We start from the raw sequence: 144,179 nt of genomic DNA, 5'->3' as shown, positions 1-144,179 counted from the left end.
ATCCACTACCAGTGGACGCTCTGGATTATGAAACTGCGACCAGAAAAGCTTTTCCACTTCGCGATCTTTCTGATCTCGAAAGTGTTCGGTCGCATCAGCAGCACTCGCTGCCAAGTCCAGATAGGTATCCTCCACACTCCACATCCGGTCCAACGGAGCAAACTTCGGGTCGCAAAATTTCCTTCGCAGCATAAAGGGCTTTCCAGCCGCAATCTGTTCGGCCTGACGTAGCTCCTCCTTTGCAGCTCTCATCGCAGAGCGCGCGTCCTTGGCATTGGCAACGGCCTTCTCTAAATCCGTCTGTTTCGCCTGGTCTTCTTTTTCAAGAAGTCTGCAACGGTTTGTAGCGCTTTTAAACTTTTCGGCCATCTCGGCCATCTCTTCCTTGCTTCGGCAATGAGCAGCCTGTTCGGCTCTCAGCTCTTCAAGGGCTTTCCTGGTGGCTGCATCACTTTTGCTGGCTTGTTCTTTAGCTCGGGCAAGTTCTGCCCTAAGACTCTCCATGGCGGCCGCACCACCTGCGTCAAGCACACACATCGTAAGACACAGGCATAAAACTGTTCTTACCTGATGCCGCCCGAGGAATTATATACCTTGAGCCTCATCAAGCCGCTTATTGACAAGCGTGATGTCGGCATCGGCCACGTCTAGTTGCCGCTTTAGTTCGGCAAAATCGTCAGTTCGGCTCGATTCCGGACACCCTGCCGCCTACATTCAAAGGCGACATCTTAGACCTCTAATTATGATCCTCCGTGTGCCGTCATTTCTTGACGATGCGTAGAGTCTCAGGGGCTACTATCTACACGGGGCGCATCTTATTCATGCGCAACTGACAAAAGTATACATTATCTGATGTACCTCAAAACCCGTCAGTAAACTTTTGACGGCCTCATACAATCCGCTCTCTGTGGATGAAATCCTTTCAATCACCGTGCCCATCAAGGCGCGGTGCTCCTCTGAGATAGAAGCTCGCCCTAGCAGAATCTTTAGCTCCTCCGGCCGAGCACCAGACGGTGCCGGGCTCGTCCCATGACCTCTTTCGAAGGCCGGACGCGGAGAACCTCGGGGGGCCGCATAGCTACCTTCCGTCCCTGCCGGATTCGGAGAAACCCTCCGCGACGACACCTCAGGGTCGCCCGCCTCGCTAGGCGGCACGGCAGGGGGAGGCGTCCTGCTCTCCATCATCTCCGGAAGGAGATCCCCCGAAGACGAGCTCTGCTGAGAAGGGCTAAGGTCCGAGCTACAAGGTAAAGGTTTGGTTAATCTTCTCAGATATAAATCAAGGATTTCCCTCATCCCTCAAAAGGAAAATCTTTCTCCACTTACGGCTCGCTGGAGAGCTGATCCCCTTGAGGGCGTAGTCCGGCTGAGGGACTCCCCGGCGTCGGACCCTCCGATGAGGATTTTCTCCCCCGCTTCGAGGCCATGGTTTCCGGGTCGTCAGAGGCGGCTCTCTTCTTCCCCTTAGGAGAGGAATTGTCAGTTACTCCCTTCGAAGCAGCCTCCTTCAAGGAGGCCATAGCTTCCTTGTCCTCCCCCTCCAAAGGGATTATCTCCAGCATCCTGACCAGCACGGGATCCGGCCTGGTTTCAGGAAGGGGAGCCGGACACCTGATCAGCTTTGCCTTCGCTATCCACTCCTGTTTAAAAGGACGACTCTTTTAGGGGCAAGTTTATGACAATTATACGGATAGAAGGTCCGGGCACAAGGTTTCTTACTTGAGTATCCGGGCGATTGCAGCTTAGGCCTGCGTCCTCGGTTAAATCCGGACACATCTCTTGTGATCCGAAGAACAGTCTATACATCTCCGCGGGCGTTGCGCCCATAAAGTTCTGGAGAGCTCGCGGTCCCTCTGGATTAAACTCCCACAGGAGAAGGGGGCGACGTTTGCCGGGCAATATTCGGCGAATCAGCATGACCTGCGTCACCTTGACCAAGCTGAGGTCTCCTTCCAAGAGATCCTTAATTCGGCCCTGTAACAAGGGCACGTCTTTGGGCAAACCCCAATCTAACCCTCTGTTAACCCATGACACTAGCCGTGGTGGGGGACCCGAGCGAAAGGCAGGAAGTGCCACCCACTTGGTGCTCCGGGGAGTGGTGATATAAAACCACTCTCGTTGCCACAAGCCTAGCTCCTCTTGAAAAGAGCCCTCGGGCCATGGAGCATCAACATTTTTGCTTATAACAGCGCCTCCGCACTCTGCGTGCCGTCCCTTGATCATCTTCGGCTCCACTTTGAAAGTCTTGAGCCATAATCCGAACTGAGGGGTAACACGGAGGAACGCTTCGCATACAACGATAAACGAGGAGATATGGAGGATGGACTCCGGAGCTAAGTCGTGAAATTCCAGCCCGTAATAAAACAGCAGTCCCCTCACAAAGGGATCCATCGGGAAGCCTAACCCTCGAAGGAAGTGAGACACGAACACTACGCTCTCACCGGGCTGGGGACTGGGGATAGCCTGCCTTTGAGCAGGCAACCTGTGCGAAATTTCGGCAGTCAAGAACTTAGCCTCTCTCAACTTTAGCACGTCCTCCTCCGTCACATCCATCGGCCTTGAAGGTCGGAACCGGACATTGTCGAAGGTCTGAGGCGCCCGGAATCTGGAGCCTAGGGTGTTGGAACTCGAGGCAACGGGCGAACTTGTTTTGGGATTGGAGAAAAGGAGTAAGGCCCTGGTCTCTTTATAAGAGGTTGAATACCAGGAGCCCTCCCCGTAACCGTTTGGGAGTCGCCTTTAATCGAGAAAACATGCTAACAGGCACGATTGGGTTACCCACGTCTGTATTGATGAGAATCCCGTAAAAGGGGGGCACACAATCTCTACTTTGACAAGACGTGCCAAGGAAACTGCCTCGCAAAACACGCTGAGGTGGAAAAGTGAAAATGATTCGAGTAAAGGATTTGGCTGTAGTGTGATGACGCACTGCGGAATACGTCAGCAGATTTGATTTGTGTTAATATCATTCTCTCTATGGCAATATGTGGAAGCTTATTTTGCAGAGCCGGACACTACTCTTGGTGTTTACAATCTTCTATGAAGGACTTGGAGGAGGAACCCGCCTTGCAATGCCGAAGACAATTTGCGCGCCGGACTCGTCGTCATTGAAGCCTGGTTAAGGGGCTACTGAGGGAGTCCTGGATTAGGGGGTGTTCGGGTAGCCGGACTATACCTTCAGTCGGACTCCTGGACTATGAAGATACAAGATTGAAGACTTCGTCCCGTGTCCGGATGGGACTTTCCTTGGCGTGGAAGGCAAGCTTGGCGATGCGGATATTCAAGATCTCCTACCATTGTAACCGACTCTATGTAACCCTAACCCTATCCGATGTCTATATAAACCGGAGGGTTGTAGTCCGTAGGACATCAACTCCATATATAACAATCATACCATAGGCTAGCTCCTAGGGTTTAGCCTCCTTGATCTCGTGGTAGATCTACTCTTGTACTACCCATATCATCAATATTAATCAAGCAGGACGTAGGGTTTTACCTCCACCGAGAGGGCCCGAACCTGGGTAAAACATCGTGTTCCCTGCCTCCTGTTACCATCCGGCCTAGATGCACAGTTCGGGACCCCCTACCTGAGATCCGCCGGTTTTGACACCGACAGTTAGGTTTACCTTAATACTTTTGTTGTAGTTGCGGATGCTTGCAATAGAGGTTAATCATAAGTGGGATGCTTTTCCAAGTAAGGACAGTACCCAAGCACCGGTCCACCCACATACCAAATTATCAAAGTACCGAATGCGAATCATATGAGCGTGATGAAAACTAGCTTGATGATATTCCCATGTGTCCTCGGGAGCACTTTTCTCTATATAAGAGTTTTTCCAGGCTTGTCCTTTGCTACAAAAAGGATTGGGCCACCTTGCTGCAATTTATTTACTTTTGTTACTTGTTGCTCGTTACAAATTATCCTATCACAAAACTATCTATTACCACTTATTTCAGTACTTGCAGAGAATACCTTGCTGGAAACCGCTTATCATTTCATTCTACTCCTCGTTGGGTTCGACACTCTTACTTATCGAAAGGACTATGATAGATCCCCTATACTTGTGGGTCATCACTCCTATGACTATGAGATCATGCTACTTCCAAATACCGGAGGAACACTTTGTGTGCTACCTAACGTCACAACGTAACTGGGTGATTATAAAGGTGCTCTACAGGTGTCTCCAATGGTGTTTGTTGAGTTGCCATGGATCAAGATTAGGATTTGTCACTCTAATTGTCGGAGAGGTATCTCTAGGCCATCTCGGCAATGTACATCACTATAAGGCTTGCAAGCAATGTAGCTAATGAGTTAGTTATGGGATGTAGCATTACGGAACGAGTAAAGAGACTTGCCAGTAACGAGATTGAACTAGGTATTGAGATACCGACGATCGAATCCCGGGCAAGTAACATACCGATGACAAAAGGAACAACATATATCGTTATGCAGTTTGACCGATAAAGATCTTCGTAGAATATGTAGGAACCAATATAAGCATCCATGTTCCGCTATTGGTTATTGACCGGAGACATGTCTCAGTCATGTCTACATAGTTCTCGAACCTGTAGGGTCCGCACGCTTAATGTTCGGTGACGATTGGTATTACGAGTTTATATGTTTTGATGTACCGAAGGTAGTTCGGAGTCCCGGATTTGATCACGGACATGACGAGGAGTCTCGAAATGGTCGAGACATAAAGATCAATATATTGGAAGCCTATGTTTGGACATCAGAATGGTTCCGGGTGAAATCGGGAGTATACTGGAGCACCGGGAGGTTACTGGAACCTCCCGGGAGGTATATGGGCCTTATTGGGCCTTAGTGGAAGAGAGGGAAAACAAGCAAAGGAGGGGGCGCCCCCCAAGACCAATCCAAATTGGGAGGGGGGCTGGCCCCCCTTTCCTTCCTTCTTCCCCCTCCTTCCTTCTCTCCTAGAACCAACAAAGGGAAGGGGGGAATCCTACTCCCGGTGGGAGTAGGACTCCCTTGGGGCTCGCCTAGAGAGGCCGGCCCCCTCCCCCTCCTCCACTCCTTTATATACGGGGGATGGGGGCACCCCATAGACACACAAGTTGATCATTGATCTTTAGCCGTGTGTGGTGCCCCCTCCACCATAATCCACCACGGTAATATCGTAGCAGTGCTTAAGCGAAGCCCTGTTCCGGTAGCAACATCATCTCCGTCATCACACCATTGTGCTGACGAAGCTCTCCCTCGAAGCTCTACTGGATCGTGAGTTCGCGGGACGTCATCGAGCCGAACGTGTGCAGATCGAGGAGGTGACGTATCTTCGGTACTAGATCGGTCGATCGTGAAGACGTACGACTACATCAACCGCGTTGTCATAACGCTTCCGCTTACGGTCTATGAGGGTACGTAGATGATACTCTCCCCTCTTGTTGCTATGCATCACCATGATCTTGCGTGTGCGTAGGATTTTTTTTGAAATTACTACGTTCCCCAACACATTTAGGTCTCATGTTTACTCATATCAATGGCATAATCAACTAGCGAGCAATAATAGTAAATCTCGGATGACAACACTTTCTCAAAACAATCATAATATGATATAACAAGATGGTATCTCGCAAGCCCTTTCTGAGACCGCAAAACATAAATGCAAAGCACCTTTGGAGTTCAAGGACTGACTAAGCATTGTAATTCATGGTAAAAGAGATCCAGTCACGGTCATACTCAATGTAAACTAATAGTAATGCATGCAAATGACAGCGGTGCTCTCCAAGTGGTGCTTTTTAATAAGAGGGTGATGACTCAACATAGAAGTAAATAGATAGGCCCTTCTCAGAGGGAAGCAGGCATTTGTAGAGGTGCGAGAGCTCGATTTTGAAATAGAGATAAATAATATTTTGAGTGGCATACTTTCATTGTCAACATAACAACCGAGAGATCTCGATATCTTCCATGCTACACACATTATAGGCGGTTCCCAAACAGAATGGTAAAGTTTATACTCTCCCTACCACCAACAAACATCAATCCATGGATTGTCCGAAATAACGGGTGCCTCCAACTAACAACAATCCTGGGGGAGTTTTGTTTGCAATTATTTTAATTTAAGCATGGGACTGGGCATCCCGGTTACCAGCCATTTTCTCGTGAATGAGGAGCGGAGTCCACTCATCTTGAGAATAACCCACCTAGCATGGAAGATATAGGAAGCCCTAGTTGGTACATGAGCTATTCGAGCATACAAAATAGAATTTAATTTGAAGGTTTAGAGTTTGGCACATACAAATTTACTTGGAACGGCAGGTAGATACCGCATATAGGAAGGTATGGTGGACTCATATGGAATAACTTTTGGGGTTTATGGAAGTGGATGCACAAGCAGTATTCCCGCTTAGTACAAGTGAAGGCTAGAAAGAGACTGGGAAGTGACCAGCTAGAGAGCGACATCAGTCATGAACATGCATTAAAATTAATCAACATTGAGTGCAAGCATGAGTAGGATATAATTCACCATGAACATAAATATCGTGGAGGCTATGTTGATTTTGTTTCAACTACATGCGTGAGCATGTGCCAAGTCAAGCCACTCGAATCATTCAAAGGAGGATACCACCCTATCATACCCCATCACAACCATTTTAATAGCATGTTGGCACGCAAGGTAAACCATTATAAACTCCTAGCTGATTAAGCATGGCATGAGCAACTATAATATCTAATTGTCATTGCAAACATGTTTCATTAATAATAGGCTGAATCAGGAACGAGGAACTAATCATATTACAAAAATGTCAGGGGACTAATCCACGAGCACCTATGGGACCGGCGGACCGAGTCCCTTTCGGTTCGGCGGGGGCGAGGGTCGCACGAAGAGCGGATCGAGGCGAAGCACACGAGCAGTTTACCCAGGTTCGGGCCGCACAGATGCGTAAAACCCTACTCCTGCTTTGTGGTTTGTATTGAGTTCTTGCTCGGGAGCGCGGAGTGCTACAGTACACCCCAGCAGCTAACGAGACCGAGCGTGAGTGTTCTCTTACTCCCCCTCCCTACGTTGCGCATGGGCCTCCTTTTATATGCTCAAGGGGTCACCGACAGGTGGTAACGTAGACAAGGGTAAAAATGGAAAGGTGTTGCGGTTGGTACAGCTACCTGCTACAGTGTATCATACCTAACCCTGACGGCAGGGGACCAGGGCATTAAATGCCCGTCTGAGTCACCTAAATAGTGCAAAAGGGACCGTCAGGGACGCCACCGCTCACCACGATGGCAATCTTGTCAGCGCCGCTTGCCACCGCGCACCGCTGGCTGCACAGCCTCCCGCCACGTATGCCTGGAAGGGTCCCAGAGCGACATGTTGGTGGATGTGCTGGAGCGCGGGCACAGAGTGGTGGCTTGCCGCGGTCGTTGTCTTGTCGCGTCCGGGAGCTTGTCGCTCACCGGGCCTTGCCGAGACGCGTGGCGCGTCGCGGCAAGTTCCTTGAGATGCCTTGGTTGGCCTTCCCGGCAAGCTCCTCTTGCCGGGGTCTTGTCTCCTTGGCTTGGATACTTTGTCCTTGAATGGCTCCAAAGGAACCACGGAGGACCTTGGCAGTCACCCGGCAAGCCTTGCCGCGGGATGCTGCGACTGCCCGTGCACAAGTTCGGGATACTAGGGTACCCCTACTCTAGTACACCGACAGGAGCCCCCGGGCCTGGGCCATACACGGTGCCGAGCGCTGTTGGGCCAGGCCCAAAACAGGGCACGGGCACGCGCGGCCTGGGTTACGCCGTATCTCTCCCCGTATCCACCGCGCCCTCCCCGAACGGCACACGTTGAATGCGGCGTCGTGGGAGAGATCGTGGGTGGTTTCTTTATTCAGAAAGGCGGAACGTCCGCCCCCTCCCTCTTTATAAGCATGGGAAACAGGGGTAGTTCGCCCATTCGCCGGTTGCTACTCCAATCTCAGAAACCTCCGCCGCTCCCTCGTCTTCACAAAGCTGAAAGAGAGCAGCGCCCCGCCCCCCATCGCCACCAGCACCACCAACGCCGTCGACCTCCCCCACCACTTCCGCCATGGCTCCGAGAGCCGACAAAGGGAAGGTTGTGAAGTCGACCGAGGCGCAGCGGCTTGCGGCGCTGCGAAAGGAGCGGGCAATCTTCCCCCCCAAGCTCGCCGCGAGGGAGCTGAGGGAGAATGTGGAGCACTGGACGGGGGGTCTCGTGAATGCTGCCGCAGATATCGACAGGGAGCTGGCGCAGCTGGGGGTGGAGGATCTCGGGTATCCCTCTGATGAGAACCTCCAACCCAGCGCCAAGCTCACCTTGTTCTTCAAAGGCATGGCGACGGCCCTCCAGCGGCTCCGGGAGAAGATCCCAAAGCAGCTGGCCGACAAGTCGCGCAAGATCTGCGCGGGAGCTCTTCAAAAGGTGTTGGTGAAGGTGGCCTTCCACAACCCGGGCCTCAACCTCACCAACGTCCTCAAGACCCTGCCGCCGGATGCTGATCTGGAGGCGCTCAAGACCCTTGTCGCACCCATTGTGGACAAGGTGAGCGGGATCAAGAGGATTGAGGGCGATCACGTAGACTAGGCCGCCCGTTTTCTTCTTTTCTTGTCGTTGCTGGTCATGTTATGAGAACAATCTGTTAGAGCCGCGACAAGCTACCTTGTAATATAACTCTATTCCGGATAATGATTGCAATGTTATTCCCTTTACTTGATTCCTCCCTTTGTATGTTTTTGCCCTACGCTTTAAGGGAACTTGCCAGTGCAGGCACCTTAGCCGCGAGCGCTGAGTGCGGGATGTCAGCAGCCTGCTGGCGGTGCCGCTACCGACAAGAAACCTTGTCGCAACTAGTCGCAGATCACTTAAGTTGTTGAGCGGACTAGAAACAAAGTAAGGGCGCAACTAGCTACGAGTTGGTTCCTCCGCGCACAGGTTTTCCATACAAAGTGCGGTCGTTCAAGGGAGATAACTTAAAAATTTAAAAAATCTGATTGCTCAAACTTTGGCAACTTAGCTTTTCTGTTGTTTGCTTCCCGGTAAGGCGAAACTTTCTTGAACGACGCCTGGTCCATACCATTATCTTCTCCTTTCCCCCCGGCAAACTTGTGGGCGAGGGAACCTTCCTTTCCTTGAGAAAAAAGAAAGAGGAGAAAATAAAGATATGGAGGCTTACGGCTCCTTAATTCTTACCGGGGAGTAGGTGCTGCACAAAGTGTCAGATCACATATGCAAAAAATAGAAAGCATGAAATTGACAAGATGTGCGGAGCATATGAGCTTTACTTATGCACGGGGTCTGCGCCCGGCTTTGTACAAAGGATTACATGCAACAGCGGCAAGACTTGTACAAAAGGCGGTTGCCGGAACAGGTTCCGGCAACCGCGCCTTACGGGTAAAACTTACGAAGATGCTCAATGTTCCAGGAATTGCTCACCGGAATGCTATCTTCGGTCTCACGGCGGACAGCGCCAGGCCTAGTGACTCGTTTCACCCGGTAAGGGCCTTCCCACTTCGGCGTCAACTTGTTGGAATTCTTGGCGGACTGAACATGCCGAAGAACAAGGTCGCCTTCCTCGAGACTTCTGGCGTTAACTTTGCGGCTATGGTAGCGGCGCAAAGCTTGCTGGTAGCGAGCAGCTCATACAGCAGCCTGAAGACGGTCTTCCTAAAGGAGTAGCGCGTCATCTTGTCGCAGCTGCTCTTGCTCAAGCTCATCATAAGCGAGCACTTGAGGTGACCCGTATACGAGTTCCGTGGGGAGAACTGCCTCTGCTCCATAGACTAGAGCGAAAGGTGTCTGGCCAGTGGCTCGATTTGGCGTCGTCCTGATCGACCAAAGAACCACCGGCAGCTCCTCGATCCAGTTTCTTCCGCACTTGTGCAGCCTGTCGAAAGTCCTGGTCTTGAGCCCACGCAGCACTTCAGCATTTGCCCTCTCCGCTTGACCGTTGCTTCTCGGGTGAGCAACAGAAGCGAAGCAGACCTTGGCGCCAAGATCTTGGACGTACTGCATGAAGGTGCGGCTCGTGAATTGCGTACCATTGTCGGTGATTATCCTGTTAGGGATCCCGAAGCAGCAAACAATCGACCTGAAGAACTTGATTGCTGACTGTGCTGTCACCTTCCTCACTGCTTCCACTTCCGGCCACTTTGTGAACTTGTCGATTGCAACGTACAAGTACTCAAAGCCCCCGACTGCTTGGGGAAAGGGGCCGAGGATGTCGAGCCCCCAGACCGAAAATGGCCAGGATAAAGGGATCGTTTGGAGAGCTTGAGCTGGTTGGTGTATCTGCTTGGAATGGAACTGGCACGCTTCACACTTGGTTACTTGTGCAGTTGCATCCTGGAGGGCTGTCGGCCAAATGAAACCTTGCCGGAATGCTTTGCCGGCAAGTGCTCTTGCACCAATGTGGTGACCACATGTGCCTCCATGTATCTCTGCCAACAGCTTTTGTCCGTCTTCCCGGTGAATACACTTCAATTTCACACTGTTGAGTCTTCTTCTGTACAGTGTGTTGTCGACAAACTGGTACATACTTGACTGCCGGGCTACTCTTTCCGCTTCTTCTTGCTCTTCGGGAAGTTCTCATGTCTGAAGGAAACGGACAATCTGCTGTGTCCATGCTGGAGCTTGTGGCTCGACAACAAGGACTAAAGGAAAATCTGCTGCTGCGGGAACATCCGCTTCTACGGCGAGAACCTGCGGCTCTGCCGGAGCTTGACGTTCCCCGGCAAGCTTGCCGGAGCAAAACTTGTCGGGAGCTTCTGCTTCAACGAAACAAACCCTAGGGCTTGCCGGAGCAGACTGCTCCTCAGCGCTCTTGGTGTTGATCTTGGGGACCTTCTTGGCGGCGGCTTCGGGAAGCTCTGCCGGAAAATAGTCACCAGAAATCAACTTCCTCTTCTTGCTCTGCCCAGGAGGATATGGAGTTGTCCGGCAAGTGCATGAGCCAGGACCTGACGTTGGGCTTGAGCACCAGCGGGAAGTAGTTGGCAAGGATCTTGTCGTCCCGCCCCCCGGCAGCCTGCACCGCGATGGTGTAGATGCTGAGGAACTCCGACGGATGCGACTTGCCGTCGTACTTCTCTGGTACGTCTGGCTTGAAATTCTTCGTGCTGGGCCACTGGACTTGCCGCAGCTCACGAGTAAACGCAGGGCAACCTACCGCGTACGGCAAGTCGCCTGGTTCCCCTGGCGCATGCATGTCGACAGAGGGCCCAGTGCACTGGTCTGATTGACATCGCGCTTCTCTTCGGCGCTCGATGCGAGTACGAGCGTCTTCTTGCTGTTGTTCGTGAAGAACTTGGCGCTGATCGCGACGAGCTCGTGGATCTGATGACGCGGTGGAGTCGCTGTCGAGGTGGATCCGGCGAGTCGGCGATCTTGGCCTTCGGGGCGGAGAGTGCACAGTGGTTGCACCCCCACTGGTCTTGTCGCCAACGGCTCGTGCCTGGCTGACTTGCCGTGGCTGCGACGTGCTCGGCTGCCGTTGAGTGTCGCCGTTGGCGAAGCCGATGAGACTCTGAATGGTGGCCCTCCAGTCGTCGATTTTGTCTGCCGTTGGAGGGTAGTCCAGGAGCAGTTGAGCTCGCGCCAAAGCTTCTGCTGTAGTGGCGGGTGGCGGTGGCGAACGGTGCGAGGAGCGGGATATGCTCGGACTTCTAACTATGTTAGAAGGAGCAGTATCCCGTCCAGGCGACCGTGCCTCGCTCGTGCCAGCATGTTGGCGTGCATGCTGGTCTTGAGCACTCCGAGATCCACCAGCTCGATCTTGGTCCAGCAAACGCATGGTACCGTGAGTACCATGACGCTGCCGGTCCCGCGCCTCCTGAGATGGGCACGGTGCATGTACGGACGCCGAGGTCTTGGAGTGCTCCCGGTCGTTGTGGGAGCCGGCTACGCCGCTGATGGGCAGCGCAGCCTTATCCTTGGACCTGGCAGCACCGTGAGCTCCCTCGTCGACGCCCGTTCTTCCGCCGGCGTCTGCCCCATCAGCCGTTTGCTCCGACGGTGGTGGGTTCGGCGCGGACGGAGCAGCCGCCTCCGAAGCCTTCTTCTTCGGCGGCATGTCGATGAAGATGATGAAGATCTAGCTCGTGTGACCGCCGGATCTGGTTCACACAACCTCGAGCCCCCTACCTGGCGCGCCAAAGATGTCGGGGGACTAATCCACGAGCACCTATGGGACCGGCGGACCGAGTCCCTTTCGGTTCGGCGGGGGCAAGGGTCGCACGAAGAGCGGATCGAGGCGAAGCACACGAGCAGGTTACCCAGGTTCGGGCCGCACGGATGCGTAAAACCCTACTCCTGCTTTGTGGTTTGTATTGAGTTCTTGCTCGGGAGCGCGGAGTGCTACAGTACACCCCAGCAGCTAACGAGATCGAGCGTGAGTGTTCTCTTACTCCCCCCTACCTACGTTGCGCATGGGCCTCCTTTTATATGCTCAAGGGGTCACCGACAGGTGGCAACGTAGACAAGGGTAAAAATGGAAAGGTGTTGCGGTTGGTACAGCTACCTGCTACAGTGTATCATACCTAACCCTGACGGCAGGGGACCAGGGCATTAAATGCCCGTCTGCGTCGCCTAAATAGTGCAAAAGGGACCGTCAGGGACGCCACCGCTCGCCACGATGGCAATCTTGTCAGCGCCGCTTGCCACCGCGCACCGCTGGCTGCACAGCCTTCCGCCATGTATGCCTGGAAGGGTCCCAGAGCGACACGTTGGTGGATGTGCTGGAGCGCGGGCACAGAGTGGTGGCTTGCCGCGGCAAGCGCCTTGTCGCGGTCGTTGTCTTGTCGCGTCCGGGAGCTTGTCGCTCACCGGGCCTTGCTGGGACGAGTGGCGCGTCGCGGCAAGTTCCTTGAGATGCCTTGGTTGGCCTTCCCGGCAAGCTCCTCTTGCCGGGGTCTTGTCTCCTTGGCTTGGATACTTTGTCCTTGAATGGCTCCAAAGGAACCACGGAGGACCTTGGCGGTCACCCGGCAAGCCTTGCCGCGGGATGCTGCGACTGCCCGTGCACATGTTCGGGATACTAGGGTACCCCTACTCTAGTACACCGACAAAAAACAAGATAAGTCGAGTTCATACCAGCTTTTCTCATCTCAATCATTTCATCATATATCATCATTATTGCCTTTCACTTGCACGACCGAACGGTGTGGATAATAATAATAGTGCACGTGCATTGGACTAAGCTGGAATCTGCAAGCATTCAATATACAGGAGAAGACAAGGTAATATGGGCTCTTGGTTAGATCAACAATATTGCATATGAGAGCTACTCAACATTTTCATCATGGTCTTCTCCTCTCGACCCCCAAAGAAAAGAAAAGAAACAAAACTATTTACATGGGAAAGCTCCCAACAAGCAAAAGAAGAACGAGAAATCTTTTTGGATTTTCTTTTTAATTACTATTACTACAGGCATGGAAATTAAACTAGCTAAAAGCTACAACTAATTTTTTTGGTTTTTCTTAAGGTTTTTCAAACACACAAGAAGAATGCTGGAAAAGAAAATAAACTAGCATGGATAGTACAATGAAAAAGTATGAGCACCGACAACTGGCATGAATGTGTGAACATGAATGTATTGTCAGTGAGCAATACGTACTCCCCCAAGCTTAGGCTTTTGGCCTAAGTTGGTCTATGGCCACGGCTGGCCTGGTGGATATCCAAAGTTGTAGTTGGGGTCGTACTAAGATGCAGCGGCTACTGCCTAACGAGCTGCAGCTTGGAGGCAAGCTGCCTCCGTCCTCCTCTCATACTCGTTCGCCTCCTCCTTGGTTATAACATATCTCGTTTTTTCCCGAAAGTCAAAGAACGTAGGAGCAGGGGGAGCAACATGGACGGTGCACCGTCTGTCAAAGATTAGTCAGTACTGGAGGAACTGATCATTCCTCTCAACAAACTGGTGGCGAACCATAGTATCATAATCTAGATAAGCAGGAGGCAACTCAATATCATTTCCATGTATTAGTATATCAAGATAGTTAGCTACACGAGTTGCATAAATTCCACCAAACAAATCTCCGCTTATACTATTGTGATGCAACCTACGTGTAACAATAGCCCCGAAGTTATATTGTTTATCACCTAATACTGCACTCTTGAGGACACTAAGATCTGGAACGCACATGTGACAAGCCTCATCTTTACCGTTAATGCATCTACAAATGAAGAGAGCAAAATAATGTATGGAAGGGAAATGAATGCTCCCTATGGTAGCTTATGTGATTTCTTTAGATTCCCCCACAATGATACTAGCAAGAAAGTCTTTATATTCAGATTTGCGAGGTTCACTAACATTGCCCCAGTGCGGGAGCTTACAAGTAGTATTAAAAGCTTCTAGGTCCATGGTATATGATTTATCATAAAGATCAAATAACACAGTGTGAGAATTGCTCGAGGATGTGAATATAAACCTTCTCACAAATAAATCAGTTAGATAGAGGTATTGCCGGCACATATCTGACACGAAGCTCTCAAGATCAGCGTTCCACACATACGCATCAAATTCATCCTTGATGCCTGCCTGGACCATGAACTCCTCTGACGGCCATTCACAAGGCCGCACTTGAGCTTCCCTTGGTAGTTCATTGTCCGGCTCACGTATTGCGAGCCTCGGTCCTTGCTTCCTTGAGGAACCACCTTGGTACATTTTCCTAAACATATTTATTCCTCTGAAAAATTTCTGAAATTTTTAGTGACTCAAAATAAAAGTGAATCAAACTCAACAAGATTGATAGCAACTACTCCCACAAGTGCCTAGAGGCTAAATCATGCAATAAAACTACTTTTGACCACATAAACTTGACATGCAAGCTCAAGAACAGGGTCACCTAAGCAGCAAAATTTTGCAATAAATAAAGCACTAGAACAAAAACTAATTGGACCATTGGAGGAGTCGCATACCGAAGAACAATCCCCCAAAGCAGTTTTTTGAAAGGAGCTTTGAGCAAGGAGATCGAAAATGGCAGCAAGATGAGCTAGAACTCGGGTTTGAGCTGGTGGAAGATTTTTTTTCTGGAGGAAGACGAAGTGTGTGGGTTCAAGAATTAGTGGAAGGGGCCCACGTTGGGTCCACGAGGCAGGGGGGCGCCCTAGGGGGTGGGCGCGCCCTGGACCCTCGTGGCCAGGTGGTGGGTCCCCCTGGTGTGTTCTCAGTGCCAATAATTCTTAAATATTCTAGAAAAAAACATATAAAATTTTCAGGACATTTGGAGAACTTTTATTTTCGAGGTATTTTTTATTGCAAGGATAATTCAGAAAACAGACAGAAAATACTATTTTTGCTTTATTTAATCTAAATAACAGAAAGTAAGAGGAGGATACACAGAGGTGTGCTTTCTAACTTCATCCATCTCATGCTCATCAAAATGAATCCACTAACAAGGTTGATCAAGTCTTGTTAAGAAACTCTTTTCGAATCGCATGAAACCGGAGAATTTTTGAATAACACTAGGTTACCTCAACGGGGATATGCATGTCCCCAACAATAAGAATATCATATTTCTTCTTGACAGTAGGAAGAGGAAATTCCAAACCTCCAATAGTAATCGTTGGAAATTTTCCAATAGAATTGATACTGTGGACTTGAGGTTGTTTCCTTGGAAAGTGTACCGTATGATCATTACCATTAACATGAAAAGTGACATTGCCTTTGTTGCAATCAATAACAGCCCCTGCAGTATTCAAAAAGGGTATACCAAAAATAATAGACAAACTATCGTCATCGGGAATATTAAGAATAACAAAGTCCGTTAAAATAGTAACGTTCGCAACCACAACAGGCACATCCTCACAAATACCAACAGGTATAGCAGTTGATTTATCAGCCATTTGCAAAGATATTTCAGTAGGTGTCAACTTATTCAAATCAAGTCTACGATATAAAGAGAGAGGCATAACACTAACATTGGCTCCAAGATCACATAAAGCAGTTTTAACATAGTTTCTCTTAATGGAGCATGGTATAGTTGGTACTCCTGGATCTCCTAATTTCTTAGGTATTCCACCTTTAAAAGTATAATTAGCAAGCATGGTGGAAATTTCAGCTTCCGATATCTTTCTTTTAATTGTAACAATATCTTTCATGTACTTAGCATAAGGATTCATTTTAAGCATATCCGTCAAACGCATACGCAAAAAGATAGGTCTAATCATTTCAGCAAAGCGCTCAAAATCCTCATTATCCTTTTTCTTGGATGGTTTAGGAGGAAAAGGCATGGGTTTCTGAACCCATGGTTCTCTTTCTTTACCATGCTTCCTAGCAACGAAGCCTCTCTTATCATAACGTTGATTCTTTGATTGTGGGTTATCAAGATCAACAACAGGTTCAATCTCTACGTCATTATTATTACTAGGTTGAGCATCATCATGAACATCATCATTAATATTATCACTAGGTTCATGTTCAATACCAGAGTGTGTTTCAGCATCAGAAAGAGAAATATCACTGGGATTCTCAGGTGTGTCAACAACAGGTTCACTAGAAGCATGCAAAGTCCTATCATTTTTCTTTTTCTTCTTCTTAGAAGAACTAGGTGCATCAACATTAGTTGTTTGAGAATCTTGCTCAATTCTCTTAGGGCGGCCCTCAGGATACAAAGGTTCCTGAGTCATTTTACCCCCTCTAGTCACAACTCTAACAACATTATCATTTTTCTTATCATTTAATTCATTGAGCAATTCATTCTGAGCTTTAAGCACTTGTTCTACTTGAGTGGTAACCATAGAAGCATGTTTACTAATAAGTTTAAGTTTACCTTTAACTCTATACATATAATCACTCAAGTGTTCAATCATATAAGCATTGCGTTTCAATTGTCTACCAACGTAAGCATTGAAGTCTTCTTGTTTAACCATAAAATTATCAAACTCATCCAAGCATTGGCTAGCAAACTTAGTGGACGGGATTTCACCCTTATCAAATCTATAGAGAGAATTTACCTTTACTACATGTGTCGGGTTATCAAGACCATGTATTTCTTCAATAGGTGGTAAACTCTTAACATCTTCAGCTTTAATACCCTTTTCTTTCATAGATTTCTTTGCCTCTTACATATCTTCAGGACTGAGAAATAGAATACCCCTTTTCTTCAGAGTTGGCTTAGGAGTTGGTTCAGGAAGTGTCCAATCATTTTCATTACTCAACATATTATTCAATAGCAATTCAGCTTGATCAACAGTTCTTTCCTTGAAAACACAACCAGCACAACTATCCAGGTGGTCTCTAGAAGCATCAGTTAGTCCATTATAAAAGATATCAAGTATTTCATTTTTATTGAGAGGATGGTCAGGCATAGCATTAAGTAATCGAAGAAGCCTCCCCCAAGCTTGTGGGAGACTCTCTTCTTCAATTTGCACAAAATTATATATTTCCCTTAAGGCAGCTTGTTTCTTATGAGTGGGGAAATATTTAGCAGAGAAGTAATAAATCATATCCTGGGGACTACGCACACAACTAGGATCAAGAAAATTAAACCATGTTTTAGCATCACCCTTTAATGAGAACGGAAACAACTTAAGGATAATGTAATAGCGAGTTTTCTCATCGTTAGTGAACAGGGTGGCTATATCATTTAATTTAGTAAGATGTGCCACAATAGTTTCAGATTCATAGCCATAAAAGGATCAGATTCGACCAAAGTAATTAACTCAGGATCGACAGAGAAATCATAATCCTTATCGGAAATACAGATAGGTGAAGTAGCAAAAGCAGGGTCATATTTCATTCTAGCATTCAAAGACTTTTCTTTCAGCTTAGCTATCATTTTCTTAAGATCGTATCTAACATTGCAAGCTAAAAAGTCTCTAGCAGTTTCTTCATCCATAACATAACCCTCAGGCACAACAGGCAATTCATATCTAGGGGGAGAATCTTCATCATCACTTTCATCAATATTATCATTTTCAATAATTTCATTCTCTCTAACCCTAGCAAGTTGTTCATCAAGAAATTCACCTAGTGGCACAGTATTATCAAGCATAGAAGTAGTTTCGTCATAAGCATCATGCAAAGCAGAAGTGGCATCATCAATAGCATGCGACATATCAGAATAAATAGCAAGAGTAGGTGTCGCAAGTTTACTCAAAACAGAAGGTGAATCAAGTGCATAGCTAGATGGAAGTTCCTTACCCCCCCCTCATAGTTGAGGGAAAAATCTTGGTTCTTTCATCTTTCAAGTTCCTCATAGTGATCAACATATATAAATCCCAAGGAAATCAAAGAATAGAGCTATGCTCCCCGGCAATGGCGCCAGAAAATAGTCTTGATAACCCACAAGTATAGGGGATCGCAACAGTTTTCGAGGGTAGATTATTCAACCCAAATCTATTGATTCGACACAAGGGGAGCTAAAGAATATTCTCAAGTATTAATAGTTGAGTTGTCAATTCAACTGCACCTGAAAGACCTAATATCTGCAGCAAAGTATTTAGTAGCAAATTAATATGGAAGTAACGGTAACAGTGACAAAAGTAACAGTATTGATTTTGTAGTAATTGTAACAGTGGCAACGGAAAAGTAACTAAGCAAAGATCAATATGTGAAAAGCTCATACGCATTGGATCAGTGATGGATAATTATGTCAGATGCGATTCCTCATGCAACAGTTATAACATAGGGTGACACAGAACTAGCTCCAATTCATCAATGTAATGTAGGCATGTATTCCGAATATAGTCATATGTGCTTATGGAAAAGAACTTGCATGACATCTTTTGTCCTACCCTCCTGTGGCAGCGGGGTCCTAATGGAAACTAAGGGATATTAAGGCCTCCTTTTAATAGAGAACTGGAACAAAGCATTAGCACGTAGTGAATACATGAACTCCTCAAACTACGGTCATCACCGGTAAGTATCCCGATTATTGTCACTTCGGGGTTAACGGATCATAACACATAATAGGTGACTATAGACTTGCAAGATAGGATCTAGAACTCACATATATTCATGGAAACATAATAGGTTTAGATCTGAAATCATGGCACTTGGGCCCTAGTGACAAGTATTAAGCATAGCAAAGTCATAGCAACATCAATCTCAAAACATCATGGATACTAGGGATCAAACCCTAACAAAACTAACTCGATTACATGATAAATCTCATCCAATCCATCACCGTCCAGCAAGCCTACGATGGAATTACTCATGCATGGCGGTGAGCATCATGAAATTGGTGATGGAGGAAGGTTGATGATGACGATGGCGACGGATTCCCCTCTCCGGAGCCCCGAACGGACTCCAGAGCAGCCCTCCCGTGAGAGACTAGGGCTTGGCGGCGGCCCCGTATCATAAAACACGATGAATCCTTCTCCCTAATTTTTCTCTCTCCGAACATGAATATATAGAGTTGGAGTTGAGGTCGGTGGAGCCTCAGGGGGGCCACGAGACAGGGGGCGCGCCCTAGGGGGTGGGCGCGCCCCCGCCCTCGTGGACAGGGTGTGCGCCCCCTGGTGTTGATTCTTGCACCAGTATTTTTTATATATTCTAAAAATATTCTTCATGAAGTTTCAGGTCATTCCAAGAACTTTTATTTCTGCACAAAAATAACACCATGGCAATTCTGCTGAAAACATCGTGAGTCCAGGTTAGTTCCATTCAAATCATGCAAGTTAGAGTCCAAAACAAGGTCAAAAGTGTTTAGAAAAGTAGATACAATGGAGACGTATCACCCCTCCGGTAGTTATTTGCTCCAATATTCCTCAAATATTCCATAAAAATTCTCCGTGAAGTTTCAGCTTGTTTGGATTTATGCAGAATAGGTAGCGTGACGTAGCTTTTCCAGGTCCAGATTTCCAGCTCCGGAATTCTCCCTCTTTGTGTATACCTTGCATATTATGAGAGAAAAGACATTAGAATTACTCCAAAAAGTATTATTATGTATAAAAACATCATAAATAACAGTAAGAAAACATGATGCAAAATGGACGTATCAACTCCCCCGAGCTTAGACCTCGCTTGTCCTCAAGCGCAAACCGAAATCAAAAAACATGTCCACATGCTTTGAGAGAGAGGTGTCGATAAAAACAAAATATGTACATAGAAGCATCATGTTGATTATTATAACAACAACAAAACTAAACATAAGACTTTTATCATAGAACTTTTATCATATACTTCTCATGAATAAGTAACAATTCATCACACAATTGAAGTCTAAAGCAAAAACAATATTAAAAACCAAAAAACTATGTTCTCTGTCAACTTTGCAACTACAATTCATCATCTTTTCAGGAAGGGTCACGTATCGAAGCCTTTAGGCAAGTCCACATACTCACCCATCATATAGTCTTCTATGATTGCTAACACTCACTGCGTACACATGAGAAAAACGTTTCAACTAGACATAAAGAAAGACATGGGCTTATAGTTTCGCCTCCCAACATATTCACTTCAAAGGTGATGTCAACAATAATAACTCATGCTATCTATATTCAACTAGACATATGTGCCTAGATCTTTCCCCACCACATGATGCTTGCCAAAGGAGAAAATAAAAAAGGAATAGAGAGAAAACTTCGATTCTTTGCATAAAAGTAAATACATAAAAGTAAAGGATAGGCCCTTCGCAGAGGGAAGCAGAGGTTGTCGTGCGCTTATTTGTTTGTATGCTCAACCCCTTAGTGCAAAAGAACGTCATGTTGCATTTCCCCTTGTGATAGCTAACTTTATTATGCACCCTGTCACTTTTATTCTTCACCATCACAAGTTCGTGCAACGCTCAATTTTCTCTTACACTAAATGATCTCACATTTTTAGAAGCAATTTTTATTGCCTTTTTGCACCGATGACAACCTACTTGAGGGATCTTGATCAATCCCTAGGTAGGTATGGTGGACACTTGAAAATAAGATTTGGGTTTAAGGGTTTTTGGATGCACAAGTAGTATCTCTACTTAGTGCAGAATTGTTGGCTAGCAAAGATAGGCGGCAAGCACCACATGTTAAAGGATCTCTGACAATATGACTTCTATGTGAATATAAACAAACATAAACCATTAAGTTGTCTTCCTTATCCAACGTCAACAATTTTGGCAAATGATATTTTGATGAGGTATCACAATCACAAAAGATTTCTAGGATAGTATATTTATATGTGAATCTTCACTTGCCTTATTAATTTTTTCATGAGTTGCATAATTGACTAATGCTATGTTTGTCAATCTTTATAAAATTTCAACTTATACTTTTCCTTATGTGGTGTCATCACCTACCATAGGATTAGTATACGATCTTTTTCATTATTTATTTCCTTTCTTTTATTTATTTCCTTTCTCTTTTTCTTTCTTATTTCTTTTTCTTTTATTTGCAACATGAAAGTAAAGAAAACAAAAACTCAAACTAAACTTTATTTTATAACTTGCGCACGATTACAAGGATAGATCACTAAGCAAATTCTCAAAGAAGAGAGGATCAAACTAAAATTTTATTCATCTAAAGCAAAAGATCAAACTAAAATAAGTAAATGCAAAAAGATAGTGGGATCATATGATATCGGGGCACCTCCCCCAAGCTTGGCGGAAGCCAAGGGGAGTGCCTGAAGGAAATATGCCCTAGAGGCAATAATAAAGTTATTATTTATTTCCTTATATCATGATAAATGTTTATTATTCATGCTAGAATTGTATTAACCGGAAACATGATACATGTGTGAATACATAGACAAACAAAGTGTCACTAGTATGCCTCTACTTGACTAGCTCGTTGATCAAAGATGGTTATGTTTCCTAGCCATGGACAAAGAGTTGTCATTTGATTAACGGGATCACATCATTAGGAGAATGATGTGATTGACTTGACCCATTCCGTTAGCTTAGCACTTGATCATTTAGTTTGTTGCTATTTCTTTCTTCATGACTTATACATGTTCCTATGACTATGAGATTATGCAACTCCCGTTTACCGGAGGAACACTTTGTGTGCTACCAAACATCACAACATAACTGGGTGATTATAAAGGTTCTCTACAGGTGTCTCCCAAGGTACTTGTTAGGTTGGCGTATTTCGAGATTAGGATTTGTCACTCCGATTGTAGGAGAGGTATCTCTGGGCCCACTTTGTAATACACATCACTTAAGCCTTGCAAGCATTGCAACTAATGAGTTAGTTGCGGGATGATGTCTTATGGAACGAGTAAAGAGACTTGCCGGTAACGAGATTGAACTAGGTATTGAGATACCGACGATCAAATCTCGGGCAAGTAACATACTGATGACAAAGGGAACAAACGTATGTTGTTATGCGGTTTGACCGATAAAGATCTTCGTAGAATATGTAGGAGCCAATATGAGCATCTAGGTTCCGCTATTGGTTATTGACCGGAGACTTGTCTCGGTCATGTCTACATAGTTCTCGAACCCGTAGGGTCCGCACGCTTAAAGTTTGATGATGGTTATATTATGAGTTTATGGTTTTTGATGTACTGAAGGTAGTTCGGAGTCCCGGATGTTATCATGGACATGACGAGGAGTCTCGAAATGTTTGAGACATAAAGATCGATATATTGGACGACTATATTTGGATACCCGAATGGTTCCGGGTGAGATCGGGATAATACCGGAGCACCGGGAGGTTATCGGAACCCCCCGGGAGGTATATGGGCCTTAATGGGCTTTAGTGGAATGGAGGGGAAAGGAGCAAGGGAAGGGGCGCCCCCTCCCAAGCCCAATCTGAATTGGGAGGGGGGCCGGCCCCCCTTTCCTTCCTCCCTCCTTCCTCTTCCTTCCCTCTCCCTCTCCAAATAGGAAAAGGAGGAGTCCTACTCGCGCCTCCTCCCCTTGGCTGGCCCTCTCCTCCCCTCCTTTATATACGGAGGAGAGGGGCACCCCATAGACACAACAATTGATCTCTTGGATCTTTTAGCCATGTGCCGTGCCCCTCTCCACCATAGTCCACCTCAATAATATCGTAGCGGTGCTTAGGCGAAGCCCTGCGACGATAGAACATCAACATCGTCATCACGCCGTCGTGCTGACAGAACTCTCCCTCAAAGCTCGGCTGGATCGGAGTTCGACAAACATCATCGAGTTGAACGCGTGCAGAACTCGGAGGTGTCGTGCGTTCGGTACTTGATCGGTCGGATCGTGAAGATGTACGACTACATCAAACGCGTTGTGCTAATGCTTCCGCTTTGGGTCTATGAGGGTACGTGGATACACTCTCCCCTCTCGTTGCTATGCATCACCATGATCTTGCGTGTGCGTAGGAAAATTTTGAAATTACTACGTTCCCCAACAGTGGCATCCGAGCCTGGTTTTATGCGTTGATGTTATATGCATGAGTAGAACACAAGTGAGTTGTGGGCGATACAAGTCGTACTGCTTACCAGCATGTCTTACTTTGGTTCGGTGGTATTTTTGGATGAAGCAGCCTGTACCGACATTACGCGTACGCTTACTCGAGACTGGTTCTACCAACGTGCTTTGCACACAAGTGGCTGTCGGGTGTCAGTTTCTCCAACTTTAGTTGAACCGAGTGTGGCTACGCCCAGTCCTTGAGAAGGTTAAAAGACCACTAACTTGACGAACTATCGTTGTGGTTTTGATGTGTAGGTAAGGACGGTTCTTGCTCAGCCCGTAGCAGCCACGTAAAACTTGCAACAACAAAGTAGAGGACGTCTAACTTGTTTTTGCAAGGCATGTTGTAATGTGATATGGTCAAGACATGATGCTATATTTTATTGTATGAGATGATCATGTTTTGTAACCGAGTTATCGGCAACTGGCAGGAGCCATATGGTTGTCGCTTTATTGTATGCAATGCAATCGCCCTGTAATTGCTTTACTTTATCACTAAGAGGTAGCGATAGTCGTAGAAGCAATAGTTGGCGAAATGACAACGATGCTACGATGGAGATAAAGGTGTCGCGCCGGTGACAATGGTGATCATGACGATGCTTCGGAGATGGAGATCACAAGTACAAGATGATGATGACCATATCATATCACCTATATTGATTGCATGTGATGTTTATCTTTCATGCATCTTATTTTTCTTTGATTGACGGTAGCATTATAAGATGATCTCTCACTAAATTTCAAGATAAAAGTGTTCTCCCTGAGTATGCACCGTTGCCAAAGTTTGTCGTGCCTAGACACCACGTGATGATCAGGTGTGATAAGCTCTACGTCCATCTACAACGGGTGCAAGCCAGTTTTGCACACACAGAATACTCAGGTTAAACTTGACGAGCCTAGCATGTGCAGATATGGCCTTGGAACACTGAGACTGAAAGGTCAAGCGTGAATCATATAGTAGTTATGATCAACATAATGATGTTCACCATTGAAAACTACTCCATTTCACCTGATGATCGGTTATGGTTTAGTTGATTTGGATCACGTGATCACTTAGATGATTAGAGAGATGTCTATATAAGTGGGAATTCTTAAGTAATATGATTAATTGAACTTAAATTTATCATGAACTTAGTACCTAATAGTATTTTGCATGTCTATGTTTGTTTTAGATAGATGGCTCGTGTTGTTGTTCCGTTGAATTTCAATGTGTTCCTTAAGAAAGCAAAGTTGAAAGATGATGGTAGCAATTACACGGACTAGGTCTGTAACTTGAGGATTATCCTCATTGCTGCACAGAAGAATTACTGTAAGTGCATCTAGTGCCACCCCTAGTTGGTTTTGGAGTATTGACGACAAACCTAGTTGAGGGACTAATGTGTTTGTGAGAATTGCAGGAAAACACAGGTAGAAGTCCCTCATTGATTCGGTTTTACTACCAGAGATGACCCCTAAAAATGTACGAATACATTGAAGACAATGGTGGTTTATGAAGATATTCATATTGAAGACAATGACAGGAGAAGACTCCCTATGAAGTTTTTGGAACTCGAAGACCTAGATCCTTCGTAGTTTTATTTCATTCATGTTGTGTCATAGGAACCACCGTACTGTTAAGTGGAGTCAAAGAGAACCAGTCAGAATGACTGAAGTGATGCCTAATTCAAATCCTATGTCTTCGAGCGAAGACTTTGAGAGAAAATCTTGTCCAGAGTCAGACAAGTCAGCTTTACTTGTAGCCCAAGTAAAGTTGTCCGTGTGAGTTCAAAATTCGACCGTTGGTACACGTGTCAGTTCCTTAGTGACCCAGGGTCATTTCGGACAGATCAGGTCGGGTTGCCAAGTGGCTATAAATAGTCACCCCCACAACCATAAACGGTTGGCTGCTCAGATTTCAGTGCACGGCTTTTGTCGTTTGAGAGCAACCCACCTCGAAGCCTTTGAGAGAAAATTCCCTAGAGAAAAGCCCTAACCACCCAGAGCCAGAGAAATTGGGCATCACTTAAGTCTTCTTGTCTGTGTGATCTGAAGACTTATTACACTTGAGGACTGTGATCTCCAGACGGTTAGGCGTCGCGTTCAGAGCATCCAAGAGAATTGTGGATTGCCAGTGAACGAAGTCTGTGAAGGTTTGGGAGTCTACCTTGAAGACTTACCAGAGTGATTGGGCGAGGTCTGTGTGACCTTAGCTCAAGGAGAAAACGGTGAGGACTGGGTGTCTTGGACTAAGTGTCCTTGACTGGGTGTCCGGGACTGTGTGTCCTTTGGTTTAAATACCTAGCCGCTCCAACCAGACGTACAGTTGTCACAGCAACTGGAACTGGTCAAACAAATCATTGTCTTCAACGCATCGCTGGTTTCATCTTCACTTCCTCTCACTTACAGTTATTCATTGTTGAAGCCATTGCATGCTTGCTTTATCTTTTGTCTTCACAACATGAATGTATGATTTGTTTGGCTTCATAACTTCTTCCTACCTGATCCTTATTACACTGAAGCTTTTGTCACTGCGCTTTCACTTTAATGAATACTTGACCATGGCTTGCCTAGTGTAATCTAACTTCCGCTGTATAGTAATAGGCATAATCTTCACTGTTTGTCTTCATAACTCTCACTTTTGAAGACTTTCATAAAAATCGCCTATTCACCCCCCCTCTAGTCGATATAACGCACTTTCAATTGGTATCAGAGCAAGGTGCTCCCTTGTTCTGTGTGATTCGGTTTAACCACCTGGAGTTTTAGCTATGTCGACTGCAGGGATAATCAAAGTCTCCGCTGCTTGCCCCGTCTTCGATGGAACTGAATATCCCTACTGGAAGAATAAGATGCGCATGCATCTTGAAGCCATTGACATCGACCTATGGTATGTCGTCGAGAACGGCGTTCCCAAGGCTGGAGAAGGTGTCACTGCTGCTGATGTAAAGAAGTTCGCTCAACTGGACTCCACTGCCAAGAATATAATATGTGGTCATCTGACCAAAGGACAGTATGGCCGTGTGAGTGCTTTGAAGACATCCAAGCTAGTCTGGGACTGGCTCTCAGAGGTCAATGAAGGCATCTCAACCCAGAGAGATCAAAGAATCAGTGTTCTTCGCAACCTCTTCAACCGCTTCAAGCGAAATGACAATGAGAATGTCCAGCACACATTTGACCGGCTCACTGACATCACAAATGAGCTTCAAGCCCTCGGCGCCACTGAGATCACCAAACATGAAATCGTCAAGACGCTGCTGAGATCACTTGATAGTTCGTTTGACATCCTGGCCCTGATGATTCAAGAACGTCCTGATTTCAAGACACTCGATCCGTCTGACATACTTGAGAGGCTCAACACACATGAGTTTCAGCTTTCTGAGAAAAGAGACATCTACGGCCCAAATTATGGGCGAACTCGTGCCTTGAAGGCAAAAGCTGTATCCTCATCTGAAGAAGAATCTGACTGCAGTTCTGATGATCCTGAAGACATTGGAAGAGAACTTGCAATGCTAGTGAAGAAGTTCCAAAAATTCACTAAGAAGAAAGGCTTCAGGAAATCTTCACGATCAAGCTCAAGGAATGATGAAGCTTCTGCTCATGACTACAAGAAGAAAACATGTCACAAGTGCAAGAAAACTGGACACTTCATCTCTGAGTGTCCACAGTGGGACAATGAGAACAGAAGGAAGAAGAAGAGCAAGGAATATGATTCTGACGACAAGAAGAAGAAGAAATACTCAAAGTCTTCTTCTAAAACTTCATCAAGGTCTTCATCACACAAGAAGAGCTCATCTGGCAAGGCACGTGCGTTTGTTGGAAAGGAGATGGATTCAGAGGAGGAGTCCGCATCTGAGGAGGCAGAGGTGGAGTCTGAGGAGGAGTCTGATTCTGGCATTGCTAGTCTGGCTACAGCATACGTCGCCAAGTCCATCTTCAATACTGAAGACAATGACTGCATCACCGACACCGACGCAAATGATAAGAACGACTCCACTCCTACCTACTGCTTCATGGCACGCGGTGCCAAGGTAAACACACACACAACTCGCTATGAAACATCTAGTGACCATGACTCTGAATGTGATTCAAAACCTAGCTACAAAACACTTGCTAAAATTGCAACTGAACAACAGAAAGCTATGGAACATATTCAAAAATTGTTAGACAGAAGCGATGATCTGTTGGGTGCTGAAATGACTCGATCTGAATCCTTAATTGAAGACATAAAAAACCTTCATGTTAAGTATCAGGAACTTGAAGATCGTCATGATACTCTCTCAACAACTCATGAAAAGCTTTCCTATGATTATCTTCAAAGGAAGCAAGAACTTGAGAAATTGAGGGCGGCTCATGAAGATCTTCAAAAGGAAAACGAGTCACTTCACGCTGAACACATCAGTCCCGCTCAGGAAGGATTTGAACCACCATGTCTTAAATGCATTGAGCGTGATAATGCTGCTTCTGTTGCTGAATGTTCCACTGCTACTACTGTTTCAATATCTTCAACTGTTGATGTGGTAACTAACCCCTCTGCTGAGGATACCACTGCTATTGCTGATGAGAATGCTAGGTTGAAGACATTGCTTGAAACAGGGATGTACAAAAGTCTTCAAGGGCATCAGACATTATGTGATGTCCTCAAAAAACAGATCCTGAATCGTAACCCTAGGAAAGAGGGTGTTGGATTTATGAGGAAAATCAATACAGATGGCTCTTACTGGAAACCTGAGCAGTACCCCAAAACTACATGGGTTGCTGCAAAGGAACTTTCAGCAGATCCATCCAATTTATCTGGCGTCACTTGTGCTAACCCTATTATCATTGATGAATCCTTTGATGCAAACTATAAACTGTTTAAGAATCAGAATGGTGAAGTGTTTGCCAGGTACATTGGTACTAACTGCAGGAATGGACCGCCTATGAAAAAGATCTGGGTTCCGAAAAAATGTCTGGAAAATCTTCCTGAGAATGTCTTCATGACACCTCACTTGAAGAAGAACAGACCAAAGGCTTCATACGGTCCAAAGGCTTCATATGAACAGAGGACTCACCTGAGTCACACTAACGCTAATGTTTTGCAGGCAAACCATACTCAGGCATACGAATATGAGAGTGGTTCTTCGAACCGTCATGTTCATATGACCAAAAATTATTCTGCTTATTCTTATGAGTATTATTGTCCACCTGCTAGACTGTTTGCTAAGGCTTCAAAGCCAAAATTCTCAGATGCTGCACTTAGACTTATTGCTTCTAAGCCACCCTTGAAGATGTGGGTGGTTAAGAAAGCTTGACTCTCTTTTGCAGGGAAAGATCTCCAGCAGAAAAACAAAATCTTCTGATGCTATTGCTGGGGACCTTAAAAATCTTGTAGGGAGCAAGATAAAATGTCCAAATGGCATCATTATGTACTTCGTTCCTGAATCGCATGCTACTCTCCCTATTAATCCTAATCTGGATTTAAATTTTCATAATCCACTGGTTCGTCAAATGTTTATGCTTCACAATACCCTTCGTGAAGCCTATCCCCCTAACTGCACTGTAGGGTACGACACCAGTGACTTCAAAGTCTTCAGAATGGATTATTGACAGTGGGTGTACAAATCACATGACTGGCAAAAGAAGCCTTCTCATGGACTCAACTTTACGTCCATCCGACAAGAGCCACAATACTTTCGCTGACACTGGTAAAAGTAAGGTATTGGGTCTAGGTAGAGTTGCAATCTCAAAGGATCAACACATGGATAAAGTCATGCTTGTTGAATCCCTTGGCTTCAACTTGATGTCTGTCTCAATGCTTTGCGATTTGAATATGATTGTAATGTTTGGCAAATATCGCTGCCTGGTGCTAATGGAATCTGACAAATCTCTAGTGTTTGAAGGGTATAGGAAAGGTGATTTGTATGTGGTAGATTTCTCAGTAGGACCACAACTTGCAGTATGTCTTCTTGCAAAAGCTTCAGAATGCTGGCTTTGGCATCGAAGGCTTGGGCATGCTGGCATGAGGAACCTCCACACCCTTGCGAAGAAAAAGCACGTCATAGGCATCGAAGGCGTCAAGTTCAAGAAAGATCACTTATGCGGTGCCTGTGAAGCAGGGAAGATGACAAGGGCAAAACATCCTTCGAAGACAATCATGACCACTACTCAACCCTTCGAATTGCTTCACATGGATCTTTTCGGTCCCACTCACTACTCAACTTTTACTACTTCTGCATGCCTCTATGGCTTCGTAATTGTTGATGATTATTCTAGATATACTTGGGTGCACATAATCCTTTACAAGACTGAAGTGCAGGATGTCTTCAGACGCTTCTCAAATCGAGCTATGAACAATTTTGGTGCCAAGATAAAGCACATCAGAAGTGACAATGGCACTGAATTCAAGAACACTGGCCTTGATACATATCTGGATACCTTGGGCATCACACATGAATTCTCAGCTCCATACACGCCTCAGCAAAATGGCGTCGTCGAACGCAAGAACAGAACACTCATTGAGATGGCCAGAACAATGCTAGATGAATACAAGACTCCAAGAAAATTCTGGACTGAAGCCATTGATACTGCATGCCATATAATCAATCGTGTTTATCTTCACAAGCTTCTGAACAAGACATCCTATGAACTCCTAACTGGCAAGAAGCCAAATGTCAGTTATTTCAGAGTATTTGGCGCAAAATGCTGGATCAAGGACCCACACCACACCTCAAAGTTTGCACCAAAAGCACATGAAGGCTTCATGCTTGGATATGGAAAGGATTCGCACTCCTACAGAGTCTTCAATCTCTTCCACTACAAAGTGGTTGAAACAGTGGATGTGCGATTTGATGAAACCAATGGATCACAAAGAGAGCAATTGCCAAATGTGCTAGATGAAGTTCCAGCAAATGAATCAATCAAGCTTATGGGAACTGGAGAAATTGTACCTTCTGAAGCTCAACCTGAAGAAGAACTTATCATCTCAGCACCTGATCCACATGAAGACAATGCTCAGCCTGAAGATACACCTTTAAATGACCACATAGATCAGCAAGAGCAAAGTCTTCGCCCCGCACACCCTCGTGTTGCAAACGAAGTACAAATTGACAAAATACTGGACAGCATCAATGCACCTGGTCCACTCACTCGTTCAAGGGCAACTCAGCTAACAAACTTCTGTGGGCATTTCGCATTCGTCTCAATATCAGAACCCAAGAAAGTTGAAGAAGCCTTCATGGAACCTGAATGGATTCAAGCTATGAAAGAAGATCTTCAACAGTTTGAGCTGAATAATGTATGGGAACTGGTTAAGCGTCCTGATCCACGGAAGCACAACATAATAGGCACCAAATGGATATACCGCAACAAGCAAGATGAGCATGGTCAAGTTGTCAGAAACAAAGCTCGTCTAGTTGCTCAAGGATATACTCAAGTGGAGGGCATTGACTTCGATGAAACATTTGCTCCTGTGGCTAGGCTTGAAGCCATACGCATACTGCTGGCCTATGCAAATCATCATAACATACTTCTCTATCAGATGGATGTGAAAAGTGCCTTTCTCAATGGCAAGATTGAAGAAGAAGTGTATGTTGCACAACCACCTGGCTTTGAAAATCCAAAACATCCTGATATGGTATACAAGCTCAACAAGGCACTGTATGGCCTCAAACAAGCCCCTAGGGCCTGGTATGATACACTCAAGTACTTTCTGAAAAGCAAAGGCTTCATACCTGGTTCCCTGGATCCCACTCTTTTCACGAAGACATATGATGGTGAACTGTTTGTGTGCCAAATATATGTGGATGACATTATCTTCGGCTGCACCAATCAGAAGTATAGTGAAGAATTTGGATACATGATGCAAGAGCAATATCAGATGTCCATGATGGGGGAGCTGAAGTTCTTTCTCGGTCTTCAAATACGGCAACAACGCAACGGCATCTTCATATCACAAGAGAAATATCTTAAAGAATGCCTAAAGAAGTTCGGTATGCAAGACTGCAAAGGCTTCACAACACCAATGCCAGCCAAGCATCATCTGGGTCCCGACGACAACGGTAAAGAGTTCGATCAAAAGGTATACCGCTCCATGATTGGGTCTTTGCTTTATTTATGTGCATCTAGGCCAGATATCATGCTCAATGTTTGCATGTGTGCTCGATTTCAAGCGACACCAAAGGAGTCGCATCACTTAGCTGTGAAGCGAATTCTTCGATATTTGGCTCACACCCCAACTCTAGGATTATGGTATCCAAAGGGCTCAGAGTTTGATTTAGTTGGATTTTCGGATGCTGATTATGCTGGTGACAAAGTTGATCGCAAGTCTACATCAGGCACATGTCACTTTCTGGGACGATCACTTGTATGTTGGTCTTCAAAGAAGCAGAACTGTGTATCACTCTCCACTGCTGAATCTGAATACATTGCTGCTGGATCTTGCTGCGCTCAGCTTCTGTGGATGAAGCAAACACTCAAGGATTATGGCATTCATCTGAAGCAAGTGCCACTTTACTGCGACAACGAAAGTGCCATCAAGATTGCCAACAACCCAGTTCAGCATTCGAAGACAAAGCACATTGAAATTCGTCATCACTTTCTCAGAGATCATGTTGTGAAGGAAGACATTGATATCATACACGTCAACACTAAAGAGCAATTGGCAGATATCTTCACAAAGCCCTTGGATGAGAAGAGATTTTGCAAGTTACGGTGTGAGCTAAATATCTTGGAATCCTCAAATGTCCTGTGATCAGGCACACATCCTAACACTTAAGCATATTGATGACTTAGATGAGCAACACACAAAGTAGTGTATATCTTCAAACAATGAAGACATACATTCTAAGTGTGAATACATTAACGTGGAATTTGACTTCGGAGCGCCACGATAATTGTGCGCCGTGTCTGGGTCTAATACTTCCTATACGGTGGGTAACGCCACCACCAAACGTTCCATTTTGAAGCGTTTCTCACATGGCGTTACCTCTCAATGTCTTCACAATTGGTTTGGTTTAATTCTCAATATGTCATCATGATTATCTTCACTTCGTTGATTATATGGATATATATGTACTGATGTTCTGTCCTCTGCAGCATTCACTTATAGCTATGTTTTCTTGATTGAATCTTTTGAACTAAGTGAATGTGATCGGACCCTAACCTCTCTATGCTTTCTATCTCAAACTCTATCTCTCCAAGTCATATGCATTCTGTTGAAACTGTCGAATGTCTTCCCTGTGTCCTTGTCAGCCGAAGACATTAAGACAACCATAAAAGTCCGTTTTTAATGCTCATTCCTCCACATAAGATCCGGAGAAGCAGGAACGACCGTCCGACAATTTAGGCGTGCGTGGGACATGGAACAAATCCCAATCTTCCTCTAACTGGCCACGCGTGCCTCAAATGCGAACCGCCAGGGGCACCTGCGTAATAGCGCTGTGCCGCCTCTATCCCTATAAATACATGATTCACTGCGGTCATTATCTCCTTCTTCCACCCTCGCACGAACCCTAGCGCCACCGCTAGCACTCGACGACGCCGGCAACGACGCGCTTCACTACCGCAACCTCTCCGACGCCGTTTTCACGCCGACCGCGGACATCGCTCTCTCCGCCATCGCCGTAGGTGTCTTCCGTTGCCAAGTTAGGGCACGGAGGATTGAACTGCTCGTCTCAACTCTCACTTCGTCTAGCAGTTCCAAGTGTGGTAAATAAAACCTCTTTTTACAGCTTCTTTTGATCCTACAGTTCAGTCACTTTCTGCCATAAGAAGTTTCTCTTCACACCAGTTAAATCTCTCGCTGCATCTCATAACATGCCTAGTATATTCACTTGTGCTTCATAAAGTAGTTAGATTCCTCACTTGTACTGATCTGTGGGTTCGTACAAATCTGGAACCAACTTCTTATCTATAAGTGAATGTCTTCGCATAATGAGGTCAATGTCTTCTAAACCGATTTATCTTCAAAATCTTCTGAGAATGCATATGACCTCTTCCCCTTCCCTCGCACCTTAATGTTGTCACAGGTACATGTCCGTGGGAGAATCCTTTGGTTCTCATAGTCTGCATTCATTTGCAGAGTACTTGCAGCATCACATCAACTCGCCTGAAGCCAGTTCTTGCAAAAGGAATCCTTTGAAGCCTTTGAACATCTTGAAGCCTTGCAAGTTATTCATGGCTTCAGAAACAGTAGCAAGGAAGGGAGGAAGACAGCGACGTGGTGAAACATCCAAAGATCTGCCTGATGAATTGGCAGAGATGTACAAAACTGATCCTAAAGAAAGCTATGGTCAGCGCAAGACACGAATCCAATGGATTCGAAGATATTGGGCAGAGCAATGGTTCCACTACCGGTTCGTCACTCAGGAATATGCGGAGAAGTGCGCCATCAAGAGACCGTGGGGAGATGTATTATACAAAAATCTCGTACCCAAGTCCAGAGACGAAGCCATTGCTCAAGGCTTCTATCCATGCATGGTGAGAGGACCACAGCCAGCTGAGGCACATCCGTCATCACTTCTCTGGTGCCGCGATGATAATCTCTTCAAGCGCAACTTTCAGTTTGCACAACAGTCAGCGAAGATAAACAAGAAGAAATTTGGGCTTGACTTCAACCCTGGTCCCTCCTCACCAAGGGCAGATGGCACACGCAACGCCGATCCCAATATCATCGGGTCGTATGCCAATCTTGCTGGCCTCATCACTCGCATCCTAGTCCAAGGGACTGCTGTGAATGACCCTCCAGCAGATACTGAGTCAGATGACGCCCCTGCTGCTCCGAAGCCAAAGCAGAAGAAGCCAAAAGCTCCAAAAGCTTCAAAGCCAGCCGCTTCTCCCAAGATAGCAAGAGTGAAGCCTTTAGCAACTGCACCTCCTGAATCCAGTGTGCAGTCAGAAGGCTTATCACGAGTGTCCAAGCCCCAAGAAGCCAAGAAGCCTCAGCCACTCACAGGCAAAGAGCTCACAGCTGCTGACATTCTGCGCTGCGAAGCCATTGATCTCTCAAGCGATGAAGATCTTGGAGATGATGCTCTTGAGCAGCTCATCAAGAGCAAGGAGGAGGCTGAAATCTTCAACAATCTGCCTCTGTTTGATGTTGCCATCATCCACAACTTCATCGATGAATGGTTTGACACACCAGACATAAGCTTCAATGATCTGCAGCTACCCATAGGCCTCAGTGTTGCCTTTCAAGGTGCAATCGCTTCAGAACTTGCAATAGCCCAGCGAATTGTAGAACTGAAGCAGAAAATTGATTATGAAAAGGCTCAATTCAAGAAGCACGTGGCCAAGCTCAGTGTGCAAGAAGTGAAAAGCTTCAAAACTATGTTGCATGAGCTGAAAGAGAGCTTCGTGAAGACGCGTGCTGAAGCTCAAGGCTCGCGAGAACGCATGAAGACTTTGGCTGATCACTGCGTGCAGGCCTACAATGAGGCAGAAAAGCGCAAGGCACTTGGGCGTCCCGGCATTGACCCCAGGATGGCCGCGAAGAAGAAAAAGAAGGCGTCTGTGCCCGAACCTGAAGCGCCAAGGTCAGAACCTGATGCTCCGATTGTCTTCCCCGCTGCAACGACTGGCTCAAAGCCCAAGAGTCGATCAATCGCCTCACAGCACAAGAAGACACGGACTGCAGAGGCTAAAGCTATGAAGAGAAAACATTCTGAAGCCTCTCCTTCTGAACCCATTATCAAGAAGCGCAAGACCAAGAAATCTCGGGCTGCTCCCACAGAGCCCCTGATAGTTGAACCACTCTGTGTCCGCTATCCTGACGCAGATCGTCAGATGGCTGTGCATGAGCCTGGTTACATAGAGGCTTCGCACGCTGAAGACATTCCAGCAGCCAACCCTAATGCTGCTGAAGACATTGGTCCCCAAGACAATGTGCAAGGTGATGCAACCCTTCCTCAGCTTGAGACAAGCGAACAGATCAGTATTGGTCGTCCATTGACGCCAATCACACAAGATGCGTCGTGGGCAGATCGCCCACAGGAGGAAGATGAGCTCCAACCCACTTCAACTCCACCGGCGCCTACCCTCCATAGGCTTCGCAGAGGGCCAAGGGCTCAGGGTGTTGAAGACATTCCGGCTGCATCAGCCGAAGAGCAAGCAGAAATACCACAAGCTCCAACTCCCCCGCACCAACAAGAAGCAGTTCTCAAGGAGAACGTGCCTGAAGCTGAAAATGTTGAGGCTGCCACAAACAACGCCGAAGCAAATGTTGAGCCCTCCCCAACAACAGCTTCAGAAGACACCGAAGCTACTGCTCCTGAACATTCTGTGCCTGAGTCTGCTGCCGGACCACAATTCCACTATCATATTGCGCACAGGCCCCAGGTCCAGAAGCCGATCCCACGACTACCAAGGTTCCCAGGTCCTGCATCAGCTCCTGGTTCCTTCAACATCAACGGCTTCAGGGCAGATAACACGTTTTTCGACCGCTCCAAGAACCCTTATTCAAGGGAACGGATTGTATCAGATAGGTTCTGGAGCCATCAACAGCGCAGCTATTATTCATGCATCCTCTACAACTAAGGCCGCATCTTTCCTCACAAGCGCCTTGAGGTTGAAGCTGTTGCAGGTCTGCCTGGTCTGGAAGAAGCACTGGATTGCTTCAAGCAAGTGGGGTTGCTGCCATTTATCACTGACGAAGAGCACTGGAACGAAGAGCTTCTGCTCCAGTTCTATGCCACTTTGCATATCAAAGGCTATAACAGAGACCCGAAGACATGGATCCTGGAGTGGATGACAGGCAATATCCATCATGAAGCCAATGCTTTCGACCTAATTGAGCTTACCGGCCTTCCCACTCCCGGCGAATTCTTTGAAGAAGGGTGCCAACTCCATGCTGAAGCCATTGAAAGCATATTTCAGCGTCCTGAGCCAGATATGAGTCAGATGCTCTCAATGATGAAGCCATTTCCTCCAAATGCACCCTATCCAACTAGGTTCTTCGTTGAAGACTTAGAGTACCTGCCCAAAACAATATATCACATCATAAGGCGGACTCTCTGGCCAGTCAAGGGACACTCTCGATATGCAACGATTGATGGTGCAATGAAGACTCTCATCTTCTGCATTCTTCACGGCAAATGCTTCAATACACAGGATCTCTTCATCCGTCAATTTGCAGCGTCTGCTTCAGAACTGTTTGGCTTAAAGTTTTATGCTCCTTGGGTTATGAGGCTGATCAAGCTTCACTCTGCAATCTCCTATCAACCCTCCGCTCGCAATCATCAGATATTTTTGCCCGACATGGACACATCCCCTGAAGCAATATATCCAGAGCCGGCCAAGCAACCACTAAGTCTTCAGAATGCAGAACACCAGAGCTTCACTCAAAATATTGAAGGTGTTGAAGCTCTCTCCCGAGTGTATCCAATGGCTGGCACCACACGTGCCCCTGCATCAATTGAAGCCACCAACAGCACAGCTGCAAAGAGACCCAAGAAGCGCGCTCGTGCACTCAATGACAGAGAGCTTCTTGTGGCTCTTCACCAAAAGCAAGATAGGCATCACGACTGGCTCAAGAGGCAGATGAAAAGCATCATGCAAGAAGTCAATCGCATCAGAAATCTGGCAACCAAGAATGCATTTGTCACACACGAGACCTGTCGCCGCACTTGGAAGGGCCTCACTATGATGTGCCCTGAAGCTGAACTGCATGAGGATGGCTTCACAGAGCACTTCAAATTTGACTCCACACCTCCAAGAAGAGCGGTGATGCGCAGCACACCATCACTTGAAGAGTCAGAGTTCTCTTCTTCTGCTGCCACCGTGTCTGCCCGGATCATTGAAGAAGAAGACGACGCGACATCATCTCCACCTGCTTCAAAGCGCGTCGAATCTGCACCAAGCTCGTCTGCACCACCGCCAAACAACTCCACCGACCCTGCTGCGCCTGGGAACGCATAGAAACCTCTATGTCTTCAAACCTTTTTGGTCATCACTGACAAAAGGGGGAGAAGCATATGATGGTTATAGTCTTCAAGCGGGTCACTATGGGAGGGTGCCTTCATATTTTTGCTATATTTTGCTTCGTGCTTACAACTCCCGTTCTTTGGCTACATTTGCTTCATTGAGTTGTAACACTTAGCCCTGATGGTCGTCTGCTACCTGTTTGTCACTCCGTTTTGCGAAAATAAATTCCGCATGTGCGACGATAAATTCCGCACTCATCTCTTACTGCAGACGTCCATTCTCCATTATGCATGACATTATCTTCATATACTTTCACATGCATAGTGGATTGTCATCATAAGTTGAAGTGGATCTCCACAAGTACAACCTGCCATGTGCATTTCCATTCAAAAGGCAAATTACTTATATGCACATCTTCAGGGGGAGCCCTTGCAACTAATGAAGACAAATTCCTTTACTATTTCACAAATTATGTTCCCCGTTGAAAACTTCAACTAGTTTGTCATCAATCACCAAAAAGGGGGAGATTGTAAGTGCATCTAGTGCCACCCCTAGTTGGTTTTGGAGTATTGACGACAAACCTAGTTGAGGGACTAATGTGTTTGTGAGAATTGCAGGAAAACACAGGTAGAAGTCCCTCATTGATTCGGTTTTACTACCAGAGATGACCCCTAAAAATGTACGAAGACATTGAAGACAATGGTGGTTTATGAAGATATTCATATTGAAGACAATGACAGGAGAAGACTCCCTATGAAGTTTTTGGAACTCGAAGACCTAGATCCTTCGTAGTTTTATTTCATTCATGTTGTGTCATAGGAACCACCGTACTGTTAAGTGGAGTCAAAGAGAACCAGTCAGAATGACTGAAGTGATGCCTAATTCAAATCCTATGTCTTCGAGCGAAGACTTTGAGAGAAAATCTTGTCCAGAGTCAGACAAGTCAGCTTTACTTGTAGCCCAAGTAAAGTTGTCGTGTGAGTTCAAAATTCGACCGTTGGTACACGTGTCAGTTCCTTAGTGACCCAGGGTCATTTCGGACAGATCAGGTCGGGTTGCCAAGTGGCTATAAATAGTTCACCCCCCACAACCATAAACGGTTGGCTGCTCAGATTTCAGTGCACGGCTTTTGTCGTTTAAGAGCAACCCACCTCGAAGCCTTTGAAAGAAAAATTCCCAGTGAGGAGAAAAGCCCTAACCACCCAGAGCCAGAGCAAATTGGGCATCACTTAAGTCTTCGTATCTGTGTGATCTGAAGACTTATTACACTTGAGGACTGTGCATCCTCCAGACGGTTAGGCGTCGCGTTCAGAGCATCCAAGAGAAATTGTGGATTGCCAGTGAACGAAGTCTGTGAAGGTTTGGGAGTCTACCTTGAAGACTTACCTGAGTAGATTGGGCGAGGTCTGTGTGACCTTAGCTCAAGGAGAAAACGGTGAGGACTGGGTGTCTTGGACTAAGTGTCCTTGACTGGGTGTCCGGGACTGTGTGTCCTTTGGTTTAAATACCTAGCCGCTCCAACCAGACGTACAGTTGTCACAGCAACTGGAACTGGTCAAACAAATCATTGTCTTCAACGCATCGCTGGTTTCATCTTCACTTCCTCTCACTTACAGTTATTCATTGTGAAGCCATTGCATGCTTGCTTTATCTTTTGTCTTCACAACATGAATGTATGATTTGTTTGGCTTCATAACTTCTTCCTACCTGATCCTTATTACACTGAAGCTTTTGTCACTGCGCTTTCACTTTATTGAATACTTGACCATGGCTTGCCTAGTGTAATCTAACTTCCGCTGTATAGTAATAGGCATAATCTTCACTGTTTGTCTTCATAACTCTCACTTTTGAAGACTTTCATAAAAATCGCCTATTCACCCCCCCTCTAGTCGATATAACGCACTTTCAATTGGTATCAGAGCAAGGTGCTCCCTTGTTCTGTGTGATTCGGTTTAACCACCTGGAGTTTTAGCTATGTCGACTGCAGGGATAATCAAAGTCTCCGCTGCTTGCCCCGTCTTCGATGGAACTGAATATCCCTACTGGAAGAATAAGATGCGCATGCATCTTGAAGCCATTGACATCGACCTATGGTATGTCGTCGAGAACGGCGTTCCCAAGGCTGGAGAAGGTGTCACTGCTGCTGAAGAATGGGCTTTAGTGGAATGGAGGGGAAAGGAGCAAGGGAAGGGGCGCCCCCTCCCAAGCCCAATCTGAATTGGGAGGGGGGCCGGCCCCCCTTTCCTTCCTCCCTCCTTCCTCTTCCTTCCCTCTCCCTCTCCAAATAGGAAAAGGAGGAGTCCTACTCGCGCCTCCTCCCCTTGGCTGGCCCTCTCCTCCCCTCCTTTATATACGGAGGAGAGGGGCACCCCATAGACACAACAATTGATCTCTTGGATCTTTTAGCCATGTGCCGTGCCCCTCTCCACCATAGTCCACCTCAATAATATCGTAGCGGTGCTTAGGCGAAGCCCTGCGGCGATAGAACATCAACATCGTCATCACGCCGTCGTGCTGACAGAACTCTCCCTCAAAGCTCGGCTGGATCGGAGTTCGACGAACATCATCGAGTTGAACGCGTGCAGAACTCGGAGGTGTCGTGCGTTCGGTACTTGATCGGTCGGATCGTGAAGATGTACGACTACATCAAACGCGTTGTGCTAATGCTTCCGCTTTGGGTCTATGAGGGTACGTGGATACACTCTCCCCTCTCGTTGCTATGCATCACCATGATCTTGCGTGTGCGTAGGAAAATTTTGAAATTACTACGTTCCCCAACAGTGGCATCCGAGCCTGGTTTTATGCGTTGATGTTATATGCATGAGTAGAACACAAGTGAGTTGTGGGCGATACAAGTCGTACTGCTTACCAGCATGTCTTACTTTGGTTCGGTGGTATTTTTGGATGAAGCAGCCTGTACCGACATTACGCGTACGCTTACTCGAGACTGGTTCTACCAACGTGCTTTGCACACAAGTGGCTGTCGGGTGTCAGTTTCTCCAACTTTAGTTGAACCGAGTGTGGCTACGCCCAGTCCTTGAGAAGGTTAAAAGACCACTAACTTGACGAACTATCGTTGTGGTTTTGATGTGTAGGTAAGGACGGTTCTTGCTCAGCCTAGCAGCCACGTAAAACTTGCAACAACAAAGTAGAGGACGTCTAACTTGTTTTTGCAAGCATGTTGTAATGTGATATGGTCAAGACATGATGCTATATTTTATTGTATGAGATGATCATGTTTTGTAACCGAGTTATCGGCAACTGGCAGGAGCCATATGGTTGTCGCTTTATTGTATGCAATGCAATCGCCTTGTAATTGCTTTACTTTATCACTAAGAGGTAGCGATAGTCGTAGAAGCAATAGTTGGCGAAATGACAACGATGCTACGATGGAGATAAAGGTGTCGCGCCGGTGACAATGGTGATCATGACGATGCTTCGGAGATGGAGATCACAAGTACAAGATGATGATGACCATATCATATCACCTATATTGATTGCATGTGATGTTTATCTTTTATGCATCTTATTCTTTCTTTGATTGACGGTAGCATTTTAAGATGATCTCTCACTAAATTTCAAGAAAAGTGTTCTCCCTGAGTATGCACCGTTGCCAACGTTTCGTGCCTAGACACCACGTGATGATCAGGTGTGTATAAGCTCTGTCCATCTACAACGGGTGCAAGCCAGTTTTGCACACACAGAATACTCAGGTTAAACTTGACGAGCCTAGCATGTGCAGATATGGCCTTGGAACACTGAGACTGAAAGGTCAAGCGTGAATCATATAGTAGTTATGATCAACATAATGATGTTCACCATTGAAAACTACTCCATTTCACCTGATGATCGGTTATGGTTTAGTTGATTTGGATCACGTGATCACTTAGATGATTAGAGAGATGTCTATATAAGTGGGAATTCTTAAGTAATATGATTAATTGAACTTAAATTTATCATGAACTTAGTACCTAATAGTATTTTGCATGTCTATGTTTGTTTTAGATAGATGGCTCGTGTTGTTGTTCCGTTGAATTTCAATGTGTTCCTTAAGAAAGCAAAGTTGAAAGATGATGGTAGCAATTACACGGACTAGGTCTGTAACTTGAGGATTATCCTCATTGCTGCACAGAAGAATTACTGTAAGTGCATCTAGTGCCACCCCTAGTTGGTTTTGGAGTATTGACGACAAACCTAGTTGAGGGACTAATGTGTTTGTGAGAATTGCAGGAAAACACAGGTAGAAGTCCCTCATTGATTCGGTTTTACTACCAGAGATGACCCCTAAAAATGTACGAATACATTGAAGACAATGGTGGTTTATGAAGATATTCATATTGAAGACAATGACAGGAGAAGACTCCCTATGAAGTTTTTGGAACTCGAAGACCTAGATCCTTCGTAGTTTTATTTCATTCATGTTGTGTCATAGGAACCACCGTACTGTTAAGTGGAGTCAAAGAGAACCAGTCAGAATGACTGAAGTGATGCCTAATTCAAATCCTATGTCTTCGAGCGAAGACTTTGAGAGAAAATCTTGTCCAGAGTCAAACAAGTCAGCTTTACTTGTAGCCCAAGTAAAGTTGTCGTGTGAGTTCAAAATTCGACCGTTGGTACACGTGTCAGTTCCTTAGTGACCCAGGGTCATTTCGGACAGATCAGGTCGGGTTGCCAAGTGGCTATAAATAGTTCACCCCCCACAACCATAAACGGTTGGCTGCTCAGATTTCAGTGCACGGCTTTTGTCGTTTAAGAGCAACCCACCTCGAAGCCTTTGAAAGAAAAATTCCCAGTGAGGAGAAAAGCCCTAACCACCCAGAGCCAGAGCAAATTGGGCATCACTTAAGTCTTCGTATCTGTGTGATCTGAAGACTTATTACACTTGAGGACTGTGCATCCTCCAGACGGTTAGGCGTCGCGTTCAGAGCATCCAAGAGAAATTGTGGATTGCCAGTGAACGAAGTCTGTGAAGGTTTGGGAGTCTACCTTGAAGACTTACCTGAGTGATTGGGCGAGGTCTGTGTGACCTTAGCTCAAGGAGAAAACGGTGAGGACTGGGTGTCTTGGACTAAGTGTCCTTGACTGGGTGTCCGGGACTGTGTGTCCTTTGGTTTAAATACCTAGCCGCTCCAACCAGACGTACAGTTGTCACAGCAACTGGAACTGGTCAAACAAATCATTGTCTTCAACGCATCGCTGGTTTCATCTTCACTTCCTCTCACTTACAGTTATTCATTGTGAAGCCATTGCATGCTTGCTTTATCTTTTGTCTTCACAACATGAATGTATGATTTGTTTGGCTTCATAACTTCTTCCTACCTGATCCTTATTACACTGAAGCTTTTGTCACTGCGCTTTCACTTTAATGAATACTTGACCATGGCTTGCCTAGTGTAATCTAACTTCCGCTGTATAGTAATAGGCATAATCTTCACTGTTTGTCTTCATAACTCTCACTTTTGAAGACTTTCATAAAAATCGCCTATTCACCCCCCCCTCTAGTCGATATAACGCACTTTCAATTACGTCGTGGAAGCACCGCTGAGTGCCAAACCTGCTGCAGGAGCAACATCAGATGTTATGAACATCTGACAGAGCAAAGCTGATGACTACTCGATAGTTCAGTGTGCCATGCTTTACAGCTTAGAACCGGGACTTCAACGACGCTTTGAACGTCATGGAGCATATGAGATGTTCCAGGAGTTGAAATTAATATTTCAAGCAAATGCCCGGATTGAGAGATATGAAGTCTCCAATAAGTTCTATAGCTGCAAGATGGAGGAGAACAGTTCTGTCAGTGAGCATATACTCAAAATGTCCGGGGTATCATAATCACTTGACTCAACTGGGAGTTAATCTTCCTGTTGATAGTGTCATCGAGAGAGTTCTTCAATCACTGCCACCAAGCTACAAAAGCTTCATGATGAACTATAATATGCAAGGGGTGAATAAGACAATTCCCGAGCTCTTCGCAATGCTAAAGGCTGCGGAGGTAGAAATAAAAAAGGAGCATCAAGTGTGGATGGTCAATAAGACCGCCAGTTTCAAGAAAAAGGGCAAAGGGAAAAAGAAGGGAAACTTCAAGAAGAACAACAAATAAGTTGCTGCTTATGAGAAGAAACCCAAGTCTGGACCTAAGCCTGAGACTGAGTGCTTCTACTGCAAACACACTGGTCACTGGAAGTGAAACTGCCCCAAGTATTTGGCGGATAAGAAGGATGGCAAAGTGAACAAAGGTATATGTGATATACATGTTATTGATGTGTACCTTACCAGAGCTCGCAGTAGCACCTGGGTATTTGATACTGGTTCTGTTGCTAATATTTGCAACTCAAAACAGGGACTACGGATTAAGTGAACACTGGCTAAGGACGAGGTGACGGTGCGCGTGGGAAATGGTTCCAAAGTCGACGTGATTGCCGTCGGCACGCTACCTCTACATCTACCTTCCGGGTTAGTTTTAGACCTAAATAATTGTTATTTGGTGCCAGTGTTGAGCATGAACATTATATCTAGATCTTGTTTAATCCGAGACGGTTAGTCATATAAATATGAGAATAATGGTTGTTCTATTTATATGAGTAATATCTTTTATGGTCATGCACCCTTAAAGAGTGGTCTATTTTTGATGAATCTCGATAGTAGTGATACACATATTCATAATATTGAAGCCAAAAGATGCAGAGTTGATAATGATAGTGCAACTTATTTGTGGCACTACCGTTTCGGTCATATTGGTATAAAGCGCATGAAGAAACTCCATACTGATGGACTTCTGGAATCACTTGATTATGAATCACTTGGTACTTGCGAACCATGACTCATGGGCAAGATGACTAAAACGTCGTTCTCCGAAACTATGGAGTGAGCAACTGATTTGTTGGAGATCATACATACTGATGTATGTGGTCCAATGAATGTTGAGGCTCGCGGCGAGTATCGTCATTTTCTCACCTTCACAGATGATTTAAGCAGATATGGGTATATCTACTTGATGAAACATAAGTCTGAAACATTTGAAAAGTTCAAAGAATTTCAGAGTGAATTTGAAAATCATCGTAACAAGAAAATAAAGTTTCTACGATCTGATCGTGGAGGAGAATATTTGAGTTACGAGTTTGGTCTACATTTGAAACAATGCGGAATAGTTTCGCATCTCACGCCACCCGGAACACCACAACGTAATGGTGTGTCCGAACATCGTAATCATACTTTACTAGATATGGTGCGATCTATGATGTCTCTTACTGATTTACCGCTATCATTTTGGGGTCATGCTTTAGAGACGGCCGCATTCACGTTAAATAGGGCACCATCAAAATCCGTTGAGACGACACCTTATGAACTATGGTTTGGCAAGAAACCAAAGTTGTCGTTTCTTAAAGTTTGGGGCTGCGACGCTTATGTGAAAAAGCTTCAACCTGATAAGCTCGAACCCAAATCGGAGAAATGTGTCTTCATAGGATACCCAAAAGAAACAGTTGGGTGCACCTTCTATCACAGATCCGAGGGCAAGACATTTGTTGCTAAGAATGGATCCTTTCTAGAGAAGGAGTTTCTCTTGAAAGAAGTGAGTGGGAGGAAAGTAGAACTTGATGAGGCAACTGTACCTGCTCCCTTATTGGAAAGTAGTTCATCACAAAAATCGGTTCCAGTGACATCTACACCAATTAGTGAGGAAGCTAATGATGATGATCATGAAACTTCAGATCAAGTTACTACCGAACCTCATAGGTCGACCAGAGTAAGATCCGCACCAGAGTGGTACGATAATCCTTTTCTGGAGGTTATGTTACTAGACCATGACGAACCTACGGACTATGAGGAAGCGATGATGAGCCCAGATTCCGCAAAATGGCTTGAAGCCATGAAATCTGAGATGGGATCCATCTATGAGAACAAAGTGTGGACTTTTGTTGACTTGCCCGATGATCGGCAAGCCATCGAGAATAAATGGATCTTCAAGAAGAAGACAGACGCTGATGGTAATGTTACTGTCTACAAAGCTCGACTTGTTGCGAAAGGTTTTCGACAAGTTCAAGGAGTTGACTACGATGAGACCTTCTCACCCGTAGCGATGCTTAAGTCCGCCCGAATCATGTTAGCTATTGCCGCATTTTATGATTATGAAATTTGGCAAATGGATGTAAAGACTGCATTCCTGAATGGATTTCTGGAAGAAGAGTTGTATATGATACAACCTGAAGGTTTTATCAATCCAAAGGGTGCTAACAAAGTGTGCAAGCTCCAGCGATCCATTTATGGACTGGTGCAAGCCTCTCGGAGTTGGAATAAACGTTTTGATAGTGTGATCCAAGCATATGGTTTTATACAGACTTTCGGAGAAGCCTGTATTTACAAGAAAGTGAGTGGGAGCTCTGTAGCATTTCTAATATTATATGTGGATGACATATTGTTGATTGGAAATGATATAGAATTTCTGGATAGCATAAAAGGATATTTGAATAAGAGTTTTCCAATGAAAGACCTCGGTGAAGCTGCTTATATATTGGGCATCAAGATCTATAGAGATAGATCAAGACGCTTAATTGGACTTTCACAAAGCACATACCTGGACAAAGTTTTGTAGAAGTTCAAAATGGATCAAGCAAAGAAAGGGTTCTTGCCTGTGTTACAAGGTGTGAAGTTGAGTAAAACTCAATGCCCGACCACTGTAGAAGATAGAGAGAAAATGAAAGATGTTCCCTATGCTTCAGCCATAGGCTCTATCATGTATGCAATGCTGTGTACCAGACCTTATGTGTGCCTTGCTATTAGTTTAGCAGGGAGGTACCAAAGTAATCTAGGAGTGGATCACTGGACAGCGGTCAAGAACATCCTGAAATACCTGAAAAGGATGAAGGATATGTTTCTCGTTTGTGGAGGTGACAAAGAGCTCGTCGTAAATGGTTGCGTCGATGCAAGCTTTGACACTGATCCAGACGATTCTAAATCGCAAACCGGATACGTGTTTTTATTAAATGGTGGAGCTGTCAGTTGGTGCAGTTCTAAACAAAGCATCGTAGCGGGATCTACATGTGAAGCGGAGTACATAGCTGCTTCGGAAGTACCAAATGAAGGAGTCTGGATGAAGGAGTTCATATCCGATCTAGGTGTCATACCTAGTGCATCGGGTCCAATGAAAATCTTCTGTGACAATACTGGTGCAATTGCTTTAGCAAAGGAATCCAGATTTCACAAGAGAACCAAGCACATCAAGAGACGCTTCAACTCCATCTGGGATCAAGTCCAGGTGGGAGACATAGAGATTTGCAAGATACATACGGATCTGAATGTTGCAGACCCGTTGACTAAGCCTCTTCCACGAGCAAAACACGAGCAACACCAAGGCTCCACGGGTGTTAGAATCATTACTGTGTAATCTAGATTATTGACTCTAGTGCAAGTGGGAGACTGAAGGAAATATGCCCTAGAGGCAATAATAAAGTTATTATATATTTCCTTATATCATGATAAATGTTTATTATTCATGCTAGAATTGTATTAACCGGAAACATGATACATGTGTGAATACATAGATAAACAGAGTGTCACTAGTATGCCTCTACTTGACTAGCTCGTTGATCAAAGATGGTTATGTTTCCTAGCCATAGAAAAAGAGTTGTCATTTGATTAACGGGATCACATCATTAGGAGAATGATGTGATTGACTTGACCCATTCCGTTAGCTTAGCACTTGCTCATTTAGTTTGTTGCTATTGCTTTCTTCATGACTTATACATGTTCCTATGACTATGAGATTATGCAACTCCCGTTTATCGGAGGAACACTTTGTGTGCTACCAAACGTAACAACGAAACTAGGTGATTATAAAGGTGCTCTAAAGGTGTCTCCGAAGGTACTTGTTGGGTTGGCGTATTTCGGGATTAGGATTTGCCACTCCGATTGTCGGAGAGGTATCTCTGGGCCCACTCGGTAACACACATCACTTAAGCCTTGCAAGCATTGGAACTAATGAGTTAGGTGCGGGATGATGTGTTACGGAACGAGTAAAGAGACTTGCCGGTAACGAGATTGAACTAGGTATTGAGATACCGACGATCGAATCTCGGGCAAGTAACATACCGATGACAAAGGGAACAAACGTATGTAGTTATGCGGTTGGACCGATAAAGATCTTCGTAGAATATGTAGGAGCCAATATGAGCATCTAGGTTCTGCTATTGGTTATTAACCGGAGACATGTCTCGGTCATGTCTACATAGTTCTCGAACCCGTAGGGTCCGCACGCTTAAAGTTCGATGACGGTTATATTATGAGTTTATGCTTTTTGATGTACCGAAGGTAGTTCGGAGTCCCAGATGTGAACATGGACATGACGAGGAGTCTCGAAATGTTCGAGACGTAAAGATCGATATATTGGACGACTATATTTGGATACCGGAATGGTTCCGGGTGAGATCGGGATAATATCGGAGCACCGGGAGGTTATCGGAACCCCCTGGGAAGTATATGGGCCTTAATGGGCTTTAGTGGAAAGGAAGGGAAAGGAGCAAGGGAGGGCCCCCCAAGCCCAATCTGAATTGGGAGGGGGGCCGGCCCCCCTTTCCTTCCTCCCTCCTTCCTCTTCCTTCCCTCTCCCTCTCCAAATAGGAAAAGGAGGAGTCCTACTCCCGGTAGGAGTAGGACTCCCCCCTAGGGCGCGCCTCCTCCCCTTGGCCGGCCCTCTCCTCCTCTCCTTTATATATGGAGGAGAGGGGCACCCCATAGACACAACAATTGATCTCTTGGATCTTTTAGCCGTGTGCGGTGCCCCTCTCCACCATAGTTCACCTCGATAATATCGTAGCGGTGCTTAGGCGAAGCCCTGCGACGGTAGAACATCAACATCGTCACCACGCCATCGTGCTGACGGAACTCTCCCTCAAAGCTCGGGTAGATCGGATTTTGAGGGACGTCATCGAGTTGAACGTGTGCATAACTCGAAGGTGTCGTGCGTTCGGTACTTGATCGGTCGAATCGTGAAGACGTACGACTATATCAACTGTATTGTGCTAACGCTTCCGCTTTCGGTCTACGAGGGTACGTGGATACACTCTCCCCTCTCGTTGCTATGCATCACCTTGATCTTGCGTGTGCGTAGGAAAATTTTGAAATTACTATGTTCCCCAACAGTGCCCATACCCGATACTCAATTCTATTTTAGTGGTGAAGAAGATGATGGTGATGAAGGAGAGATCTTGCCCTCGGATTTCCATGGTAGTGGTCCACCATCCTAAGAGGAGGACTGAGTCTCACAGGTCCTGCAACTAGCAGCCAAACTTATACCTTTGAACCTGTTGGGTAACGTAGTAATTTCAAAAAAATTCCTACGCACATGCAAGATCATGGTGATGCACAGCAACGAGAGGGGAGAGTGTTGTCCGCGTACCCTCATAGACCGAAAGCGGAAGCGTTAGCACAACGCGGTTGATGTAGTCGTACGTCTTCACGATCCGACCGATCAAGTATCAAACGTACAACACCTCCGAGTTCGGCACACGTTCAGCTCGATGACGTCCCTCGAACTCCGATCCAGCCAAGTGTTGAGTTAGAGTTTCGTCAGCAGGACGGCGTGGTGACGATGTTGATGTTCTACCGACGCAGGGCTTCGCCTAAGCACCGCTACAGCAATATCGAGGTGGACTATGGTGGAGGGGGGCACCGCACACGGCTAAAAGATAAAAAGATCAATTGTTGTGTCTATGGGGTGCCCCCTGCCCCTGTATATAAAGGAGCAAGGGGGTGCGGCCGGCCAGGGAGGAGGCGCGCCAGGAGGAGTCCTACTCCCACCAGGAGTAGGACTCCCCCCTCCCCTAGTTGGATTAGGAGTTGGGAGGGGGAAAGAGTGGAGGAGAAGAAGGAAGGGGGGCGCCGCCCCCCTCTCCTTGTCCTATTCGAACTAGGGGGAGGGGCGTGCGGCCCAGCCCTAGCCGCCTCTCCTCTCTTCCACCTATGCCCAATAAGGCCCATTAAGTCCCCGGGGGGTTCCGGTAACCTCCCGGTACTCCGGTAAAATCCCGATTTCACCCGGAACACTTCCAATATCCAAACATAGGCTTCCAATATATCAATCTTCATGTCTCGACCATTTTGAGACTCCTCGTCATGTCCGAGATCATATCCGGGAGTCCGAACAACCTTCGGTACATCAAATCATATAAACTCATAATATAACCGTCATCGAAACTTTAAGCGTGCGGACCCTGATAACCCATAAGTATAGGGGATTGCAACAGCTTTCGAGGGTAGAGTATTCAACCCAAATTTATTGATTCGACACAAGGGTAGCCAAAGAATATTCTCAAGTATTAGCAGCTGAGTTGTCAATTCAACCACACCTTGAAACTTAGTATCTGCAGCAAAGTGTTTAGTAGCAAAGTAATATGATAGTGATGGTAATGGTAACAAAAGAGTAATGAAAGCAAAGTAATGTTTTTGGTACTTTGTAGTGATTGTAACAATAGCAACGGGAAAGTAAATAAGCGTAAACCAGTATATGGAAAGCTCGTAGGCATCGGATCAATGGTGGATAATTATGCCGGATGCGGTTCATCATGTAACAGTCATAACATAGGGTGACACAGAACTAGCTCCAATTCATCAATGTAATGTAGGCATGTATTCCGAAACAAAGGGATATTAAGGCCTCCTTTTAATAGAGAACCGGAACAAAGCATTAGCACATAGTGAATACATGAACTCCTCAAACTACGGTCATCACCGGTAAGTATCCTGATTATTGTCACTTCAGGGTTAACAGATCATAACACATAATAGGTGACTATAGACTTGCAAGATAGGATCTAGAACTCTCATACATTGATGAAAACATAATAGGTTCAGATCTGAAATCATGGCTTTCGGTGTCAAAACCGGCGGATCTCGGGTAGGGGGTCCCGAACTGTGCGTCTAGGCCGGATGGTAACATGAGGCAAGGGACACGAAGTTTTACCCAGGTTCGGGCCCTCTCGATGGAGGTAAAACCCTACGTCCTGCTTGATTAATATTGATCATATGGGTAGTACAAGAGTAGATCTACCACGAGATCGGAGAGGCTAAACCCTAGAAGCTAGCCTATGGTATGATTGTAGTTGTGTATGTTGTCCTACGGACTAAAACCCTCCGGTTTATATAGACACCGGAGAGGGTTAGGGTTACACAAAGTCGGTTACAATGGTAGGAGATCTACATATCCCTATCGCCAAGCTTGCCTTCCACGCCAAGGAAAGTCCCTTCCGGACACGGGACGAAGTCTTCAATCTTGTATCTTCATAGTCCAGGAGTCCGGCCGAAGGTATAGTCCGGCTATCCGAACACCCCCTAATCCAGGACTCCCACAGTAGCCCCTGAACCAGGCTTCAATGACGATGTGTCCGGCGCGCAGATTGTCTTCTGCATTGCAAGGCGGGTTCCTCCTCCAAGTACTTCATAGAAGATTTTGAACACAAAGATAGTGTCCGGCTCTGCAAAATAAGTTTCCACATATTGCCATAGAGAGAATAATATTTACAGAAATCTAATCTGTTGACGTATTCCGTAGTGTAACACACCACGGCCAAGCCTTTATCCGAGTCATTTTATTATCCCACCTCAGCGCGTCATGCGAGGTGGTTTCCTTGGCATGTCTTGTTAAAGCAGAAATCGTGTCCCCTTATTCCAGGATTCTCATCAATACGGGCGTGGGTAACCCAACCGCTTCTAGGACTCCTAGATTATAGGCAAGTCCAAACAGACATGGAGAGGACGCTTGATATTCGCCCTCTTTATAAAGGGACAAGGCTTTTATTTTTCCCTCCCGTGCTCAATCGAATCCTTCCCCCACCTCAAGCTCAAACGCCAGAAGATCATGTCAGGTGCTCCGAACCTTCAGTCATGTCTGGATCTAGCCTTCAAGGCCGATGGGTGCCTTCCTCCGTCACGGAGGAAGACATCAAAATGTTGAGGGAGGCCAGATATCTGACCGCCGAGATCTTGCATCGGCTGCCTCCCCGAGGGTAGGCCGTCCCCACCCCTGAACCCAACGAAAACGTCGTGTTCATTTCCCACTTCCTCCGAGGTCTAGGCCTTGCTCCGGATCCTGTCGTCAGGGGTTTGATGTTTTATTACGGGCTAGACTTCCATGATCTAGCCCCGGACTCCTTTCTTCATATCACGACATTCATTGTCGTGTGCGAGGCCTTCCTCCGGGTTACCCCTCACTTTGGCCTATGGCTCAAGACCTTTGAAGTAAAGCCGAAGATGATCGAGGGGCAACATGCAGCGTGTGGAGGTGCCTCAATACGCAAGATGACGGGAGCTCCATGGCCCAAAGGTTCCATCCCAGAGGTGTCTGAATTGTGGCAACAGGAGTGGTTCTACATCACGGTTCCTAGAAGTGCCAAGTGGGCGGCCGCCCCTGTTTTCCGCTCGGGGCCTCCACCACAACTGATGTCATGGATCAGTAGAGGTCTGAGCTGGGGTCCAGCCAAGGACGTGCCTATACTGCAAAGCCGCATTCGAGATCTCTTCAATGGAGATTTCAGTTTGGTTGCGGTAATACAAGTTATGCTGGTTAGTCAAGTCCAGCCTTGCAAACGCCGGCCTCTTCGCCTGTGGGGGTTTAATCCTGAGGGACCGCATGTCATTCAAAATTTTCTCGGCCTGACATACGAGGAGATGTACAAGTCATTCTTCGGACCTCAGGTGGAGTGTCCGGAAATCACCGAGGACGTGGGCCTGAGTAGTAACCGCGCCGCCGAATAGGTAAGGCATCTTTCAGCCGAACATACTATCTCTCCTTTGTTACGAAGTTATTTCTGAGGGTTCGCTTTTTGACCAGGACTGGCTAACAAAGGAGAAATTGATTCGGTGTTCGGCCCCCCTCCCTGAGGGTTTGGAAAATCCAGTATTGGAAAAGATGCTCCAGACCGCACCTTGCCCGGAGCCCTTGGAGGAAGATACTGTGGAGGATAATACGGGCGGATGCAGGCCCCCAACGCTGCCCATTCTAACCGAGGGAGCGAGCTTCTCCATGAAGGAAGACGACCAGAAGAGGAAAAGGACTGCGCCCGGGGATTCAGAAGCTAAAGCTTCCAAACGGGAGAAGAAGTCTCCCACAGAGGGTCCTACCTTGGGGGGCGCTGTTGCCGCACAAAGTCCGCGGGGGGGATCAATTCTCCCGCGAGTCGTAAGTGACCCGAAATACTTTAATAGTACAGATATGCCATCTTTTTCTTCTGAGAAAATAACCACCGCATATGTCTTTGCAGTTCGGGCCTTAGCCCCTCTCAAATGAGCTCGTCTTCGGGGGATCTTCTTCCAGAGATGATGGAGAGCGAAACGCCTCCTCCGGACTCCTCCGCTTTAGAAGCGGGCGACCCTGAAGTGTCATTGCGGAGGGCCTCTCCGAGTCCGGTGAGGCAAGAAGATAATCCCATTGACCCCCGAAGCTCCCAGTGTCCGGCTCCCAAAGAGAGCAGACAAAAGAGTCCGGCACCGTCTAGTGTGCGATCGGATGTTCTGAGGGAGTTCGTGGGGCGAGCGGCCATCTCAGACGAACACCGTGTGCTGATGAATATGGTGATGGAGAGAATATCATCTGCCGAAAGCGGATTGCATGAAGCTTTTATGAGTCTACTGACAGGCTTTGAGGTACGTAAAAGAATGTATGATAGTCCTGCACATGCTAGGTGTGCCCTATGTAGATAGTAGCCCCTGAGACTCTGGTTGTCATCGGAAATGACGACGAATAGAGGACCATATTCCCAGGTAATAACCATACTGCCTCTATGTGCAGGTGATGGAAGCTCCGGTGGCTAGCCGGACTAGCGAGTTTGCCCATTTAGAACGGCAGTTGGATGCGGCAGACGCCGACATCGAGCTTGTTAACAAAAGGCTTGACGAGGCACAGGGTAAGTGTCATTATCTGGTAAACGCCACATAGGAAGAGCAGCATGATGCCAGTATCTTTAATATGTTGTGACTGCAGATGGAGCTGCCACTGTTGAAGCCTTGCGGGCAGAACTTGCCTGAGCCAAGGAACAAGCGAGGTTGGGTAATGCGGCTGCTTTGAAGGCGGCCGAAGAGTTGCAAGCCGAGAAGGCCGCGCAGGGCGAGAGCCGAGACAAGATGGCCAAGATGGCCATAGAATTAAAAGCTGCCGCCGACCGTTGCCGGGTTCTTGAAAAGGAAAACCAAGCGAAGGCATCGGACCTTGAGAAGGCTGCTGCGACAAAAAAGGACCTCCGCTCTGCTATGAGGGCAAAGAAGGAGGAGTTGCGGGAAGACGGGGATATTGTAGCTGGGAAATCCTTTATGTTGCAGAGGAAGTTCGGAGATCCATGGTATGCCCCTGTGGATCGGCTGTGGAGTTCGGAGGATGTATATATGGATTTGGCGGCGAGCGCTGCCGATGCGGCCAAGTATTTCCAGGGTCAGACGGACCGTGAAGTAGACCAGCTGTTTTGGAGACAATTCCATTCTCCCAAGCGTCCGCTTTCATTGACTGACCAATTAGCCGAATGGGCGAACTAAATAGGTTGTCCGGACTCTCCATGAGATCTGTTGTGGATCAGCTATGGCCGAAAAGGTCAAAACCGAACAGCTATTTCAGCTTGGTGCAGCAGTTCCTTGACGTGGTGCCGCGCATTAATGCGATGAAGAGGTCGGCGTGCATAGAGGGCGCATGGATGGCCTTTGCCCGTGTTAAAGCATGCTGGGCGGAGATGGATGCTACCACTGTTGCAGCGCGAGATTCGGCCATAGGTCGAAGGGCTGCTGAGCACTACTTTGAAGAAGTTCTTGAGGGTGCTCGTTTGATAGAGACCCAGTGCTCAAAAAATATTATGTTTGAGTGATATGTAATCTCACTGTAAGCGAAATGCTTTTATAAATTTTTATAAGGCTATTTTTATACTTTTGCCTGAAAGTAATATGATGCCTCCTGGGCGGCCGTTTATGTATACATGTGTATAACCTGAAAGATTGCAGCCGTCGGCTTCAACCCTCACGCATATAATGCGGAGGTGCTCGCAAAAACACGCGTTCACACTTAACCCAACGTCTTGGTCCTATTAAGGAGGTGATAGCGGAGCGAGCGAGGCAACCGGACTATAATGCTTTAGCACTTTCACTTAGCCATAGGAGTTTGATAGTGGGGCTACTAAATAGCCACTGGTGGCTCCACACTTTCCCGATCCTGGGGTGCGTACATGCCTGGCCAGAAAACGTCCCTTCGTTAAGGCGGAGGAATTCTAACATTCCAATAGGTCATCGAGTGGTTGACCAGTCTCACGCTATATCATGACAGTCAGTTTTCGGCTTTCTCTACTGAGGTGCTCGTCCAGATGAACCAGGGCACAATCGCAGTAGTTCTCCTGGTGCTACCTTAGCCGGTAAAGCGGAACATAAGGCACCAAAACACAGGAGCCGGGCAAACCCAACATTTCACCAAAGAAAATGATTCGGAGCTGATGCATATAGGGCAAAACTCGCGACGCCAAACACTCCCTAAGGTATTCGGTCTTTGTGGTATAAATCGGGCCTAAATAATGGCCTTTGTAAGAAGCCCCTTATGTCCAGGTACGTGCATTGTTCTGGCGTGGCCACATGCCAAGACGTCAACATCCTTCTCAACGGTGGATATGTATCAACAAGAGACAGTAAGAAAGGTTTACGCAGGGTCTTAATCTAAAAAGAATCCTTGGAAAGGGTCCCTGCTGCACGTCTGCGCCTGTGTCTCCGTTGTGCCGTATCCTGGACGTGTGTGGCATGATGATCGTCTGTAAAAGAGAGGAATTTAGGTGAAAAAGTTGTCGTGCAAAAAGATAGTTTGTTAAAGAAACCATGTATAATTCAAGATGAGAAGAAATTGCCACTCGTCTGCGCGTGTTGAGCCCCTTGTACTGACAAATAGGGGTGTGACCATTTATTCGGTATAAGTAGTGGCGCCGGACTTGATTAGTTGTATCTGAGGTCTTGACGACCTATCGGATGCTTTCGCTTGTCCGGGCTCCTTTAGTGTGTGGCTGCCCAGGCAGCCTCACTCTCTTCGGCGCGCAGAAATCGCTTGATATTTCCGTGCACTATAATGATGCCACGTGGACCGGGCATCTTGAGTGTGAGGGACACATAGTGTGGTATTGCATTAAAGCGAGCGAAAGCTTCGCGTCCGAGCAGTGCTTGATAGCCACTTTGAAACGGAGTGATGTGGAAAGTTAAATGCTCGCGACGGAAGTTATCAGGGGAGCTGAATATAACTTGTAGTAGGAGGGAGCCCGTACAACGAGCCCCTGGGCCTGGCGTTACTCCTTTAAAGGTAGTATTGCTATGGCGAATTTGTGTTGGGTCTAACCCCATCCCGCAGATTGTATCCTGATATATTAGGTTTAGGCTACTGCCGCCGTCCATCAAGACTTTGTGAAGTGATATCCGCCAATTACTGGGTCTAATACCAGGGCAGCCCATCCTGCGTGTTGGATACTTGCTGAGTAATCGCAATGGTTGAAAGTGATCGGCTGAGATGACCAGTGGCAGGACTTCGTGGTGACAGGCACTTGGGTATATTTTCCTGGGAGTGCCGCGTTGTTTTTCCCTTGATTACGTGTAACACGTTTACTGTTTTGACTTCTGGTGGAAATTTCTTTTGTTCCCCCATGTCTTGCTTGGGGGGCTCGTCCTCGTCTTCACTTGGTGTATCCTCCCCCTTGTGTACGGCGTTGAGCTTGCTGGACTGCTTGAAGACCCAACATTCTCTGTGGGTATGATTAGCAGGTTTACCAGGGGTACTATGAATCTGACATACTTGGTCCAGAATTTTGTTGAGGCCGGACAATTCATCCCTGGTGCCTTTAGGGGGCAGCTTTTGACCTGGCCGAGAGCTTTTGAATCCAGCATTTACTGCCGTGCCCTTCGTGCTGTCTTCTTTATTCCGACGTTTGTTATTGCTGTTGCGCCCTGATTTCCCATTTCCAACTCTAACTTCAGATGTACTGGGGTCGCTGGTGCCGCATCTGGCTAGCCAGCTGTCCTCACCCGCGCAAAAGCGAGTCGTGAGGTTTGTTAATGCGGCCATCGTTCTCGGCTTATTTTGGCCGAGGTGTCTGGCGAGCCATTCGTCACGGACGCTATGCTTGAAAGCTGCCAAGGCTTCGGCGTCCGGACAGTCGACAATCTGGTTCTTTTTAGTAAGAAACCTGTTCCAAAGCTTTCGGGCTGACTCTCCGGGCTGTTGAGTTATATGACTCAAATCGTCCGCATCCGGAGGTCGGACATAAGTCCCTTGAAAATTTGCCCGAAAGGCGTCTTCGAGCTCTTCCCAACTTCCAATGGAGCTTTTGGGGAGGCCTTTGAGCCAGTGACGAGCTGGCCCTTTGAGCTTGAGGGGTAGGTACTTGATGGCGTGGAGATCATCTCCTCGAGCCATATGGATATGAAGGATGTAGTCCTCAATCCAGACCCTAGGGTCTGTTGTTCCGTCGTATGCCTCTATGTTTACGGGCTTGAATCCCTCTAGAAATTCGTGGTCTAGCACCTCATCGGTGAAACATAGGGGGTGTGCGGCACCCCTGTAGCTGGGTGTACCACGTTGTTCAGATGTTTGTTGTGTTGCATTGTATGCTGGGGCGCGCTTGCGTGGTCCATAGATGGATCTTGTTGCACCGTCCTTTGGGTGCAAGCCCTCGCATGGGTCGCGTATTGTATTGTGAGCGGCGTTGTATGCCGCTCTGTATTGGTAGAGGGGTCGTCTATCCGACTAGGTGGCTGCTTTGATATTTGGTTGTGGGGGTTCTGAGGCCTCCTCATCGAATTCGGGTAGCAGCTTTCGCTTTGGGTAGCTCTTGGAGGGGCGATTGTCGCCGTACCTTGCTGCAGTGTTAAGTATTTTACTCCATTTGATTTGGAGTGTGTCTTGCGCGGCCTTGAGCCTTTGCTTCTGCTTTTTCAGACTCCTCGCGGTGGCAATAAGCCTTTTACGGGCAATCTGCTGCTCTGGGTGTCTGTCCGACGTTATGTCGTCCGGACCATTATCCTTGATAGGATTTGTTTGTTCGGTTTGATTATCCGGATTGCCGTTGTCCGGCAGTGGTTCGCCCTGCTCCAGCGCTGGGTCTGTGTGATCGCTATTTTTGTCGAGGCAGGATTTGGGGCGGCACTTGCGTCGCCGCTTTAACTGCTTTTCGAGGGAACAAGCCTTCGGTGCGTGCTTCCGCTCCTCGTCGTCATCTTTTGGTGCGTCCACCATGTATACGTCATATGACGAGGTGGCATTCCAGGGCCCAATAGGCGCTGGTTCTTCATCGTCTCCTTCATCGGCGTCCATACCGTCGATGTCTTCGGAGTCGAAGTCGAGCATGTAGGTTAAATCGTCGACAGTGGCTACAAAGTGGGTGGTGGGTGGGCTTTGAATTTCTTCATCGTCCGCATCCCAATCTCGCTGACCGTAGTTCGGCCAGGGCTCTCTTGATAAAGAGAGAGACTTTAGTGATTTTATAATATCGCCAAATGGCGAGTGCTGAAAGATGTCCGCGGCAGTAAACTCCATGATCGGCGCCCAATCGGATTCGATCGGCAGAGGCGCGAATGGTTCAGAGTCCGGAGAGGAGTCCGGCTCCTTGGAATCATGAGTCTCGCGGAGTGCGGGGCTGGTGTTCGGCTCGATCGCCGTTAGGATCGCAGCCCCCGAGGCGGCATCCAACCACCCATCCTCGGTCGGTGCGGTTGGCTCCGAATTAAGGGTCAAAGCCGCTGCGGGTGCGGCCTTCAGGGCACTGTTAGGCGGCAGAGCTAGATCATGCTCGTTGTGGCAGTGCGGCACGCTTGGCAGTGGCTCGAATCCGTCAAAGATCAAATCCCCGCGGATGTCAGCCGTGTAGTTTAAACTTTCAAATCTGACCTGACGGCCAGGGGTATAGCTTTCGATCTGCTCCAGATGGCCAAGTGAATTGGCCCGCAGTGCAAAGCCGCCGAAGACAGAGATCTGCCCGGGGAGACAAGTTTCACCCTGGACCGCATCACTATCGATGATCGTAGGAGCCATCAAGCCTGACGGCGACGACACAGAGGAACTCTCAACGAATGCACCAATGTCGGTGTCAAAACCGACGGATCTCGGGTAGGGGGTCCCGAACTGTGCGTCTAGGCTGGATGGTAACAGGAGGCAAGGGACACGAAGTTTTACCCAGGTTCGGGCCCTCTCGATGGAGGTAAAACCCTACCTCCTGCTTGATTAATATTGATGATATGCGTAGTACAAGAGTAGATCTACCACGAGATCGGAGAGGCTAAACCCTAGAAGCTAGCCTATGGTATGATTGTAGTTGTGTATGTTGTCCTACGGACTAAAACACTCCGGTTTATATAGACACCGGAGAGGGTTAGGGTTACACAAAGTCGGTTACAATGGTAGGAGATCTACATATCCGTATCGCCAAGCTTGCCTTCCACGCCAAGGAAAGTCCCTTCCGGACACGGGACGAAGTATTCAATCTTGTATCTTCATAGTCCAGGAGTCCGGCCAAAGGTATAGTTCGGCTATCCGAACACCCCCTAATCCAGGACTCCCTCAATGGCACTCGGGCCCTAGTGACAGGCATTAAGCATAGCAAAGTCATAGCAACATCAATCTCAGAACATAGTGGATACTAGGGATCAAACCCTAACAAAACTAACTCGATTACATGGTGAATCTCATCCAACCCATCACCGTCCAGCAAGCCTACGATGGAATTACTCACGCACGGCGGTGAGCATAATGAAATTGGTGATGGAGGATGGTTGATGATGACGACGGCGACGAATCCCCCTCTTTGGAGCCCCGAACGGACTCCAGATTAGCCCTCCCGAGAGGTTTTAGGGCTTGGCGGCGGCTCCGTATCGTAAAATGTGATGATTTCTTCTCTTAGATTTTTTTCTCCCCGAAAGTAGTTATATAGAGTTGGAGTTGGAGTCGGGGGTCTCCAGGGGGCCCATGAGGTAGGGGGGCGCCCCCCCACCCTCGTGAGAAGGGTGTGGGCCCCCTAGTCTTCATCATTGGCGAGGATTTTTTATTATTTATTGTAAGATATCCCGTGGAGTTTTAGGGCATTCCGAGAACTTCTGTTTTCTGCACATAAAACAACATCATGGCAATTCTGCTGAAAACAGCGTCAGTCCGGGTTAGTTCCATTCAAATCATACAAGCTAGAGTCCAAAACAAGGGCAAAAGTGTTTGGAAAAGTAGATACGTTGGAGACGTATCAACTCCCCCAAGCTTAAACCCTTGCTTGTCCTCAAGCAATTCAGTTGAAAAATTGAAAGAAATAAAGAAAAACTTTTACAAACTTTGTTTGCTCTTGTTGTTATAAATATGTGAAGCTAGCATTCAAGTTTTCAGCGAAGATTATAACTAACCACATTTGCAATAATTCTCAGGTCTCATGATTACTCATATCCATAACATAATCAACTAGCAAACCATGGTAATAAATCTCGGATGACAACACTTTCTCAAAACAATCATAATATGATATAACAAGATGGTATCTCGCTAGCCCTTTCTGAGACCGCAAAATATAAATGCAGAGCACCTTTAAAGATCAAGGACTGACTAGACATTGTAATTCATGGTAAAAGAGATCCAATCATAGTCACACCCAATATAAATTAACAGTAATGAATGCAAATGACAGCGGTGCTCTCCAACTGGTGCTTTTTAATAAGAGGGTGATGACTCAACATAAAAGTAAATAGATAGGCCCTTCGCAGAGGGAAGCAGGGATTTGTAGAGGTGCCAGAGCTCGGTTTTAAAATAGAGGTGAATAACATTTTGAGCGGTATACTTTTGTTGTCAACATAACAACCAAGAGATGGCGATATCTTCCATGCTACACACATTATAGGCGGTTCCCAAACAGAATGGTAAAGTTTATACTCCCCCTCCACCAACAAACATCAATCCATGGCTTGCTCAAAACAACGAGTGCCTCCAACATACATCAGGTCCCAGGGGGAGTTTTGTTTGCAATTATTTTGATTTAGTTTGCATAAAGCATGGGACTGGGCATCCTGGTGACCAGCCCTTTATCTCGTGAGTGAGGAGCGGAGTCCACTCCTCTTGAGAATAACCCGCCTAACATGGAAGATACAGACAGCCCTAGTTGAACATGAGCTATTCGAGCATACAAAACATGATGATTATTTGAAGGTTTAGAGTTTGGCACATACAAATTTACTTGGAATGGCAGGTAGATACCGCATATAGGAAGGTATAGTGGACTCATGTGGAATAACTTTGGGGTTTAAGGAGTTTGGATGCACAAGCAGTATTCCCGCTTAGTACAGGTGAAGGCTAGCAAAAGACTGGGAAGCGACCAACTAGAGAGCGACAACAGCCATGTACATGCATTAAAATTAATGAACATTGGATGCAAGCATGAGTAGGATATAATCCACCATGAACATAAATATCGTGAAGGCTATGTTGATTTGTTTCAACTACATGGGTGAACATGTGCCAAGTCAAGTCACTTAAATCATTCATAGGAGGATACCACCCTATCATACCACATCATAACCATTTTAATAGCATGTTGGCACGCAAGGTAAATCATTATAACTCATAGCTAATCAAGCATGGCACAAGCAACTATGATCTCTAATTGTCATTGCAAACATGTTTATTCATAACAAGCTGAATCAAGAACGATGAACTCATCATATTTACAAAAACAAAAGAGGTCGAGTTCATACCAGCTTTTCTCATCTCAGTCAGTCCATCATATATCATCGTAATTGTCTTTCACTTGCACGACCGAACGATGTGAATAATAATAAGAGTGCACGTGCATTGGACTAAGCTGGAATCTGCGAGCATTCAATAAACAGGAGAAGACAAGGCAATATGGGCTCTTTTGTCAGATAAACAATAATACATATAAGAGCCACTTCAACAATTTAATCACGGTCTTCTCCTACTGACCCCCAAAGAAAAGAAATAAAACTATTTACACGGGAAAGTTCCCGACAAGCAAAAGAAGAACGGGAAATATTTTTGGGTTTTATTTTTAATTACTACTACAAGCATGGAAAGTAAATTAATTAAAAGCTACAACTATTTTTTTGTTTTATTAAGGTTTATTAAACACACAAGAAGAAAGCATAAAAGAAAATAAACTAGCATGGATGATACAATGAAAAAGTATGAGCACCGACATCTGGCAATGAGTGTGTGTGAACATAAATGTAATGTCGGAGAGAAATACGTACTCCCCCAAGCTTAGGCTTTTGGCCTAAGTTGGTGTATGGCCACGGCTGGGCTGGCTGATATCCAAAATAATAGTTGTTGGGGTCGTACTGCGATGAGGAAGAAGAAGGCTCCGATTGCCACTGGCTGGCAATCATCTCCGGATCCCACTGATAGTTAGATTGTCGTGTAGGATCAAATTGTGGTTCCGGTTCTGGCGCCTCGGCTGGTGCAGGGTTCCGGTAGGCATGGATAGCCGTCAATGGAACAAGGTACTTGCCTACAGTCAAATCAAACAAAGCAGGAGCATGCAAGGTAATGGTCTCAGGATGATGTTTATTAAAGAACAATTGATATTTAAGCCCTCCTTCCCTATTCTTAACAATAAAATAATGTGCCACCATACTTTTATTATCTAAATAAACACAAGGAAGCACTTTTTCTTCCTTCTCAGCATGCCTACACTACTAGGAAAAGGCCTACTAATGGCGCACCTAATTTGGCCATTAATGGCGCATTAGTGGTGCGCCATTAGTGCCACGCCATTATTATATTTTACTAATGGCGCACCACTGGTGCGCCATTAGTATCTGGTATACTAATGGCGGACCTCATATGCGCCATTAGTATATACAACAATGCGCCATTAGTATGCCTCCAGGGGGCCATGTATACCCAGGTGCTTTGGCATACTAATGGCGCACAACAACAAGATGCGCCATTAGTAACTTCGGCATACTAATGGCGCACTGTTTAATGATGCGCCATTAGTATCCTTTGGCATACTAATGGCGCACTGTGATGTGATGCACCATTAGTATGAATATTAGGTTTTTTTTATTTTTTAATTTTCTGTTTTTTGCACGTGTTACAAAATGTATAATTGGACAAAATATAGACAGCACACATCAACAACAGATTCATCGAATACAATAGAAGATTAGTCTCTGAATACAATTCATCATATTAGTCTCTAAATACAATTCATCATATTAGTCTCCGAATTGAAAAGACCGAACAAAGATAGAACATTATATTACAAGTCTCGAGACTGTGAGTAGCGAGTTTGTCTTCACATTACAAGTCGATATCGATCATCTAAACTACCATCACATAGAAGAGAGCTGCGGTCATCACGATGAGCATCATCACGATGAAACTCGTCTTCATCCGGTTCCTCCAACGCTCCCTGCCCTCTCCCGCTAGATAGCGGGCGTATCTAGATTCGGCCTCGGCCCTAGTGGTGTACCCTTTGTAACTGTTACCGCTGAATCGGTGAACCTGTCTCTGACACTCCTTCCAGTCGTCGTAGACTTCGGGAACCTTACCCTTGTACACGACATACGACGGCATCGCTATGCACTAGCCAAACAAAACGTTAGTACCAATTCACAGACAATACATAAGCAATATATAAGTATGCAACAGAACGATCGGAAGAGAAAAGCAAGACATTAATAGCATCGATTACATCTAAGTTGAATGACTCTCAAAACCAAAGAGACATACTACAAGTTCATTAAAGTTTATTTACAACATGAGCCAATCGATGTTTCAGAACTAGACACAGCATCACTGCTTTCGACTCGACTCAAGGGACCGGAGCGTGGATGAAGCCGCTGTCTATCGTGGGAGTCATGAAATAACGGTCGTTGTCAGCCTACATTTGTAGCATTGTGTCGATGTCACTGTTGGACGGTTGATTTCTGAGGTAGAACTGCCCCGAGGTACGAAGGACATCTTGATGGATGATTTCCGCAAACTCCGACTGGATGCAAAAGAATTCTTGTCTGATGTCCGCGTCCTGGATTGCCGACACGCTCGCGGCCCAATCTTTGAGTTTACTCGGTAGCAGAAGTTGATGATGGTCCCGTATGATCGCCCGCATGTGATGGATGGCGTAGCAGGCACCCTTCTGACCGCCAGGCGGCTGCTTGACGCAGTAGAACGTCGTATTGTGGGAGAACACGTGCTTGCCGTACTTACGAATAGGCCTGGTGAAGGTGCCTCCAGATTTGGCGTAGCCGGGGAGAACATCATCAAGAACCTTCTTGACATTTGTGTAGTCTACGTTCGAATGACGGTCTGGGTCGAAATACGTGGCCATGGAATATTTGGGGCTTAGGAGGATGAGCGTGCAATGTGTGTCACTGCAGAAAACACGGAATGTTAAAAGAAAAACGATCGAAATCTAAGAATTCATATGTTACGGGGCGGTTGAGGGGAGGACTTACTCGGGAAAGTAAGGCACGAGGAAGTTATCCTTATCTTGGTTTGCCAGAATGACGCCTTCGAGATAAGAACTCGCGACTTGCCGGTCCCCAGCACTGCCCAAGATCTTGGCACGCATGTAGAAGGGGTCGACTATCACGATGTCCGGGGTCTTGTCGCGAATGATCCGCATCTCCATACTCAGCGAAAATAGCTGAACGAAGGTGTTGTGCAGCGGATGAAGGTTCAACATAGCGTGGATGTCATCAAACTGCAGGACGATCGTACCCCCGATGGATTTATCCACAAAGCCCTTGCCCTCTGGCACCTTGGCCGCGAAAACCGGGTATGCCACATCCTTCTCTCTGAGACGCCGCTTCTCCAAAGAAAGAACACTGTCATGCAGACTCCACATAGCACCGGTTGCAGCATCGAGCATATTTCTCGGTAGCATCGGCCTGCCCGCCACATGCAGCCTCCTCATTAAATCCTCAGGTGAAGGTGGCCCGTCCTGAGCACGGATCATACTCGGTGCCGGCTGGCCCGCACCCTTGTTAGTCTTTCTTTTGCGTGCCTTCTTCTTCTCCTATAATGGGACCGAGTTCTGCTCACAGACCGCCTTCTTGAGTGTGTTGGGGCTGATAATATTTCGCACCTCGCCTATCTGAGGCCCGGTGAAGTCGGCAGCTGGAGGCGTCTCCTGAGAGCTGAACTGCAGACGACGCTTGTTGCAACTTGGCTTCTCCACGGTACCAGCTAGATCGCGCACGTCTTTTGTTGGGTTGGGTTCTTCAGAAGGAGGCCCCATGAAGTCGCCACCGTACCCATGATCGGCAAAGTACTGATCGACGTTGCCAAATGTATCGTTGTCGTCGTCGTTCTGATCCTGTGCCATATGCATGTTTGGATCCAGTGGCATAGGGATGTCCGGCACCATTGCGGTGGTCTTGCCATGGGGCCGACTTGGCGCCGGCACGACTGGCGGTGTTGTCTTTGGGGTGGTGTCCCCCGCCCCCAAACGAATCTGGCTCTTCAGCCAAAGAAGGGGCCAGCTCAGGCAGGCGCTGAGGGTCATCATGTCATCATCGTTGGCCCCGACAGGTCGAATTGGAGGTAACAACTCGTCGCAGCCTGGCAGCTCCCGAACCAGTTGAACCCTAAACAAGTTGGGTGACATCTGGGTACCGTGGAACAAGGGGTTTCCCGGTTGAACGATTTTGCCCTTGGCGACATCGACCAACTCGTTGTTCACGAAGTGCAGGAGAGTGCACGGAACGTCGGCGGCGCCCTGCGAAAACATGTAGGGCGTCAGGGATGCCCAGTCAAAGGCAAGGAGATGAAGTCCTCGGCCAAGAGAGGCTTAATTAGTTACCGTGATGATGGCGTCGAGCTCAGCTAAAGTCGAGGCACCGCCAACGGCGGGCGTGCAGTTGACGGAGGGGCCGCTTGCTGCAGAGGTGGCGGCTGGCGTACACCCGGGTGCATTAAGCTCCCGTGCCGGCGTCGGAGACACCAATGCCGCCTCCGCCGGAGACACCAATGGCCCCGCCATCGCGTTCTGCGAGTTGCTGGCCGGGAAGCTAGGAATCGGGGGCGGCCCCTGTTTGCCGCCTGCAATCCACGCACTCAACCCCTCGATCAAGGTAGGCACAATGGCGGTGATCGTCGCTCCGAGTTGTTGTTGCACTTGCTCTTGGACAATCTCCGGAATCCGCGCGACCTGTGCCTTGAGTTCTTGAACCTCGCGCGCCTGGCTTTCCGAGCTGGTCTTTTTCTCCTTTTGCCCACCAGTGTTATAGTATGACGACCATTTTGTCGACAAGCCTTTGCCGGCCACACGACCAGCTGACGTTGGCTTACTGAGCTTATCCTTGTTCTTCATTACATTCAACGCCCTATTTAGAGTGGTGTCCCAAGGGTTGCTCTTAGTCGACCCCGCGCTACTGCTTTTAGTCGCCTGCGGAAGGAATGTGAACCATTTAGAAATTTGGCTTCATTAATTAGAATGCAACCATATGGAGCTAATTACGCGGGGGTGTATTCCTTACCAGAATAAGCTCAAGCGCCCTGGTCTTCGGGTCCGTGGTAAGCTCCTTTGTTTTCGGGTCCTTCTTGTACCGGGCCCTGACAAAGTTCCTGGTCTGCTTGTCACCGTATTTATCGAAGAGGGGCGGTAGGCCTTGCTCGGCACGGTCCGCCTCCTCCTTGTCCCATATAGGCTCCACCAAGAAGACTCTCGCACACGTTCTTCGTGATATGCATGACATCAAGGCTGTGAGGCACACGGTGGATCTTCCAGTACGGCAAGTCCCAGAAAACAGACCTCGTTTTCCATACCTTCAGCAGCGGCTCTGGCGCCTTTCGCTTCTTTCCCGGCTCTGGCGCCTTTTGCTTCTTTCCCGGCAGTGGGCAGTCTTTCCAATTTTTCAACAACTTGTCTATTTCCTCGCCGCTCCTCGTACACGGGCGTTTTCGGGGTTCGGTTTCACCATCGAACAGATCCTTGCGTTTCCTCCACGGGTCATCGTCGCAAAGCCACCTTCGATGTCCCATGAACATGGTTTTTGAAGACCCGGGATCTCTATCTAGCTGGCGATACGTTGTGTCATCCATGCACCTTACGCATCCAGAAAATCCGTGGACTACCTGCCCCGCGAGATATCCGTAACCGAGATAGTCGTGCACCGTCGTGAGCAGTGCGGCTCTCATAGGGAAATATTCTTTCTCTGCGGCGTCCCACGTATTGGCTGGCGTTTTCCACAGTGTGTCTAGCTCCTCCTTCAGCAGCCCCAGATACAGATTGATGTCGTTCCCTGGTTGTTTCGGCCCTTCAATTAGCATACTCATCTGAATGTACTTCCTCTTCATGCACAACCAGGGGGGAAGGTTGTACATCCACACAAACACAGGCCAGGTGCTATGTGTGCTTCTCTGGTTGCCAAACGGATTGACTTCATCGGTGCTCACGCCCAGCATGATGTTCCTTGGATCCTTCCCAAATTCTGGGTATTCGAAGTTCAACGCTTTCCACTGGCTCGCATCCTTAGGGTGACTCAGCATCTTGTCTTTTTTATCTATCTCCGGATCATTTGCTCATCTTCTCGCTTCTTCTCCTCCCTATCCGCGTGCCAACGTAGGAGCTTTGCTACCTTAGGGTCCGCGAAATACCGCTGCAGACGAGGAGTGATCGGAAAGTACCACACCACTTTTCGAGGAGCTTTCTTCCTCTTCTTGTATCGAGTGACGCCGCACACTGGACATATGGTATACTCTGCGTGCTCGTCCCGATAAATGATGCAATTGTTCATGCACACATGGTATTTCACGTGCGGTAAATCCAGAGGACACACGATTTTCTTCGCCTCCTCCAAACTGGTCAGGCACTTGTTCCCCTTGGGAAGACGTTCGTGCCAGAATGACATGTTCTCGTCGAAGCATGCGTCGGTCATTTTGTGTTTTACCTTCATCTCCAGAGCCATGAGCGTTACTTTCAGGCGGGTATCCTCGGGCCTGCATCCTTCATACAATGGAGTAACCGCGTCTAACTCAAGTTGATCCATCTTGGCTTTCTCTCGGGCGGCAGCTCTTGTGTTATCCGTCTGCTTGAGAAGCAACTCTTGAATATGAGGGTCCTGCAACCAGCCCATCGATGGTCCAGCATCGTCTGCTCCGCCGGCATCATCATCTTCATGATCATGCCCGTCGTCTGCTCCGGCATCTTCCTCATCATCATGTCCTGCATCTTCTACATGATGACTGTGTACATCATCACCGTCATGATCATCTCCTGGGGATTCTTCGTCTTCTCGCCCGCCCGAGCCGCGGTGGTTGTCTTGCTGCCCTTCCTCATTTCTTGCCCGGCCCCCATGGACGACTTCGTAGTCATCTTCATCACCTTGCCACCGATAGCCATCCATGAAACCACGCAAGAGCACGTGGTCCCGCACCTGCCCGGAATCCGGGTCCGCAATAAGGCTCTTCAGCTTGCATCTTCGACACGGACATCTTATATCCGTCTCGTTGTTTTGAAGCATCTCGGCCTTCGCGGACCTCAAAAACCTATTCACGATGCCTTCGGTCATCGTGCGGACCATGGTCGCCTGCGGGGTAGAGCAAAACGATATTTTAGAACCAAGAAAAAATTTGGCATGACTTTCCCTAAAAATAGGACCAAAAAGAATGCTTAATGCCAAAATTCTCGCCGAAACGGAAATGAATAAACATTCCGGCAAAATATTGGCAACTATCGCATTTCAAATACCGGTACACCTCCAAACACAAACACATATGCAACACCACAAACATATGCAACACCACGAACATACATAGATCTAGCTAGGCCATAAAAAGTGCATGTGCACATTGTTGTAGGGAGAACAACATAAATATAGCTTCCCCCCTTACTCACCTATCAAAACAAGGTAATTTAACCACTTAAATTGAATGAATCTATGGTGGAAATGAGGTGAAAAAGAGGAGGCACCAGAGACAAGGAGGAGGTGGAGAGAATGAAGTGGGGAGAAAGTGAGTGTGGGTAGGAGAGGCTGTCCAAAATATCTTGTTGCTGCCCACTTACTAATGGCGCACCAACTCTAAATGCGCCATTAGTAATCCAGGTTACTAATGGCGCACCTTTTGGTGGTGCGCCATTAGTAGTTTTGCAAAAAAAACATACTAATGGCGCACTATTCCACAGTGTGCCATTACTAGTTTAAACTAGTAATGGCGCACGGTGGAACAGTGCGTCATTAGTAGTTTTGCAAAAAAAGGAATAAAAAATATAATAAAAAAACAACATTAGTGGCGCACTTTCCGACAGGTGCGCCATTACTAGTTACAACTAGTAATGGCGCACTGTGTCTGGATGCGCCATTAGTATGTTTGGACAGGCGCACTAGTTCAATTTTTTTTGATACTAATGGCGCACCCTGGGCCAGGTGCGCCATTAGTAGTTTCAACTCTAATGGCGTATCAGAAGGTGGTGCGCCATTAGTATATACTAATGGCGCACCGCTTTTCTGGTGCGCCATTAGTGTCAATCCCATCTATAGCCCTTTTTCTAGTAGTGCTAATAGGAATGTTAAAATCTGCAGCTAGACGTGTAGCATAGATGCCTCCAAAGATGGGACCCTTAGTACAGTTCATACTTGACCGTCTAGCAATAATGCCGCCCATACTAAAAGTGTTATCACTGTATAAACCTTGGAGCAAAATAATAATATCCGGGATACTAAGGTTTCCACAGTTTCCGCGACCAATTAAGCAACGACTAGCAAATAATGCAAAGTAACATAAAACAGGAAAATGTATGCTAGTGATTCGTGCATCGGAAACCTTCCTAGTTTCCCCTACAGTTATAGTATTAATAAATCCCTCCACATCATCATCATGTGGTTCTTCTGTCTTGCCCCCAAAAGGGACTAAACAAATCCGACAGAAATCATAAAGTGACATCTCCTTATGCTCATCATATAAATGAAACTCCATCGTAGGTGGTGAGTTCCTAGAATGAAAATTAAAGTTTTGCACAAAGGTATTTGTGAGCAAGAGATACTGATCGCATTGGTCGTGGACGAAAGCGGTGAGGCCTGAATTATGAGCCAACTCATGAAAATCTTCATAAATCCCGGCTGCTCTCAAGAAATCCTCAGAAGGCCATTCACACGCCCGAACCTCCGCGGTGCGCGGCAAATTATACTTAGGCTTCGAAGCCTTTTCCTTCGAGCTTTGGCTCGATGAACCCCTCAATAATCTCCTCATCATTTTCTAAAAAATTCTGAAAATTTTAGTAACTTCAAAATAAAAGTAAACCAAACTCAATAATATTGATAGAAACTACTCCTACAAGTGCCTAGAGCCTATATCCTGCATCAAAACTACTTTTGACCATATAAATTTGACATGCAAGCTCAAGAACAGGGTCACCTAAGCAGCAAAAATTTGCAATGAATAAAGCACTAGAACAAAAACTAATTGGACCAATGGAGGAGTCACATACCAAGGAACAATCTCCCCAAGCAGTTTTGTGAGAGGTGCTTTGAGCAAGGAGATCAAAAATGGCAGCAAAACGAGCTTGGACTCGGGTTTGAGCTGGTTTTTCGTGTTTGGGGGAGCAAGATGAAGTGTGTGGCTGAAAGAATAAGTGGAGGAGGGCCACCGTGGGCCCACGAGGTAGGGGGCGCGCCCTAGGGGTTGGGCGTGCCCTCCACCCTCGTGGCAAGGTGGTTGGCCCCCCTGGTGTGTTCTTTGTTCCATAAATCCTCAAATATTCTATAAAAATCATATTTAATTTTCAGGGCATTTGGAGAACTTTTATTTTCGAGGTATTTTTATATTGCACGGATAATCAGATAACAAACAGAAAATTATTTATTTTTATTTTATTTCAACTAAAGAACAGAAAGTATAGAGAGGGTACAGAAGGTTGTGCTTCTAGTTTCATCCATCTCATGCTCGTCAAAAGGAATCCACTAACAAGGTTGATCAAGTCTTGTTAACAAACTCATTCCGATTAACATGAAACCAGAGAAATTTCGAATAACACTAGGTTACCTCAACGGGGATATGCACATCCCCAATAATAAGTATATCATATTTCTTCTTGACAGTAGGAAGAGGAAATTCAAAACCTCCAAATATAATCGATGGAATTTTTCCGATAGAATTGATACTATGAACTTGAGGTTGTTTCCTCGGAAAGTGTACCGTATGCTCATTACAATTAACATGAAAAGTGACATTGCCTTTGTTGCAATCAATAACAGCCCCTGCAGTATTAAGAAAAGGTCTTCCAAGAATAATAGACATACTATCGTCCTCGCGAATATCAAGAATAACAAAGTTCGTTAAAATAGTAACATTTGCAACCACAACAGGCACGTCCTCACAAATACCGATAGGTATAGCAGTTGATTTATCAGCCATTTGCAAAGATATTTCAGTATGTGTCAACTTATTCAAATCAAGTCTACGATATAAAGAGAGAGGCATAACACTAACACCGGCTCCAAGATCACATAAAGCAGTTTTAACATAGTTTCTTTTAATGGAGCATGGTATAGTGGGTACTCCTGGATCTCCAAGTTTCTTTGGTATTCCACCCTTAAAAGTATAATTAGCAAGCATGGTGGAAATTTCAGCTTCTGGTATCTTTCTTTTATTTGTAATAATATCTTTCATGTACTTAGCATAGGGATTGGTTTTGAGTATATCAGTTAATCGCATATGTAAAAAGATAGGTCTAATCATTTCAGCAAAGCGCTCAAAATCCTCATCATCCTTTTTCTTGGATGGTTTGGGAGGAAAAGGAATGGGTTTCTGAACCCAAGGCTCTCTTTCTTTACCATGTTTCCTAGCAAAAAAGTCTTTCTTATCATAACGTTGATTCTTTGATTGTGGGTTATCAAGATCAACAGCAGGTTCAATTTCTATATCATTATCATTACTAGGTTGAGCATTATTATGAACATCATCATTAACATTTTCATTAGGTTCATGTTCTTTACCAGATTGAGTTTCAGCATCAGACATAGATATACCATTTGGATTATTAGTTGGTTCAGCAATAGGTTCACTAGAAGTTTGCACAGTTCTATCATTTTTCTTTTTCTTCCTTTTAAAAGAACTAGGTGCATCAATATTATTTCTCTGAGAATCTTGCTCAATTCTCTTAGGGTGGCCTTCAGGATACAAAGGTTCCTGAGTCATTCTACCAGTTCTAGTGGCCACTTTAATAGCATAATTATTTTTCTTACTATTAATCTCATTGTGCAATTCTTTTTGAGCTTTAAGTACTTGTTCTACTTGAGTGGTAACCATAGAAGCATGTTTGCTAACAAGTTTAAGTTCACCTCTAATATTAGCCATATAATCACCCAAGTATTTAATCTTATCAGTATCTTGTTTTAATTGGCTACCAAATAAGCATTGAAGTCTTCTTGTTTAAACATAAAATTATCAAACTCATCCAAGCATTGACTAGCAATTTTAGCAGGAGGGATTTCAGCTTTATCATATCTATAGAGAGAATTTACCTTTACTACCTGACCGGGCTATCGAGGTCTGGAGTTTCTTCAATAAATAAAGGATTAAGACCATATATTTCTTCATCAGGCGGTAAATTAAGACCATGTATTTCTTGAATAGGAGGTAAATTCTTAACATCTTCAGCTTTAATACCTTTTTCTTTCATAGATTTCTTTGCCTCTTGCATATCTTCGGGACTGAGAAATAGAATACCTCTCTTCTTCGGAGTTGGTTTAGGAATAGGATCATTAATTGGAGCAGGAGCTGCCTCAAGAGCTGGCTCAGGAGGTGCCCAATTATTTTCATTTGTCAACATATTATTCAATAAGATTTCAGCTTCATCCGGTGTTCTTTCCCTGAAAAGAGAACCAGCACAACTATCCAGGTAATCTCTGGAAGCATCGGTTAGTCCATTATAAAAGATATCAAGTATTTCATTTTTCTTAAGAGGATGATTAGGCAAAGCATTAAGTAACTTGAGAAGCCTCCCCCAAGCTTGTGGGAGACTCTCTTCTTTAATTTGCACAAAGTTGTATATTTCCTTTAAAGCAGCTTGTTTCTTATGAGAAGGGAAATATTTAGCAGAGAAGTAATAAATCATATCCTAGGGACTACGCACACAACCAGGATCAAGAGAATTAAACCATATCTTAGCATCCCCCTTTAATGAGAATGCAAATATTTTAAGGATATAAAAGTAGCGAGATCTCTCATCATTAGTGAACAGGGTGGCTATATCATTTAATTTAGTAAGATGTGCTACAATAGTTTCAGATTCATAGCCATCAAAAGGATCAGATTCAACCAAAGTAATTATATCAGGATCAATAGAGAATTCATAATCCTTATCAGCAACACATATAGGTCAAGTAGCAAAAGCAGGGTCAGGTCTCATCCTAGCATTTGGAGATTGCTTATTCCATTTAGCTAATAACCTTTTGAGTTCATATCTATCTTTGCAGGCTAAAATAGCTAAAGAAGCATCTTGATCAAATAAATAACCCTCAGGAATAACAAGTGATTCTTCATCATCACTTTCATCTTCATAATCAGATTCAATATTTTCAGTCTCTCTAGCCCTAGCAAGTCGTTCCTCTAGAAAATCGCCAAGTGGCATAGTAGTATCAGGCATAGAGGTAGTTTCATCATAAATATCATGCATAGTAGAAGTAGCATCATCAATAACATGCGACATATCAGAACGAATAGCAGAAGCAGGTGTAGGTGTCGCAAGCTTACTCACAACAGAAGCTGAATCAAGTGCAGAGCTAGATGGCAGTTCCTTACCTCCCCTCGTAGTTGAGGGATAGATCTTGGTTTTTGGATCTCTCAAATTCTTCATAGTATCTAGCAGATATAAATCCCAAGTGACTCAAAGAATAGCGCTATGCTCCCCGGCAACGGCGCCAAAAATTTGTCTTGATAACCCACAAGTATAGGGGATCGCAACAGCTTTCGAGGGTAGAGTATTCAACCCAAATTTATTGATTCGACACAAGGGGAGCCAAAGAATATTCTCAAGTATTAGCAGCTGAGTTGTTAATTCAACCACACCTGGAAACTTAGTATCTGCAGCAAAGTGTTTAGTATCAAAGTAATATGATAGTGATGGTAACGGTAACAAAAGAGTAATGAAAGCAAAGTAATGTTTTTGGTAGTTTGTAGTGATTCTAACAATAGCAACGGGAAAGTAAATAAGCGTAAACCAGTATATGGAAAGCTCGTAGGCATCGGATCAATGATGGATAATTATGCCGGATGCGGTTCATCATGTAATAGTCATAACATAGGGTTACACAGAACTAGCTCCAATTCGTCAATGTAATGTAGGCATGTATTCCGAATATATTCATAGGTGCTTATGGAAAAGAACTTGCATGACATCTTTTGTCCTACCCTCCCGTGGCAGCGGGGTCCTAATGGAAACTAAGGGATATTAAGGCCTCCTTTTAATAGAGAATCGGAACAAAAGCATTAGCACATAGTGAATACATGAACTCCTCAAACTACGGTCATCACCGGTAAGTATCCCGATTATTGTCACTTCGGGGTTAACGGATCATAACACATAATAGGTGACTATAGACTTGCAAGATAGGATCTAGAACTCTCATATATTGATGAAAACATAATAGGTTCAGATCTGAAATCATGGCACTCGGGCCCTAGTGACAAGCATTAAGCATAGCAAAGTCATAGCAACATCAATCTCAGAACATAGTGGATACTAGGGATGAAACCCTAACAAAACTAACTCGATTACATGGTGAATCTCATCCAACCCATCACCGTCTAGCAAGCCTACGATGGAATTACTCATGCATGGCGGTGAGCATAATGAAATTGGTGATGGAGGATGGTTGATGATGACGACGGCGACGAATCCCCCTCTCCGGAGCCCTGAACGGACTCCAGATCAGCCCTCCCGAGAGGTTTTAGGGCTTGGCGGTGGCTCCGTATCATAAAACGTTATGATTTCTTCTCTCAGATTTTTTTCTACCTGAAAGCAGTTATATAGAGTTGGAGTTGGAGTCGGGGGGTCTCTAGGGGGCCCACGAGGTAGGGGGCGCGGCCCCCACCCTCGTGATAAGGGTGTGGGCCCCCTGGTCTTCATCTTTGGCGAGGATTTTTTATTATTTATTGTAAGATATCCCGTGGAGTTTCAGGTCATTCCGAGTACTTTTGTTTTCTGCACATCAAACAACATCATGGCAACTCTGCTGAAAACATCGTCAGTCCGGGTTAGTTCCATTCAAATCATACAAGTTAGAGTCCAAAACAAGGGCAAAAGTGTCTGGAAAAGTAGATACTTGGAGACGTATCAGACCCTACGGGTTCGAGAACTATGTAGACATGACCGAGACATGTGTCCGGTCAATAACCAATAGTGGAACCTAGATGTTCATATTGGCTCCCACATATTCTACGAAGATCTTTATCGGTCAAACCGCATAACAACATATGTTGTTCCCTTTGTCATCAGTATGTTACTTGCCCGAGATTCGATCGTCGGTATCTCAATACCTAGTTCAATCTCGTTACCGGCAAGTCTCTTTACTCGTTCTGTAATACATCATCCCACAACTAACTCATTAGTTGCAATGCTTGCAAGGCTTAAGTGATGTGCATTATCGAGAGGGCCCAGAGATACCTCTCCGACAATCGGAGTGACAAATCCTAATCTCGAAATACGCCAACCCAACAAGTACCTTCAGAGACACTTGTAGAGCACCTTTATAATCACCCAGTTACGTTGTGACGTTTGGTAGCACACAAAGTGTTCCTCCGGTAAACGGGAGTTGCATAATCTCATAGTTATAGGAACATGTATAAGTCATGAAGAAATCAATAGCAGAATACTAAACTATCGTGTGCTAAGCTAACGGAATGGGTCAAGTCAATCACATCATTCTCCTAATGATGTGACCCGGTTAATCAAATGACAACTCATGTCTATGGTTAGGAAACATAACCATCTTTGATCAACAAGCTAGTCAAGTAGAGGCATACTAGTGACAATCTGTTTGTCTATGTATTCACACATGTATTATGTTTCCGGTTAATACAATTCTAGCATGAATAATAAACATTTATCATGATATAAGGAAATAAATAATAACTTTATTATTGCCTCTAGGGCATATTTCCTTCAGTCTCCCACTTGCACTAGAGTCAATAATCTAGATTACACAGTAATGATTCTAACACCACTACAAAAAAATACACTTCCGTGATGGTACGTGTTTGCCATAGTAGGTCGCTTTTTTGTCATGCATGTACATCCATGACAAATTTATGACAGAATCAAGATAGTCATACTCTGTGCTGTCGTAGAAGTGTTCCATGACATTACCAAAATTATCATCACAGAAGTGTCCAATTCCATGACGATAAATCGCGCGTCACAGAAGTGCTTTCGTCAAGGGTGACCGACACGTGGCATCCACCGTAACGGAATGCCGTTAAGCTATCGGGTCGGGTTTTGGATCCGATAACCCATTAACAGCCCCGACCAATGGGTATTTTCCACGTGTAAAATCATCATTGGCTAGAGAAAACACGTGTCGGCTCATCGTCGGGACAGATGTCATCCACTCACTGGACAGAAGGCGCCTATGATATGTCGACACGTGGCATGACCCAACAAGTTTAAATGGGCGGGCCCAACTAAAGGCCCACAAGATTTTGTGGACCATAATGGGCCGGCCCAGCTAAAGGCCCACGAGATTTTGCAGACCATAATGGGCTGGCCCAGCTAAAGGCCCACAAGATTTTGCGGGCCATAATGGGGCGGCCCAGGTAAAGGCCCACAAGATTTTTGTGTGCCGTAATGGGCCGGCCCGGGTAAAGGCCCACAAGATTCTTGCGGATCATAATGGGCCGGCCCAGCTAAAGGCCCATGAGATTTCACCGACATTAATGGGCCGGCCCAGCTGTAGTCCCACAAGATTTTGAGGACCCTAGTAGGCCAGCCCATTAACTGCCTGCCATGTTTTGGGCCAAATGCTGGCCCATATTTGATCCGGTCCATTATTGGTCTGCCATGCTCCGAGCCTAATAGTGGCCCATATGAGATCCGGCCCGTTAAAGGCCTACCACGTTCTAGGCCAAATTATGGCCCAGATCAGGTCCGGCCCTTTAAGAGGCTTTGGGCTCAATTATGGCCCATATCAGATTCGGCCCATCAACTGGACACTATGCTTTTGGGCCCACTTGCTAAAGGCGCACTTAGTAATTCGGCCTGATATTAGTTTTGCCCTGTTGAGGGCCCGTTTAACATTTCGGCCCTATATTAATTTCAGCCTGTTAAAAGCCCATCATATAGTTGGGCCTAACTACGGCCCGGTTTGCATCCGGCCTCCTCGCAGCCGATATCTGATTGGGCCAAATAAGGACCGAGACAATTTTTTGGCCAGTTAAAAGCCCGTGATTTGATTCGCACAATCATGGGCCGGGGTTCATTTCGGGCTGCTGCTGGCCCGTGAGCTGTTTGGCATGTTTCAGGCCCAACCTACATCATGATTGCATGACGGCCCGATTATGTACCGTAATTTTACGGTTTGGCCGGTTTACTGCGAAGACAGGATATATATACAGTAAAATAACTGCAGCATCGTGAATAAGAAAAAACCTAGACTATACAATAAAGAAATTATGGCATATTACATCCACTGGGCATCAAAGTTCGCCACTATGATAATAAAGCACAAGCAAACATCAGATTACATACATTGGGCATCAAAGATCGCCACCAGTGCAAATAAACACGCCGACAAAATAATATACAAAATCGACAGCACTTCAATAGAGTTCAGGAAAGGTTAGCCCTGCTGGGGAGCTGCAGCGCAAGTAGCTGAGCAAGATGATGAGATTGCGCTTGTTCAACACTTATATCTTCCTCACTTTGAAAGATAAACAAGCAGACAGATGACAGGTTTTGCACATAAAAGTATCAGTGCTGACAATTCATCACATTTCTTACTGACGAATAAAGTGACACACTTTAAATTTGCATTAACACAATATGGTATTGTTCAGGTCAAGACATGGCAGGAAATGACATTGTGAAGGAGTTGGCACTTCACGACACCACTGGATTACAGATCAAGAACTCATAAGTATCAATGGTTAGTATGCTGTCAATTTATACCATTTCAGATTGGCAAATAAAGAGACGGTTTAAATAATAGCAGAATGATATGACATTGTTCATAGTTAAGACATTGCAGAATATGACATTGTGCTATAGTGGGTAGGTTCACCACACCACTGGATTACGGATGAAGAACAAAAGCATACATGCAGTGCAAAAGAAGATCACTTGCTTTGTATAGTTTAATTTACATGGTATGAAGAAGGAACTTGGTTGTACAACTGAAAACTTAAATTGAGAAAGGACAAACTTTTGTTTATGAACTACATATAATAAACTTTAAACAAGCAATTTGATGCAAACACCAAAAATAAACAGCTATTGCAGTCATGCCTAACCAAATATATACAACAAAGTTTGAAGGCTTCAGATGGACAAACTTACATTATTGGTGAAGATGGGCTCTATAAAGGCCTCGTCCATGCTCATGGGGGGCAATTCAAGAAGTTTACCACATAATCTTCTTCAAAAGCATTGCCTTTATTCTACATTTTGTTAAGAGTAAATACAGATGTGATAATATACGAAAAAATGGAGAATATTTAAGATAAGATGAAGAGTGATGCTACATAACCAAGTAGCTATAAATGTAAGTGCAGCGATACAGGCAAAAGGTACAGCCAAGAGCAATGCACAGCTAAACTTCTTCAGTACCAACCTTATGGTAAGGGTAAATATAGATCTGGTGTGTAGAAAATGGAGGGCAAAGGAAAATAAGCTGCAGAGTGATGGTACATGAACAACTACCTGTCATTATAAGTACACTGATAAAGGACATCATGTACTTACAAGAACAATGCAGAGCTCAAAAAACATTGGCATTGGATATATTCTACACTAATGTAACCATTCATACAGATCAGATAATTTGGAGCGAACAATTGATAAGCAAGCTATCATGCATACTGCTGTCACATAATGAACCAGGTATGTATGCAAGTACAGTGATACAGGACAACAGGTACTAACAAGAGCAAAGTAGTGGGCAGCATATTTGTGATATCCTGTCGTTCTTGTCAAACCGGAATTCTTCTTCGAGCAGATTTCCTGCAAAAAAGATCCGTAAGGCACATGCGAAAAAGTACAAGTTCAAATTGTCATGTGATTTCATAGACAGTACCTCATCCTGGGAACGAAACCAGTGCATAACAAGGTTTTTCCATTCAATATATTCTAAATTTAGCAAAGGAAACTTCACCGGAAATTCGTTTATAGACTTGCCATCAAAGTGTGATTTCCTCAGGTAACACCGATACTGCTGCAATGCTTCCTTGAAAAGCACAAGCAAGCTTTGCTCGTCATGACTATCCAGATTGACCCTCGCCTACTTACAGCAATGTAATTTAAATCATTGATGTGTTCAATCAGCAGAAAACAGGAAAATAATAACCATGAATAATAGCACTTACATGTAAGTTGGACAGGAAGATGTGAAAATGGTGTTTGTCTTCACAATAATCTTCCCATGATGGGAATATATGCACGTAGTCCCTACCAACATTGAAAGCATTGTCTTTTAAACTGGGAATAAATGGAATGGGGTTCCAATCTGCAGGAATTGGCCGTCTCTGCAGTTGGGATAGGTCTTCGGCCGGTGGACTTGCCGTACTTTTTGCTGGAGTGGGATTTTTCTATGGTACAGTTGGTGCTATGGCAAATGAAATCGGTATACCTTTTGCTGGAGTGCAGGTCCTGTGTGGTGGGGTTAGTGGTGTGGCCAGTGAAGTATGGGTACAGTCTGCTGGAGTCGGTCCTACGTTTTCTGTCACTGGTTGTACAGCCAATATAAGTGGGGTGCTGTCTGATTTCTCCGGCACCACCATGTTTTTCAAGGACTTTGCTGGTGCTCCTTCAGGTTCGGCAATCACCCTCTTCCTTTTTGATGTCTAATGCACAAGAACAACATTTGAGTGGAAAAACATGGTATGATGACAGATGGAATATGTATTGATAATGGATGGGCATGGCATCTCGACATATATGATGAGTAAACTAAGCAGATGGCAGTGCGACAAAGTAGAAGAAATGCAAGACAACATATGCAAGATACGCGCAATCAATAAAACATTGCCAAATTAGAACAGGCACCTTGATGGGTGAACAGGACAGGCCATCTGCCTTTGACTCCTCGAGGTTAGAATAGTCATTAGGATGATATTCTGAACAAGAATCAACAGGTGGGGAGCGTACGAGTTTTGTTGCTTCCAGAATGGCACTCAATGCCTTGCTGCCAATTTTGTAAGTCATTGCTGTGTTCCACAATATTCTTCTGATGTGCGGATTCTGATATTCACTGTAATTGCGTATAATATCTGAGAACCATGAAAACATAAATAGTTGTGAGATTATCTTTGTAATGCAGATGATATTCTAATATAGGGGCGCCCCTGTAAACACTTGTGTGCTATCACTGGATTCTGATGAGAGAGCTCATGTGTGCTGTAATATGGTGTGTGCATTTATATAATCTGGCACAAGTACACAAAAAAATAGGCTCCAGAAGTAAGGATAGCTGGCAGATGATAGGTTCATAATATACTGTATAGAGAGTTTATTGCCAAACCATGATAACAAGAGCACACAGCAACTAGGCAGATCATAGGGCTGTTTGGTTCTAGGCCTAACCATGCCACACTTTGCCATACAATGTTGCCACACTTGCCTAAGGTTAGTTCTTCAAAATGAGAGCCACAAGTTGGCAAGCCTAAGGGAACCTTGCCACACTTTTTGTGTGTATGTGATGTGGGGTGGCTTGCCTAAGGTGTGGCTTGAACCAAACATCCACCCAAGTTGGTCAAACTTGCCTAACCTTAGGTGTGGAAACCTTAGGAAAATTTAGTCTCAAACCAAACAGCCCACATACATAACAGGGGTACACCATAACCAGGATATATAAATCGGGAAAGTGGAACTGGCTGGAAATTACGGTGTTGTATTGCCGCTAGTAATTGAAAGCCTATCGATCACGTACAGGCCAGCTCTATCAGCTGTTGACTGTAGATGTCCCTGCTCCCCTTCCTGACAAGGAACATACTGTGCTTCCCATACAGAACACCGCACGGGCCGCCGACCGAACCACCGGCCCCACCGCCTGTGTTCCTCCGCCACCCCCACCCCCGCCCGCACCCGTGTCGAGTTTTCTTCGTTCGACGAGGCCCCACCACCGCCCCCCACAACCACCGTCCCACCCGAGCCCCTTCGATCGCACCGGCGAACTCCGGCGAGCTATGAAAAATCGACTGACCCAATTTTAAAATTTAGTCTACTGTGATTTAACTAGTGTGGAATATAAAAGGGGAAAACCATAAGCATTGCGAGTATGGTGTTGAGCGTGCCATGGCGGATCTGAAGGTGCAAAACGGACAAAGGAAACTTCACAACCAAGATAAGAAATCAGAGTAAAGCAGTGGCGATCTATTTTCTTGTTGCGATAAATAAGTTGAGCAGATATGAAAGAGTACCGCCTCTGGTGCGGCGCCGTGTATGCATCTGCTGAGAATTTGACAGTGCTGCGGTAGTGATGGTTGTCGGCGGCATGGAAGAAGATGTAGGAGGGTAGACGGTGGCGGCGGGGCACGGTGGACGAGATGGTCGTAGGAGCAGCGCCGACAAGGTGGACGACGGTGGGGATGAAGCGAGAGGATGGGATGCAAGGATCCCGGTCCTAAGCCGTGGATGAGAGAGGTCGATCTCTTGTAATGGACGACGGCGTTGGGGTATCAGCTCCGGCATGGTGGAGGAGGACGGCGGTGGATGGGGTGGCGGACGGCGGCGGACGGCGGCGGACGGAGGGGAGTGGGGTGGAGAGGGTGTTTGGGCACCCACGGAGTACGAATGGGGAAAAGGGAGGTAGAGAGGAAGGGGGAACCATGTATTAAGGGCGCGCTTGTCTCAAATGCGAGGAAATTTACAAACTTAGCCCCCGTTTCAAATTTCTACTACATCACAGCAACACTAGTCGGTTGGGGATAGGACGGTAATCTCGCATACACCGAATAGTTGCCGACGAGACTTTGTTTTTGGCGCACACCGTGTATGAATATGAATCGGGGAGGGAGTCGATTTTGGCCGAGGACACACTGTGTTTTGGCGCCCACCGTGTATGAATCCGGGTGAGAGGCAGTTACGTCACGTTTAGGTGAAATTACAAACCTACCCCTATCGAAACCTATAGAAATCCAGCATATAGGCTTTGTGTGGCAGGGATAGGCAGTAGTGATTTCCATCTCGCAGATTTTGGTTTCGAGAGGTTACTGCGACTTTCCCCGCTTCATTCAAATTTTGCAGAGTGCACGTTTATCGTGGCAACTCAATTCGAATCCCGTTTGTATTCTATTTTTTTCGGGCGGGATCCATTTTCAATTGGAATTACATTCTATATACATCATTTTTTATATATACTTTCAAAAGCACAACACCATTTATACATAAATATGGTTTACAAATGGCATGATCTCAGATTCATAAGGTTGTATCCATCAATTTGGATTTTCAAATATTTGAAACCACTTTATGTTGAAATCCAATGTATGCATTCCTCGCTAACTGTCTCCAATTAATGTGTGTTTCATGTGGGTTTTTTTTACTTCTCAAACATGTATAATGTGTTTCACACACGCAACATATAGTGTAATCCCGTTTAGACATTAATTGTATATAAACCATGCATTGTTTGTAATTGAAGAATCTATGGATCACCAATACTGATAAACTATATAATTACACGAGTGCCCAAATTCAAATGAATATGCATGTTTGATACACCAATTTGCATTATGATATTATCGATGTCGTGATCTCCAGTTTAAATATTTGAATCCCCTTTAATCCAGATATTCGTCTCATATAGCTATCACTCATGCTTATATAGGACTATCTCTCTGGACCTATACGCGTTCATCGTCTCTCGGGTATCTCTCGTGCTACCTGTATGTCGACAATGATCTTTTATCTTCGTAACACACTGAAGGTACTCTCTCCCTCGACCTTCATCACTCTATCTCTCTCTAAGTATATCTCGCTCCCTGCTATGTGTCTCTAACTATGATTCTCCATGTGGAATCTCTTTCTCTCACACAAACACAAAACTTTGTCTCCCGGGGTCTCATTTCTCTCTACTATTCCCATGTGTGCCACTCGCACACCCCTCATACAGAGATGTATTTCGCTCCTTAGATATGAGAACCTATGACTCTTCCGCTTCAATATCTCTTTCTCACACACAAACACAAACTCTGTCTCCCAGGGTCTCATATTGCTCCATTGTTCTCTTGTATGTCGCTCACACACACCCTCTCTCCCTAGAGATATCTTGCGTTCCCTCGTATGTCTCTCTAGCTATCACTCTCGTTGTGAAATATCTTTCTCTCTCGCAGACACAGAACTCCATCTCTCTGGATCTCATTTCTCTCTGATATCTGTTTGTATGTGACTCACACACACCCTCTCTCTATCTCCCTCACACCCACACACATAACCCAGCCTTCTGATCCACTCGACTCCTATCTCTAACACACACTAGCTAGCATCTTTATCTTTCTATTTATCTATTTCTCCATCAACCTTCTTTCTCGCCCTCACTCTTGATTCCTATCACGCGCACTACATATGTTTCTCTCTACATGTAGTCAAGTGCCCTCTCACACACATATATAACTTCACCCTTTGAACCACCCGACGATCATCTCCAACACCCAAACTAGCGGATGTCCCTCTAGCTAGCATCTCCATCTCTGTATCTATCTATAGTTTCTCCGTCAACATTTCTTTCTCGCACGGAGTCTTGCTTCCTATCACCCACACTATATATGTCTCTCCATACATATGCATTTATAGGTTGGTCTCTTTTGCACAATCGTTGAGCCTCACTCCCTCTACTCGCCATATATGCATGCTCCAGCCCACGCCACTATCTCTTAAAGACGAAAACACATGCTCAATGGTCGGGACTTCTTCCATGCATTCTCACATGCATGCATATTGTCATACCGATCCGTCTCTCCCATGTCGTTGATCTTATGACTTATGTCTTCTTTCTTTTATCTCGATCATGCGCGCGCGCGCACACACACATCCCACGTATACATGTATACCTCTCACACATGCACGTTCAAGGTCTCTATGTCTCCATACGTAGTTAATTACCCTCAATCCTCACGCCACATCGAATCGTTCTCCTCTTTTGTGCACATAACTTCCGCCTGGATGGGTAAAACACACACTCACACTTAACAATCTTCTTCTAGCAACCCCCCCCCCCCGCTTCTCACTCTTCCCCTATATCCCCGAAACCAATAAGACCATCCCTTAGTTTAATTCCCGCCTACATGCACCATCGATATATAGTAGTCTTCCTCGGTGTCTCTCGAACAAACACGTTCTCTCGAAGTCGACTCCTCTCACGCGCACATGTTCAGAAATTAAAAAATTTCTACGCATCACCAAGATCAATCTATGGAGTATTCTAGCAACGAGGGGAATAGGAGTGCATCTACATACCCTTGTAGATCACGAGCGGAAGCGTTCAAGTGAATGGGGATGATGGAGTCATACTCGCCGTGATCCAAATCACCGATGACCAAGTGTCGAATGGACAGCACCTCCGCGTTCAACACACGTACGGTTGGGAAGACGTCTCCTCTTTCTTGATCCAGCAAGGGGGAAGGAGAGGTTGATGAAGATCCAGCAGCATGACAGCGTGGTGGCGGATGCAGCAGGATCCCGGCAGGGCTTCGCCAAGCACAAGCGGAGAGGAGAGGTGTTACGGAGGGAGAGGGAGGCGCCAAGAGCAAGGTACGGCTTCCCTCCCTCCCTTCCACTATATATAGGGGCTAGGGGGCGCATGCCCCCTTGGAGATCCCATCTAAAAGGGGGGCGGCGGCCCCTGGGGGCAACGGCCCCCTTAGGGTTTCCAACCAGGGGGGCGCATGCCCCCTCGGGGGGCAACGGCCCCCTAGGGTTTCCAACCCTAGGCGCCTTGGGCCCTTGGGTGGGGCGCACCAGCCCATCAGGGGCTGGTTCCCACGCCACTTCAGCCCATGGGGCCCTCCGGGATAGGTGCCCCATCCGGTGGACCCCCGGGACCCTTCCGGTGGTCCCAGTACAATACCGGTACCCCCGAAACCTTCCCGCTGGCCGAAACTGGACTTTCTATATATAAATCTTTACCTCCGGACCATTCCGTAACACCTCGTGACGTCCGGGATCTCATCCGGGACTCCGAACAACTTTCGGGTTACTGCATACTAATATCTCTACAACCCTAGCGTCACCGAACCTTAAGTGTGTAGACCCTACGGGTTCGGGAGACATGCAGACATGACCGAGACGCCTCTCCGGTCAATAACCAACAGCGGGATCTGGATACCCATGTTGGCTCCCACTTGCTCCTCGATGATCTCATCGGATGAACCACGATGTCGAGGACTTAATCAATCCCATATTCAATTCCCTTTGTCAATCGGTACGTTACTTGCCCGAGACTCGATCGTCGGTATCCCAATACCTTGTTCAATCTCGTTACCGGCAAGTCACTTTACTCGTACCGTAATGCATGATCCCATGATCAACCACTTGATCACATTGAGCTCATTATGATGATGCATTACCGAGTGGGCCCAGAGATACCTCTCCGTCATACGGAGTGACAAATCCCAGTCTCGATTCGTGCCAACCCAACAGGCACTTTCGGAGATACCTGTAATGTACCTTTATAGTCACCCAGTTACGTTGTGACGTTTGGCACACCCAAGGCACTCCTACGGTATCCGGGAGTTGCACAATCTCATGGTCTAAGGAAATGATACTTGACATTCAGAAAATCTACAGCAAACGAACTACACGATCTTTGAGCTAACCTTAGGATTGGGTCTTGTCCATCACATCATTCTCCTAATGATGTGATCCCGTTATCAATGACATCTAATGTCCATAGTCAGGAAACCATGACTATCCGTTGATCAACGAGCTAGTCAACTAGAGGCTCACTAGGGATGTGTTGTGGTCTATGTATTCACACATGTATTATGATTTCCAGATAATACAATTATAGCATGAATAATAGACAATTATCATGAACAAGGAAATATAATAATCATTTTATTATTGCCTCTAGGGCATATTTCCAACAGTCTCCCACTTGCACTAGAGTCATGTTGGGGAACGTAGTAATTTCAAAAAAATTCCTACGCACACGCAAGATCATGGTGATGCATAGCTACGAGAGGGGAGAGTGTGATCTACGTACCCTCGTAGACCGACAGCGGAAGCGTTAGCACAACGCGGTTGATGGAGTCGTACGTCTTCACGGCCCGACCGATCAAGCACCGAAACTACGGCACCTCCGAGTTTTAGCACACGTTCAGCTCGATGACGATCCCCGGACTACGATCCAGCAAAGTGTCGGGGAAGAGTTCCGTCAGCACGACGGCGTGGTGACGATCTTGATGTTCTACTATCGCAGGGCTTCGCCTAAGCACCGCTACAATATTATCGAGGATTATGGTGGAAGGGGGCACCGCACACGGCTAAGACTATGATCACGTGGATCAACTTGTGTCTATGGGGTGCCCCCTGCCTCCGTATATAAAGGATCAAGGGGGGGGTGCGGCCGACCAGGAGGAGGGCGCGCCAGGAGGAGTCCTACTCCCACCGGGAGTAGGATTCCCCCCTTTCCTAGTTGGAATAGGATTCGGGAAGGGGGAAAGGAGAGAGAGAGAAGGAAGGGGGGCGCCGGCCCCCTCTCCTTGTCCTATTCGGACTAGGGGGGAGGGGCGCGCGACCCAGCCCTGGCCACCTCTCCTCTCTTCCACTATAGCCCACTAAGGCCCATATACCTCCCGGGGGGTTCCGGTAACCTCCCGGTACTCCGGTAAAATCCTGATTTCACCCAGAACACTTCCATTATCCAAATATAGGCTTCCAATATATCAATCTTTATGTCTCGACCAATTCGAGACTCCTCGTCATGTCCGTGATCACATCCGGGACTCCGAACAAACTTCGGTACATCAAAATGCATAAACTCGTAATATAACTATCATCAAAACCTTAAGCGTGCGGACCCTACGGGTTCGAGAACAATGTAGACATGACCGAGACACGTCTCCGGTCAATAACCAATAGCGGAACCTGGATGCTCATATTGGCTCCCACATATTCTACGAAAATCTTTATCGGTCAGACCGCATAACAACATACGCTGTTCCCTTTGTCATCGGTATGTTACTTGCCCGAGATTCGATCGTCGGTATCTCAATACCTAGTTCAATATCGTTACCGGCAAGTCTCTTTACTCGTTTCGTAATACATCATCTTGCAACTAACTCATTAGTTGTAATGCTTGCAAGGCTTATGTGATGTGCATTACCGAGAGGGCCCAGAGATACCTCTCCGACATTCGGAGTGACAAATCCTAATCTCGAAATACGCCAACCCAACATGTACCTTTGGAGACAACTGTAGAGCACCTTTATAATCACCCATTTATGTTGTGACGTTTGGTAGCACACAAAGTGTTCCTCCGGCAAACGGGAGTTGCATAATCTCATAGTCATAGGAACATGTATAAGTCATGAAGAAAGGAATAGCAACATACTAAACGATCGGGTGCTAAGCTAATGGAATGGGTCATGTCAATTAGATCATTCACCTAATGATGTGATCCCGTTAATCAAATAACAACTCTTTGTCCATGGTTAGGAAACATAACCATCTTTGATTAACGAGCTAGTCAAGTAGAGGCATACTAGTGACACTCTGTTTGTCTATTTATTCACACATGTATTATGTTTCCGGTTAATACAATTCTAGCATGAATAATAAACATTTATCATGATATAAGGAAATAAATAATAACTTTATTATTGCCTCTAGGGCATATTTCCTTCAGTCTCCCATTTGCACTAGAGTCAATAATCTAGATTACAGAGTAATGATTCTAACACCCATGGAGCCTTGGTGCTGATCATGTTTTGCTCGTGGAAGAGGCTTAGTCAATGGGTCTCCTACATTCAGATCTGTATGTATCTTGCAAATCTCTATGTCTCCCACCTGGACTAGATGCCGGATGGAATTGAAGCGTCTCTTGATGTGCTTGGTTCTCTTGTGAAATCTGGATTCCTTTGCCAAGGCAATTGCACCAGTATTGTCACAAAAGATTTTCATTGGACCCGATGCACTAGGTATGACACCTAGATCGGATATGAACTCCTTCATCCAGACTCCTTCATTTGCTGCTTCTGAAGCAGCTATGTATTCCGCTTCACACGTAGATCCTGCCATGACGCTTTGTTTAGAACTGCACCAACTGACAGCTCCACCGTTTAATGTAAACACGTATCCGGTTTGCGATTTAGAATCGTCCGGATCAGTGTCAAAGCTTGCATCAACGTAACCATTTACGATGAGCTCTCTGTCACCTCCATAAACGAGAAACATATCCTTAGTCCTTTTCAGGTATTTCAGGATGTTCTTGACCGCTGTCCAGTGATCCACTCCTGGATCACTTTGGTACCTCCCTGCTAGACTTATAGCAAGGCACACATCAGGTCTGGTACACAGCATTGCATACATGATAGAGCCTATGGCTGAAGCATAGGGAACATCTTTCATTTTCTCTCTATCTTCTGCAGTGGTCGGGCATTGAGTCTTACTCAACTTCACACCTTGTAACACAGGCAAGAACCCTTTCTTTGCTTGATCCATTTTGAACTTCTTCAAAACTTTGTCAAGGTATGTGCTTTGTGAAAGTCCAATTAAGCGTCTTAATCTATCTCTATAGATCTTAATGCCTAATATGTAAGTAGCTTCACCGAGGTCTTTCATTGAAAAACTCTTATTCAAGTATCCCTTTATGCTATCCAGAAATTCTATATCATTTCCAATTAGTAATATGTCATCCACATATAATATCAAAAATGCTACAGAGCTCCCACTCACTTTCTTGTAAATACAGGCTTCTCCAAAAGTCTGTATAAAACCAAATGCTTTGATCACACTATCAAAGCGTTTATTCCAACTCCGAGAGGCTTGCACCAGTCCATAAATGGATCGCTGGAGCTTGCACACTTTGTTAGCTACCTTTGGATCGACAAAACCTTCTGGTTGCATCATATACAACTCTTCTTCCAGAAATCTATTCAGGAATGCAGTTTTGACATCCATCTGCCAAATTTCATAATCATAAAATGCGGCAATTGCTAACATGATTCAGACAGACTTAAGCATCGCTACGGGTGAGAAGGTCTCATCGTAGTCAATCCCTTGAACTTGCCGAAAACCTTTTGCGACAAGTCGAGCTTTGTAGAAAGTAATATTACCGCCAGCGTCAGTCTTCTTCTTGAAGATCCATTTATTCTCAATTGCTTGCCGATCATTGGGCAAGTCAACCAAAGTCCATACTTTGTTCTCATACATGGATCCCATCTCAGATTTCATGGCTTCAAGTCATTTTGCGGAATCTGGGCTCACCATCGCTTCTTCATAGTTTGTAGGTTCATCATGATCTAGTAGCATGACTTCCAGAATAGGATTACCGTACCACGCTGGCGCGGATCTCACTCTGGTTGATCTACGAGGTTCAGTAGTGTCTTGTTCTGAAGTTTCATGATCATCATCATTAGCTTCCTCATTAACTGGTGTAGGAGTCACAGAAACATGTTTCTGTGATGTACTACTTTCCAATAAGGGAGTAGGTACAGTTACCTCGTCAAGTTCTACTTTCCTCCCACTCACTTCTTTCGAGAGAAACTCCTTCTCCAGAAAGTTTCCGAATTTAGCAACAAAAGTCTTGCCTTCGGATCTGTGATAGAAGGTGTATCCAATAGTTTCCTTTGGATATCCTATGAAGACACATTTCTCTGATTTGGGTTCGAGCTTATCAGGTTGAAGCTTTTTCACATAAGCATCGCAGCCCCAAACTTTCAGAAACGACAACTTTGGTTTCTTGCCAAACCACAGTTCATAAGGCTTCGTCTCAATGGATTTTGATGGTGCCCTATTTAACGTGAATGCGGCCGTCTCTAGAGCATATCCCAAAAACGATAGCGGTAAATCAGTAAGAGACATCATAGATCGCACCATATCTAGTAAAGTACGATTACGACGTTCGGACACACCATTACGCTGTGGTGTTCTGGGTGGCGTGAGTTGCGAGACTATTCCACAATTTTTCAAATGTACACCAAACTCGTAACTCAAATATTCTCCTCCACGATCAGATCGTAGGAATTTTATTTTCTTGTTACGATGATTTTCAACTTCACTCTGAAATTCTTTGAACTTTTCAAACGTTTCAGACTTATGTTTCATTAAGTAGATATACCCATATCTGCTTAAGTCATCTGTGAAGGTGAGAAAATAACGATATCCGCCACGAGCCTCAACATTCATCGGACCACATACATCTGTATGTATGATTTCCAATAAATCTGTTGCTCTCTCCATAGTACCGGAGAACGGTGTTTTTGTCATCTTACCCATAAGGCACGGTTCGCAAGTACCAAGTGATTCATAATCAAGTGGTTCCAAAAGCCCATCAGTATGGAGTTTCTTCATGCGCTTTATACCGATATGACCTAAACGGCAGTGCCACAAATAAGTTGCACTATCATTATCAAATCTGCATCTTTTGGCTTCAACACTATGAATATGTGTGTCACTACTATCGAGATTTAATAAGAATAGACCACTCTTTAAGGGTGCATGACCATAAAAGATATTACTCACGTAAATAGAACAACCATTATTCTCTGATTTAAATGAATAACCATCTCGCATCAAACAAGATCCAGATATAATGTTCATGCTTAACGCTGGCACCAAATAACAATTATTTAGGTCTAATATTAATCCCGAAGGTAGATGTAGAGGTAGCGCGCCGACTACGATCACATCGACTTTGGAACCATTTCCCACGCACATCGTCACGTCATCCTTAGCCAATCTTCGCTTAATCCGTAGTCCCTGTTTCGAGTTGCAAATATTAGCAACAGAACCAGTATCAAATACCCAAGTGCTACTGCGAGCATTAGTAAGGTACACATCAATAACATGTATATCACATATACCTTTGTTCACCTTGCCATCCTTCTTATCCGCCAAATACTTGGGGCAGTTCCGCTTCCAGTGACCAGTCTGCTTGCAGTAGAAGCACTCAGTTTCAGGCTTAGGTCCAGGTTTGGGTTTCTTCTCTTGAGTAGCAACTTGCTTGCTGTTCTTTTTGAAGTTCCCCTTCTTCTTCAGTTTCCCCTTTTTTCTTGAAACTAGTGGTCTTGTTGACCATCAACACTTGATGCTCCTTCTTGATTTCTACCTCCGCAGCTTTCAGCATTGCGAAGGGCTCGGGAATAGTCTTATTCATCCCTTGCATATTATAGTTCATCACGAAGCTCTTGTAGCTTGCTGGCAGTGATTGGAGAATTCTGTCAATGATGCAATCATCTGGAAGATTAACTCCCAATTGAATCAAGTGATTATTATACCCAGACATTTTGAGTATATGCTCACAGACAGAACTGTTCTTCTCCATCTTGCAGCTATAGAACTTATTGGAGACTTCATATCTCTCAATCCGGGCATTTGCTTGAAATATTAACTTCAACTCCTGGAACATCTCATATGCTCCATGACGTTCAAAACATCTCTGAAGTCCCGGTTCTAAGCCGTAAAGCATGGCACACTGAACTATCGAGTAGTCATCAGCTTTGCTCTGCCATACGTTCATAACATCTGGTGTTGCTCCAGCAGCAGGCCTGGCACCCAGCGGTGCTTCCAGGACGTAATTCTTCTGTGCAGCAATGAGGATAATCCTCAAGTTACGGACCCAGTCCGTGTAATTGCTACCATCATCTTTCAACTTTGCTTTCTCAAGGAACGCATTAAAATTCAACGGAACAACAGCACGGGCCATCTATCAATCAAGCATAAACAAGCAAGATACTATCAGGTACTAAGTTTCATGATAAATTTAAGTTCAATTAATTTACTTAAAGAACTCCCACTTAGATAGACATCCCTCTAATCCTCTAAGTGATTACGTGATCCAAATCAACTAAACCATGTCCGATCATCACGTGAGATGGAGTAGTTTCATTGGTGAACATCACTATGTTGATCATATCTACTATATGATTCACACTCGACCTTTCGGTCTCCGTGTTCCGAGGCCATATCTGTATATGCTTGGCTCGTCGGGTATAACCTCAGTATTCCGCGTGTGCAACTGTTTTGCACCCGTTGTATTTGAACGTAGAGCCTATCACACCCGATCATCACGTGGTGTCCCAGCACGAAGAACTTTCGCAACGGTGCATACTCAGGGAGAACATTTCTTGATAATTAGTGAGAGATCATCTTATAATGCTACCGTCAACCAAAGCAAGATAAGATGCATAAAAGATAAACATCACATGCAATCAATATAAGTGATATGATATGGCCATCATCATCTTGTGCTTGTGATCTCCATCTTCGAAGCACCGTCGTGATCACCATCGTCACCGGCGCGACACCTTGATCTCCATCGTAGCATCGTTGTCATCTCGCCAATCTTATGCTTCCATGACTATCGCTACCGCTTAGTGATAAAGTAAACCATTACAGCGCGATTGCAATGCATACAATAAAGGGACAACCATATGGCTCCTGCCAGTTGCCGATAACTCGATTACAAAACATGATCATCTCATACAATAAAATTTAGCATCATGTCTTGACGATATCACATCACAACATGCCCTGCAAAAACAAGTTAGACGTCCTCTACTTTGTTGTTGCAAGTTTTACGTGGCTGCTACGGGCTTAAGCAAGAACCAATCTTACCTGCGCATCAAAACCACAACGATAGTTTGTCAAGTTGGTGCTGTTTTAACCTTCGCAAGGATAGGGCGTAGCCACACTCGGTTCAACTAAAGTTGGAGAAATTGTCACCCGCTAGCCACCTCTGTGCAAAGCACGTCGGGAGAACCGGTCTCGCGTAAGCGTACGCGTAATGTCGGTCCGGGCCGCTTCGTCCAACAATACCGCCGAACCAAAGTATGACATGCTGGTAAGTAGTATGACTTATATCGCCCACAACTCACTTGTGTTCTACTCATGCATATAACATCAACATATAAAACCTAGGCTCGGATGCCGCTGTTGGGGAACGTAGTAATTTCAAAAAAATTCCTACGCACACGCAAGATCATGGTCATGCATAGCAACGAGAGGGGAGAGTGTGATATACGTACCCTCATAGACTGACAGCGGAAGCGTTAGCACAACGCGGTTGATGTAGTCGTACGTCTTCATGGCCCGACCGATCAAGCACCGAAACTACGGCACCTCCGAGTTTTAGCACACGTTCAGCTCGATGACGATCCCTGGACTCCGATCCAGCAGAGTGTCGGGGAAGAGTTTTGTCAGCACGACGGCGTGGTGAGGATCTTGATGTTCTACTGTCGCAGGGCTTCGCCTAAGCACCGCTACAATATTATGAAGGATTATGGTGGAAGGGGGCACCGCACACCGCTAAGACTATGATCACGTGGATCAACTTGTGTCTATGGGGTGCCCCCTGCCTCCGTATATAAAGGATCAAGGGGGGGTGCGGCCGGCCAGGAGGAGGGCGCGCCACGAGGAGTCCTACTCCCACCGGGAGTAGGATTCCCCCCCTTTCCTAGTTGGAATAGGATTCGGGAAGGGGGAAAGGAGAGAGGGAGAAGGAAGGGGGAGCCGGCCCCCTCTCCTTGTCCTATTCAGACTAGGGGGGAGGGGCGCGCGGCCCAGCCCTGGCCACCTCTCCTCTCTTCCACTAAAGCCCACTGAGGCACGTATACCTCCCGGGGGGTTCCGGTAACCTCCCGGTACTCCGGTAAAATCCCGATTTCACCCAGAACACTTCCGATATCCAAATATAGGCTTCCAATATATCAATCTTTATGTCTCGGCCATTTCGAGACTCCTCGTCATGTCCGTGATCACATCCGGGACTCCGAACAAACTTTGGTACATCAAAATGCATAAATTCATAATATAACTGTCATCAAAACCTTAAGCGTGCGGACCCTACGGGTTCAAGAACAATGTAGACATGACCGAGACACGTCTCCGGTCAATAACCAATAGCGGAACCTGGATGCTCATATTGGCTCCCACATATTCTATGAAGATCTTTATCGGTCAGACCGCATAACAACATACGTTGTTCCCTTTGTCATCGGTATGTTACTTGCCCGAGATTCGATCGTCGGTATCTCAATACCTAGTTCAATCTCGTTACCGGCAAGTCTCTTTACTCGTTTCGTAATACATCATCTTGCAACTAACTCATTAGTTGTAATGCTTGCAAGGCTTATGTGATGTGCATTACTGAGAGGGCCCAGAGATACCACTCTGACATTCGGAGTGACAAATCCTAATCTCGAAATACGCCAACCCAACATGTACCTTTGGAGACAACTGTAGAGCACCTTTATAATCACCCATTTACGTTGTGACGTTTGGTAGCACACAAAGTGTTCCTCCGGCAAACGGGAGTTGCATAATCTCATAGTCATAGGAACATGTAGAAGTCATGAAGAAAGCACTAGCAACATACTAAATGATCGGGTGCTAAGCTAATGGAATGGGTCATGTCAATTAGATCATTCAGCTAATGATGTGATCCCGTTAATCAAATAACAACTCTTTGTCCATGGTTAGGAAACATAACCATCTTTGATTAACAAGCTAGTCAAGTAGAGGCATACTAGTGACACTCTGTTTGTCTATGTATTCACACATGTATTATGTTTCCGGTTAATACAATTCTAGCATGAATAATAAACATTTATCATGATATAAGGAAATAAATAATAACTTTATTATTGCCTCTAGGGCATATTTCCTTCAAGTCAATCATCTAGTTACATTGTGATGAATCGAACACCCATGGAATTCTGGTGTTGATCATGTTTTGCTCTAGGGAGAGGTTTAGTCAACGGATCTGCTACATCCAGGTCCATATGTACTTTACAAATTTCTATGTCTCCATTTTGAACACTTTCACGAATGGAGTTGAAGCGACGCTTGATATGCCTGGTCTTCCTGTGAAACCTGGGCTCCTTGGCAAGGGCAATATCTCCAGTGTTGTCACAGAAGAGAGTCATCGGCCCCGACGCATTGGGTATGACTCCTAGGTCGGTGATGAACTCCTTCACCTAGATTGCTTCTTGTGCTGCCTCTGAGGCTGCCATGTATTCTGCTTCACATGTACATCCCGCCACGACGCTTTGCTTGCAACTGCACCAGCTTACTGCCCCACCATTCAAAATATACACGTATCCGGTTTGTGACTTAGAGTCATCCAGATCTGTGTCGAAGCTAGCGTCGACGTAACCCTTTACGACGAGCTCTTCGCCACCTCCATAAACGAGAAACATATCCTTGGTCCTTTTCAGGTACTTCAGGATGTTTTTGACCGCTGTCCAGTGTTCCTTGCCGGGATTACTTTGGTACCTACCTACCAAACTTACGGCAAGGTTTACATCAGGTCTGGTACACAGCATGGCATACATAATAGACCCTATGGCTAAGGCATAGGGGATGACACTCATCTCTTCTATATCTTCTGTCGTGGCCGGGCATTGAGCCGTGCTCAATCGCACACCTTGCAATACAGGAAGGAACCCCTTCTTTGACTAATCCATATTGAACTTCTTCAATATCTTGTCAAGGTACGTACTTTGTGAAAGACCGATGAGGCGTCTCGATCTATCTCTATAGATCTTGATGCCTAATATATAAGCAGCTTCTCCAAGGCCCTTCATTGAAAAACACTTGTTCAAATAGGCCTTTATGCTTTCCAAGAATTCTATATCATTTCCCATCAACAGTATGTCATCCACATATAATATGAGAAATGCTACAGAGCTCCCACTCACTTTCTTGTAAACGCAGGCTTCTCCATAAGTCTGCATAAACCCAAATGCTTTGATCATCTCATCAAAGCGAATGTTCCAACTCCGAGATGCTTGCACCAGCCCATAGATTGAGCGTTAGAGCTTGCACACCTTGTTAGCATTCTTAGGATCGACAAAACCTTCCGGCTGCATCATATACAATTCTTCCTTAAGAAAGCCGTTAAGGAATGTCGTTTTGACGTACATTTGCCAAATCTCATAATCATAGAATGCGGCAATTGCTAACATGATTCGGACGGACTTCAGCTTCGCTACGGGTGAGAAAGTCTCATCGTATTCAACCCCTTGAACTTGTCGATAACCCTTAGCGACAAGTCGAGCCTTATAGATGGTCGCATTACCATCCACGTCTGTCTTCTTCTTAAAGATCCATTTATTTTCTATGGCTCGCCGATCTTCGGGCAAGTCAGTCAAAGTCCATAGTTTGTTTTCATACATGGATTCTATCTCGGATTTCATGGCTTCTAGCCATTTGTCGGAATCTGGGCCCGCCATCGCTTCTTCATAGTTCGAAGGTTCACCGTTGTCTAACAACATGATTTCCAAGACAGGGTTGCCGTACCACTCTGGTGCGGAACGTGTCCTTGTGGACCTACGAAGTTCAGTAGGAGCTTGATCCAAAGTATCTTGATCATCATCATTAACTTCCTCTCTAATCGGTGCAGGCACCACAGGAACATTTTCCTGAGCTGCGCTACTCTCTGCTTCAAGAGGCAGTACTTCATCAAGCTCTACTTTCCTCCCACTTACTTCTTTCGAGAGAAACTCCTTCTCTAGAAAGGATCCATTCTTGGCAACGAAGAGCTTGCCTTCGGATTTGAGGTAGAAGGTATACCCAATGGTTTCCTTAGGGTATCCTATGAAGACACATTTTTCTGACTTGGGTTCGAGCTTTTCAGGTTGAAGTTTCTTGACATAAGCATCACATCCCCAAACTTTTAGAAACGACAGCTTAGGTTTCTTCCCAAACCATAATTCATACGGTGTCGTCTCAACGGATTTCGACGGAGCCCTATTTAAAGTGAATGCGGCAGTCTCTAAAGCATAGCCCCAAAATGATAGCGGTAAATTGGTAAGAGACATCATAGATCGCACCATATCTAATAGAGTGCGATTACGACGTTCGGACACACCATTACGCTGAGGTGTTCCAGGCGGCGTGATTTGTGAAACTATTCCACATTTTCTTAAGTGTGTGCCAAATTCGTGACTCAAGTATTCTCCCCCATGATCTGATCGCAAGAACTTGATTTTCCTGTCACGTTGATTCTCAACCTCACTCTGAAATTCCTTGAACTTTTCAAAGGTCTCAGACTTGTGTTTCATTAAGTAGACATACCCATATCTACTCAAGTCATCAGTGAGGGTGAGAACATAACGATAGCCACCGCGAGCCTCAACACTCATTGGACCGCACACATCAGTATGTATGATTTCCAATAAGTTGGTTGCTCGCTTCATTGTTCCTGAGAACGGAGTCTTGGTCATCTTACCCATGAGGCATGGTTCGCACATGTCAAATGATTCGTAATCAAGAGACTCTAAAAGTCCATCTGCATGGAGCTTCTTCATGCGTTTGACACCTATGTGACCAAGAAGGCAGTGCCACAAGTATGTGGGACTATCATTATCAACCTTACATCTTTTGGTATTCACACTATGAATATGTGTAGCATTATGCTCGAGATTCATTAAGAATAAACCATTCACCATCGGAGCATGACCATAAAACATATCTCTCATATAAATAGAACAACCATTATTCTCGGATTTAAATGAGTAGCCATCTCGTATTAAACGAGATCCTGATACAATGTTCATGCTCAAAGCTGGCACTAAATAACAATTATTAAGGTTTAAAACTAATCCCGTAGGTAAATGTAGAGGTAGCGTGCCGACGGCGATCACATCGACCTTGGAACCATTCCCGACGCGCATCGTCACCTCGTCCTTCGCCAGTCTCCGCTTATTCCGCAGCTCCTGCTTTGAGTTACAAATGTGAGCAACCGCACCGGTATCAAATACCCAGGAGCTACTACGAGTACTGGTAAGGTACACATCAATTACATGTATATCACACATACCTTTCGTGATGCCAGCCTTCTTGTCCACTAAGTATTTGGGGCAGTTCCGCTTCCAGTGACCACTTCCCTTGTAATAAAAACACTCAGCCTCGGGCTTGGGTCCATTCTTTGGCTTCTTCCCGGCAGATTGCTTACCGGGCGCGGCAACTCCCTTGCCGTCCTTCTTGAAGTTCTTCTTACCCTTGCCTTTCTTGAACTTAGTGGTTTTATTCACCATCAACACTTGATGTTCCTTTTTGACTTCTACCTCTGTTGATTTCAACATTGCAAATACTTCAGGAATGGTCTTTTCCATCCCCTGCATATTGAAGTTCATCACAAAGCTCTTGTAGCTTGGTGGAAGCGACTGAAGGATTCTGTCAATGACCGCATCATCCGGGAGATTAACTCCCAGCTGTGTCAAGCGGTTATGCAACCCAGACATTTTGAGTATGTGCTCGCTGACAGAACTATTTTCCTCCATCTTACAGCTGAAGAACTTGTCAGAGACTTCATATCTCTCGACCCGGGCATGAGCTTGAAAAACCATTTTCAGCTCTTTGAACATCTCATATGCTCCGTGTCTCTCAAAACGCTTTTGGAGCCCCGGTTCTAAGCTGTAAAGCATGCCGCACTGAACGAGGGAGTAATCATCAGCACGTGTCTGCCAAGCATTCATAACGTCTTGGTTCTATGGGACGGGTGCGTCACCTAGCGGTGCTTCTAGGACATAATCTTTCTTGGCAGCTATGAGGATGATCCTCAGGTTCCGGACCTAGTCCGTATAGTTGCTGCCATCGTCTTTCAGCTTGGTTTTCTCTAGGAACGCGTTGAAGTTGAGGACAACGTGGGCCGTTTGATCTACAAGACATATTGTAAAGATTTTAGACTAAGTTCATGATAATTAAGTTCATCTAATCAAATTATTAAATGAACTCCCACTCAGATAGACATCCCTCCAGTCATCTAAGTATAACATGATCCAAGTTAACTAGGCCGTGTCCGATCATCACGTGAGACGGACTAGTCAACATCGGTGAACATCTTCATGTTGATCGTATCTTCTATACGACTCACGCTCGACCTTTCGGTCTTCTATGTTCCGAGGCCATGTCTGTACATGCTAGGCTCGTCAAGTCAACCTAAGTGTATTGCATGTGTAAATCTGACTTACACCCGTTGTATTCGAACGTTAGAATCTATCACACCCGATCATCACGTGGTGCTTCGAAACAACGAACCTTCGCAACGGTGCACAGTTAGGGGGAACACTTTCTTGAAATTATTACGAGGGGTCATCTTATTTAAGCTACCGTCTATCGAAGTAAATAACCATGGGTAGCCTAGCCGGCTCCCCTGGCCCTTCTCAAAAAATTACGAGCTGATCCGGCCCTCAAGAATCCAAGACATGGGGCCGCCTTCCCCTTGCCGGCTGTCTCCCAGGCCGGCTACCGGAAGGCGACCCGACTTTAGCCCTCATGAAGAAAGCCGCGGGAGGGCCGGCTCCGAGAAGCCGGCCACGAGAAGGCCGACTCCAAGAAGCCGGCTCCCACAAAGCGGTCAAGATCGTACCCTCGAAGTCTGCATCCACATAACGGCGATGTGACGGGGCGTGGCTACAGTAAAGCCTGCCACCCCCGGATCCCGGAGCACGTCTGGCACAGTGCGCCGTACGAGTGGCCATGACCCGTCCGACGTGGCACTGTTGCCACGTTGACCCTGATGTCATCCACGATGGGCTACCAGCGCGGCCCACGGGCGGCAGGCCCCTTCAGGCAGAGAGACACCCGAAGGCGGCCAGGCCTACCCCAGTCGGCCCAAGACAGAGCCGGCTCTCCACAGCCGGCTTGCCATCTCCCTTCGAGGAGACGCCCCATTAAGGAGACAAGACGCGGTGAGGCTACAGCAATCACCCGCCGGACGGCGGCACTGTAGCCACGCCCGCCTCGGCGAAGCCCTCGTCACCAGGATTGAGGAACTGTAACCAGCCGTCGACAAGGCCCTGGACAGTGGGGCCTGCCTGTTGACCAAGGAGCCGGCAGCCGGCGGGACCCACCAGCCGGCGGGCCCCAGCGGCCGGCGCAGAAGCCGGCGAGTGTAGACACAGACGGCTAGGCCCCATGCCCAGCCGGATTACCATTGTATCCCTGGGGGGTAGGCCTATATAAACCCCCCGAGACACCCATGCAAAGGGATGATCCCTGCTAGTTTTAGACACCACCCAGGGAGGAGAAAAGAGCGAGCAGTGCCCTTCTTCCTCCTCTCGCCGAACAGCTCACGGAGCATCGTGTAGCTACTTGTTCGTCTAGTGATCATGCGGAGACCCCGCAGAGCAGCAGTAGGGATGTTATCTCCATGGAGAGCCCCGAAGCTGGGTAAGATTCGCCGGCGTGGATGTCTTTGCCTCGTCCCGCTTCCAGGCACCGACGATGTCTTATTGGCTCCCACAATGATAAGCCACCCGTTGGCATATGTCGCACCTACCACCCGACATTTGGCGCCCACCGTGGGGCCAGGTGCGCCGTCGTCCGGAGACCTATTCTGGACGGGAACCCTCTTCCTCCCCCGCGAGCGTAGCCAGCCCGGCACGCCCGATGGCACTTGCCACGACACGCTGCAAGGCGTCACCAACGTCTGCGCAGCAAGCGGCCTCGCCGATCTCCTCGACAAGACCCTCATCTCCGACGAGCTCGCCTCCGACGCGGGCACCGACCACCTCGTCAACCTCCTCGGCCAGCTCCACGTCTCCGGCGAGCTTGCTGTGGACTTGGAGTTGGTTGGCTCCACCGACCCGATGCCTGTCGACTCCGACACGGCCTCACTCGACACTTTCCCCACCGACGTCACGATCTACAACGACCCGCTTCCCCGGGCCTATGGCGGCGACGCTGTCACCACCGAGGTGATGGTCATCGGCCACGGAGGCGCTTCTGACGAGAGCGCCCGCGACGCCCCGCACACGGTGATCCATGACTTGTCCGTCCCCCTCCCGGCCGACGCCGACGCTGAAGCACTGGAGGCTCGCCGCCTCGCCCTCCTCGCGGAGGGCTGGAAGATGGTTTCCATGAGACGCCTCGCTGAGGCCCACCGACGCGAGGCCGACCGCGCCGCTTTTGGCACGCCGCCCCCAGGCGGGCCCAGCCGGGCCGGCGCTGTCAGACAGGGCGGCGCTGTCATCGCCGACACGTTAGGAGTCGACCGCCCAGTCTACGCCACTCCACTCGAGAACCTGCGCGCCGCCCAGGCGGCCGTAGACGAGCTAGATGGACTGGGGGCCGAAGAACTCCCCCGCATGACCCGACGCATCCAGCAGCTAATCGATGCAGCCGCGCAGCGGCACGAAGCCGACGCCCGCGCGGAAAGCCCTCCCCCGCCCTGAGATCACGGCGCGACATCCCGGACACCGACTACGGGTAAAACCCGCGCGCGGCGCGAGAAAGAACCGGCTGCCAGCCGAAGCCGAACCCGAATCTCCATCGAGCGAGACGCAGAAGGCCACCCCAGGGCCGTGGAGTGGCGGGGCAACCCGCCTCCGCCTCGGCCCCATGGAGAGAGATATCCCACCCCACCGCCTGTTGCGCATCCGACTCTCAGCGGTCGGCTAGGTCGTCGTGAAGGAGTTGGCGAGAACGACGCCCGCCATCGGATCGACCGCCTGGCGCGATCCCTGGCGCTGGAAGAAGAAGACGATGTCGGCCCGCCTTGCTTCGGCCCCCGCATCCGCGATGAGCCTTTCCCCAAAGGGTTCTCGCTCCCAAGAGACACGCCCAAGTACAACGGCTCTGTGAAGCCGGAAGATTGGTTAATCGACTACTCCACGGCAGTTAGCATAGCAAACGGCAACAGGCGCGTTGCCGTGAAGTACGTGCCCCTCATGCTGCAAGGCACAGCGCAGACCTGTCTCAACAGCCTCAAGCCATACAGCATCAACAGCTGGCTAGATTTCACAGAAGCCTTCGTCCGCAACTTCACAAGCACCTACAAGCGGGCTCCCAAGCCCAGACAACTCTCCTTGTGTGTACAAGGCCCCGCCGAGTCTACTCGCGACTACCTCACGCGTTAGGCCGAGCTCCGCAACTCTTGCGAAGGGGTGCACGAGGTGCAAGCCATAGAATACTTCACTGCCGGGTGCCGAGAAAGCACCCTCCTCAAGCACAAGCTCCTCTGCGATGAGCCGACTACCCTCGACGAGCTTCTGCTCATAGCGGACAAGTACGCCACCGCCGACTCCTCAATGAAGACCGAACTCCGGGTAGACGCGTCCGGGAAGGTACTCAACCCGACGCCCAAGACGCTGGCTGGGGACTCCGGCCGACGCCCACACCAGAACGACCACAAGCGCAAGGGCCCCGTGCCGCCTTCCGCCAGTCGGCAGGTGGCCACAGTCGAAGATGAGCGGCCCGAAGGGCGGCCCGCACCCAAGAGACCTAAGGACGGCAAGCCGGCTTGGTAGCCGGCCTTCTCCTACGAGCAGACTCTCGATGCCCCATGCAAGTTCCACAGCGGCGCGAAGCCGTCCAACCACACGACCCGGAAGTGCCACTGGCTCACCCGAATCTCCAAAGGCGAAGGGCTTGCGCCGCCTCCGCCTGCCGGTCCGCCGACTCCGGCTCCACAGCCGCCGACCGCTCGGCCCGCAGTCGGAGCCGTGCACGATGAGTTCCCCGATGATCATGCCGCCTATGTAATCTCTACAAGCCAGCCCGAAGACCGGCGCAGCAAACGCCGAGAGCACCAAGAAGTCAGCATGATCGCTGCCAACCCCGCCGAGCACATGCACTGGTCAGAAAAACCTATCAGCTGGAGCCGGGCCGACCACCCAGAGGTGATGCCGTCTCCCGGCTCTTATGCGTTGGTTTTGGATGCCACCTTTGCAACGGATAGACGCGCCGCCCGTTTCTCCCGCATGCTGATAGACGGTGGGAGCAGCATCAACATCCTGTACCGTGACACCCTGGAGAAGCTGAATGTCAAGATGAAGCAACTCATGCCTACTCGGACTGTGTTCCATGGCATCGTACCCGGCCTGTCATGCGCCCCCATTGGCAAGATCAAGATTGATGTACTCTTTGGGGACAAGGAGCATTTCCGCCGGGAAGCAATCTGGTTTGAAGTGGTGGACCTGGAGAGCCCCTACCATGCATTGCTTGGCCGACCTGCCTTGGCCAGGTTCATGGCAGTTCCCCACTATGCATACCTCAAGATGAAGATGCCGAGCACCAAGGGCGTCATCACCATAGCCGGCGATTACAAGAAATCTTCCGAGTGCGCAGCAGCCAGCAGCCGGCTGGCCGAGTCCCTTGTGATTGCCGAAGAAAATAAGATGTTGGACTGACTTGTGGCCATGGCTGGCAAACAGTCGGCCTTGTCCCCCGATCCCAAGGAGTATGATGCCCAAGGATCTTTCCAGCCGGCCAAGGAGACGAAGAAGATACCTCTTGACCCCGAGCACCCAGAGAGGTTTGCCGTCATCGGGGCAAACCTAAACAGCAAATAGGAAGGCGAGCTCGCCGATTTCCTCCGTGAGAATCGGGACATCTTTGCATGGTCCCCCAAGGACATGCCTGGTGTTCCGAAGGAATTCGCCGAGCACAAACTACACGTCCGAGAAGACGCAAAACCAGTCAAACAACCCCTCTGTCGACTGTCGGAGGAGAAGAGAAGGATTGTAGGAGAAGAGATAGCCCGCTTCTGGCGGCCGGCTTCATTATGGAAGTTTTCTTTCCAGAATGGCTCGCCAACCCGGTCCTCGTGCTAAAGAAGAACAACAAGTGGCGCATGTGCATAGACTACACGAGCCTCAACAAGGCCTCCCCCAAAGATCCCATTGCCCTGCCAAGGATTGATCAAGTGATAGACTCCACGGCCGGATGCGAGCTGTTGAGTTTCTTGGATGCTTACTCAGGGTACCACCAGACAAAGTTAGATCCGGTAGACCGCCTGAAGACCGCCTTCATCATGCCATTCGGAGCCTTTTGCTACCTGACTATGACATTCGGCTTGAGAAATGCCGGTGCCACTTTTCAGCGTTGCATGCAGAAGTGCCTCCTCAAGAAGTTCGGCAGAAACGCCCACGTCTACGTAGACGACATTGTGGTGAAGACGGAGAAGCGCAGCACCTTGCTGGAAGACCTCAAGGAAACATTTGAGAACCTACGCCGGTTCCAAATCAAGCTCAACCCCGAGAAATGCGTATTCATAGTGCCAGCCGGCCAGCTCCTAGGCTTCCTGGTCTCCGAACGCGGCATCGAATGCAACCCAGTAAAGATCAAGGCCATTGAGAGAATGCCGATTCCCACCAAACTTCGAGACGTCCAGAAGTTCACCGGATGCTTGGCCTCCCTGAACCGCTTCATCAGCCGGCTCGGAGAGAAAGCTCTTCCCCTCTACCGCCTCATGAAGAAGACCAACCACTTCGAGTGGAATGACCAAGCCGACCAAGCTTTTCACGAGCTGAAGAAGATGCTGGCCACACCACCTGTCCTGGCGGCGCCAACTGATAAAGAGCCCATGCTCCTCTACATTGCCGCAACCAGCCGGGTGGTCAGCACCGTCATCGTAGTCCAATGCCCAGAAGAGGGCCGAGCCCAGCCGGTCCAGAGGCCGGTGTACTATTTGAGTGAGGTGCTGTCTACTTCGAAGCAGAACTACCCGCACTACCAGAAGATGTGCTATGGCGTGTACTTCGCCGCTAAGAAGCTGAAGCCCTACTTCCAAGAGCATCCCATCACGGTCGTATGCACCGCCCCGCTGGCCGAGATCATAGGCAGCCGGGATGCATCCGGCCGGGTGGCGAAATGGGCCATCGAGCTGGCCCCTTACACGATCTTCTACCAGCCTCGCACCGCCATCAAGTCCCAAGCATTGGCCGATTTCCTCGTCGACTGGGCCGAGACCCAGTACCTACCGCTAGCTCCCAACTCCACTCATTGGCACATGCACTTTGATGGGTCCAAGATGCGCACCGGCTTGGGAGCCGGCGTGATCCTCACCTCTCCCAAAGGCGACAAGCTCAGATACACACTGCAAATTCACTTTGCCGCCTCCAACAACGTGGCCGAGTACGAGGCGCTCATACACAGGCTCCGGCTTGCCAAAGAACTCGGCATTCGCCGGATCCTATGTTATGGCGACTCGAACTTGGTGGTCCAGCAATCATCCGGTGACTGGGACGCCAAGGACGCAAATATGGCAAGCTACCGCTTCCTCGTTCAGCAGATCAATGGGTATTTTGAAGGATGCGAGTTCCTCCACGTACCGCGAGCCGACAACGAGCCAGCTGATGCCCTGGCTCGAATAGGCTCCACTCGGCAAGCAATACCAACCGGCGTCTCTCTACAACGCCTCCTCAAGCCGTCTATCAAGCCGTCTCCAGAGTCTGATTCCATCTTCGTGCCGCCTGACCCCGATGCAGCCGGGTCTGGCTCAAAGAACCAAGCAGGTGACCCAGGGACTTCGATAGTCGGCCCGGGGACATCAGTAGGCGGCTCGGGGACTTCCGTAGTTACGCTTGACTCGGGGACTGCCACACCCGGCTCGGGGACTACGGTAGTCGGCCCGGAGACTGCACCAACACAACAGGCAACGGCCGACTCCAACATTTCACCACCCAGCCCGCCCGCCCTGGTCGCAGTAGCCGCATTGGCAATAGAAGAAGTCGCAGCTCCATCATGGGCTTAGTCCATCCTCAACTTCCTAATAAACCAAGATCTGCCGGCTAACGAAACAGAGGCAAGACAAGTCCAACGCCGAGCCGGAGCATACACAATCGTCAACAAAGAGCTCGTCAAGCGCAGTGTCACTGGAGTCCTCCAGCGATGCGTCGAGCAAGAGAAGGGCATTGCAATCCTCAGAGACATCCACCAAGGAGAATGCGGCCACCATGCGGCCTCAAGATCACTCGTCGCCAAAGCCTTCCACCATGGTTTCTTTTGGCCGACTGCTTTGGATGACGCCAAGGGGTTAGTTAAACATTGCAAAGGATGCCAACTCTTCAGGTCCAAGCAACACATGCCGGCTTCAGCACTCAAGACCATTCCCCTCACTTGGCCCTTCGCCGATTGGGGACTGGACATGGTGGGCCCATTCAAGACGGCGCGCGGCAGCATGACACATCTGCTTGTCGCCGTGGACAAATTCACCAAGTGGATTGAGGCAAAGGCGATCAAGAAGCTGAATGTGCCGACTGCCGTGACATTTATCGCAGATATAACAACTCGGTACGGCGTGCCACATAGCATCATCACCGACAATGGCACGAATTTCGCCAAGGGAGCCTTGGCATGTTTCTATGCGACGCAAGGCATCCGGTTGGACTTAGCGTCCGTTGCCCACCCGCAGTCAAACGGCCAGGTCGAGCGAGCCAACGGCCTCATCCTTTCCGGCATCAAGCCCCGACTGGTCGTACCACTTGAGCGTTCAGCCGGCTGTTGGCTCGATGAGCTGCCGGCCGTCCTCTGGAGTCTGTGCACTACCCCAAACAAGTCAACCGGCTTCACTCCTTTCTTCCTCGTGTATGGTGCCGAGGCGGTCATCCCAACTGACATCGAGTTCGACTCGCCTCGGGTAACCATGTACACGGAAGCGGAGGCCAAGGAAGCATGGGAAGACGGCATCGACCTGCTGGAAGAAGGCCGGCTGTTAGCCCTCAGCCGTCCGCCATCTATCAGCAGGGCCTGCGCCGCTACCGCAGCCGGAAGGTCAAGCCAAGATCCTTCCAAGAGGGTGATCTTGTGCTCCGGTTGATCCAGCGAACAGCCGGCCAGCACAAGCTCTCGGCCCCTTGGGAGGGCCCCTTCGTCATCAGCAGAGCTTTAGGCAACGACTCCTACTACCTGATCGACGCGCAGAAGCCGAAGGCACGAAAGAAAGACGACTCCGGCAAGGAGTCGGAACGACCATGGAACGCCAACCTCCTCCGAAGATTTTACACTTGAAATGCAGTATGTATCACGCTAACTTTTGTATTTAGTATGAGACAATAGGCCCCCCGAGGAGAGCTCGGGGACTGCCATCTTTTATCTATGGATGAAGAGTATCATGCTTATGACCTTGTCATTACATTCACTTTTTCCGTCCGGCACCGGGTTCGACTAGTCGGCCCGGGGACTGGCCGCCTGCAGTTATATTAGAAGCCCTACCCATAGTCAGACAAGTAGTATGCCGGCTCCCAAGCCTTCTCTTGCCAAAAGTCACAGATCGAAGAACCGGCTGTCCGGCTGGCTAGAGTTAAAGGCAGGAAAGGACGCCCACACGAGAAACGGCTAGGGATTAACGGACTAATATAACAAAAGCCGGTTTTTCTCCCACCACCGACCGACTACCAGAGTAGCCGGCCGGCCGGCTTCCATTCACCTCGCTTCAATCTAAGAAAGCTCGAGTACTTGCCTTCCCAAAAGGGGAAGGCGGCAAAGGAAACAGCCTAAGGATAAAAAGCATACACGAATGGAAACCAAACACGCACACAATGATATTTACACAAAAGACCTTCAAAAGGCCAGCATTCAACATAGTTCGAATACACCCCAGTGGGTGGAACTGCGCAAGTTTAATAAAATTGTTCAAAAGGCAACAAGCAGGAAAAAACAAGGACGGCAGATTAAGCCAAGGGAGCGACTGGCGAGTCGGGCAGGTCGGTGGAGACGGCAGTGCCGGCTGGAGGAGTGGCCGGCTGGCGAACCTCGGCATGACCACCGCCTCCCGCAGAGGGCGCGCTAGCACGCGCCTCGTTGCTGGAGGCACGATCAGGCTGAGGCTGGCTGACCGCTTCACCAGTCGGCTCAACGTCTTCGCCTTCCTCTCCTTCGTCGTCTTCGCCTTCATCGCTGGAGGCGATCTCCTCTGCCGAGTCTTCACCCGCTGCCGGGTCCAGCCCGAACCACTCCTCCGGCTGGGCAACGCCATCGTCATTTATTTCAGGAGCGAAGATGCTGATGTCAGTACACTCGGCGATCGTCGAAGCGCGCTGAGCGATAGCCGGCCGCACCTCCTCCATCTCTTCGTCGGCCTCCAGCCGCCAGGTGCGCAGCTGGTCCAGGTTCAGCCCCGGATACCAGGCTCGGACGAACTCCAGCGCCCGCCCAGCTCCAAGCCGGGTTGCCGATGCCTTCCAGGCCTCGAAGCGGCCAACCGCAACCTCCAGCCAGTCGACAGTCCGACTCAGGGTGCGGGGAATCGTCTCGCTTGGCCAGAGGGCGGCCAACACCTGCGCCCCGGCGCGCTGGAGGCGGCGGAGCATACGGTGAGCCGGCTGCAGCTGGGCTTGGACCGCCAAGAGTTGCTCCTCAAGCGTCCGGCTCGCGTCCGGCGCGATTTCAGCCCCCGCCTGCCGGCGCGCCTCGCGATGGGCCTCGATGGTTTGGGTGGCGAAGACGGAGTAGCCGGGAAAGTAGTCTGCACAGAGAACAAGAAGCAGCACAAGTCAGAACACAAATCAGGGATCAAGGGCAAGCAGGGAGTGAAAAAGGCGGCTTACCGTCGATCAGATCCTCAATACGACTGAAGCCCTCGCTCAGTGCCTGCTTCGCTTCAGCCCAGCCCGCCGCTTCGGTCTCAAACTCGGCCTTCAGGGCGTCCTCGCTGTCCTGCACCTTCTTTAGGGCCGCCTTGTGGCTCTCCTCCTGGTCGGCCAACTTCTTGGCCAGGCGGTCATGCTCTAGGACCAAGGCGTTGTACTCGGCTTCCTTGGCGCGAAGGGCGGCCTGGGCCCCGATGAGTTGCCCCCTCAAGTCGGCATTAGCTCCTGCAAGCATGAAGATAAAGGAAAAATTAATAAGGAAGAAGTCAAAAAGGAAGATCCGACCCGGCTGCTCAGAAGTCGGCCCGAATCTCGGGGACTACACCCAGTGGGTGCGCTGACGCGCCCGCACAGGAGATGAACGAGACAAAGCACGCACTCCGGCTGCTGGTCAGGTCCTCGGTTCTCCGACCCAGCTTCTGAGCCTGGGAGTTGAAGGCGGCTGCGCGGAGGTTATGATACTCCTGGAAGATTATACAGGAGGCGACGATAAGTTAAGTTGTCAAGACCTAGTAAGTTCCAAGCCGCCTGCGCAGCCGCCAACTCGGAACTCGGGGACTACACCCAGTGGGTGCGCTGACGCGCCCCCACGGAAGAAATCAAAAGAGCAAAACAACCAAGGTCAGAAGACTCACCCGGATGACGGCCCACGTCGCGAGGAACTCTTGGGTGTATCACTGCAGCGAGGCAGCTTGGGCTTGCAGCCGGTTCCGGACCTCCTGGGCCGCCGCGTTCAACTCACCCGTCCCCCCGCTGGGAGTCCACTCGGGCGTGCTGACGCTGGCCGCCTCCAGAGCCTCCGCCGTCTAGCTGGCGCCCGCAGCTCGATGCGGCTCCGGCGCCGAGGTGCCTCCCCCTGCGCGCCGGCGCAATGTCGGCTGCACCTCGAGGCCGGCTCCTGCCTCCGGCTCGCCCCCCGCCAGCTGCTCTTCCGCCGCGGCTGATTGGCCACTTTGGCCTGCTACAGTCGGCCCCGTCTGCGGTGCCCCCTCCACGAAGATCACGTGGTCCTCCCTCCTCTCCATCACCAGCGGGCCTTGGTCGACCTCCTCCGACGGGGGCACGGGAATGTCGGGGGCCACGGGGCGGAAGGGAACGACGAGCAGCGGAGGCTGGTTGTGCGAGGCCTCCGCCTCCGTCTCCGCGGCTGCCGCCTCCGCCCAGGCCTTGGCCGTCACGTCGGCCTGCTCCTTCGCCGCCTGGGCGGTCCTTCGCTCCGCTGCCTCCCGCTCCTCCCGCGCCTCTCGTGCGTTCCGCTCCGTGGCCTCCCTAAGGTCGGCGCGGGGATCCACGCGACGGGAGCCTGAAGACCCTCCAGTCGGCCCGACTATGGAGCCGCCAGGACCCCGCTCAAGGGAAAGCGGTGCCCTGTCCAGCGAGCAAAGAAAGGTTTAGAAGAGCTTCGGTCGAAAAAGACAACAACAAAAAAATATATGCAACACATTCGACGACTTGCGCCGAGATCGCCTGCGGCTGTTTCACCGCCTTGCGAAAGCGGGCCGCCTTCACGGCCGCCTCATCCCGCTTGGTCGCCGCCGTAGAAGCCTTGGATTTCTTCGGCCGGCTGCCGAAGAAGGTCGACGCGGCCCGGTGCTTCTGCGTGCCGCCACGGGCACCCGGCGCGGCAGACGGGCCCCTGCCTTGATGATCAAGCGCCGGCTGGCGGTGCGGGGCGGCTTCGACCTCGTCGTCGTCCGGCCAGTCCTCGAAGCCGGCCTCGAGCCCCGCGCCTCCGGCCTTATCGCCTTCCCCCATGATGGCGTCTTCCATGGCGGCCGCTCCCAGGTCCGGATCGTCGGCGTCGTCCACCGTGCGGTCGGGGAGGAGTTGGCGATCTACCCCTGTGGCCCCGGCTGTTGGCGGAAGAAGAGGGTTCTGCTAAAATCAAACCAACTAATCAAGGGTCGGCTATCATGAGGCCGGCTACAAAAAGGAAGAAAAGAAGAAAAACTTACGGCAGGCGGAGGGTTGGCGCGAGAATACGGCTCCTTGCCGTATCGCCAGTCCTCGGCAAGCTTGCAGTTGGAGATGTAGTTCACCATGTAAGACACCTCTGCATGAGGCATCTCCCTGGTGCTCAGTAGGCATGGGTCGAAGTGGCCGCTCATCTGGCAAATCATGTGAGGCCGGCCTTGGAGCGGAAGTACCTGGCGCTCCACGAAGGCGGCCACCAAGTCGGCTCCAGTCAGGCCCTCCGACTGGATCATCACCCGGAGCCGGGAGACGACTGCGTTCCCGGCCTGAGACAGCGACCTGGCCCGGTAGCTCCACGAAGGTTGCCTCCCAGCCGGCGGGACGGCTACGTAAGCCGGCAAGTTGACGTAGTCGCCTTGCGGGGCGACGTTCCTCACGTAAAAGTAGGACTTCTGCCAGAGCTTCACCGACTGGATCAGCGGGATGGGCGGGAACGGATTGTTCTCGCTCGCCCGCCTCATGGCAATGAAGGCCCCACAGGGGGCGGGCACGCCCGCGACGATGGTGCCGAGCTTGCTCTGGAAGAATTCCCCCCAGAGCTCGAGCGTGGGGAGAACCCCAAGAAAGCCCTCGCACAGGGTGACGAAAGCCGACAATAGCATCACCGCGTTGGGCGTGAGGTGATGCGGCTGGAGGTGGTAGAATTCAAGGAAGGCTCGAAGGAATCCGCTCGCCCGCTACGGTGACGCGCACGACCCCGCTACGGCGGGACCAAAGGAACTGAGAGGTCCGACGGCGGAACGGCGCGGCAAAGGATTGCTGCGGCGGCGGAAAGAAGAAGAAGGAAGGCGAGAAGGGGCGGAGCGAGGGAGAGCGTGCGAGCCTCTGCCGCTCCCCCTCCTCCCCCGACTTATAGACCCGCGCGGCGGAGCTGAGGAGGCGCGGCGTGGGGGAACGTGGGGATCAACTGCGCCCACTCCCCCACGTCCCGCGATTATTGCGCCCTAATGGCGTAATAAAGCCACCGCGGGAAGGCGAGCGGTCCGCGTGGGCCGCAGAAGATCCATGCTCGGGCCGAGGCCTAGGAGTGGCGGGCCCGGGCCTGCGGCGGCGTCCCGTCGCGCGCGTGCACTGACAGGATCTCCTTGCCACGTGGCCCGCGGGATGGCGTGCGGTCAGCTCGCAGGCCGACCCGCGTTCCCGCCAACGAGAAACGGGGCCTCCCGAAGACGACGCGCACAAGCATAGCCGGCCCCTCTGGATAGGAAGCTGACCGAGCTTTTCGTCCTTTTGTCAGCCTCGAAGCTCGGTCAGCTTCGGGGACTACTGTCGGAGTAAATAACCATGGGTAGCCTAGCCGGCTCCCCTGGCCTTTCTGAAAAAATTACGAGCCGATCCGGCCCTCAAGAATCCAAGACATGGGGCCGCCTTCCCCTTGCCGGCTGTCTCCCAGGCCGGCTATCGGAAGGCGACCCGACTTTAGCCCTCATGAAGAAAGCCGCGGGAGGGCCGGCTCCGAGAAGCCGGCCACGAGAAGGCCGACTCCAAGAAGCCGGCTCCCACAAAGCGGTCAAGATCGTACCCTCGAAGTCTGCATCCACATAACGGCGATGTGACGGGGCGTGGCTACAGTAAAACCTGCCACCCCCGAATCCCGGAGCACGCCTGGCACAGTGCGCCGTACGGGTGGCCATGACCCGTCCGGCGCGGCACTGTTGCCATGTTGACCCTGATGTCATCCACGACGGGCTGCCAGCGCGGCCCACGGGCGGCGGGCCCCTTCAAGCAGAGAGACACCCGAAGGCGGCCAGGCCTCCCCCAGTCGGCCCAAGACAGAGCCGGCTCTCCACAGCCGGCTTGCCATCTCCCTTGGAGGAGACGTCCCATTAAGGAGACAAGACGCGGTGAGGCCACATCGATCACCCGCCGGACGGCGGCACTGTAGCCACGCCCGCCTCGGTGAAGCCCTCGTCACCAGGATTGAGAAACAGTAACCAGCCGCCGACAAGGCCCTGGACAGTGGGGCCTGCCTGTCGACCAAGGAGCCGGCAGCCGGCGGGACCCACCAGCCGGTGGGCCCCAGCGGCCGGCGCAGAAGCCGGCGAGTGTAGACACAGACGGCTAGGCCCCATGCCCAGCCGGATTACCATTGTATCCCCGGGGGGTAGGCCTATATAAACCCCCCGGGACACCCATGCAAAGGGATGATCCCTGCTAGTTTTAGACACCACCCAGGGAGGAGAAGAGAGCGAGCAGTGCCCTTCTTCCTCCTCTCGCCGAACAACTCACGGAGCATCGTGTAGCTACTTGTTCGTCTAGTGATCATGCGGAGACCCCGCAGAGCAGCAGTAGGGGTGTTATCTCCACGGAGAGGCCCGAAGCTAGGTAAGATTCGCCGGCTTGCATGTCTTCGCCTCATCCCGCTTCCAGGCACCGGCGACGTCTTATTGGCTCCCACAATGATATGCCACCCGTTGGCATATGTCGCACCTACCACCCGACACCGTCGTTCTAAGCAAATAAGATGTAAAACATGATAAACATCACATGCAATCAAATAGTGACATGATATGGCCAATATCATTTGCTCCTTCGATCTCCATCTTCGGGGCTCCATGATCATCGTTGTCACCGGCATGACACCATGATCTCCATCATCGTGTCTTCTTGAAGTTGTCTCGTCATCTATTACTTCTACTACTATGGCCAACGCTTTAGCAATAAAGTAAAGTAATTACATGACGTTTATGTTGACACATGGGTCATAAATAAATAAAGACAACTCTTATGGCTCCTGCCGGTTGTCATACTCATCGACATGCAAGTCATGATTCCTATTACAAGAACATGATCAATCTCATACATCACATATATCATTCATCATTCATCACAACCTTTGGCCATATCACATCACAAAACACTTGCTGCAAAAACAAGTTAGACGTGCTCTAATTGTTGTTGCAAGTTTTTACGTGGCTTCTATAGGTTTCTAGAAAGAACGTTTCTTACCTACGCCAAAACCACAACATGAATTGCCAATTTCTATTTACCCTTCATAAGGACCCTGTTCATCGAATCTGATCCGACTAAAGTGGGAGAGACAGACACCCGCTAGCCACCTTATGCAACTAGTGCATGTCAGTCGGTGGAACCGGTCTCACGTAAGCGTACGTGTAAGGTTGGTCCGGGCCGCTTCATCCCACAATACCGCTGAATCAAGATAAGACTAGTAACGGCAAGATAATTGGCAATATCGACGCCCACAACTACTTTGTGTTCTACTCGTGCATAGTAACTACGCATAGACCTAGCTCATGATGCCACTGTTGGGGATCGTAGCAGAAATTAAAAAAATTCTACGCATCACCAAGATCAATCTATGGAGTATTCTACGAGGGGAATAGGAGTGCATCTACATACCCTTGTAGATCCCGAGCAGAAGCGTTCAAGTGAACGGGGATGATGGAGTCGTACTCGCCGTGATCCAAATCACCGATGACCAAGTGCCGAACGGACAGCACCTCCGCGTTCAACACACGTATGGTTGGGAAGACGTCTCCTCCTTCTTGATCCAACAAGGGGGAAGGAGAGGTTGATGAAGATCCAGCAGCACGATGGCGTGGTGGTGGATGCAGCAGGATCCCGGCAGGGCTTCGCCAAGCACAAGCGGGGAGTAGAGGTGTTACGGAGGGAGAGGGAGGCGCCAAGAGCAAGGTACGTCTGCCCTTCCTCCCTTCCACTATATATAGGGGCTAGGGGGGGCGCATGCCCCCTTGGAGATCCCATCTAAAAGGGGGGGCAACGGCCCCCTTAGGGTTTCCAACCAGGGGGGCGCATGCCCCCTCGGGGGCAACGGCCCCTAGGGTTTCCAACCCTAGGCGCCTTGGGCCCTTGGGTGGGGCGCACCAGCCCATCAGGGGCTGGTTCCCACGCCACTTCAGCCCATGGGGCCCTCCGGGATAGGTGGCCCCATCCGGTGGACCCCCGGGACCCTTCCGGTGGTCCCGGTACAATACCGGTAACCCCCGAAAACCTTCCCGCTGGCTGAAACTGGACTTCCTATATATAAATCTTTACCTCCGGACCATTCTGGAACTCCTCGTGACGTCCAGGATCTCATACGGGACTCCGAACAACTTTCGGGTTACTACATACTAATATCTCGACAACCCTAGCGTCACCGAACCTTAAGTGTGTAGACCCTACGGGTTCGGGAGACACGCAGACATGACCGAGACACCTCTCCGGTCAATAACCAACAGCGGGATCTGGATACCCATGTTGGCTCCCACCTCCTCGATGATCTCATCGGATGAACCACGATGTCGAGGACTTAATAAATCCCGTATTCAATTCCCTTTGTCAATCGGTACGTTACTTGCCCGAGACTCGATCGTCGGTATCCCAATACCTTGTTCAATCTCGTTACCGGCAAGTCACTTTACTCGTACCGTAATGCATGATCCCGTGATCAACCACTTGATCACATTGAGCTCATTATGATGATGCATTACCAAGTGGGCCCAGAGATACCTCTCCGTCATACGGAGTGACAAATCCCAGTCTCGATTCGTGCCAACCCAACAGACACTTTCGGAGATACCTGTAATGTACCTTTATAGTCACCCAGTTACGTTGTGATGTTTGGCACACCCAAGGCACTCCTACGGTATCCGGGAGTTGCACAATCTCATGGTCTAAGGAAATGATACTTGACATAAGAAAAGCTTTAGCATACGAACTACACGATCTTTGTGCTAGGCTTAGGATTGGGTCTTGTCCATCACATCATTCTCCTAATGATGTGATCCCGTTATCAATGACATCTAATGTCCATAGTCAGGAAACCATGACTATCCTTTGATCAACGAGCTAGTCAACTAGAGGCTCACTAGGGACGTGTTGTGGTCTATGTATTCACACATGTATTACGATTTCTGGATAATACAATTATAGCATGAATAATAGACAATTATCATGAACAAGGAAATATAATAATCATTTTATTATTGCCTCTAGGGCATATTTCCAACAGCACACACCTTCTCTTCCCTCTCTACGGGCATTTTCTCTCTCGCACCCCATCGTTGGTGGCCTCTGCCATACACATCACCTCTCTATGATGAAAGCCATGCACACTTAAATTACATCCGCCACAGTGGACCCCGCGACACACACACACACACGCACGCACCCCCCCCCAACACACACACACACTAAGACTCCATCTCTCTCTCACACACACACACAAACACACACACGCAAGCACGCACGCCCGCCCCCCCCCACACACACACACTAAGACTCCATCTCTCTCCCTCTCTCACACACACAAAAACTAAGACTCCATCTTTCTCTCTCACACACACACACACCCCACAAACACACACTAAGACTCCATCTCACACACACATGCTCTAGGCGGAGCATTTGTTCCTACCACCCTTCATCCAACCTTACCCGTATGATAAACAATCACCTTTATTTACTTGCATAACATGGACAAATTCCACTTTACTTTAGTAGTCCGAAAACTTATCATCTGTACCCTTATAAAAAAACGAGTTGGTGGTGATGGTGTGCCTGCCATCTTGTAATACATACCGTATGATCTATATCTGAGGATAGAAAGCAAACTATGATAATTTTACAAAAGATACAGGCACCTCTCTCCAAATCATTATCTCCCGCAACCTCATTGCTCAGTAACTAAAAATGGAATAAGTCTCTGGAACAATCTAGCATGCATGGTGGCCGCTGCCGCCTGCCGGCGCCGTCCATCCCCATGCCTCTGCCCATTCCGACCACAAGTCACCACCACGCTCCACTCCTCCTCGCCTTATCTCTCATCTTTCATTTTTTCGATGACATTCTCGAGATACCAGTTTTTCGATAAAATTCTTGAGATATCATTAGTTTTTACACATGGGATTACTCCTACATGGGTCAATCACAACAGGTGTTCTGTAAAAAAAATGCATATTGATGTTCCGTGCAATGCACGAGAATCTTGCTTGTAATTATATAACGCAAATCACGAGCAGGAAGTGACATTTTTTTGACACAACCACGTTAACATGGCCACGTAAATCACTAGCTAAAGTAAATACCATTATACTTATATCCCGATGCAAAAGGTTGAGTACATGTCCGAAGAGTAGAGTCGCACACACGCACTCTATCTCTCAGAATCTCTCTCACACACACACCAGTTACGTGACGCCCACTTAAGCAGACACGTATGTTACAATTTGTGCACCCGCGGGTACACGTGATGCTGCGCATTTATTTAAGCCAGAAGGCGAACCCAAACAGTAGCTGCATTCATTCCCCTCCCGCCGCCTCTTCTCTGGTCGCCGTCGCCCGGTATCCATGGGCCGGCCGAAGGTAACAACATACGCCATACTCCCGCCGGAGCGGCGCTTTAATATGGAAATTTTAGTGATCATGCATGCATCTTTTTGTGCTAGCACTCCTATATAAGGGTTGACCGGTCGCTCCCCGCGGACGTGCGCGGGCGGTGGAAGAGGAAGGAGAAGGGAAGCGGGCTGTGGAGTAACGTTTTTACCACAATTTCTTAGGAAACTGAGTGCAATAATTGAGTAGTTTTGCAAACTACCAGTACTACACCTGAAACGGTTCAAAACCTATACTCCCTTGCCAGCGCGCGCTTCCCGCATGAAACGGTCAGCGTCGCCCTGGAGCGTCAGTGCCGCATTAATGCCCGGCCAGAGCGGAGGCGACCTCTCACTGGCACCGGCTTTGAAGTGGCGCGACGGCCGAGAGAGCGCCGCTTCCTGGTGCACGCGACTGCTCCGCGTCGAGACTGGCCATAGGCCCTGTTTGGATCCATGGGTTAGAGTTGGTTTGAGCTAGTTGGGGATCAAATAGCCCTAAACTATCCAAGCATGAGGGTTTAAATTGGAGCAAGTTGCACCGAACCCACCAAAAAAACTATCCCACCCAAGAGGTGCTAACTGGAGATCTAACCCTGTCAATCTAACCCTGTCACCCAAACACCTCTTTGGCTACAGTTAGTTCAGGGTTAGTCATGAGTTAGTCTAACCTCTAGCTAAGTTAGAGTATCAAACAGGAGCAGTATAGGACATGCAAGTTACTCAAAGCATACAGGAAAATTCGTACGTGAAAGGATTTTTTTTCTTTTTGAAAACGGAACGTGAAAGGAATTTTTTTTAGAATGCTCTTGGAATGTCGCTAACATGTGATAGTTAACCGACCTCAATAGATGACAGGAACGCCAGCCCGCTGCACTTTGATAGAGATGAGGAGGGAGAAGCGATACATGCTGCTGGATTACTAGAGATAGGTGTCGCACGGAAGCAAAGAAATATGGTGATAGCGTGGGTTAGCCATGTACTAGTATGATACTACACTGGGCTGCCGTGTTTCCTACTCTTCCAGTCCACTGTGGAGATGATTGGTTAATTTTATATCGCTGAATAATATTAAATATTATGAGTGCAGACGCTCCACCACGAGGTTCCTTGCTCCTTCTCGGTCGTCCGGAATCTATGTTCTTCCACTCTATTTTTTTACGTGCGCTTTGTTCATCCTTTTTCCAACACGCGAGACATCTAGCATCAAGGTGCACGTGTTATGCAAGGATCGTTCCATCTATATGAAGAACACGTGGGACTGGAACTACGAGACGAACATGTACCCAGGAGTGGACGTACGAACCTGAGTAATGTAGCGCAGTAAGTGAAGTAGAAAGGCACAAATTAATGGTATGAACATGCGTGGCATATAGGGTGTGTTTGGTTGTGGTCTCGTCTCAGCATAGTTGTTCCCTCTTCATGCATGCTCAACTCAACACCCCTCTTCATGCATGCTCTCTTCATGCATGCTCTCTTCATGCATGCTTCTAGTGTATTTGTGCTAAACTAGTGTGGACTCATGCACCCTCCATACACTCTACCAAACACCCAAAAGTAGGTCGAGAAGGGAACTCTTGGGCGGCATTTGTCTCTTACTACGTATTACCACTAAATGTTGTACGTGCAATGCACGGTGATGTTATGGAGTACGTGCCTATGTACTCTACTACTACTATATTAGTTGGAGGCACATATTAACTTTTATATTTGTTTACGTGTATGCCCCGAGACCTTCCAACTAGACGTGTCTTTGTCTCCAGGTCGCACTTTGTATCGTTCATACCACTAAGTACTACTACGTGTGGTCTCCGACCCAGAAGTGGAAGAAGTGGAGACGCTCTACCACGCTGTTTTTTTATGCTGGGCTCTACCACGCTGTTCATGTCCCACTCCTTTCGCTGACGTGTGGGACATCCAGCACGTGCCGTGTTTGGCACCCTTCGTCGTAAGAGTTGAAACACTAGCATTCATCAGAAATAAAAAATAATTATAAATCGGCAGTGATACTATTTTTTGTGAACCAATCAGCAGTGATACTATACCACGCGGTTTCCTTGCTCCTCGATATCGGAAAGAATACTTCTGTTCGCCAACATGTGGGACGTCGACCATCCTAGTCCACTTACCATGCACGCAGAACTCCAAGGGAGTCACCCAGGTCGTCGCGCCGAAGTAACAATGACTAATGAGCCGTCAAATCACATGCCCACTTCCCACTTTGAAGTTGCTTGGACGAATGAACCATCATGACTTCATTGAATTCCGCTTCTTGAAGAAAACTACTATACCAGCAGTACTGCTAGCTATAGTAGTTACTCCAACAGAGGCCTCCTTTCGTTCATAGGATAGGAATATGAAAATCATAGGAAGTGAGATGACATGCATCTCAATTCCTATAGAGAAAGAGATGCCATTTGATGCTTAGGATAGGAATTTTTCCATTTAGTCTACGCTAATGTACTGGTAATTTGCTCTAAAAACTACAGTAGTAACTAGTAGTACTTGTACATGCTCGTACTCAGACACACACACACACTAACTACTAGTACTACTACTTCTCACATGCTGGCCAGACGTCGTCGTTCTCCTTCCCGGATTTGTCGGCGACACCCCACCGTGCTTGGATCTCCCCCGACCTCTCCGCAGCAGCGCGTGCGTCCTTTTCTTTCTTGCGGCGGCGGGCCTCTCTTTTCTTGAGTGCTTTTTGACTTTTCCGCTCCCTCTGTGTGGCTTTGGCCGCCTCTTGCTCTACCGCCCATTCGGCCTTGGCATCTTCAAATTCCTCCCACATAGTTGTGAAGTCATGAGCGGCGATGAACTCGGCACGGCGGGATGCCATTGCTTCCCTACCATTTTGTGTGCGGTCGTGGGCGGCGAGGAACTCGGTGCGGCGGGATGCCATCGCTGCCTTACCAATTAGTGTGTGGCGTGGTGGCATGAACGACGCTTGGTGAGAGCTCTGGGGTGGAGTGGCCGGACAACCGTATAGTGCATTGGTTTGTCAAGAGCTCAAGGACAGAAGATGAAGCAAATTTGGATTCCCCTTCAATCCTGGTCATTTATTACCGAGTAAAATGCATTGGCGGTCATCGAACTTGTCTTGATAGCTCACTTTGATCATTGTATATGAGATATGGTGATTATACGGTCATTGGCTTAGCGTATAGCTCCGTATTTGTCTGGTTGACCAGTCAAATAGTCCGCATGCGCCTCATCAGCTCGTGTTCTTTATCTATCTACGCGGGCCTACCTGTCAATGGAGAAAGAAATACTGTAAAAACCAAAATTATGCTAGAGTGCGGACCGCTTCCGGAGCCCGCTCTCACCGCCCTGGCCCCTCAAGACGCCAGCTTCCCGCCGCATGCATGCATAGCAAGTAGTACTCCTTATGTGGAGGAGAGAGAGGCATTGACAAAGTCAAGGGGTGGGCTCTGCAAGAGCCCGTCTCTACACGTGCTCCTAGGTATAAAAAAATAATTCTAAAAAAAGGCATAAAAATAATTGTGTCTTAAAAAAGAAAGGTAAAAAACATTTGAGAGGAAATAGATAGAGAGAAAGTGAGAAAAAGCTGTAACCTGGGCATTACATGAGGAAGGAGGGAGTGGTGCACATGCCAAGTTCACTGGGCTGCCGTGTTTCACACTCCTCCGTTGTAACACTGCAGACAATAGCTTTCATCAAAAATAAACAATGAATACTCGTTGCTCGTCCTCTATATCGGAAAGAATACTTTCATTCACTGACATGTGGGACGTCGACCATCCTGGTCTACCTGCCATGCACAAAATTATCCTGGTCTACCCCGGTCGTATCGCAGGCCCAACCTTTCCCACTATAAGTTGTTCGGACGAAGGAACCATCATGACTTCGTTGAATTCGGCTTCTTCAAGAAAACTTACTGTACCCGCAATACTGCTACCACACACGAAGACTGGATGACACTGTACCACGTCATATCACTGAAACCCACTAGCGCAAACAAGCCCGCCTAGGTCATCTATTTTGCAACGGAGGGAGTACGTCTCTACACTGCTATGATTTTGTGTTGCACGTCATATCACTGAAACCCACTAGGCCAAACTAGCCCGCCTAGGTCATCGATCGCTAAGCCTACAATTTTAGGAGCTAGGGCTATTGGTCGATCGACAAGGGATAAGTATAAGCGTACCACGAGCTCATCAGCCCCAACGTTTCTCTTCGGTGAGTGTTTTGCAAGTACTATAGCTCGCACAGTAGCTAGCCTACTAACACCAAGAATCATCAAACAAGCCCTGCTAATATGATAAACAGTTCAAACTTACATATAATCATGCCATATATTACATCAAAAGCTGGTGAGGATACATCTGTTTCCATAACTCAGAGAGGGTTCGCATGATTCATCGCATGATTCACTATCAAACAAAAGTAGCAAGATCCGCCCACACAAGACAGTGCACTAGCCCTAAGATGGTTTGATAACACGCGTCTTTCTGGTAATTAAACACAAGGTAATGCAAACTACCCTGAAGGATTAGCGCGACCAACTATTTCTTGTCATCGATCTCTCGGGAAATGACCACCGCACGGACAGCGGCATGGGAATCGATTTTTGGGGCGATGTCCGTAGGACTGACCGCGACATCGGAATCGATCTCTGGGGCGATGTCCACAGGATGGACAGCGGCATCGGAATCGATCTCCGGGGCGATGCCAATAGGACGGGCCACGACATCGGAATCATCAAGGACGTCCACCGGCACCTGCACAACCCTAACATATTAGCAAGCACATTGCAAATAATCAAAAACCACAACTATGGTAATAACCCATTATTTTTTACCTTGTGCAGCTCATCGGGGGATCTCATCCCTCCGGCGGCCATCTCCTCGTCCTCGATGGGGGCCATCACCTTGCCAGGGGAATACTGCTTCTCAGCGGCGACTATCTCCTCAAACTCGGTCTTGAGCCTCACATAGGTGGCAATCAGAGTTCCTGGGGTAGGCACGGTGGGGCCCTTGTTGTTCTTCCAACTTCCTTTGAGGAGTTCGTCCGCCAACGTCCTCAACTCTTTGGCCAATGCTTGTTTCTTGGAGTTCTTCGTCTCCATGGGTTGGCCCGCCAACATGGTCAACTCGTTGGTCGGTGCTCACTTCCTGGAGATCGCTGTCTCCAGTGGGTTGTCCGCCGGCAACTCTTTGCCTAGTGCTCCAGGATCCATCAATGAACTGACAAACAAAAAGCAATCGAAAGGAAACCACAATCGCAATGAAAACGGGAAAAGAATAGGATGTGAGAATCGGTCGGTGCTTCACAAAAAGAAGATTCTTGGAATGAAAATATAGCAGCATAACTGATTCGCCCACCTTTCCTTTGTCGGTACAGAAGAAAAATGGCAGAAGTGAGTAGCCTGGAGTGAGGTTTTCTTCAAGAAAGGGAAGAAAGGGCTTGAACGAGCGTTCCAGTGAAATGATGGTTGCTTCGTCCACTCCAACTTGGAGGCCACCTTACCACTGCTGGTAAAGGTGTGGGTTTTGTGATATGACGGGTCATGATGGCCACACCGGGGTTACAGGTGAGTCTCGACTGTAGCAGCTCGCTGTGATTTGGTGGATGGCACGCGGGCCCGGATGCTTTGAAATGTCCCGCATGTAGATAGAGCGGCTAGTCATATAGGAGTGCTCAATATTGTGCACCGCGACCAAGGTGGAGAGGAAAACGAGAGAACTACATAATTAATGCATGAGTTTAATTAGGGTAGTTTTGTAAAGTACGAGATACATTCCTCCAATCGCAAAATGCCTTGGTTCATGAGATTTGAGATTTGAGCCCTATAAACTAGAAGGGAGGGAGTACTGCACACGGTGTAGTCTAGTCACTTGTTGAAATCTCTAGAAAGGCAAATACTCCTTTCCGGTCTACAGGGCTATACTACTCCCTCCGTCTAGGTGTGTAAGTCATCTTACGAAAACCAAATAGTCTCAAAACACTTAGGCGCGGTGCATTAACTTCTACCTTATTTCTTGTTTCTTGACATATCAACCAATAAGAGATGAGAGGTGTGCATGCTTTTAATGACTTGCAATGGCTAGTTCATTGCATGCAATGCTATTAATTAGCAAATAAACATTGGTGACCCCAGGAGGAAACGGTGCTAAGCGCGTGGACCTATGCAGAATGAGTATCAACCAATGGATACTGGAGTTTAAGTGTTAAAAAATAGCAATTTTTCTCATGCAAGAGCCTGGCTAGTACTCCAAGGAACCGCACCACGCAAGCGTTCGCAACTGCCACGTTCGGGTTGCGCTTGGCTCTTCGCCTCTTCGAGAAGACGAACAATAATGATGTTACTCCTACTTCTACAGTATCGAATCCACTACTGCATGTCCGTCCACCTCGTGCGGGAGGGATAGCGAAAGCTTCAACTTACTGCTCCTGCCTTTGCATCCATGACAGGTGGGCCCAACAGGTGGTTGGCCCTCCTGTCATGCAGCCAAAGGCAGGTGCAGTTAAGGCACCAGAGCTCAGTCCGCGAGGGAGAGGGCGTTGTAGTAATCAAATTTCTCGGTCTTGTACGAGTTGACGAAGATAGGGGTTTCTTGCTTGCTAGGGTTTCTCACTACGTATATATAGGCCGGAGCCTCCGCGCTTGCTTGCTACGGTTGCTCTATTCACACACTCTCATCCTCTCCAGATTTAAACAAGATAGGGGTAGTAACACTGTCTTTCTCCCTTCAAAAAACACTGGCTTTCTATCCTCACCGCTGGTTCCAGATCCGGACATATCCCCCTCCGCCAGTGAAGGGGAGGAGGGGCAGCATTTAGGCCGTCGTCGACAGCGAGGGAGGAGACCCACTGCCGGCCGCACCGTTATCTCTGGCCGAGCACCGGCGCGGGAGGTCCTCTGATCCCTTCGTCGTTGCCTGTGGGCGGATCCGGCCTCCCGCCGCCCACCTATCCACATCTCGACGACCTTCAGGTATATCTTCATTTGAAACCGCCTTAGCTCTACTTCCCCAGCTCGCTACGTCGCTGCATGTGCATCATTTTCTACCTCCCAGCCCCTCTCGATCGGATGGTCCAACGTCACATATTTTTTTCCTTCTATTGTTAGAGGTAAAGCTACTTCATGGAGTCGAATCTTGTACTCCCTCTGTCCGAAAATACTTGTCATTGAAATGGATGTATCTAGATGTATTTTAGCTCTAGACACATCCATTATGATGACAAGTAATTCCGGACGGAGGGAGTACTTGGTTCAAACAAGAAATAAAGTGGGGGTGGGGGAATTTAGTATGTACATCGGACTTGGTACAAACAGGAAGGAAAGGGGGTGAAAGTAGTACAGACTGGTCATCCAACCGGTCTCTTGGTCGAAAAGGGAAATATAGGGGTAACGCTGTACACAGTGGTATGACCAGGACTAGATTTTCTATCCACACATAAGAGTAGGTGGCTAGAGTGAACAAAAATGGGACCAACCCAGATATGTTTCTTGGATGTTTGTTTCTCGGGGCAACAAACTATGAATCACCACTTTATGCCCCTGTTTACGTACATGGTGCTGGACTGCTGGTGCACCAACTGTTATAAGCCATGACAAGTTTAGCCAAATGTTTTTGCCTGTAATTGTTTGAGACTCTGACTGTTTCCTCTGTGCCTTTTTGTGCAAACAGGGATATCCAATTCACCTGGTTGTTGTTGTGACCTTTTGGTGCACTGCACAAAACTCTTCTTAAAAGAAGTGACTTTTGGGCTGTTTAACTGGAATGTCAGAATGGAACAGTTGGTTCATTTTGGTGGAACTGCACAAAGGGAGATCTGTGTTCCAATTCTCATCATCCATATTGGCGCCATAACCTTCCTTTAGGTAAGAATGATATTTAATGCATGTGTTCATCTCTATTTTCTGACTGCCATGAGAAAATAATGCTGTTTTTTACTAGTACACTTGTACTCCCTCACTGACAAAACCAATTCTGAATTAGAAAGCCAATCATGTACTTGGTTTCACCAACTGGTGAGGAGAAAGAGAAACAGAGCATGAAGAGGAAGAAGAAGAAGAAGAAGAAACAGTGTCAAGGCGATCTTGCTGAAGCCAGAGGCCTCAGTCGAGGCCATTCAAGGGCTCCGGCAACGACTACCTTACATGTGAGACGATCCTCCAGGGAGCCCTTCCACTTTTGCTGTCTCACTTAATTAATTAGGAGTACTTAAGTACCACTAATTTATTACTGCCTAATTTTCCTGTTGGAGTTAAACAAATCTTCAGTAGGACCCTATGCTGAATCATGTACGTGTGTATGTTTGTCTATGGAGGTGAATCATGTGGTGGAGCAGGGAGGGAATATTATTAGTGTCATGACATAATAGTGCTATTGTTTTGCATGTCAATTTATTGCCATTGGTTCAATGAGGCAATGTTTTGCATATTGTCCATCATGAATTTGATGCTACTGGTTGAGTAATATGCTAATGTCTTCCTATCCTTTCTCACTAAGCTAATGAAGGTTTCACCTTGTTCCTACTTGTGCAAATAGGGATCATGTTGTGCCAATCATACATTAAATGGAACTACACAAGACAATACAATGAACTGTATCCCAGCCAGTGCTTTAACTCTGCTGGAAGTTCTTGATAATCTTTTGATATAATATCAGCACTGGTAAACATGAATAAGCTTTTTTCTCAGGTTGGTATGGGCCTAAGGCCTTCATCCATATTAGTTTGATGTCATCTCTATTTGTATCGTGCTACTGTCATGAGAAACTCCTTTATCTTTGCATGTTAAAGTTTTGCAACCAATGATAAATGGCAATGCTTTGAGTGTTGAGTTGAGCTAATTGGCACTGATTAAATAAACTAATACCTCTCTTTAAGCAAGAATACTATGTTGCTAACTTTACCCATTAAGATAATGAGGGTGCTTCTATTTGTTAGTGTATGTTTCATAAACTAGTCCCACTATTACAGTAATCTCACTCTCTCAATATATGTGCCAACAGGGATGCTCGATTTTGGTGGAACTGCACAAAAACTTTGGGTGCTTCATTGCCTCGACAGCTTCCGTCCTTTCCTTCCAGTCGCTAAAATCCGCATGCTTTCTTCCTTTGCTGTCAGTCGCTTGGCTTATCTCGGCTTCCAGTTAAAGGAAATAGTAATTGATATGCTACCTCACACAGGATGGTACTGGTCTTTATCCTGATTATTGTGCCTGTCATATGTATTGGTAATTTGGTATTGTGCTACTGTTTGCCGATTTCATAAAGGAGTAATTTGGAGCCTGAACTCGCAGGCAAATCATTACATCGGGTGATTTCAGTAGAACTGCACAAAATGATCAGATGGACAGGTACTTATGCTGCTGGTATGTACTCCAAAGTTCACTCAGACAAGCATCGATGTTGACAAGAAGTGCCTATATTCATTCGAGTATCAACCGGCGTCAACCAATTGTCAAACTCCAAGTGTTAGGGGAGTGAACGCCAAAAATATTCTTGGTGCATAGCCCAGAAAAACGCAGTCCAGTCTTTGGTCCCAACTTGTGCCTTTTGGTTATCGGCACATATGGTAGCGAACTATATGGCATGGAGTCTAAAGATTCCAGACAAGTTGGTTGACGCATATATTCATCTGGCACTTAATCAGTCTGCACGCCAAGGATGCTCCATTTCAATTGAACTGCACAAAAAATTTGGGTGGTTCATTTTCTCAACCGCCTCCTTTCTCGTCTTCAATGTAGAATTTTGGCAAGATACAGGACCAAGATGACCCAGTAAACTGGTTGGATGAAAGTAGTGGCCAAGTTGCTCAAACCTCCCTCGGCACGAGGCCACTATTTGAGGATAAACCTACAAGCAAAGTTCAGATTGTCTGTGCTGCCTCTTATGTACTCGAAAGTTTACTCGTACAAGAACTAATTTTAGCAAGAAGTACCTCCGATTGAACACCATTTACCAGTCTGTACCCTAGGTAATTAAAGTTCGTCCATGGATCATATTGGCTCTGATCTCAATCATTTGGATGCATAAACATATTGAACATGTGTATATCTGAATCTTTTTGTAAATTATGTATGAATATTGTCGTGTGATCTATCAATCATTTGGATGCATAGATATGCTGAGCTTGTGTATATATGAATCTTTTGAGTTGTTGATTGTGAATGTCGGCTATGGATATGAATGTGTCCTGTGAACCTGAGTTTGATATGAATGTTTACCTTTTTTGTTGTATTTGTGTGTGAACTTGTTAGTATGCCTACTATGGGGTATAAAACGCAGGTCTCTTATAAAAGTAATGTTGTGTCCAATTTATGTTTTCCCTTCTAACCACATTATATATATTTATATTATTACTATTATCGTATATTTTATAGAGACTTATATATACATTATAAAAACATCCCAACTTATAAAAGTAAATGTTTAACGGAAGTTGGCAAGGAAAATCCTGGTTGTTTTTGACTCACATGCAAGGAAAATCCTAGTGATTGCAAACCAAAGCTTGCGAAGATTTTAAGGACCAATTTAATAATAACGCGCTCATTTTTATTTTGAGAAATAACTCGCTAATTTCTTAATTATATATATAATGTGCCTCTCCGGTTTATTCTTTGATATTAATTGCTCCTTCTAACATAACATTATACTCCCTCCGTCCGAAAATACTTGTCATCAAAATGGACAAAAAGGGATGTATCTAAAACTAAAATACATCTAGATACATCCCTTTTATCCATTTTGATGACAAGTATTTCCGGACGGAGGGAGTATATATAACGAGCCCACCTAATACGTGTATTTCAAGGAAGTGCAAATGGGCTGGGATTTCTTAGAAAATATAAATGGGCCTGATTGACGCGAAATTGTTTGTTCACCCAGCCCAGTAAATGGACTATACATTCTAGAAAACATGGGTTAAATATATGCCACATTTTTGCAGGCTGACATGTGGGCCAATAGGTCGAAGCCTACGCAGGGCGTTGTCAACTTGGTCAACAAATGATTGTGTCATCCACAGCCATTGGATTTATATCCAACGGCCGGCATGCACCTTCAATCTCTCATCTTCTTCCTCCAGCGTCGCCGGGACCGCCTGGTCCAGCCTCCGGTGGCTAGCGGCTCTGCTTAGCACGCATCACTGTGAAGCGCTACCCCACCGCCGGCCAGGCTATCCCTCCACCCCTCGACACCTCATGTTATTCTCCATAGACTACAACCCCACGCCGCAACAGAACCAGTTATAACCCTTCTCCTCCTCTCAATCTGCGACTCCACTGCCACGTTTTCCCATCTCCGAGTCGTTCCCGTCCGGGGCCTTGCCGTCGTCCACTGCCTCGCTGCGTTCGGTGCGGCATGGTCAACAAACAAGAGTCATCGGAAGAGGACTTTACGTGGAGAGCCTGACGGCTGGGACCCACGAGGTCCATGGTCGCACGCAAGGAAAGTTCCTCCTTATTAAGCTGAAAAAAAATGTTTCCTCCACCTGACAGCTCGGACCCACCGGTTGTATCTTCGCACGGAAGGAAATGCCTCCTTGTTTTGCGAAAAAAAGTATTCATCCCGTTGACAGCTGGGACCTGTCAGATTTGGTGACTGACTTGTGGGCCTACTAAGCGGACGTGTACGCACATCTCTCATCTTCTTCCTCCAGCGTCGCCGGGACCGCCTGGTCCAGCCTCCATCGGCTAGCGGCTCTGCTTAGCACGCATCGCTGTGAAGCGCTACCCCACCGCCGGCCAGGCTATCCCTCCACCCCTCGACACCTCATGTTATTCTCCACAGACTACAACCCCACGCCGCAACAGAACCAGTTATAACCCTTCTCCTCCTCTCAATCTGCGACTCCACTGCCACGTTTTCCCATCTCCGAGTCGTTCCTGTCCGGGGCCTTGCCGTCGTCCACTGCCTCGCTGCGTTCGGTGCGGCGTGGTCAACAAACAAGAGTCATCGGAAGAGGACTTTACGTGGAGAGCCTGACGGCTGGGACCCACGAGGTCCATGGTCGCACGCAAGGAAAGTTCCTCCTTATTAAGCTGAAAAAAATGTTTCCTCCACCTGACAGCTGGGACCCACCGGTTGTATCTTCGCACGGAAGGAAGTGCCTCCTTGTTTTGCGAAAAAAAGTATTCATCCCATTGACAGCTGGGACCTGTCAGATTTGGTGACTGACTTGTGGGCCTACTAAGCGGACGTGTACGCACGACTTTGTCAACTTAATCAACAAATGATTCTAGTAGCTGGACCGTTGGATGTTAATCCAACAGCCGTGCTCCTTCTTCAACCTTTGTTCTTGCTCCTGTCTCCCATGGGTGGCACCGCGGCTGTGCTGCCACGCACCCGAACCAGTGAAGTTTCCCACTCCTCTCCATCTGCGACTCCACTGCAGCTTAATAAATAGTAACATCTTTGGTTTTAGCCTGGTTTTCCGTAGATTAACCAGGCAATTCTCTTCTTCTTAATTAATCGACGAGGCAATTCTTTTACCTCCGTTTTGAAAAAAATAGTAACGTCTAACTGAGCCAGTTAGTTAAATGCGTACACTTGGTGTAGTAGGATCTTTATTTAGTTTGATGCATACACTTGTTCTTTTTTGGTAGCCCTTTTGTAATGATGGCTGATGTTTGGTTTGGAAGAGAGAGTTGCGTCTTCACTCTTCTGGCCTGCTTACTGCTTCTGTTGCACCCCCAGCCTGGTTGCTGTTGCTGCTGTTTTCAATGTACAATAAGTAGTATATTTCGTCTGTTGGTTGAATAAATGTGTTGTTAGAACGATAAACACAATGTTTTGGAAGTCGTTGCACGGTTCGATCCTTTAGTGCCCCGTACCGTAAGTAGCGCATACTATTTATCGTACGGAACATATATTTTTTGAAACTCGGAACACACTTTCCACTTGTTGATAACATGCAGCCCACTGAAGAAGGCCCAATAGAGAAGCCCATAATTAATTGGAAGGGAGGCTCTCGCATGAATCCGGCCCAGGTACATGCTCATGGTCCCCTAAACATAAATAAGTAAATAAATAAATAAATAAAGCTAAATGCTCATGCACCAGTTCTTTGGGAAAATAGGTAGCCCGGTATTTCTTTTTGAAGAATACCCAAGCTAGGCCTATTTGTTTTCTCTGAATTACTGGGCTGCAAATCTTTCAAGACGAGGAGGGATGCATTCCGGCCTGGCTTAAGAGTATGGTCAATGTTTGTTAAAAGTAATATCAAAAGGGGTTGAAAATTCCAAAAAAATTGTAGCAAATGGGATATAAGTTTCTTTTTTTGTTTTTGTTCTTCACTGATATCTTATACGTATTTCATTGGATTTAACATGACATAGTACCAATTTATCGACAAAAAAAGCATTTTTATATAACCTGCTTGTTTTATTACAATTATAACAAGTCCTATATGGAAATGCCCGCTAAAGAGAAAATCTATTTGATTGTCTCTCGGCCAATATCGATTTTTAGAAAGAAAAAACAAGAATTTTCGAATTTTCAATAGCATAACTTGGGCTCCTAGAATATGGCGCCCTTGGGACAATCTATTTGATTGCAGGGTTTTGTTCCGAAGCAAAGATATCCGCGGAGGCCGGGTTGGTTCGAATCTGATAGAGTACTTTTCTACTAAATTGATTCACTTTTTTCTTTGTTTTTGAAACTTTCTCTATATTTTTAGAGAATTTTATGACTTAGTGCGGGATGGATGCATTTTTGGTTAAATTTGTTTTAGTATGGCTATTAATTTTTGGATTAAGAATATTTCGTTCCCCAGCAAAAATTTGCGAATTTTCAAAATTTCCCACATATTTAGTTAATTTTTTGACCCTGGTACTGACCAGAAAATGGCCAGCAATTCTAAAAATGGAAAACGGGCTGCAATGAATTCCATATGAATTAGAAAATGAGTAAAATTTATAAAAATAAGAGCAAATGGGCTGTACACGCCACAGATTTCGAGGCTGACTTATTTACGCAAGGCTTTGTCAGTGAACACACGATTCTAGCAGTAGTTAGTGTTGGATGTCCATCCAACGGCCGACGTGCTTCTTCAATCTCTGATCTTCCTGCTCCAGCCGCCTAAACTAGCGCCGGCGGGAGTGCCTGCTCCCTCCTCTTGTGGCCCGCTGTGATGCCGCGCAGGCTTCCCCGGCCCACCCTACTCCCTCCGCTGGCCTGGCCACATGCAATCAACTGCCTCCTTATTACGCCAAAAAAATGATTCCTCCCACTGACATCTGGGGCGCACCGGTTGGGAGGCTGACCTGTGGGCCTACTAAGTTGACGCGTACGTAGGGCTTGTCAACTTAGTCAACAAACGATTCTGGCAGCAGTAACCGTTGGATTTGAATCGAACGGTCATGCTGCTTCTTCAATCGCTGCTCTTCTTGCACTAGCCGCCCAAACCAGCGCCGGGGAGACCGCCTGCTCCTGCCTCAAGTGGCCGGATGTGCTGCCGATGAGGCCTCATCGCCCCCTACTACTCCCACCGCTAGCCAGGCCCTGCAGCAACGGCAGCCTCACACCACAGCCGAACTAGTGAACCCCCGTACTCCTCTCCGCGTGGGCATCCACTGTCGCGTCTTCCCCGGCTCCGCGTCGTCCCCTCCCTAGGCCTCGCCGTCGCCCACCGCCTTGGTGCTCTCGACGCGGCGTGGTCAACGACATTCCATCGGAAGAGTACTGTACGTGGAGAGGCTGACAGTTGGGTCCACGGCCACAGCCCAGTTTTTTGTGATTTGCCAAGTAAGTCGCTTTGTCAGGCATGTTGGGCTGCAAATCTTTCAAGACAAGGAGAGCTTTCATTCGGCTAGCCGAGAAAATGGCCCATCAGTAATGAGAAATGGGTTGTATATTTTTAAAACACATCAAACCGGCAATTAGTTTCAAATATCTTTTTTTCATTTCGAGATTTGAAATTACATTAATTTTTATGCATGGAGAATTTGTTGGATTTTATATTGATATACATTTATTTTTAAAATCAGTTTGAATGTGAGTCGAAATTTCGGGATTAAAAACAGTTCGGACCGCACCGAAATATGCAAAATTTCATATAATTTTTTAACAGTGGCCACAATATGGGCTGCAATGCTAACAAAAAGAATATGGGCTCCAAAAAACCTTAATAATTAGCAAATGGGCTGTAAATTATTAGAGATAATGGCAGATGGGCTGTATACTGTTTTCCACATATTTGAGGCTTTCCTGAAAAAAAGGTTGACGCACAAGCAGTGACTGTTGGATGGCCATCCAACGGCCGTCGTGCTTCTTGAATCTCTGCTCTTCCTGCTCCAGGCGCTCAAACAGGCGCCGGCGAGACTGCCTGCTCCCTCCTCCCCGCGGCTGGCTCTGCTGCTGCGCAGGCGTCACCGCCCCACCGTACTCCCATCGCTGGCCTAGCCATCCCTCTTCTCACCCACACCTGCTGTTATTCTCCGGCGACGGCAGACGAACCAGTAAACCCTCGTACAGTCGTACTCCCCTCCGCGTGGGAAACAACTGTCGAGTCTTCCCTGCCTCCGTGTCGTTCCCTTCCTAGGCCTCGCCGTCGTCCACCGCCCTGGTGCTCTCGGCGCGGCCTGGTCAACGTGATCAACGACCGACATGCATCTGAAGTGGACTTTACGTGGAGAGGCCGACAGCTGGGTCCACGGCCGCACGCAAGGAGATGCCTCCTTATTACGCGCAAAATAATGATTCCTCCACCTGACATCAGGGACCCACCGAACGGGCCTCTGTATTTCGCGAAAAAACATTACCGCCGCTGACAGCTCGGACCCACCAGCTATATCTTCGCACGCAAGGAAGTGCCTTCTTATTACGCACACAAAAAATGAATACTCCCCCTGTTAGCTGGGACCCAGTATAGTGGCAGGCTGACTTGTGGGCCTACTAAGTTGACGGGGACGGAGGGCTTTGTCAACTTAGTCAATATGCACGATTCTAGCTCTAGTGACCGTACGATTTCCATCCAACGGTTGTAGTGCTTCTTCAACCTCTGGTCTTCTTGCTCCAGCCGCCCAAACCAGCGTCGGTCGTGCCTCATGCTCCTGCCTCCCGTGGCCGGCTGCGATGCGGCGGAGGCCTCACCGCCCCCTACTACTCCTACCGTTGGCCAGGCCATCCCTCTACTCACCCACACCCTCTGTTATTTTGCGGCGACGACAGCCTCACACCGCAGCGAACCAGTGAACCCTCGTACTCCTCTACATGTGGGCATCCACTGCCGCGTCTTCCCCGGCTCCGCGTCATCCCCTTCCTAGGCCTCGCCATCGTCCACCGCCCTGGTGCTCTCGGCGCGGCGTGGTCAATGTGGTCAAGGAACGGCTTCCATCGGACGTGGACTGTACGTGGATAGGCTGACAGCTGGGTCCACGGCCGTAGCAAGGAAGTGCCTCCTTATTACGTGCAAAATAATTATTCCTCCACCGGAAAGCAGGGACCCACCAGACGGGCCACCGTATTTCACCCCCTAACTGCTGGGACCCACCAGCTACATCTTCGCACGCAAGGAAGTGCCTGACAGTCGGGATCCACCTGGTCGAAGTGTACGTAGCGTTGTCATTCTGGTCGCGAACGTGTACGTACATATATACTGGTGGATGTAGAGGCGCGCACGTGTCATAGTAGAGGTGGCCAGGGTGCAAGAAAGAAAATACGGCCACGTATGTGTACATACGGGCGGGGTCTCGAACGCCTACTCGCGCATACGTACGGCTAGGGCTCGTGTACATGGCTGGGTCGGAACAGAGAAACAGCGTCGTCATCGTGTTCATGGGGAGGCAACGGAATGCATCGTGTTCATGGGGAGACAACGGAATGCGTCGTGTTCATCGGGAGGGCTTGGACGGAACAGGCGATGGAAACGAGGCCTAGCGTACCACAGAACGGAGGAAACGGCCTTGTGTTCGACCGGCCACGTTCGAAACGGGATCCTGTTCATCGGGAGGGGTCTGGCGTACCGCAAAACGGAGGAAACGGACCTCCTACGGTCGAAACGGGGGTCCTGTTGATCGGGAGGGGTGTGGCGTACCGCGAAACAGACTTGTGTTGGAGCGCTATGGTCAAAACGGGGGTCCTGTTCATCGGGAGGGGTGTGGCGTACCGCAAAACAGAACTCCATGGGATACTGTTCATCTCCACCATCGACCCCCTCCAGCCTCCACGAGCTACTGTTCATCTACCGTCGACCTCCTCCAGCCTCCACCTGTGACTGTTCATCCACGGGCTCCTGTTCATCCAGCCTCCACCGCGCACTACTCCACCGGCTACTGTTCAACTAGCCCTCTCCACGGGCTCCTGTTCAACCACCCCTCCACGGGCTACTGTTCATCCTGTCCTCCACTGTCTACTGTTCATCCTGCCCTCCACGGGGTGGTCCTGTTCATCCAGCCCTCCACGGGGTCCTGTTCATCCAGCCCCAATCGGCTCGATCGATCGGAGTCATGTTCATCCAGAGGCAACACCATGGGGTCCTGTTCATCCACCCCCACCGGGAACTGTTCATCCAACCCCCCCCCCCCCCCCCCCCACCCCCCCCCCCCCGCAACACTCACTGTTCATCCAGAGGCAGCATCGATCGGCTTCAGTTAGTAGCAGTAGCGAAGGAATCGCTCGATCGGGTTTAGTTAACAGCCATCGATCGATCGTTCGGGTTCAGTAACGCGTAGCCAGCAGTGCAATCGCTCGGGTTCAGTTAGAGCCCAATGCCTCGCTCGGGTTCAGTTAGAGCCAACGCCTCACACACATGCGCGTACGTGTACGAGAGAAGCGCGCATCGCTCGGCCCCCGACCTCCCACCGTAACCGGGAACTCCTCAAAATTTTCCTTGCCCTCGCTTCTACCACGGTTTTTTCCATCATGGACGGCCCAAAGAATGTCATGCAGCTGCGTCTCCGGCCCGCCCAGAACGAAAAGCCCATTTTCTGTCATGATTTTTTGTCATAGAAGTAGGAGCCCACCACATCTATGATGATAACGGGTTTTGTCACAATCGTCGTCATAGAAGTGTCATATGTATGACAGGAAAAAAATTGTTCGGCCCAAAATGTCACGGATGTGTCTTTTTTTTTGTAGTGCACCCATGGAGCCTTGGTGCTGATCATGTTTTGCTCGTGGAAGAGGGTTAGTCAACGGGTCTGCAACATTCAGATCCGTATGTATCTTGCAAATTTCTATGTCTCCCACCTGGACTAAATCCCGGATGGAATTGAAGCGTCTCTTGATGTGCTTGGTTCTCTTATGAAATTTGGATTCCTTCGCAAAGGCAATTGCACCAATATTGTCACAAAAGATTTTCATTGGAACCGACGTACTAGGTTTGACACCTAGATTGGACATGAACTCCTTCATCCAGACTCCTTCATTTGCTGCTTCCGAAGCAGCTATGTACTCCGCTTCACATGTAGATCCCGCCACAACGCTTTGTTTAGAACTGCACCAACTGACAGCTCCACCGTTCAATGTAAAAATGCATCCAGTTTGCGATTTAGAATCGTCCAGATCAGTGTCAAAGCTTGCATCAACATAACCGTTTACGATGAGCTCTTTGTCACCTCCATAAACGAGAAACATATCCTTAGTCCTTTTCAGGTATTTCAGGATGTTCTTGACCGCTGTCTAGTGATCCACTCCTGGATTACTTTGGTACCTCCCTGCTAGACTTATAGCAAGGCACACATCAGGTCTGGTACACAGCATTGCATACATGATAGAGCCTATGGCTGAAGCATAGGGAACATCTTTCATTTTCTCTCTATCTTCTGTAGTGGTCGGGCATTGAGTCTTACTCAACTTCACACCTTGTAACACAGGCAAGAACCCTTTCTTTGCTTGATCCATTTTGAACTTCTTCAAAACTTTGTAAGGTATGTGCTTTGTGAAAGTCCAATTAAGCGTCTTGATCTATCTCTATAGATCTTGATGCCCAATATATAAGCAGCTTCACCGAGGTCTTTCATTGAAAAACTCTTATTCAAGTATCCCTTTATGCTATCCAGAAATTCTATATCATTTCCAATCAACAATATGTCATCCACATATAATATTAGAAATGCTACAGAGCTCCCACTCACTTTCTTGTAAATACAGACTTCTCCAAAAGTCTGTATAAAACCAAATGCTTTGATCACACTATCAAAGCGTTTATTCCAACTCCGAGAGGCTTGCACCAGTCCATAAATGGATCGCTGGAGCTTGCACACTTTGTTAGCTCCCTTTGGATCGACAAAACCTTCTGGTTGCATCATATACAACTCTTCTTCCAGAAATCCATTCAGGAATTCAGTTTTGACATACATTTGCCAAATTTCATAATCATAAAATGCGGCAATTGCTAACATGATTCAGACAGACTTAAGCATCGCTATGGGTGAGAAGGTCTCATCGTAGTCAATCCCTTGAACTTGTCGAAAACCTTTCGCAACAAGTCGAGCTTTATAGATAGTAACATTACCGTCAGTGTCAGTCTCCTTCTTGAAGATCCATTTATTCTCAATTTCTTGTCGATCAACGGGCAAGTCAACCAAAGTCCACACTATGTTCTCATACATGGATCCCATCTCAGATTTCATGGCCTCAAGCCATTTTGCGGAATCTGGGCTCACCATCGCTTCTTCATAGTTCATAGGTTCATCATGATCTAGTAGCATGACTTCCAGAACAGGATTACCGTACCACTCTGGTGCGGATTTTACTCTGGTTGATCTACGAGGTTCAGTAGTAACTTGATCTGAAGTTCCATGATCATCATCATTAACTTCCTCACTAATTGGTGCAGGCGTCACAGAAACCGGTTTCTGTGATGAACTACTTTCCAATAGAGGAGCAGGTACAGTTACCTCGTCAAGTTCCACTTTCCTCCCACTCACTTCTTTCGAGAGAAACTCCTTCTCTAGAAAGGATCCATTCTTAGCAACGAATGTCTTTCCTTCGGATTTGTGATAGAAGGTGTACCCAACAGTCTCCTTTGGGTATCCTATGAAGACACATTTCTCCGATTTGGGTTCGAGCTTATCAGGTTGAAGCTTTTTCACATAAGCATCATAGCCCCAAACTTTCAGAAACGACAACTTTGGTTTCTTGCCAAACCACAGTTCATAAGGCGTCGTCTCAACGGATTTCGATGGTGCCCTATTTAACGTGAATTTGGCCGTCTCTAAAGCATAACCCCAAAATGATAGCGGTAAATCTGTAAGAGACATCATAGATCGCACCATATCTAGTAAAGTATGATTACGACGTTCGGACACACCATTACATTGTGGTGTTCCGGGTGGCATGAGTTGCGAAACTATTCCGCATTGTTTCAAATGTAGACCAAACTCGTAACTCAAATATTCTCCTCCACGATCAGATCGTAGAAACTTTATTTTCTTGTTACGATGATTTTCAACTTCACTCTGAAATTCTTTGAACTTTTCAAATGTTTCAGACTTATGCTTCATCAAGTAGATATACCCATATCTGCTTAAATCATCTGTGAAGGTGAGAAAATAACAATATCCTCCATGAGCCTCAACATTCATCAGACCACATACATCTGTATGTATGATTTCCAACAAAGCTATTGCTCTCTCCATAGTTCCAGAGAATGGTGTTTTAGTCATCTTGCCCATGAGGCACGGTTCGCAAGTACCAAGTGATTCATAATCAAGTGGTTCCAAAAGTCCATTAGTATGAAGTTTCTTCATGTGCTTTACACCGATATGACCTAAACGGCAGTGCCACAAATAAGTTGCACTATCATTATCAACTCTACATCTTTTGGCTTCAACATTATGAATATGTGTATCACTACTATCGAGATTCATCAAAAATAGACCACTCTTCAAGGGTGCATGACCATAAAAAATACTACTCATATAAATAGAACAACCATTATTCTCTGATTTAAATGAATAACTGTCTCGCATTAAACAAGATCCAGATATAATGTTCATGCTCAACGCTGGCACCAAATAACAATTATTTAGGTATAATACTAATCCCGAAGGTAGATGTAGAGGTAGCGTGCCGACCGCGATCACATCGACTTTGGAACCATTTCCCACGCGCATCGTCACCTCGTCCTTTGCCAGTGTTCGCTTAATCCGTAGTCCCTGTTTTGAGTTGCAAATATTAGCAACAGAACCAGTATCAAATACCCAGGTGCTACTATGAGCTCTATTAAGGTACACATCAATAACATGTATATCACATATACCTTTGTTCACCTTGTCGTCCTTCTTATCCGCCAAATACTTGGGGCAGTTCCGCTTCCAGTGACCAGTCTGCTTGCAGTAGAAGCACTCAGTCTCACGCTTAGGTCTAGACTTGGGTTTCTTCTCCTGAGCAGCAACTTGCTTGCCATTCTTCTTGAAGTTTCCCTTCTTCTTCCCTTTGCCCTTCTTGAAACTGGTGGTCTTACTGACCATCAACACTTGATGCTCCTTCTTGATTTCTACCTCCGCAGCCTTTAGCATTGCGAAGAGCTCGGGAATTGTCTTATCCATCCCTTGCATATTATAGTTCATCACGAAGCTCTTGTAGCTTGGTGGCAGTGATTGTAGAACTCTTTCAATGACACTATCAACCGGAAGATTAACTCCCAGCTGAGTTAAGTGATTAAGGTACCCAGACATTCTGAGTATATGTTCACTGACAGAACTATTCTCCTCCATCTTGCAGCTGTAGAACATATTGGAGACTTCGTATCTCTCAATCCGGGCATTTGCTTGAAATATTAAATTCAATTCTTGGAACATCTCATATGCTCCATGACGTTCAAAATGTCGTTGAAGTCCCAGTTCTAAGTCATAAAGCATGGCACACTGAACTATCGAGTAGTCATCAACACACGACTGCCAGGCATTCACAATGTCTGCAGTTGCTGGTGCAGGTGGTACACCCAGCGGTGCTTCCAGGACGTAACTCTTCTGTGCAGCAATGAGGATAATCCTCAAGTTACGGACCCAGTCCGTGTAATTGCTACCATCATCTTTCAACTTTGCTTTCTCAAGGAACGCATTAAAATTCAACGGAACAACAGCATGGGCCATCTATCTACAATCAAACATAGACAAGAAGATAATATCAGGTACTAAGTTCATGATAAATTTAAGTTCAATTAATCATATTACTTAAGAACTCCCACTTAGAAAGACATCCCTCTAATCTTCTAAGTGATCACGTGATCCAAATCAACTAAACCATAACCGATCATCACGTGAAATGGAGTAGTTTTCCATGGTGAACATCACTATGTTGATCATATCTACTATATGATTCACGCTCGACCTTTCGGTCTCAGTGTTCCGAGGCCATATCTGCATATGCTAGGCTCGTCATGTTTAACCTGAGTATTCTGCGTGTGCAAAACTGGCTTGCACCCCTTGTAGATGGGCGTAGAGCTTATCACACCCGATCATCATGTGGTGTCGGGGCACGACGAACTTTGGCAACGGTGCATACTCAGGGAGAACACTTTTTATCTTGAAATTTAGTGAGAGATCATCTTATAATGCTACCATCAATCAAAGCAAGATAAGATTCATAAAAGATAAACATCACATGCAATCAACATAAGTGATATGATATGGCCATCATTATTTTGTGCTTGTGATCTCCATCTCCGAAGCTCCGTCATGATCACCATCGTCACCGGTGCGACACCTTGATCTCCATCGTAGCATCGTTGTCGTCTCGCCAATCTTATGCTTCCACGACTATCGCTACCGCTTAGTGATAAAGTAAAGCATTATAGGGCGATTGCATTGCATACAATAAAGCGACAACCATATGGCTCCTGCCAGTTGCCGATAACTCAGTTACAAAACATGATCATCTCATACAATAAAATTTAGCATCATGTCTTGACCATATCACATCACAACATGCCCTGCAAAAACAAGTTAGACGTCCTCTACTTTGTTGTTGCAAATTTTACGTGGATGCTACGGGCTTTAGCAAGAACCATTCTTACCTACGCATCAAAACCACAACGATAGTTTGTCAACTTGGTGTTGTTTTAACCTTCGCAAGGACCGGGCGTAGCCACACTCGGTTCAACTAAAGTTGGAGAAACTGACACCCGCCAGCCACCTGTGTGCAAAGCAGGTCGGTAGAACCAGTCTCGCGTACGCGTAATGTCGGTCCGGGCCGCTTCATCCAACAATACCGCCGAACCAAAGTATGACATGCTGGTAAGCAGTATGACTAATATCGCCCACAACTCACTTGTGTTCTACTCGTGCATATGACATCTACGCATAAAACCTGGCTCGGATGCCACTGTTGGGTAACGTAGTAATTTCAAAAAAATTCATACGCACACGCAAGATCATGGTGATGCACAGCAACGAGAGGGGAGAGTGTTGTCCCGTACCCTCGTAGACCAAAAGCGGAAGCGTTAGCACAACGCGGTTGATGTAGTCGTACGTCTTCACGATCCAACCGATCAAGTACCGAATGTACGGCACCTCCGAGTTCAGCACGCGTTCAGCTCGATGACGTCCCTCGAACTCCAATCCAGCCGAGTGTTGAGGGAGAGTTTTTTCAGCATGACAGCGTGGTGACGATGTTGATGTTCTACCGACGCAGGGCTTCGCCTAAGCACCGCTACAGCAATATTGAGGTGGACTATGGTGGAGGGGGGCACCGCACACGGCTAAAAGATCAAACGATCAATTGTTGTGTCTATGGGGTGCCCCCTGCCCCTATATATAAAGGAGCAAGGGGGTGCGGCCGGCCAGGGAGGAGGCGCGCCAGGAGGAGTCCTACTCCCACCGGGAGTAGGACTCCCCCCCCCCTTTCCTAGTTGGATTAGAACTTGGGAGGGGGAAAGAGTGGAGGAGAAGAAGCAGGGGGGCGTCGCCCCCCTCTCCTTGACCTATTCGGACTGGGGGGAGGGGCGCACGGCCCAGCCCTACCCGCCTCTCCTCTCTTCCACCTAGGCCCACTAAGGCCCATTAAGTCCCCGGGGGTTTCGGTAACCTCCCGGTACTCCGGTAAAATCCCGATTTCACCCGGAACACTTCCGATATCCAAACATAGGCTTCCAATATATCAATCTTCATGTCTCGACCATTTCGAGACTCCTCTTCATGTCCGAGATCATATCCGGGACTCCTAACAACCTTCGCTACATCAAATCATATAAACTCATAATATAACCGTCATCGGAACTTTAAGCGTGCGGACCCTACGGGTTCGAGAACTATGTAGACATGACCGAGACATGTCTCCGGTCAATAACCAATAGCGGAACCTAGATGCTCATATTGGCTCCCACATATTCTACGAAGATCTTTATCGGTCAAACCGCATAACAACATATGTTGTTCCCTTTGTCATCGATATGTTACTTGCCCGAGATTCGATCGCCGGTATCTCAATACCTAGTTCAATCCCGTTACCGGCAAGTCTCTTTACTCATTCCGTAATACATCATCCCACAACTAACTCATTAGTTGCAATGCTTGCAAGGCTTAAGTAATGTGCATTACCGAGATGGCCCAGAGATACATGTCCGACAATCGGAGTGACAAATCCTAATCTCGAAATACGCCAACCCAACAAGTACCTTCGGAGACACCTGTAGAGAACCTTTATAATCACCCAGTTACGTTGTGATGTTTGGTAGCACACAAAGTGTTCCTCCGGTAAACGGGAGTTGCATAATCTCATAGTTATAGGAACATGTATAAGTCATGAAGAAAGCAATAGCAGAATACTAAACAATCGTGTGATAAGCTAACGGAATGGGTCAAGTCAATCACATCATTCTCCTAATGATATGACCCCGTTAATCAAATGACAACTCATGTCTATGGTTAGGAAACATAACCATCTTTGATCAACGAGCTAGTCAAGTAGAGGCATACTAGTGACAATCTGTTTGTCTATGTATTCACACATGTATTATGTTTCCGATTAATACAATTCTAGCATGAATAATAAACATTTACCATGATATAAGGAAATAAATAATAACTTTATTATTGCCTCTAGGTCATATTTCCTTCAGAGCCTCGCCTCATATTCAACGACTTGGTTTTGGAGGTCATAGATCTGGCTTTGGAGGAAGTTGATTTTCTCGTTGAGGGTGAAGACGATGTCCTTCATGGGCTTGCCATCCACCTTGAGATCACAAGAGAGGTCCATGATCATAAGGTGATTAGAGTTGAGTCCATGCTCCACCATCCCCTTGCACCGGAAGACGTCTTGTCCATAGCTTCAAGCCTGACCTCCACGGTTCCCGTCCCCTTGGGATATGGCACATTGCGGAGGTGAAGCACCCCCTCATGCATTTGGATGACCTGAGGGTGCTGCACCACCTCCCAAAGGTATGGGTTGATGACGTCCTTGAAGAACTTGTCCTTGGAGGAGCTTGAAGAGGCCATGGTAGATGGGATCTGACAGAAAACAGCAAGGAAAAGAAAACATAGGGTTTTCTATGTGATATGGTGATTAACAGGTTCGGGAAGTATATATAGATTTTTTTTTTATCTTGGAGGACAAGCATAAGGTACAAAAACGGAGTCCGGAAGGTGTCTCAGGTGGGCACAACCCACCTGGGTGCTGATACATCTCCGTCATATCTATAATTTTTGATTGTTCCATGCCAATATTATACAACTTTCATATACTTTTGGCAACTTTTTATCCTATTTTTGGGACTAACATATTGATCCAGTGCCCAATGCCAGTTCCTGTCTGTTGCATGTTTTTTGTTTCACAGAATATCCATATCAAACGGAGTCCAAATGGGATAAAAACGGACGGAGATACTTTTTGGAATATTTGGAAAATTCCGGAAGAAAAATCCACGTGAGATGGTGCCCGAGGTGGTCACGAGGCAGGGGGGCGCGCCTGCCCCCCTTGGGCGCGCCCCCTACCCTCGTGAGCCACCCGTAAGGTGGTTGATGCTCTTCTTTTGCCGCAAGAAAGCTAATTTTCGGAAGAAAAAAATCACAGCGAAGGTTTCAGGCCAATCGGAGTTATGGATCTCCATATATACACGAAACGGTGAAACAGAGCCAGGAGAGAACGCAGAAACAGAGATAGACAGAGAGACAGAGAGACAGATCCAATCTCGGAGGGGCTCTTGCCCCTCCCATGCCATGGAGGCCAAGGACCAGAGGGGAAACCCTTCTCCCATCTAGGGAGGAGGTCAAGGAAGAAGAAGAAGAAGGGGGGCCCTCTCCCCCTTGCTTCCGGTGGCGCCGGAGTGCCACCGGGGGCCATCATCATCACCGTCATCTTCACCAACAACTTCACCGCCTTCACCACCAACTCTTCCCCCCTCTATGCAGCGGTGTAACCTCTCTCTTACCCGTTGTAATCTCTACTTAGACATGGTGCTCAACGCTATATATTATTTCCCTATGATGTATGGCTATCCTATGATGTTTGAGTAGATCCATTTTGTCCTAATGGCTATTTGATGATCAAGATTGGTTTGAGTTGCATGTTTTATTATTGGTGCTGTCCTATGGTGCTCTCTGTGTCACGCAAGCGTGAGGGATCCCCGATGTAGGGTTTGCAATATGTTCATGACTTGCTTACGGTGGGTGGCGTGAGTGACAGAAGCACAGACCCGAGTAAGTAGGTTGTTTGCATATGGGATAAAGGGGACTTGATTCTTTAATGCTATGGTTGGGTTTTACCTTAATGAATCTTTAGTAGTTGTGGATGCTTGCTAGAGTTCCAATCATAAGTGCATATGATCCAAGTAGAGAAAGTATGTTAGCTTATGCCTCTCCCTCAAATAAAATTGTAATAATGATTACCGGTCTAGTTATCGATTGCCTGGGGACAAATAAGTTTTTTGTAACAACAAACTCTCTACTAAACCTAACCTAGTTGTGTCTTTACCTAAACAGCCCCTACTTTTTATTTACGTACTCTTTATTATCTTGCAAACCTATCCAAATCCAACAACACCTACAAAGTACTTCTAGTTTCATACTTGTTCTAGGTAAAGTGAACATCAAGCGTGCGTAGAGTTGTATCGGTGGTCAATAGAACTTGAGGGAATATTTGTTCTGCCTTTAGCTCCTCATTGGGTTAGACACTCTTACTTATCGAAAGAGGCTACAATTGATCCCCTATACTTGTGGGTTATCAAGACCTTTTTCTAGCGCCGTTGCCGGGGAGCAATAGCGTGGGGTGAATATTCTCGTGTGTGCTTGTTTGCTTTATCACTAAGTAATTTTTATTTGCTGTTCTTAGTTGTTCTTTATCTTTAGTTATGGATATGGAACACGAAATACCAAAAAAATTAGGTGTACTTTCTGCTCATGGAGATGGGGAACCTCCTAAAACCCTCGATGCTGGTTATGTGAAAGATATTATGTACTACTTTAATAATCCTGAGAAAACCCCATTTAATTATGTAATGGGATTAACGTTGGATCAACGTGAATACTTTAGGGATTACCGCTTGACACAAAAACGAAACTATTATGGGATCAAATTCATATATTGAAGTGGTATGCTCGGCAAGTATGCTTGAGTTATGATATTACTTGTTGCTCTAGGATGAAGGCTCCACACCTTCCCTTTTCATGTGAATTTAATGATAATGAAACATTGGCTTCTTATGCTAGAGGTATATATGGTTACTATGATGTGGAACAAATAGAAGAATTTGCTGCTTTTAAGGGTGCTTATGAAGTTGAATCTTTGTTTGAAAAGAATGAAGCTTATGATGATGATGTTTATAGGCCTGAAAATTTAGCTATCTTAAAATATTGCTATGATAATTATGAATATAATTCCTATATTAATGCGCTTATTGAGAAAGTCTCCACTGTCCAAGAAGAGACTAATATTTTGCAGGAATCTATGGAAGAAGAAGTTGATGAAACTTTGAGCTCATTGGATGAAAAAGAAGGGGAGGAGAGCGAAGAACAAAAGGAGGAAGAGCAGATTGATCACCCGTGCCCACCTTCTAATGAGAGTAACTCTTCAACTCATACATTGTTTAATTCCCCTTCGTGCTTACGGAAGGGGGTTGCTATGATGACTGTTATGATCCCTTGGATTCTTTTGAAATATCCCTTTTTGATTATGCTTGTGGCCAAGATGCCAATATGAATTATGCTTATGGAGATGAACTTGCTATAGTTCCTTATGTTAAATATGAAATTGTTGCTATTGCACCCACG

Source organism: Triticum urartu, chromosome 7 (assembly GCF_003073215.2).
Source record: "Triticum urartu cultivar G1812 chromosome 7, Tu2.1, whole genome shotgun sequence".
NCBI lineage: Eukaryota > Viridiplantae > Streptophyta > Magnoliopsida > Poales > Poaceae > Triticum > Triticum urartu.
Note: the sequence above shows the minus strand (reverse complement) of the source record.